Consider the following 121,896-nt stretch of genomic DNA (forward strand, 5'->3'; position numbering starts at 1 on the left):
ACACCAAGAAATACAGTTATACGCTTGCCTTTATAAATTTTTCAGTGTATGGCTTCTTTTACGCCTTATACTTCCTCCCCGTGTTTGCCGCTATCGATTAGCGCACTGCTAATTGCTTTTGCCTCTATCTTGATATGGTCAACAGCGCAGAGCCATTAATGTGTTTCAGCCACTGGTATCAGGGCGTTTGAGTGCAGAAGGACCTCTCCTCGTCGTCCCCGTCATCCATGCCTGAACACAGCCAAATGACAAATGAGCCGCCCTGTGTGAAAGATGAATTTCAATCCACTACACCTGTGCCACCCCACCAAATGAAAGGACTGATTGCCTCCAATTGCATATTTAAAATGCTTAATTCCTCCATTAGGAAAGCTATTTACATGAATTAGGGACAATTAGCATTTTCAGACCCACTTCAACTTTGTGCGCCCCTATCCATTAACATTTGAAAGTGTGGGCTGGCAGACACGAGAAAGCCCTTCCATCTGATTCGCGGTGACCTCCTATGACGGCTGCCTGTGTGCACTTTTATCTGCCTCACCTTACTAAAGAGAGGGGCGGCCTTGGTCTATAACAGAGTACCTCATTATGGCTAATCAACAAAAGCCAATGAATGAAAGACAACACAATGAAGGGCAAAGACACATACTATAATGGTGCTATGGGTCTAACCCTTTATCTAAGTTGAACTGTTAATTGTGCAGGCGCTCAAGGCCTCAATGTGACTGTCAGACAGAGTTCAAGGGTGGATATCCTGCAGAAGGGATTGTTACATTTATTGCCTTTGTACACACAGTATTGCAGTTTGATGCTGAAGGCGGAGTATTATGCTTTTTGCAGGTATTTGATAATAATCTCAAATACATCTTTATCACTATCTTACACTTTGTTGGCTAGAAAATGCAGTATTGATCTAATACAGAAACACAATATCCAGTAGATTCACTTCCTGATTCTCACAGTTTTACAGTTTCATTAAAGAGAAAAAAAGACAAATTGTCCTCAAGCCTCATGTGGCTGTAGTGAAGCTATGGCAAGTGTTTTTACTCTGTGATGAAAGGATTGTGCTTAGCAGCTTTTTGGAAGCTGCCACTGCGGTGCAAAGAATAGCCACAGGAGAGGATTCAAAGATTACTCAAAGATGTGCAAGTGTGTCACAACCAAGGGGCGAGGAACTTCTCATGACATTGCTGCGATACCACCCTCCAGTGGCCAGGGCCAACTCCGGTTGGTAGGTTTTTACATAGAAAAAGCCTGGCTCCAATGACCGTTGTTTCTAAAAATACAGTTTATTCCTGTGTCAACTCTGAAAAGAGTGAAATATACACACAATAAACTCTTCAGTGGCTACAAATGATATACGTACCTGATGCTTTGTGGATATAATACTGAAAACCTCCTTCGCTTGGTGTGATCGGGAAATGATCTGCTTATCAGATTGTTTTTAGACGGGTTTGAACTAAAATACACTAGTTTATACTTAATGGACACAAACTTAAATAGGAACAGCAGATAGGAGTGAGCAATGTCTATGGTCTCAATGCAGCTCCAAGCATGTTTTGATGAGAGAAACTCTAACAATTCAGTACTGAAAGAGGTTTATAACAGAAACAATTAAAAAACTACATTTGGTTGCTTTTAACATTGTGGCAACCAGGATGTCTGAGCCCATTAACCTTTTCTTAAATATACATAAAAAGATGTGGTGAGTAGAATATATATTATTAATAAAAAGGAACAAACCCCTTTCATAAATAAATGGCATATACAATACTTTGTCATTCTTGTTTATCTGGGAGGAGACCTTGACGCTCCTGATGCACTCAATATGTCCTCATATTTTACAGACTGCCACTCTTTCTGCCTCACACTTGTATTGTTATGATAGTGTCACATTGTGATAGATAGTTATGGAGACAGTTACAGTCTTATAAATGAGGTTAATATTTGTCCCCCTTGCTGTTTTCAACACAATGCCGCCTCTTTAAATGCTCCCTTTGTCTCTATTGCAAGGACGCGTCCTATAATTGTGCTATTGATTACACATAACTCACTTTGTCTGATTATGATTACAATTTAATATTGACTTTATGCATGCATTGAGTTGACTGCTGTTGTCAGTCTTGTTGGCTTCTATGATCTATGATTCATCAATACAATTGATTGTCCCAAAGTTCATCCTTCCATGTGTGACTAGCACATCAGTATTTTACATAAAAAAGATTGAGAGGAGGTGATCTGCATGTCAGCAAAATGTCACCATAATTGAGGCAGGCTGCTGTTATTGTCCCTTAACGAAGTTGGGACTGTTTTATAAACAGGCCTGGGACAAGAGGCATCGGTCACCAGGGACAGTGTTAACACCACAAGGACACGGGTGTCACGTATCACACACAAGGGCACATGAGAGGTGCTCTGTTCATATGCAAAGAAGAATTTCAGTGATTTAATTCAACTAATCTATCAATGTTTCTGTCTGAACATACAGGAACCCCACATGTTATACCAGCAGTTCACTGGGGCTGATTGGAAAAAGGAAGGTTTAATCAGACATACTGACACACTGTGTGGCTGTGTAGGTGTGTGCTATCCAGGCCCCAACACCTGTGTATCTCAGCAATAGCTGGCTGGTGGCCACCGCAGTGACAGTGGGCTGGCCTCTGGTCTCTGATATCCAGTGTAAATCCAACCCAGCGGAGCTGTGAAAAAAGCTAATAATATGTTATTGCATTGGAGGTCTCCCTGTCGCCTCTCCATCAGAGCAGCACTGTCACCTTACACATGGACCGCAGTGTGATAATGGACAATAATGTGAGAAGCTGAGAGTGAGAAGTTCAATCTGACTCCTTTGTGGTAAAAGGCGAACGCACAGTCCATATGCCGCTGTCATCATAACATCCCCAACACCACCACCTAAACTTGCTTCATGACGTTATTACTTTGAGACGTAACTCCAGATGAGTCTCTCTCTGTGTGGGTTCGCTCATGAGCAAAACCAAACGCGCTAATTACATCCTGCTCCAAGGAAAAGCCAGGCTAATTTGTGTAACATAAACTCCAGCTTTGTTTTTGTTATTGCGTTTTTAGGCATCCAAACACATAATCCCTGTGCACAGAAGACCATTGCCTAATTGTTTCATCAGGATGTGTTTATTCATATTTAATGTAGATGCACTTATACTTCTCCAAAAACATGGCCATTAGTGGGAGCGTTGTGGAGGCAAAATGTGCAAATGTGTTGTGAGAATAATCAAATCTCTCAAAGAGAATCTGAAATCATGTTATGTGTAGTGTCTCCGAGCATATTAGCGCACCTAATGAAGTGCAGCTGAAAAACTATTGTTATCCGGCTTCTTTATAAAGAAACTTACAAAATACCCCTAAGACTAAGATTATAATTTCAGCCTAAACATGATTAATATGCATCTTTTGATCCAGAAAAAGATCATGTTTTGCTTAAAACATTTCCCACAAAATGTACAACAAAAACGTAGTCGTTCACAAACGTGTAACTGTGAAAGAGATGACCTGTAAAGGCAATAGACTTCCATGTTTGTCATGCTTGTAGAGACTGTCAAAAGTCCAGGAATAAGCCATTGTAGAATAGATTTTCAAATACTGGCAACTGGATTGGGTTAATTGAGCTGAAAGTCAGTCCAGTTGACAATATTTGAAACTGCAATAATCACAGGCTTGTTTGCTGGATATTATACCAAAGGTGTGTCAAAAATATTACAACACCGTGGAAGGAGTCTTCATTTTTCCACTCTCTTCCACTTTGCAGTATATAAGCAGCTAGACTGGAATTGCCTTTCTAATTGTGATTATTATGATGTTGAGAGAGCAACAGGGCATTTTATTTTCTGTCATGATTGAATTTATGTCCCTGTGCGCTGAGCTGTATTTTGATGCGTGACCACATGGTTTGTGGTTTTCGAGCCCCTTGAGACCAATTCCCATTATTTACTTAACTGTGACCCTGTATCATGACCCTTCAAGTTTTTCATTCTGCATAAACCCACTTGTAAATTGACGGTCTAATGGCAACCTGCATTTTTACTCAGCAGTAATGAATGCTCCAGTTATTGTGGAGGTGATGAAGACTGTTTTCTTATGACACGAGACCACCCACTCTCCATCCCTCAAACCTGTGGTCAGCCCTACCTGCAGTGGGGTAAGTGCTTTCGATACAGAGACCTCTCAGAGCTCCAGTCGACTGCACCAATGAGGTGGGCAGAATTAAGTGCTTGAAAGAAATGGATTCATTCTGGCAGAAAAGTGTCAAACGACCTTTCTGCTGTTCATTACACGTGACACACTTTGCATCAGCAAATGAAAGGGTATTAAAGTGCATGCGTCCTGAAAGTGTGCCATTATAATTAATTAAAACTGTATATTGTAAAATACTATGTGTCGCTTATTTTGGTCCATGTCCCAACATTTTAGAGCCTTTGAATAATCTGGTCCGAAGCTGGACAGAAGTAGACAGGTCTACTGGTCCCAACTCGCATAGCCCTGCTTTACTCGATGCAGCTACAGAAAGAGTGCGGGTCGTCTGTGCGCTGTGACCCTCTGTGTGTTCAGCCACACTACCACCACAACATCAGTGGAGGCCGTCTGCGTGTTTTGGAGTTTTAATAACAATACATTAGTCTTATAGCACTTTTCCAGACCATCCAAGTCACTTTTATTTTATTTAGTGTCAAGAACCTAGGTTAAGAGGAAAGAGGCAGCCACTTTAACATCAAGTTTGAAGGTAAGCTAGCGGTGGCTTATACTAGCAGATGGAAGTTTGTGATAATCTTTACAAAATCCTGCCAAGTGTATGCTGTAAAATATGAAGATTCGTAAACTCTACCTGTTTCATTTGTTTGGCCAGCCAGTAAACAGGCTTTTCCTATTCTTTACAAATACTGGGTCAGGGATGATTTCTACAAGTTCCCGATGGGCGTGATTGACAAGCATATGGACCAATCAGAGAAAACCATCAGATGCTGCAGGATATGACACAAACGGCATATGACATAGCCTTGCAAGTACATAAAGAAAATATTTTACAAGTGGTTAATTTGGCCTTCCGGTCGAGACAATGTGGTCTGTGATTGGAAGGATATAATACTTTTTGAGAATTGACCGTCCTGCTTTTCAACAGATACAAAAAGCAGGAGTGGATGGCTGACCAGGCAGCTGTTTCATAGGGCTGTCTGTCTCTCCTGTGGCAAATCAGCAGCCAACAGTCCGTTTATATCTCGTTTAGTAACCTTGGCTCACTTTGAAACAGTGGTGACAATAGTTCTGAAATGGTACCCCAAGGTGTTGCTAGCACCAAGTCAAAGTGCTCAAAAGTCAGATAAGTGGGAACCAGATGTTTACTTACACTGGCCAAACATTTTGGATTTCCTTCCACAAGCTTCTTACAATAGTTGGGAGGAGTTTTGGTCCATTCTCCCTAATAGAGCTGGTGTAACTGAGATACATTTACAGGCCACCTTGCGTGCACATGCCTTTTCAGTTCTGCCCATACATTTTCAACTGGATTGAGATCAGGACTTTGTGATGGCCACTTCAAAACATTGACTTTGTGATCCTTAAGCCACTTTGTAACCAGTTTGGCCGTATGCTTTGGGAATTGTCCTTTGGGAGGACCCATCTGTGCCCAAACTTCCTGGCTGATATCTTGAGATGTTGCTCCAATATTTCCACATAATGTTCTTTCTTCATGATGTCATCTATTTTGCGGTGCACCAGTCCCTCCTGCAGGAAAGCAACCCCACAGCATGATGCAGCCACCCCCGTGTTTTACAGTTGGGATGGTGTTCTCAGGCTGCAAGATTCCCCCTTTTTCCTCCAAGCGTGACGATGGTCATCATGGCCAAACAATTACATTTTTTTCCCATCAGGCCATAGGATATGTCTAAAGAAACGTCTTTATCTATTTTTTTATTTGCAAACTCCAAATTGGCTTTATTGGTGTTTCTTTTGGAGTAGGGGCTTCTTCCTGGCAGAGTATCCTCTCAGCCCATGTCGGTACAGTACTTGTGTCATTCTGGATGATGACAAACTCTTACCAGGTTCAGCATTGGGTTGATATTCATATTTCAGACACAGCCCGTTCATCTCTGGGACGTAGAACCCGCCTTCTTTCTGATTTGTGTGATGGCTGGACATTTCCATCTTTTTTATGCTTGCGTATAATTGTTTGTGATATTATGTAAAATACATCTTGCTAATCCTAACAAAATCCCAATGCGATATAATTTCTAAGTCATTCAGGCCTAGTACCTGATTAATCCAACACTACTGTAGTACTACTGTGCTCTTATTGATGCTTCTGAGAAATAATGCAGCAGTTTGATAAGTGAGATGCACTAAAACTGCACTGTTTACGAGGCACACGTTTTCTTTAGCAACAAAAACAAAATGTGTTGGATTAGTTAACTATCTGAAATAAAGAATCGCTGACTAATCGATTATCAAAATAATCGTTAGCCCTACTGCAATCGAGGAGCAAGAAATTTGAACTTGGATTCTCTTATATCTCCCAATGGATACAATTGCTAAAGTGCCTTGGAATAACCAGATCGAAAACAGGCAGGATTGCAGACTATAGGGATGTCCAGATGTTCAGTATTGGTAGCCGATCCAGGTATCTAGAGAGGACTATATCGGATTTAATGACTGGATCGGGTCTAATCGATCCCTCAAAAGGCGGCTGTGAATCTGCAGTCCTGAATCTGCCGCAACAGATTTACCACAGCAATGCTAATGCCATTGTTAAGCTACAAGTAATAACAGCCAAAGCTTGAACATTGAGATGCTCTGTAGCTGCTAAAAACAAAATCTTGGCATGTTACCTTTGCAGTGCTGCTATTTAGCTTTTACAGAGGAGCCAGAAACTCAGGCAGAATCTGATCCAACAGCAGAGATGAGAGCGCTCTTTACGCACTTGCACTATGTATAATAATTTGCCATGTGGTCCGACAAGTGCTTATGTCTTTTACAGGCCCTTAACATAATGTGATAGACCTGAGTGGCCTTTAGAAGCAGATAGAGCTGAAACAATAATATCTGCTGCTTTGCTGTTTGCTGCAATATAAAACTGTTTTTGTTTTAATGTAAAATGCCCATTTTAGCCTTTATTTTACCCAATATCACCTTTTCTAAAATTCAAAGCTAAATCAAAACATTTATATTGAAAGACACAAGCACAGCAAATTTTGCAAAACTATTGTAGATATATTTACAATTTATGCTCAAAAGCAGGATCTAAAATGTATATAATACATTAATAATATATTGTAGTTCCCATGTTATATATATATACTACATAATATATTATAAGCAGCATACTCACTGATATACTGTCCATACTAAACACATTTCTGTAAAAGTTTTTAATAACTATGGAAACCCACCCAGTATCAAATATCCACTTCCATCACACCTGACTACCATATACAGAGCTGTATGTAGACGAAAAGGAGTCTTGCCTTTTTCAAGGAGCAGTGTGGCTTTAAGAAACCCATACATGTAGTCGATTAGTTTGACTGAGCATGTATTCAGAGTGCAATAAATTAAATATGAATAAATTAAAAATCTACTCTTGCAGAAAATTGCTTGGAAAACAACCACCTCCCCATTAAAATATGTGCCGTAATGCCATTTATGTGCAGTAACTTGGGATTAGATATCACTGTAAATTAACACACCATCCAAGCATAGTGGAGAACTTCACTTTTAACAAGGACTTATAAAAGAGGCATTTACTCCAGTGTGTTCTCTAATTAATTTTTTATTCTAATGAGACGCGCCCGCGAATTATAGTTGCAAATATCCCTAAATAAGTGCAGTTTTTAAAAGAGGGGTAGTGTCAACAAAGATTGATGAGGTTTGCTTTGAAATTGCCATCTGTTTCAAATGTTTAGATGAAGAGCCCCCTCCTGTCCCCCTCCTCTGGATATAGAGGCATCATGCTTTTCCCCCTGCCATTTGGCCATATGCATCTGTATTATTGGTGTGTAGGGCGCCGGTAGAACACGGGGTAACTTAAAGATTGAAGGGGATCAAGAACATCAGCGTGTGAGATGAGCTCCCGTAGATAACGTGGCTGCAACGTTTCCATGACATTGTAGCCTTGTTAGCTCATTACCACAATGTCACCGCCACAGCAGCCGATGTTGTGTTTAGGGTAAAAGGGGAGGGGGCTTCAGCTGCAGGTATCGGGCCTCTGCAGATGGGCTGATTAATTAAAGGCATGGAAGGTGCAGCAATGAAAGAAAAAAAATGCTTATAATGGTTTGGCAAAATTGGTATGGATGAAACCTATTTCAATGCATTTGAAGTTAATTGAATAATTTATCCGATATTTCTTTGTTTAATTTAAAGCGATATTTTTTTACTCATTAATTATCCATGAGAGTAAATACTACACGGACAGAAAAGACAAAGGCAGAGAGGGATATTGTACATTGTGCCACAACCCACAAAGGAGATATTTTTTTTCACTCAAACTTGGCTGTAAATACTGCTAAAGTGGTGCTAGCCCGCAGATAGTTTAACTCGTTAGCCTGTTCGCTTCTTCTCCGTGATTCCATTAGTGTGTTTTGGGTCTCCAGGTCGGAGTAGGGACCAGGGGGAGATGAAAGACCCCCGAGTCATCCCCATCAACACTTGTATTACCCCAGAGGGCCTACGAAAAGGATTTATTAAGGTAAACAAGTTATCTTAAAGGAACAGGCGTGTTCTTATCTTAGCTTAGACGAGTTGATGCGTACCTGTCTGGTCTTTGTGTGTGCGCTCAGTCACAAAAATGTTTGTCAGCATTTAGCCTCTCCCAGCAAAGGTATAGCTCCAAACTGGGCTGAAGTTAGAAGCTACCAAGCTGTTCCACGTTTTCCCTTTTTAAATACAGTTATGTGAAAAGTTACACGATTCAAGTCTAGTCACACAAAATGAAAGATGTCGATTTTCTAAGCCGATAGAAAGGGGTACTATATTGCAAGGCATAATAATACCATAGGAGCACTTCGACGTCCACACAGTAAAGTCGAAGTACTCCTAATATTATTACGCCTCACAATATAGTATCCCTTTTTATCTGCTTAGAAAATCGACATGTTTAATTTTGTGTGGATCGTGTAACTACTCACGTAACCATATTTAAAAAGGGAAAACATGGAACAGCTTGGTCGCTTCTAACTTCACCCCAGTTTGGAGCTACACCTTTGCTGGGAGAGGCTAAATGCTGACAACATTTGCGTGACTGAGCACACGCACAAAGACCAGACAGTTACGCATCAACTTGTCTAAGCTCAGGTAAGAACATATCTCAGTATGGAAAAACCGTGGCCTACACCTTTTATAAGAACTGCTTTAATTCGCTTTTATTTATTTAAAAACATGAATTTCTCCCTCAGTATAGACAATAAAATCTATTCTATTCTAACTGTAATTCTAACCATGTTTTGTGCTCTTTTGGGTCAGTCTTTGTTTATACCAACTTTAGATTTGTAGTCCTTTTTTAGAACTAAACTAATGCAAGAATCATTTCCGTGTAGGTCTAAACATCAGGGTCAGCAGGTTTCATACATAATAAATTGTTATGGGGACAGAACGGTTGTTGTTTTCAGTCGATGTCATTGTGACCTACTGAAACTGTAACAAGTATACTGCGTGTGCTCGGCACTAGATCATCAGTCACCTCCTCTGTGGCCTCCTAGATCCTAAAGGTTGGATCACCCGTAGGAGAGGGGAAGCATCCTCACCTCTTTATCCCTAACCCCTACCTATCCTCACCACAAGGGCCTTATCCCACCTCTTTGCGCAGTGACACCCTCTTCAAGCTCCAAAATCAGGGGAGGCTTTTTTAATCCCTCCCAGCCTGAGAGCCACCCACCCGCACTTCCATCTGTCAGAGCACCGCTGGAGGAGAAGACGAGGGGAGTGGTTCGGGGGTATAAGGCATGGGGCTGAGCGGAGAGAGCATCCCGTGTTCCAACTCAAAGAATTTTCTAATTTCCTTGGCCTTTCATGCTTTGTCCCAAATTCACGCCCCCAAACTAGCCACCGTACAGGCCTCCACTCACCCTTCAGCTCTTTTTGGAATAGTATGTACTCTTTCTGGACAACAAAAGAATGCAAAACCAGGTTAATTCACCTTTAAACGCTATCATTTGTTCTAGGTAAAAGCAACAAATGAATTGCTAATTGAACAAAAGCATAAATGTGGTACTTTTAAGAGTGTGAGTTGTTTGATCATTAACCTGCATGATTTGGGAATAGAAGTCCCAATCAAATATTTAAAAAATAATAGCATAGAACTGACTGTAGTTTCATCCTTGCGCTGAGTAAACCAAATTCATAGTATGTTCGCCAAGAAGCTTATTTTTAAAGAACATTTGTTTATTTTCATTGGGTGCGATTCATTCTCTACCATTTTCCATACTGTCTGAGCCTGATAGTGAGGAGGTACATAAATCCTTAAGAAAACAGATTTGCCAGCCGTGCACTGAGCATACACAAAAACACAGTGCACTGCAGAGCGCGGGGGCCCATTGTTGGCACTCATTCACTTGGAGATGCAAATAGGTGGATTTGAAATGCAGCCTGTGTGTGTTATGCTTGACTACTTTAATGTTGTATCTATGCTGGGGATTATTCTCTTTACAGCGGAAAACCCTGGGCTTGAATGGCAGTGCCCTCACAGTCGCTCCCAGTGCTTTCAGAGGCCTCCAAACGAGATTAGCCCCGTGTCTGCCCCGCTCCCAATCCTCTGCCTCCGCACACAGCAGCCACACTGTGTGACGGGCTGCTGTCTGACACCGGGGTGCACTCTGCATATGAGCCACTTTGAAATTGAGAGGTCACGAGGAAAAACACAATGACTTTTTGCCAACAGTGATAGCAAACAATTATTCACATCTGGACAGCTGTATCTATGCAATTTTAAATGTCAACTAGAATAGTGTGTATTATATTATTGTATTAGGCAGGCATATTATACAGGTTTGTGCTATTGTGTGTTCCCCCTTGCACCATTTTGTGTTGTTAAAACGACATTTTGCAACTGTATGGGCCAAATGTTTTTTTTATGGAGAACCATGACAACCTATACTATATTTGGTTTGCGTTTTAAAGCTATATTTAGGATCTATTAAGTTTGTAAGGAACATTTCACATACTATAACTCCACTAAAATTTGAAAGTTGTGTGCCCAAATTATATTAACTCTACCCTTTATTTGCATGCTTCCTTTTTGTCATAGCTTGACCACACAGAACCTTTTACAATAGCAATCAACTACACAATTATAAGTGGCTCAGAAAGAGGCAAATCTGGCACCATCTAGTGGAAACGGAAGAGAAAAACATACAAGAAGAAGAAATAAACTGGTTTACAAAAAGAGGCAGAAAGACCGACTTCACATCCAAATGAAAAACATAAAGACACCAATGGACTTGATATGTTGTAGATTAATAGCATTGTTTGAAACAAAGCTGAAAAATAAGGCGAGACTTCCACTGCATCAGAGGGTGACACCTCAGTGAACAAAGCACAAACTAAAGGCTCGGCTACATTTAAAGAATCCAGCTGAACAATTAGAGACTGATATTAATCCAGGGATTTTCTTGTATGTTTAGCAGACACTTGGCAGATGACCCGTTTTTGAGAGAAAATTTCCAATAATCCAAAAAGTTGCAGTCACAAATAATATATATATATATATATATATATATATCTTGAAACTTATGATTATAGGGCATGGTATCCTTTACATTTTTATTTTAGTAATTTGATTTCCATGGTTTACAATACACGATATTCCATACGACTGATCGCGATGTCGTCACATCCGGGGGCCGTGGTAGGCATTTTATGTTTTAAACAAATAATAAGAATCCAATGATCGGCAAGAAACAATGTTCATAAACAGGGCATTGCTTCTCTTATGCTGTAACAGATCTATCATTTTATAAAACCCTGTTAGAAGCTTGGATGCATCAGCTGTTGCCTACCATTCACCAAAACATCCGGCCAAAATTGCGGAAGTAAACAAGACCATTTACAAAGACCATTTATTTTCTTTTTCCTTTTTTTTGCTAATTTATTTGAGCTTGAGCAACATAGTAACCACATTCTTTAGTGCCGTCTCAGGACCCACCAGGCATCAACACTTTTTCCCCCCAATACTTTACTGGTGTCATTTAACGGAAACCGACCCTACTATCAAATACAGCCTCAAAACATGTCATTTGAAAGATGCCAGCAAATATAACAAAAAGACAAAAATGCTATAATGTATTGTTGTTGTTTTTAATTTGGTTTAATTGACAAAAACAAACAGGCATTCGATTCTTTTATTTTCTACATCGATTCACATTTGAAGCCGGTTTTAAACTGCTTAAAAATCGTTTTTCGATGAATCGTTGTATCCCTAGTATTGCGCTATAATTCCAAAGTGTGTCACCTACAGCAGCTGGAGGACAGCCAGAAGGCAAAGTCAACAAACACGATTTAGAGGTACAGTAGTGTCTGGACCAATATGAAATCCTTTGTTTTGCTGAGAAAACAAGAACAGCGCCTCGCCACAAACAATGAAGCCAAGGTTTTATGTGTACACATATTTACAAAGAGATATCACAGTATTACAGACGGCAAGAAGTCAACAGAAGAGAGAAAAAGGCTGCTACGGTGATTTCCCTGCCATGTGTGTTGTAATATGACACTTTCCACAACTCATAGAGGAACACAAGGCCTGCTTTGCTTTGGTTAGTCAACGTATGAAGTTACAGTATGTGGTACTCACAGAGGTGGGTGGAGTAGCCAAAATTACTTTGAAATAATTTTGCTCAAGTAAGTAAAGTACTTGGAGAATTTGTTACTTGAGTAGTGTGAGTACTGAGTATCTGTGTAAAAGTGTGAAAGTCAGAGGTAACATTTTATACTACCTTGATACATTGTACCAACTAAATTTAGTACAATGTAATGTGCTATGAAACAATCTGTAAGAACTTGTACCTATGGGTTAGACACACAATGGAAAAAGGGGAACAAAACACAAACTGCCATTGAGTTGAACTTTAAAATACTTATAGAAAAAGATTAAAGAAACTTCATTACAATATTACTCAAGTAGAAGTCAACCATTTCAACTCATAAAACTACTATTAAGTACAACTCTTATAACAGGTACTTGAGCAACAAGTGGTAACTGCGTACAACCCATCTCTGGTTACTCAGTTGTCATAATGGATAATAGATTTTTCTATGTATAAAAATGCACTTGTTGGCCACCAGTCTGTTCAGATGGCAACTCGATGAATCTATGCAATGTCATGAATGTCATAACAAAATAATATTTTGTAAGAATTTATTGTGAGTGCCAATATTATTAGCACTCACAATCAATTCTTACATTAGTCTTCCTTCGTAAATTTAATTCATTAATTATTAGAGAGCACATTCACTAAACATGCAAAACAAGATGGGCCTAAAGACATAGCCCCCTGTATTCTCACCTGGTTCCATGGATGTACCACCACCACCACCACCACCATGCATCCCACTCAGTTAGGCTGAGGAAGTGAGCTAACCAACATGTAAATTTTTTTTTTGAAAAATGGCACAAAATAAACACAAACGTGAAGCCAGTGGTGGCTCCTCATTGATTAGAGGGGAAGATGAACTTCCCCCAAAATGTTTTATTTTATTTTCCAAACGTGGGTATTAAATTACTTAATGAATCTACCAGATTCGTGTTAAATTTTGTGAAAATGTCAGGTGCTTCAGTGTGGTCTTCCCTGTAGAGTCCCTGTCCCCTCAGAGCTAACTGAAGCTCTATGGGAAATCCCATTGAAGCTCTCATTTTGGAAAACAGCCTATGAAGCTCCGCTTCAAAGCAAAGGGTGGTGCTGTAAGACCCACTAGCTGAATGGTGATTGGCTGTGCCCACAAAAAGGGTAAAAAAGCTTTGACTGACAGCTCTTGCTCCTCCTCCTGATGCTCCTGCTCCTTGTCTGCCTGAGAGCTGCATTGGCATTAGCTGCTGTCATTGTGAAGCTACAAAACGTGACAGGGATGGACTTTATTTATTACTATTGGACTACATGTTTTATGGAAGCTTTCAAAAGATTGTACTTTAGTGGGATAAGAAGACTTTTGTGGAGAGTAAAACATGTTTTCTGGTATTATCTCCTCCTGTTTTGTGCTACTATTAGCCACATACAGCTAAATCATGACACAAGCACAACAGCTCTCTCAAATTAGTTTACATAGGAGGGCAGACGCCAAGAGAAAATCAGTACATAGACACAAAGCTGTTTTCAGAAACGGTGCAGTGTTGACTTGTTGGAGCAAATGAACATCGGACATTTTACACAAATCAATCTGTTATACATCAGATTTTAGCGGCGAACATTTCCCCTCGTTCTCCACTTAGTCAACGGACTTCGTGCTCTATACTGGAAATGTCATGACACTAAGGGCTGATCTGAGGCATAAAGAGGCAAAAGTGGGCGGGGCGGAATAAGGTGAATTGGGACCAATTGTTTGTTTGTTTGTTTATTTATTTATCAGGACAGTGTACACTTACATTATGCTCAAGAGCAAAGATGACCGTACCAGACTGTAGCTTCACAAGCTAATTTCCATCTGTAGTCCTTGGGGGAAAGTGTCATAAATACAGTGCAGTCAGGGGTCATTCACCAGCATCACATCCATAACAGATCACTCAGTCTCTTATTACATTTCATCCTCACCATCATCATCCTCATCATCACCATCATCACCATCATCACCATCATCACCATCATCACCATCACATGTAAAAAACACAACAATATTCTTCCCTTACATATTGTGTATTATTGTGTATTACGTATGGGACGCAACCACGTTATGCTGAATCAAACATGTGGGTCAATAGGCTAAGTTCGGCATCACATGACTGGCTGCCGCAATGGCGACTTTCATTAATCACGTGGTTTCATTTGACCGAGTGTTCCTGTTTAAAGTAAATCCTGTTTGCGTTGTAGCCTTTGGACTTGATTTAGTTGCTGATGTAGGAAAAGGCCGACTACATTCTAACCCTAAATATTCGGCATAATTCAATAATTAAATTTAAACACTTGCCTCGTCCTTAAAGACCTCCCAACTTTTGAGCCAAGGTCTCAATTTTGTTCATGTTGTAGTAGGCTAGTTTACATTGGAACATGGGAGCATATTCAAACTGAAGGACAAAAAGTTTCTTCCCATGATCATTTTCGAGTGAAAAACAACAAAATGAATTTGTAGTGGAAACTTCCTTCTTCAAGCTCTCAGCAGAAGTTTGTGGTCTCTGGTGCAGCAGAATATAGTATTTCTAATCAAGTTACAAATGATTAAGTTGCTGCAGCAGTTCATTCAATCTCAGGTCTAATTAACTTGATCATTATCTGTGTGCATGCAAGGCTGAGCACCGACTGCTTTGGATTTGGCAAATGGAACAGTCAAATTCCCTGGTGAAGGAGGCTATACACAGGCAAAATAAAGTTTGATCTCTCTAGCGCACAGAGAGCAGATTGTGGAGGTCAAGTACCAGCGAAAGGCCATACCATACTTCAGTGCATTAATGATTATAGTTTTATTATAGGATCATCTGCGCTACAATCCCAAATAAAAAAAACTGTGACAAGTGGTCCAAGCTTTAATCCCAATGTAATCAAGTGAAATATATGAAGAGAATTCTAATTCACCCAATGAATACAATACAATATTACCATTTATTTTTATATGGTTATTATTTTATCTGGTTTAAATACATTAGGCTGCAATGGTTCCTTGTTCCATGTGTCTTTTTTTAGGCTTTTTCTGACAGTTTAGTTACTCAATGGAGTGACATAGCCTTTATCCTGGAATGTAGGTTCCAAAAAATAGTTCCAAACCATGCTTCATCGTGTGGCTTTAAAGGCCCTATACTTAAAATGGTTATGTGAACTTGTTATTTGTTGAAACAACTCTAAATGAATTGCGAGCACTGTATAGATTATATAGAGTATAGAATTAGTTTACCCATTTGCTACTTTGCTGCTCTTGGTCACAAATGTAGAAAATGGCCGTGGCATCTGAATACTAGAGGTGGTTTGAGACGTGCTACCATTGAAGCACAAGCATCACTGTGAGTACTGTTGCATATGTCCTTGAGCAAGACACTTTATGTACCTTGCATATGAATTGGGGTGAATTTGGGTAATGTGGGACATTACACTATTCTGAAATTATTGAGATGTTTTCTATTAACGTCATCATCTATCAACTCATTTTTTCAAGAAAAAAGGGACACCCAGTGTGACAAGTGGTCATCTGAGCAAAAATAAAAATGAACAGAAACAAAGTTGAACACGTTTTTAAATATTCACAAAACTGTCTTTTAAATATTAAAGCATCATATTCAAAACAATTTGTACCATCAGTATCGAGTAACTAAAGCCCTTGTGTCACTTAAAATTGACCAAGCAAAAGTGTGTTTGCTGTGTTTGCTCAGCTCCTCAGACCTGACTGACTGTAACTTTAGGAGCGTCTCCAGCTCATCTCCTTGGAGACGTTGACTAAAGGCAGTAATATAACATTTAAATAGGTTAGGTCCTTATCCAAATCTATTCTTTTTCCATTGATTAAACACTGCAAAAATAGCATTTTCTATGTCGAGCTGCTCATTAGGAGCAGGTTTTGTATCGGCAACAAAAGAATCCAAAATTTTACGCTGTGTGACTTAAAGGAATAGGCCACCGTTTTTACATACTGAGATATGTTCTTACCTTAGCTTTGACGAGTTCTTTAGGACCTGTCTGATCTTCCCCCGTGCCTTCAATCACGTAAACACAGCGCAGACGGCGTTAGCATTTAGCCTCTCCCTCTCTCCACTATAGCTCCAAAACTGGTCAAGATAGAAGCTACCAAGCTTTTCCACGTTTTCCCTATTTAAATATGGTTACGTGAAGTGTTACACTACAAAGTATAATACACAAAATTAAAAAATGTGGATTTTCTAAGCGGATAAAAGGGGGGACTATATTGTAAGGCGTAATAATACCAGGAGTAGTTTGAAATCCGCGCAGTAATCTTCACTTTACTGTGCCGTTGCCAAATTACTCCTGGTATTATTACGTGTAATTTGTGTAATTATACTTTGTAGTGTAACACTTCACATAACCATATTTAAATAGGGAAAACGTGGAAGAGCTTGGTAGCTTCTATCTTGACCTGTTTTGGAGCTATAGTGGAGAGAGGGAGAGCCTAAATGCTAACGCCATCTGCGCTGTGTTTACGTGACTGAAGGCACGGGTGAAGACCAGACAGGTCCTAAAGAACTCGTCAAAGCTAAGGTAAGAACATATCTCAGTATGTAAAAACAGTGGCCTATTCCTTTAAAGCAGCATTCAATAGTAACTTATATTCATAAATATGTTTAGATGTTTGTTTGTTTTTTATGTATTTTGCTTGTTATGATATCTAAAATGCTGCCCCACTTTACTCAAACTGAGGTGGAACACAAAAAAAATTGTTAATAAAAAAACACACACTTATGTCTCAAATATTTCTGAACTAGTTTTTGCAAATACATATCACACACATAATTGAACAAGAGAATTGTGAACAACCCAAACATTATAAATGAAACACCTTCTCATTAATTTCATCAAAATGCTAAGTCACCGGCCTTGGTTAATTTTTTCCCACTTTTTATGATAATTGACCCGTGCCACAGCTTTTTCAGTGATGTCATATGCAAAAAGTCATATGAGACCGAACAGACAAGTAGTGAATAAAAACACACACCCTGATCATTGAATCCTTTTATTACCTATCTGTTTCTCTGAACTCATATTTTCCACAATCTCCAACCAAGCGGCTGCCTGCAGACCTAACTTAAAGGACAATGTATCCTGAATTGTGCTTAAAGACTAAATCGTCTCCAAAACAGTCTCCAAAGCCAAATTAAATGTAAAGCAATTACCAAGTGATGACTAGGAGCGATGAAGTGGATCCACCACACGCACAGCAATTAATTATTAACAAGGAAGCAGTGTCTTTAACCTCTCCACTCTGATGCATTATTTTAGCCCTGACAGGCCTCTCATAACAGGCCTGTCTCTCCCATTATCTGCTGTCTCTTTCTCCATCAAAACGATTGTGACAGCCTCGGGAAATTCCAATCACCTCAATCAAAGCTCATTTATGGACGACAGAGGCATGTGATGAGTGTATCAGAAAAGAGTTTGAGGGCCAGACACTGGGAGTCGTGGTACATACTGTAGGTCTATAGGATTGGGGTCCATGGCAACAAAAATGATTGTGTGTTGTTTTTTTTGTTTTTTTTGCATTTGTTCTGATTGTTTTCGCAAATGAATTAAACAATGGTGGCGGTGTGTCTGTGTGTGTGAGTAGTGTTTTACAGCTTGCCTTTAACAACAAACAAAACAACGTAACAATAGAAGTGTTTAGTTTATAACCAAGGAGTTTGGCCAAATCAATTTAGTCGTTGATTGGTCTATCATGTTTTATTTGAGTGAATTAAAAAAAGAGTTGGTGTTGCTTTGTGAAAGTCGGGTGAAATAAGAGCATCCACTAACTAGTACATGTCGTGCGTGCTCGTTTTACCTGCAGCATCAGGCTCTTTACACAGAGCAGGCCTCCTCTCCAGTTTCACAGGAAGTACTTAGAGACTGTGGTTAATCACAAGTCAAGACTAGGCATGTCTCCACCCTCCATCATCCTGTCAGACAGCCATTTCAGGTCATGTAATTAGTTTAAACTGAACAAACTAGTGACTGACTGAGTTTGTGGGGAAACTAAGCAGACAAAATCAATTGAAACAACAATGGTTTTCAAACAAGTATCGCTTAAAGGTGCACTAAGGAACTTTTTAGGTGAAAAAAAATCATAATATTTGCGTGCATTCGACCTTTTAGTGACTCGGTGGCGTTATGGGTGCAGCATGGCACCTTTGTTTTTTCCTCACAGTGGCCTCTATGACGCTCCAGGATCAAATGTTTTTCGAGGTTTGTACCAGAAACTGGCCAGAAACCCCAAACAACTGTGAGGGAAAAGTGAAGGTGCCATGCTGTACCCATAAAGCCACTGAGTCACTAAAAGGTCAAATACACGCAAATATCAAGTCTTTTTTTTGTCACATAAAAAGTTACATAGTGCACCTTTAAGAGAGGTTTGTCTTATCACAGCTACAAGTAGACCTAAACCATTTCTGTGGCCTATATGTTAAATCCATGTATGATTGTAGCCGTAAATTACAATTTAGGCTCTTTAAAAATCATAAGAAATGATACTTAAAGAAATGTAAATCCGCATATTTAGCTATGTATGTGCCATTAAGAGCCACATTTTGGGAATCTTGACTTCACACAGTTTTTTTTTAAACAGCTTGATTGAAAACATGTTTTCCACATGAGGAAATGTTGAACTCCTTATGAAAGGTAGATTTCAGTATTCAGATCAGACCAGGAGGAACTTTTAATAAAACTTTGTTTGCCTACACAAAAGTTGGATTAATTAGGCTTAGGCAGCTCTCTAATGACAGCACCTCGAGCTGTAGTAACTAGCTGTCATTCAAATAAAGCCAGAAAATTAAGCTAAAACAAAGTCTTACAAACTCCAATTAACGCAAACACTTCTGTCTGTCCTGGTTTAGCATAAACATTACATTTTCCTGGTGTGAAGCGAAATCGTTTATTGACAGCTCGGCTTTGATGACAAATGATAAACCTCACAGTGCTAATGAACCGTGGAATTACATTACCTGATGAGGCAAGAAATTGCATGTTTAGAATGCAAATATAGAGGCCATCACCACACCACGTTATGAGGTGAATCCTAATATTATGCAAAGAGATTAAGTTAGTCTTATATAGTCGAAGTGTACATTAACATGAAGTCATTAAACACACTCACCTACGACCACTAAATAACATCTTTCTACTCCCACCAATCAGCTAATGTATGCCCTGTCCCTGTAAACAAGCCTTCTGAGGGCCTTCAAGAATCCTCTCTGTCTTCACTGACCATGTTTGATAAGCGTCTATTGGCATGAAAACATGCTTTGCCAAAAGGAAAGCAAAAAAGATCAAATTCTGCCATTTGCTCAGAGCACACCACATGCTACTAAGAGATAAGGGCCACAAATTCAAATTTTTCTCATTGGTTTAATCCTGGTTAAAGCTAATCTCTGCCCTTTGCTGGTCCCTGCCTTGGGAAGCTATATGAGGGCAGACGTCTCAAAAAATGTAGGCCACAGCAGAAACAAGAACAAATTCATTTCAGTGGAGGCATGAAGGGACAGTCACTGTGCAGCCTTCACATCCTATTTGGCACAACACAAGCTATATTTTATTGATTACTGTTTTAAATCGTAAAAGTCTTGTGTCTTTTAAACGATATAATACTGAATTTAAATGCAGACTAAATTGGTTGGTTACCTTACCCACTTGGCCTTTGGCCATGAGAACATTTCTGCTGCACTGGTTCCTGCTCGATTTCACCTGGTCTTTGCCTCCACCTCGTGGACAAAATAGTTACTGCACTAAATTTACGCGTCCTAAGGAGAAAACAAATACGATTTTCATAAAATAAAATTCAGTTACTGAGGCCTTGGAAACTAAATGTTTCTAACGTGAACTCATTTTTACATTGTCAAATTTAGAACTATAAAACAGATAAAAGGTTATGGGTTTACTTTTTATTTGAATAATTTAACATACCTAAAATGTTATAAGATTGCGCATTGATGCATCTTTACACTCAAAGAAAATGTCGGCAGGAATTCACTTGTTCTTACTGTAAAGGTAGCCTTAAATCCCACTTCTAATAAGAATCTCTGGACTATAAAGGTGGATGCAAGACGTTGGTATAGACATATGGTCGCATTCATAACTGTAACTGATTTAGTCTTGGAGGCAGACTTTGGTTTTCTCAGACATTATGGATGAGCTCAGCCATTGATTTGGAGCCACTGTGTCCACAGTCTGCTCTGTACTACAGGTTCTCCATCACAAGACGAATGAGCTTCATAAACTGGTTGGAAGTCCTCCGCAACACGCGAGCCCGTACAGATAAAAACAAAACACCACGAACAACATAGTCTTATCCACACTTAGCAATTATCTTTAATATGCACTGTAGAAAAAAATAATAATAAAAAAACCCTGCACATCTCATTTATTATCTAGCATCCATGCAAACAATTTCAGCAAAAATACCAGCCAAAATTGCTTTCAATATCAAAGAGGATGCATCTCAAATGGACACATTTTGGATTTCAGCAACACTTTGAGTGATTATACTATAATATTTTTGCTGTTGTATATTTTCTTATTATTTATTATATGTCCACAGTACTTATTATATAGGTTTGTATTGACATGACAAGAAAGAACACAACTAAATGTTAGAATTGCTGGGTTTACTTAAAGGTACATTTAAAAAGAACGTTTATTGTTATGCATATAGCACTACAAGTGCTTCAAGTATCTGTTAAAACAATAACAACAGAATTGATGCAAACACAACATGTGCATACCATACAAAAGTAGACTACTTTTAAACAGCAGTTTATTTATTTGGAAGAGGTTGGTTTGAAGCTTGTGGACAAATAAACGTTGATATCAAATTGTTGTAACAGTCCAATTAAATAGGATACATGGTCAAATGTTAACACGCAATTTCATATAAAGCACTGTTACAATAATGACCTAAAAAAAACATTTAGTCTATATTTCTAAAATAAAGTAATGAATATTGTAAAATATAAGCCACAAATAGGAATATACTATACATTAAAAGAAAAAGTAATAATAATTAACAGATATAATCAGGGCAGCTTAAACGAGTGTCAGATATCAGACAAATTTAAAATAAAATAAGGAAGTTTCAGAGTAAATGCCATGCTACAGAATATAACAATAAAATGTATTATCTGAACTTTCTGTGTATAATTTAAATAGAACTTTACAGAATTGTTGAGGCATGTTACTTTTTACACTACTGAAATTATAATAAGTCCATTCCAACATCCTGAGCTAGACCTCTACAATACTTGAATGTGCATTTACGATTGGAAGCATTGTTGCAGTATGTTACTACCAACGATCAAAAGAGGGCAGCATTGAGACAGACCAACATTAAGATTGCAAACAAACTGGAGTATATTTACAGCAGTGAAAACGTTGCTATAAGCAAACTGTGTAAGCTGTGTTCAGAAATGCTGTCTCCTGGACTTGAGAGAGTGCCTCCTCTTCCTCTTCCTGTGGCACTGCTCCCTCCTCTCGGGCCACGGGAACCCGCCCTCTGTGGATCTGTACATTTCATCGTACTCATCACTGTCAGAGTCCGGCTCTAAACCTGGGAAAATGCGGTCTGAAAAAACTTCTTTGAGCTTGGAGTTAAAAAAGGACTCGAGACTTCGCCCAGCCTGGGCCACCTCAGAGTCAGGCTGTAAACAAAAAAGGTAGATTGGTGTAAATATTTATATGGACACACATATATTCCATGGCAATACGATAGATATGGAAGCACGTTATTTCCATCCATTGTTATTACTGAGCAACTGTCTTTACTCTGGGGCTACTTTTTACCAACCATCGTCTATATTTGTAAACACAAAGATTTATAATGGCATATGAAAAGCGATTGAAATATGACTACACTTACATAGTTAAACTTTGCACAGTTTTTGAACATGAGATAGACGTCGGCCACAAACTGGTCGGCACAGTTGTAATGTTTGCTGTTGCTCCTGTTGAGTTTAGTTCGAATCACAGACAGGTCCATAGGTCTCTTTATGATTTGGTAGTAATGACGAGCCTGAAGAAAAAAATATTATAACAAACCACAATTTGTCATTATCATGCATTCTTTATTTATGTTTTGCTTATTCATGCGAAGAGGTGAGCAGAGTACCCAAAATATTTACAACGATATCAGTCTGGTATTGAAAACATTTTTTAGGTACTACTCGTATCGAAAAAATGTAAGTATCGAAAGCAGGTACCGAAAAGAAATATACAATGTTTATATTCGAGTTTTAATGCTGTTGGTCAGCAAAATGTTAAAGGAAAAAAAAAAAGTGAAACACAAGTTCAAAATAAATTGAAAAAAGTGGGGGGGAAATCGGGAAAAATTGTCGGAAACATTTGAAATGTTTGAGAAAATGTGGGAAATTTAGGGAAAAAATATGGAATTTTTTTGGGGAAAAAAACATGGAAAAATTTGTTGAAAATGGGGGAAATAATGTGTTTTTAATGTGTTATAAAGTGTTTTTTCCATCCTTTTGTAGTTAAAGGGGCTAGACACAAGATGGCTATTTTATACTCTCTACTGCCACCTCAGGTATTAATTCGGGTCGAAGTGCCGTCATGCACGAGCTTAATATAGAAGCTGCAGTTACGCATAAGACCTGAGGTGGCAATAGTGAGTATAAAATGACTAACTTGCATCTAGCCCCTTTAACATTTTGAAACTCCGTAGAGTCCCTTTAAAGGACGTTTCTTGGCTGTTTTACCTCAAAGAAATGATTCAAATGCAAAAGAAATTAAATGGAAGTAAAAGGAATAAATTAACCTAATTAATCTGTTTTACGGTTCTATATGAAAAATATTTGAGTATATGTATTGAAAAAAGTATCGTGTAACGGTATCCAGCCCTACTAAAGAGTTACTTACTTCAAAATAAATCTACCTAAGCGGACGTGAAAGTGGTCTTCCAAAAACCTCACAGCACAGAGCCATAAAACTGCTCTTAGAAGTACAATATCATCAGAAAGTTAATCGAGTATGCGTGCCTGCCTGATTACTTCCCTACCTCTGCTGAAAAAATATGCATAGCTTTAAAAAAAACAAAAAAAAAAAACAACTGGCAGGATATGTGGTGAAGGTGTGAGTCTGCCAACCCGAGGATTAAACACACAACCCCCTTTTTCCGAGAGACAAGGGCACAAACCACTTAGCCACCCGGCACGTAGCCCTATGCACAAAGTGAAATAAAGTAAAGTAAAGATAGCAATGGAACGAGACAGTAGCACATTCAACACTACAGTATATTGGCTGTTTGTTTTTTTAGTTTTTTTTAAATATACCGACTGTCAATGCTACTGCAAAACTAAAATACTACTGTTAATGTTGACGATTTAGTTTTGCCAGACCTGTGTGTTTGTTTCGTATCTTGACATGTTTTCTTCTACTTCTCTATAAGAAGACGTTTACTTACAAGTGGACTGACAGGTTCATGGAAGGGTGCGCTCAGCATGTTGCTCAAAATGAGAAGAGTTAACCGTTCACATTTCTGAAAACAAATGAGAGAATTTCAATTACATGGAATACTTGATTCTGTATTGGCGAGACTGAACTGCACTAAACTTTAATAATCCCTTACTCTTTGGTCAGTAGCAGCCAGCCCATACGTCGGCACATGATCCTCTGCCGATCGTTCATTCTCACAGTCGTACTCCATCTGTGGCTTCTCCATATCTCTGCAAAGGCTGCACACCCAGTCCCCTCTACACCAAAACACACACTTAATTATTCGAACATAAAGACATTAAAAACAAATGAATTGTTTAGTCTTACGAGGGGAAGGTTAACAGAGCCGGGATGTGACACGAAAGGTGGTAGACTTTGGGGCAGCGGTCACAGCAGAGAAGATCTCCTCCAATCAAACAAACGGCGCAGAAGTCTTCGCTCTCCATCTCGGCTCTGTCCGGGACATCTTCAGCAACACTTTGCCGCTCAGGGTTCGCGATCAAAATGGGACCAATGAGCGGATCGTCTTCCTGGTCAGACCGGAGAGGCTGGGGTTCATCGTTCACCGGTTCCCCCTCAGAATCCACCTCCACGTCGGACTCTAAGGAGCACTGGGAATGTTGGGCCTGTTCGGAACCAGACTGTGACTCTGCTTCTTCAAAGTGGTCCTGCTGGTCCAGCTCTGACCCGCCTTCCCTCGAGTCTCGCCCCTGTTCCTCCTCAGAGCCCGCTTCATATTCCAGGCTTGGATCTGAATCTGCGTTGTCAGTAATGTCTGTTTCCCTGTCCACTTCCCCGACTTCTCCGGCTCCCATTGACTTCTCATGGGTGAAGCATTCGAGCTCCGCCTCAGATGAAGATTCGACATTCGGGTCAGTGTCGTCAGTGTCACAATCTGGGTCAATCTGAATAATGTTTTCTTCGGGAGTTCTCGGGTCAGTGTTTTGAGAGGAGTAGCTTTGTGCCACATAGCTGGGTGATTTTTGAAAGCCTTGGTAGTTAAAGTCACCATTGTTTGAACTTGGGCTTGACTGATTGGAGTTTTGCTTCGGGGTGGAGAGAGAGTAGGTGGTCCTTGGAGAGCGTTTGCCAACTTCATCCTGTGTTTTTTTTTTTTAAACATTGGAAATATTAGCAGTCTTTGGGATGACTTGGCTTTCTTTGTAACAATTTTAAGTGGGAGTTTAGCTGCTTTTATTTAGAAAACAGAAATACATAATAAATGAATCAATAGTGGTTCTCAACTCAATGCCCTTTAAGTCTCCTTCTCACTAGCACCTTTTTTTTCTTCTTCTGTTTATTTTTTAAAACCAAAGTAAATAAGAAAAACACCATTTTAAAGCCCAACAACTTCAAATTGAGCCTCCTTCCTCCTCCATTTCTACCACTGATGTGCAGCCCTGATCAAACAACATGCGCTGTGCCCGTGTTTCTTCCCGTTTGAGAAAATATTCAATAAATGTGTGGCAAGACTTAATTATGGGGGAATGGAAATGAAAAGGCCAAAGAGCGAAGATGTCAGACAGTATCAGGACAGTGTCAGGACAGACTGGACAGCATCAGCAGTAAAAAAAAAAATCAGTAACTTTAGCAGTTCTGTTTTCTGCACTTCTTCTGAGCTTTGAGCCAGAGCAGAGTGTGAGCTGAGGAGAGGAAGTGGGTGAGGTGGAGGGGTGCCTCTGTGGGAGGAGCAAAGCCCAGGAGGATTACCATATGGACACAACAATGACATTGGACTTGTCTTAACTTTTAAGGGCATTGTGAGCATTGACATTATATGACAAGGAAGGACTATTCTAGCTTAGTATCTGTCCAATGCATATTAATCACTAAAATTAAATGATTATGGTGTTTGTCACTATTAGTTATTAGCTACAGTAAAATTAGGAATTAGTTAAAAATAATTCTGAGGGGTGGGTTGTGTCTTGGTTGAGCATCTGGCCAAAAGGTCAGATGATAAAATTGTACTAATAGCTTTTGATCGTCTCCTTTATAATCAGTGCATGAATGATTATAACAACTCTGTAAGGAACAGATATATTTTGAATAAATAGTCTACTATCAAAATCCATATGAAAAATGTTCTTTACAAGTTGAAATTAGAGCGATTATTTGGGTTGTCATGACAACTTGAAGGTGGGTCCCGCAGCTACACCAATAAAGAACTAAAATAACAAACAACAAAAACTACACATACTTCCACATCCCAGACTTCTTCATTGCTCGCACTGGCAGGCAAGGGGTCACTCTGCCTTCGTCCTTGTGGAGGGATTTGAGAGACAAGGATTTTGAGGCGCTCTAAGCAGACCACTGGGACTTTGGGCCTTCCCTGCTCCTTCTGGGCCGCTCTGAGCGCAATGTTGGAACCTCTGCATCTGCCGTTGACCGCAAAGTCCAAGCCCTCACTGACAAAAGTGCACGACTGATCTGCCATAAATAAATGATGATTAAATAAAGACGAGTGCCTTTACAGTTATGGTGTTCCAACAGAATGTGAGGAGTTAAGAGCTACAACAAACCTGCTTCAGTCTTGTAGGTGAGCAACGGAGAGCGACGGATTCTAGCAGGGGGAAGTGTGGCAGAATTCTCCTTGACAACACAGAGGACCCCGTCTGAAGCCCTTCTCTGTCTAGAGTCCACAGGGGAGTGCTGTAATAACACGAGAATATTAGTACTGTTATTACCAATCTATCACCCAGCCTATCATATTGTATTTCTCCGCAGGCTTTTTCAATATGCTCACTGTCAAAAACACACTGAACTCACAAAGGTAACAAATGCTGGCATCAAATATTGCCTCACTGATCTTAAACGCCCTTTGCCTGATGTTTTCTGTTTACAAACAATGAAAAAGGGAGCTCGTAGATTTTAAAACTCATTCCTCACTAACGCATTTTAAACATCACAATTATTTTCCTGAATGAGTTTGGACAACAACCACTAGCTTGATAGTAATATAGTACTCACACATGTCTGTTAGTACAATATACTTAAGGAGAAACCAAATTGTATTCCTCTGCTTGGAAAAACACAATAAAAATGGGTACAAGACTAATAAATAACTGAGTACTCTTTTGTATTGTTAAAAATGTAGATTCTCAGTCATCCAGATAGTTGATTCAAACTAAAAAAAGGTCAATCAAAACAACTGGATTTTTGAATGTCCTTTGTATTGTGTCTGTCATGTTCTCTATCTAGCCAAGATCTGAGGAGATTCACATTTAGTCAGACAAGTTGCTGTTATTTTCACTTCTTCCTAAAACACAAGTTGCTATCATACAGCATGCACAATTTTGTGACCACATTGCTATTTTTCTTACATTTTCAAACTCTAAAGTGACATGTCTGAAAAGTCATAGTCATAGTCATTTTCCGTGGTATGCAGCAGTCTGGAAATGTAAAACATATTTGGACAGGACTAGAGAAATATCAAATGTTTTGTTGAAAATAGCCAATAACGGTTGCAAGAAGAGACAGAAACGCAAATGAACTGTCAAAAACCAGGAATCAATTATCATCCAGTCAGAAGCTGTAACCCACTTGAAGTGTCCTGAAGAAAAAGGTGTTCAGTGCTGAGACATGTCAATGTGAGAGAGGTGGAAACCCAAACACTATTGAGCAAGACAGGGGAAACGTTTAGACTGGGTCAGGAACCTTGTACAGCTTGTACTTCTGGACACTTCAGGTTGGTTACAGCTGCTGAAAATGACAGCACTGGTAGAGAATGGATTCCTAGTGGCTTTCTTTGCTACTTTATGTATTTTTTGTCCACATCACTTCTCACAATCCTCCTGGCTTTAACCAACGAAACATATCACGGTTCTGTGGTCCCATCCTAATATTTTGGAAATTTGTCAGATGTCTTTTTCTTTCCATTTTGACAGAGAGAAATCAACTGCATAATAACCTGATTCAGAGTGTGGACCTGCTTTGACCACACCCCCTCTCATTACACAGATGATCAGTTTGACACAAAATATGAAGAAGAATAACAATACAGTCACAAAAACACACTTGCCCAATAATTGTGCGGGTGGTGTATGTGCATCTTTGACGCATCACAAAATAAATGTAAAAAAGAAACACTGAAGGTGATGCTCACTTGGAAGTTAAACCAACCTCTAGTATTTTTAAAGTTGTGTAACCCCCTCCCGTGTTTGCAGAGAATCACTGGAGGGAGTCTTAAATATTTGAAAAGGTGTAACAAATGATAAAACAAACCTGCTTCTATATGTTCCAAATCCACACACCTGCTAGATATTTGTTAAGATTATCATCAAACCGTGCCTGCCTGCAGTCAGTAATATTGTTAATATGACTCGCTATGGTGCAAGGATGATACTTTGATAGGTAAACATCACATGCTAACTTGATAATCTCTATTGTTTCTGACAGCACATCCTTCCCCAGTGATACCTTATCAGTGGCTGGTGCCTGTAGACTCTGAGGGCATGCTGGGAGCGCATCTGCGTAGGGGTTGGCGGAGGAGGCAGGAACCAGTTCTGCAGGGATGCTCTGGGAGCGCCTCTCTCTTCTGCCGCAGACTGGATTAGGGCTGAGCCGGCTCCTCTGAACATCAGCTGCAAACTCTGGGCCTGTCACCGGGACCTCCAGGGAAGTGGATCTCTGTCAGACACACGTGTACATGACAATATGAGCAGGGCAGACGGCATAGGATGAATGCACAGATGCACCTGTTCATGCCATTAACAGCAGAGAGAAAAAGAGAAATGTGTCTCTTTAAAAATACACTGGGTGGCAAGCTTTTTTAGGAACACAGACGGCTTGAATAATGAGCAATCAAAGTCAGGTCTACTTTACATACAGAGGATATAAAAATAAACTGTGGCAGCTTCATAGATATAGTTTTACCTTTTCCTTAGCGGCAAGGTTTTGCTATTGTAGTAATGGGAAATCGAGCAATAACGACATTGAGTTACATGTTTTCATCATTAGAAACAATAACACATAACGGGTGCTCTACAGTTTATATTTAATAAGTACTGTCTCTGATTAATCTTGATATCTTATTGTAAAGTATCACGTTATTATTTTGTTTCCCGTACTGCTTATTTCAGCACAAAACACTTGTTAGTTCTCCATTATCACATGCAAATTCATCATCAGAAGTGCAAATGCTTTGATTCAGCACAAGGAGTCTTGCTACTCTGCAATTTCATAATTTCACTGTGTCCTCTGAACACGCCTCGGATAATGTAAGAACAAATAGACTGCTTCTTTCCTCCGCCATATCGAGGCCAGGCTGACACTAAGCGTGCGCTCCACAGTTAAGGATTAAAACCATCAACATGATCTATGGCTCTTGGGAAAGGTGTGCAGGGCTCTGACTGAGAGGGAAAATAGACTCTAATCCTTACCTCTTAAGAGAGAGGTGGGGTGTAGGAATTTGTCTCGGGGTGCTAACCATATAACTGGCATGCTACGCTATTCCCACAGTGACTTATTAAAAACAGGTTAAGTACATAAATGAAAGCACTCGAGTGGTCTAATTTTACTACATGATTCAAGCGCTATAGCGAGGTATTCTGCTCATGTGTCTTGGTAATTATTCTAACATTGCCAGTGCTAATAAGAGTCTTGAGGAGGCTGCAATCTAAAAAAAAAAGAAAAAAAAGAAAAAAAGAGTTGATTGCCAGCACAGCTCTTTGTTTTCCCATCAGCCTTTTCTTCTTAATGCAGGGGTGTATTTTTGTCACACCATCTGTTTTTAGGATGGCTGTCAACTGTGGGACGTGATCATTCTGCCATTAAAAACACTGCACTTGATTTTACAATATTAGTGACACTACGTAGTTTGTAAACCTTCAAAATAATTTCCCAGCAGTGGCATCAATAAGCATAATAATAATGGATTGAATATTCAACGTGACAACTGTATGAACATTGAATGAACTTAACTGTGAGGATAATTAGAGTCACACAGTGGAACATTCCAGGCTGTACGGTCCAACATCAACTCATATGCCAATGATACCAAATGTGCTTCTATTGCTTAAATAGACACCTGGGAAACCTTTGCAATGGGTTATCAAAATAAAGTGTTTGGAAGAGGATCTGATGGACTTGAACCTCATGTTGGGCTTCCTGTAACCTGCAACATTAGGTCTGAGAAGAGAGAGCTTGCTCACTGTAAAGACATATTGAAATTAGTATCATTTTCTTCCGTATATTGGGTAAAATGTTGTGCAGTATGAGTAATGTATGTAATAATGGGAACTGCCTTTCGGTGTGAGATATTTGAATTCTCATCGCAAATATTGTGACAAAGAGGGACACATTTCAGCAGTGTAGCATTGTTTTCCTCACCTTGCCATCCCGGATGTCTTTGGTGGTCAGTATGGGTCTGGTTCTCTGCTGTTCCTTTCCCAATTCAGTCACAAGAGATATTTGCTCTTTATCCGAAAGCTCTGCGCTTTCAACTTCATGTCCACACGTCTCGTCCAGCCTACATCTTTCATCACACATGTCTTTGCACATCACATCTCTGTCCTCCTGCTGAAGAGGGGCGCAAACTGACATCTTTCTTTGACATTGGCTGTGGGCTGGGCCCTCTGTATTGACTTGGCTGTCTGGAAGAGCTTCAGTGCGCTGTTGTTGATGCAGATAAGGCGCACTGAGTGAGTGGGAGGAGACAGGTTGTGTGTGCGCTACAGTGCCATGTGTGCACTTAGCCTGTGTGGGTCTAAATGACACAGGAGATGAAACGGGAAGATGAGGAGCGGACAAGCTGTCTGTGTCCCAATGTCTTGTGGAGAGAAGACCGAGTCCGGATCGGTAGAGTTTGCCATCCACTGTGGTTTTATCCATGGACAGATCTGGGTTGGGAAGGCCATGGAGGCAGCACATCTGGGGCTCACAGCAGCTCTTGTAGCCACAGCTCGAGTCTGATCGGTGACACACAGTGGGCAGAGTCAGGCAGGAGATGGGCTGTGGGCGCAGGATGCTGGGACAGGATAGAGACTGGGGGTATGGGCAGTTTCCACCCTCAGCAGTCAGCTCGCCTAAAGAACAACACGATATATATACGATTTACACATTTCATTTTCTGTATCTTAGCCCTGAAACACAGTAAGCTCATGTAAAAATGCTACACGTATTCACTGCGATTATTCACCAAAGAGAAAATCCTGCAGCCAAGATTTTTGCTTTATTACCCAAAGTAGAAATCTGCTTTGTCCAGTAACTCGCATCCCAGTTGAATTTGATCCTGACAGGACTCATTGAATCCAGTGGAAGTGGAGGCTCAAGCAATTGCTGCATCTGTAGTGAAATCTGAAAATACACACAGGATATTTTTTATCAACATTATTTAAAGCAGAACTAAGTAGCTCATGCCCCTAGAGCCCTAAGCGCCACTGCAGGTGCCGTAGCATGTTACGTTTATTTACTTATTAATTGTCCGTGAGAGTAAATACTACGCTGACAGAAAAGACAAAGGGAGAGAGGGATATTGTACATCCAATTACACAATGCAGATATTTTTTTCATCAAACTTGGCTGTAAATACTGTTCAATTGGTGCTAGCCCACAATTAGCTTTGCTCGTAAGCCTTAAGAAGCTAACTGTTAGCTTCTTCATGATTCCATTAGTGTGTTTTGGTGACTCCGACCCGGAGGCAGGAATTTCTGGCCAGAGACATCAGGGGGAGATGATCATCCCAATCATCCCATTAACACTTGTATTCCCCCCCAGAGGTACTACGAAAAGGATTTATTAATGTCAAGAAGTTACTTAGTTCTTCTTTAATTTACAATATAAGATAAGATAAGATGAGATGGTACTTTATTGATCTCACAGATGGAGAAATTGCATTCGATGAGAGAGCATCCGGCAGCAGCACCCATTCAGTGCGCACCACTCTTTTTTTTTTTGGTGAAAGATCACTGAAAATATGAAATTACCATATCAAGTTGTTTACAGAAGTGTGGTGTTTGTAGACCCAATGGCTACATTAGCCAGTGGGTCTACAAACAAGTGTGTTTGATGTCATCTCACCATCTCCTTGCTGAAGAGGAGCGGGCTGCTGCAGTGGTGGCTTGTGGCCCAGGTGATGAACTTCTGTGCGTGGTCCATCTGTCCACACACCTCTATGGCCCCCTGTAAGTAATCCTCCAGGTGCTGCTGCAGGTCTTCTGAGAATTTCTACGCAAAATAAATGTAAACTGAAATCGGTAAAATAAAATTTACAAAAAGTAAACGTAAGCTCAGTTCTTGGGGTTGTAGGATGTTTTGATTAATTGAGTTGTGACTAACTTAATCTGCTCTGATTGGTTTTGATGGTCTTCCGTTTGCTCATGACTGGTTACATCAAAACTCTAAATCTAAGTCTGTGCACACTCATGGTAGGCTTAAAAATTCAACGCAAAAGAGAGAAAAAGAGAGTTATTACCTCCAGTTGCTCTATTAATAGGTTGGATCGTTTGTTAAGCTCGTTCATCATTATCATCTTTGCCATTTTAATCTGGTTCTCTGTCTTCCTGTGTGCGATCTTTACGCTGTGAAGTCTATAAAAAGAGACAGGGAAAAGTAAATCATTTTCTAATGAAACACTATGTACAGTAGAAGAAACAAAGGCCTTCCAAAGACTGGATTTGTTTATACAAAAAATAAAATATGCAAACCATCAGTGAAAAATGACAAAAGAAAATCAGGATATCCAATAAAATAAAGATCGGAAAATATGCAATGCTATTGACAATCATTTTTATAAATATTGAAGATATTTTTTTAAAAAGAAGACCTAGGTATTTGTTACTGTTGCTGCCAAAAGTACTGACATTTTAATCAGAAAGTGGAAACTAAAATTAATCATAATAATGAATGATGATCATTTATATACACATTCTATATTATTTGTAACAATAATGTTGTCATCTATGTTATGGTTAGTGATGTTATTAATCAGCAAAGCTCATTAAAGGAAGCACTATGCCGAGGAACACCCAGACTGTTCATGGTCTGTTTTTTTTGCATGTTTGTTTTCCTTTTTCTTTCTTTTTTTTTTCTCCTCCCGTGTTATTAACATATAGCGAGGCAGTGGTTGCTGTGCACATCTGACCGAGTGCATGCAGGAATGAGTATGAGTGTGATGGTGAATGGAATATGTGTGGGCGAATAATGTAAGTATGCAGGTAGGTACAAAAGAGGAGATCTTTTAATATATATCTAATAGCTGTATTGATATAACTTATCGTTGTAAACTCAACTGAATAAAAAATAATTGGAGAAACTGGAAATTAAGACACTATAGATATAATTAGAAACATATGAATATATGATAAATACATTGGCATTGTTGTTGTGAATGATATAGTATTTAGGGTCTGAGGTTTCTTGCATATATTATTTTTGTAGGCCCCAACATCTCACAAAAATGTATTTGATCAAACAGATGCTAAGTTTGAAAATCAACAAGGAGACAGATATCAAACTATTAAGTAATCAATCAGATGAGAAAAGCCCAACAATCGACAGTGATGCTGCAGATGGTTAATTGTCCAAGATCTGGGGAACAATTTGGGGAAAACCTCACGCAGAACCACATTAAAGGAGAAATTGACTCTAGTAAATCTACAGTGTATTCATACTACTAAAAGCTTGCGTTGCATATCGTGCAGTCATTATTTCATTTCTGTGAGCTCAACTTAAAACACACCTCTCCTCTATTTGTTTGGCATTGTTCTCCACTGTCGACCTCCTCTCTTCCACCTGCACCAGGAGACTCTCGAACAGCCACCGCTGGTCCTGCAGAGCCTTCTCAATCGGCACCACTCTACAAACACAGGACACACAAATTCATTACTTCCCCCTGTACGAAAAGTTCCCTAATGTATTCTCTTATTGCTCAGTAAAATTCCTCTTGGGACCGGCCATTATGCAGGTGACCTTAGATGCAGCCACTGTTCTGTAACATCACCGAAACCAAAGCATATGAATACTTAATAGGCATTAGGCAGGCCAAGGGTACTGTATGCAGGAGGGAGGTGATAAAAGCGTCAACAGTTCAGCTCACAGGGAGTTCTGAATGCGCGGTGGCAGTGTCCTTGCGCTGCGTACTGGACACTGACCTGTGGTTTTTGTGGGCGGACAGGTGACAGCTGCTGCAGCACAGGAGGTCACACGATTCACAGAAGAGCTCCAAGGGCTCCTGTCTATGAGAGTGGCACAGGAGGAGGGGGCAAGGATACGACCCGACACCTAAAAACACAAGAGGATCAGCAGAGAGGGGATAAAACGGTGGATAAAACTCACAAAGTAACTTTCACACACAGCTATATTGCATGTATTAGTTCTGCTTCTAAAGGAATATTAGATTTACTTATTTTTTGCCAGTAATAACAGCCCCACTAGACTAAGATCTAAAAGTAGACATTTGGACCATGCTTTTGAAGTAGCAGGGATCTATTAGGCCAGATAATAGCCAAATAACTAACTTCCAAACATAATCCAAGTAGTTATGAAACACATTCCATTCATTTCTGTCATATTGTAACAGCCTGCTGTCATAAAACCGTTCATTTTGCAAAAAGCTCGTTACTATACAAATAGCTGGAGTATGATAAAGGTTTATGGCTGGCCGCTTTACCTACTCCAACCCCCCACTGCTGCGCTTGGCTCCTCAACACTCTGTGGCAATGTGAAGCATCAACATCAGTGCATCAAACCAGAGACTGACCACATCCTGTCAGTCAACACACTGACACTTGTTTTCTCACACAAGCTGCAACCAAACAAACATTACCACCTCTGCATGACAATAAATCTACGACAAAGATAGTATGTAAAAGGTTTTATCTAAGGCCTTGACGTTTTTGCTCATTGGCCAGTGATTCTAGTGTATTTTAAATCCACTAATTTCATTTACATTTTTACTCTCTGATCATGATGAATTACGTCACAGAAATACTTGGCATTAGCAAGTATCAGTTGGAGACCTAAAATCCTACTGCCAAAATTGGCCAGTGAGTAAAAGTGCTGCTTTGCCAAAATAGAAATCTTACAGTGTTTGGTGGCTAGTCTTAATGTAAAGCCCTGTGAACTTGGGTGTAGCTTTTATAACTCGGAAAATCAGCCGACATCAGAGGTGTCAGGTCTATCTGTACGTCTTTTAATAGGGCTATGCTAATATTAGACTAACAGAGAATCTGGGCCACAGTTAAAAATGTAATACAAGTCAAGCATCTCTAGGAAACATAGTGAACAGGCTTTTATGCATTATTAATTGCAGTGGTTCGTACGCAGGCATGATAAAAGAAGAGATGGAATGCAAACATGCTAGCATTTCACAAAGATAAAAGGCGGAGGAGGGCAGTAATTAGCAATGCTGTTAAAGCTTAAATCAGTAGGAGTTGAGAAGGTTGTTTTTTTTTAATTACTTTTGTGGTTGAAGAATTTATTTATTTGTTTTTGTTGTTTTTTTTCAATTTGAGGAAAAATATTTTTGTTATAGATTTTTTACATGACCTAATTTCTTTTGTTTTGGCCCACAGATTCATAATAACATTTGCTGTCTTTACATACGGTACATTTCAAATGCATATAAAAGAAAAAGTGCATCAACGCAGAACACTGAAAGAACTCAGAACAGCATTTGTCTTCTTTGAGGGTGAGGGCAGAAGCATAAGCACATCTTACCCCACCTCTAACGATCAGCCATATTGGACTAAAACCATCATTAGAGGGTAACGGGCAGTCTGACCTTGTGCAGCTGCAGGCAGGGAGCTGGCGCCCCTCTGGTGGAGCTCGGGACACTGGTTGGCGTTGGGCCTTGTCGCCGGGTGAAAGTCAGTGTAGCGGGACAGGGCGGGGGGCGTGTGATGCTGGTGAACATCTGTGCACTGGTAACACAGCCACTTGTTGCACTGAGTACACAGGCTCTGAGCAAGAGTGGGCTCGGAGCACTGGGAGCAGCTCTGAAAACACACAGACGCACAGCACAAGGGCAAAGCAGCGTTAAAGATGTGGAAGTAAAGACACAGATCAGGAGGCATGTGTCGGTGTTTGTGTGGTTGTCTTCCTCCGGTTCATCGCTTTGAGATGTTTGTTTTCACGCCTCAGGGAGTTATAGTCTCAAGTGTGCTTCTAGATCTCAAGACTTCCATCAAGGTTTTTATGACTATGTTTTCATTTTTGTATACTGTATATTGACAGTGCACTTCAGCTCCCAGTGTGGCTTTATATGGCAAGTTTCTAATAAGCTAATTTAAAATGTAATTATATCATTCATATGAAGCAAGTTCAGTCTGGTATATAGCGATGTCAACTTTCATTTGACTGCAACATGAACCTATTTATAGCTAAACACAAGGGATAATGAGCAGAAGTGTACTTCGTAAAGTAATTACACTTTTGTATGAATAAAACATTACATAATATTTACTGGAAGAGGCCCAAGTGAATAACAAAAAACTTCCCGAAATCTTGCTCCCTTGTGCCAGGTTTTCAGCAGTATGAGTGAAGTGTCTCACTTAATCTCTATGGCTCCCAGTGGGAAATAGAATCTTCTGACCCATGTTATGAATTTAGAAATCTCTGAGAGTTTTGGGAGCACATGGAATTCGGAGCAGACATTCTACCAAGAACTCTGATAAATAGAAATATCAAACGCAAAACATGATCTTCAAGACAAACAAAACAAATCCACCATTTTACAAACACAGGAAATAAAGGTAAAAAGGTTGACAATCAAAACAATGAATCTGCGATTCTGTACCATTAAAGATGAGTTGAATCTAAAAAGAATGCCCTACCTTCTCCATGTTGCTGCCTTGTGGAGCAGGATGTTGGAGTGCAGTTCTCAGCAGGAGACAGTGCGCAGACAGCGCGTTGTACCTGAGGCAGGAAGCAGCGCTCGGCAAGTGTTGGCCCCAGAGGAGAGCCTTACATGACAGCCTCAGCCAGCCCTCTCCTCCCCCAGTTCATCCATGTGTAGGACCCTGTACCACTGCAGAGAAGGAGAACAATCTGCTAACCACTGATGTGCATGCAAAAACATCACAAAATCTCATCCTTTTTCTTAAATAAGCCTGTGCATAATAATTGGGAATTAGGGAGATAAGATAATTATTTTTTGTAGGGCGCGTTATTGCCGGAAGCTAATTCTAAAATGGAAAAACCAAAGACCAAGTGACCTACAATGAGCGTCGAGAAGTGACTGGTACAGTAAGCAGAAGTTGCAGGGTATAACTAAATGCGAAGCTGTGTTTTCTCGAGATGTACAAATGTGGCCCCTCTTGCTGAGCCCTTTGTCAGCACAAGGTGGGGACAGCTCCCAGAGGAACAGTGCACTCACACAGCACACCAAAAGCGGGTCAGGCTCTGATAAGCTCCAGATGGGACAGGGATACATATATCTACAATCCCCACTACACCCGGAAATCAATTAAGATTTTAACACAGTGTCAGAGAAATGAAGAACCCACACACACTAGATGAGGATAAAGAGATCAGATTGAGTCTGAAAGATGATTAGATTTAATAAAACAAGACCATCTTAAAAAGTGACGCTAAGGGTTGAAAAAGCTGTAAAACTCTGCAAACAAATAAACTTCAAATTGTGTAAAACATGGACATGGACAGAAAAGTGAAGGACGAAATGCATGGGGGTTTTATGAAACAATACAAAGAAAACTAAAATGATTTGATCTGCCCTTGTGGGAGTAAAAAATTTAAACCAACAGTGATGCATGAGATTATCACAAGTTAATCAAAAGAATGGCAACAATAATCGCAGATCACCTCATTCTGACCTTGGTTTTCAGCTGTAATAATTAACAACTGCTCTAAAGATATGGAAAAGAACAAGCAAAGTAACGTATAGAATGCCTATTTTCATTTTTTTTTAAATAAGAATCATAGCAGCATGACATCCAGAGCTTGGAGCAAGTCTGCCTAACAACAACCCCTACTGCTTGACCTACAAATCTGACAAGTTTCTCATTGTTGGGTGCTTCAGTGGGGAGCTCAGCCTAGTCCCACTCCCCATTGTGCTCAAAGAACCAATTTAAAACACAATTAGTGAGTAGCAAAAGTACACTGCTTTTAAATTATAAGCTCTATGCCTGTGTTCAGCCTCCTTGTGGTTTTAAGAGAAGGACCCTGCCAGGCTCCCTGCTAAGTAAAGCTGGCACCCAATCCACGTCATCTCAGGAGATGTCACAATAATAGAAAGCCAGTATGGAGATCGCTCCCTTGAAAGCACCTTTATATAACATCTATTAACACCATCACGCTGGGATCACGCAGGGAGGATTACCTTCAGCTACAGTCTCAAGTCTCTCTGAAGTTTTAGGGATATTTCAACGTGTCTCAATGTGTCAAACTTTGCCAGGTGAGGCAAAGGTTTTAGAGCTGTAATTTGCATACACAAAAGACAAAAGTCAATTTGAAACATGAGGTCAATGCTGAGACATAAATAATGTTTATTTCGTTTTATTTAGGCCTACACGTTATCTACTTTTCCTTTCACTCTCACATGAGGACAGTACGCTTATTAGTGTGCACCAGACACTTACTGCACATTTCTCTCACACTAAATGCATTGCCAGAAGTGTGCATTAGAACTTGTGTGAAGAATGTTATACAGACAGAGGAAAGAGGTCACAATATTAAGATCAGATTTAGTACGCCATGGATGTGGAGCTAATGGAAGTAAACCAAGAGAAAAACATTTGCAAACCTGTGAACACTAAACAGCAACAATCACATTCCCCCTTCCCCGACATGTGAGCAGGTGTATAACCGATAGCGTGTACGTTACGTTGTGCACGCAAGTTGTCCGTCAGACTGCACAGTGGACAACATCATCCTCGCTCTGAAACAAGGATGTTGTGAGCCCCTGCGTGAGCCTCACCTACAGCTGCGCATCACTGGCACCGCGCACGGCTTTACAAAGTGCGCAACGGATTACGCCCCTGTCACAGCACCGCTGGACGAACCACGAGGCACGGGGGGCAGCAAAAATACAGCAAGTTATCGCAATAAACCCGACACGCACACACCCACAACGCATCATCTCCCGCGGCGCATAGTTATCACAGGGCATCTTACTGTAACGCCGCGCGCAGGAGATGTCAAGAGTGATGCTGGAGGAGCTTAAAGCTTACCCTCGTGTCTTCCGGTCAACCCCACGAGTCCACCGCTCGTGCACTGTCACTGCTGCGCTTTACCTTGACCTGTGCTGTTGTTGCTGCTTGCTGCTGCTGCTGCTGCTGCGATGCCCCTATCCGATGACGCTCTTTTGACCAGCTAAAAATTTTTTGGAGATGCCAAGTCTCGCAGTTAATCGTGAGATTTTGATACACGCTCCTCTGCAACACTTCTGACGTCTCCCAAAGCAGGAGTGTACGCGCGCGAGGCTGACACTTAAAACACTGAAAGTTTGGAAAGCAGGTTGGCTATTCGCGTTTCTTTTCATTTTCGGTCTACAAATTGAAGTATTTTTTTTTAATCTTTTGGGCTACAATAAATTTCAAACACTTGACATAATAGCAACCGATCCTACAAACTATGTGATGAGATGAGAAAAGAAAGACAAAGGAAAATGTCATGTGTGAGTGGTTGGGACCCTCATTCGACAGTGGTGTCCAGAGCTCCAAGAGGATCCACAATAGGTTGATTTCTATGAATATATTTTCTTGAGGGGGGGACCCAGAGGCGTGTAGGTCGGATCACAGCTGACCCTTCTCACCCCGGACACGGACTATTCTCCCCCTCTCCCCTCAGGCAGGAGGCTACGGTCCATACAGACCCATACCTCCCACCACATGAACAGTTTTTCCCCATCAGACTCATGACCCAATAACTCTGTATCAGACTCATGAATGTAATAACCTGTTCCAGACATTTGCACTATGTGGTATGTCCACACTCATATCTGCTGCTATCACTCAATGCACCTGCACATCTGTAAATACACTCATGCTGTTGTTCTATGTCAAATTACCGTTGTATTTATCGTAGTTTAAATTCAATCCTCTTATGCATACACTTCTAGTAGTTTTCACTTTTTATAGTTTATTTTTTATGTAAGTTATGTGTTATATGTTTCATGTTGCACGTTTGAAGAAAAAATAAAATCCTAGTTGTGAACCGGTTTCCTCACCAATAAAGCAATTCTGGTTCTGATCATAATTCACATCTTCATATGTTGCCTTGTTTTAACTTATCGCCTTAAATAAAGTGTGCAGAATGAACAGCTCCACACATTAATGTCACTCTCAACAGCTAAGAACAGCACGGCACTGACAGCTGCCACAGTGATGCATCTGACTTAATTAGGTTAGCGGCAGCAGCAGCATGTGGTCGCTGGTGCTAGACGAGCGCAGCCTTTTGGGATCCTACTTTCTCCAAATCTGAGGTTTTTTGGGGGAGAAACTGTCATTGAGATGTCACAAGAAATGAAGGTGATTTTATACATGCCAGATAGGCTCCACATTAAAGAACAATTTTGGATTAAAAGACATTTTTTAGTTCCAGTAGGGAAATTTGAATCCACCTGGTCAGTCTCTGGGCAACTGGACGTGAGCAGGGGCCGTTACCAGACAAGTACAGACTTTTGTGTAAGCTATCAAATTCCAATACATTCAATAGATTAGAAACATCCATCCAGTCTAATTAATTATCACACACACACAACGTTTCAATTATGGTTTTAATAAAAGATTGCAAAAGGGTTTCTGAACACTTACAATCATTTTTTCTTCATTGTCTTAAACAGAGGACCACCTTGTCGTGAAAAATGCAAAAATAATAATGTGTACAATCATTCACTCATACTAATAATCACAGGCACACTAGACATAAGTGGTTAATTTACATTTGGCTCGCTGTGTACCTTTTTATGAGAGCTATTTTAAGCAGTATCACAGCCAGCGTATAGCTCAATATGTACATGTTTACAATTTATATATATATATATTTAAAAAAAAAACAGTAAAAAGACATCAATGTAAGGGACATGATTTTGTTGAAGCATTGTATCTCAGTTCTTTTTGTGGAGAAACTTCATTTTGTTTCCTGAAAAACAACAAAACACACCGAATGAACCGAATTACTATACCAAGGTAAACCAGTTATTCAAATTCAGCTTACTCAAAGTACTCTCTGTGTACTTTTTACTTTAATTCATTTGACTTTTGATAATAGTTGCTGATACCTCAGAGATAATAGTTAATAAATGCAAAACATCCACACCTGACTACTGCTAATACACATTACTTTGTTAATGCAATACTTACCAAGGCCTTTGAGGAACTTGTTGACTCCACTTTGTTCACTGTCGGGCAGCTCTTCGAGATACTGATCCACCCTTTGCTCAAATAACCCTAGGCACACACAATTCGTCAGACTTTGTGTAAGAGAAGTAGGCAAGCACAGTGGGGGGAAAATAAAAAGTTATGGATGACTTTCACCCACCAGGGGGCAGTATAATGTTGTTAAAATTGTAGGAGTCCCAGCTGAAAATTACAGTGTCCCAGTATTTGTCTACAATTCTGTCTTGTATCAATCTTATGTATGGATACATTTTCTTAAAAAAAAAAAAAAAAAAAAAAGGACTTGAATAACTCAAGCAGCAATAAAGCAAAATATCTAAAATAGTATGTGATAGCATTTGATTTTTTCTTTTGCTTTTTTGGCAATAGAAATATGATAAATTTGAATACAAAAGTAAATGTTGCTTGCAATACGTTTAAAATTAAAAGCTACATTTTAAAACTATCTAACTAACCTCACTTTCACAACTTGGTTATATCCGGTAAGAATTCATACCGACATAGTATTTTTACCTTTAGCCCTCGTTTTCCTCAGCTCCCGATCTTGGATAAATCCCGCAAACATCTGCGACTCCATGAAGACGCCCAGAAAGCGGCGGATACTTTTGGATGCAACAGACTTGCGGAAAGCCTCCCTCTGGAAAGCCCTCTCTCCATGCTCGTTCTGAGTGAGGAACAGGGAATAGTGTCCGATAGTCTCCAGGAAGAAGCGGATAAAGGCTTCTGACACCAGGTTTGTCAGCGAGTTATACTCTGTAGACACAAACCAGACAAAGTTACAAACACATCACTCTGGCACAACACTCAAATGTTTTGTCCCAGGATACTTAAACAGAAGGTACTGGTTGAAGCTGGGATCAAACCACCAACCTTCAGGTTTGTATAGAACTCTCTAACCAGTAAGCCACTACCGCCCCTGTATCAAAGAATCGGGATCTGCTAAAGTGAGGGCTGAGGCATCCCAGTGGAAACGAAATTTTTAAAAAAGTCTGCTTCTGTGATATTCTGTGAAATCATTGTTTTGTCACTGTTGTAAAAACGTACAACCTAAAAGTAATTAACTTAAAATTGGGGTATGACTGATTTTGAGCTTACATGCATGTGTAATGTAAATGAGTACAGTCATAGCGAGACAAAAGAGGAGTATTGTGTTGCAGCCGCACAAGCAATCATATCTAACCACTGTATTGTTATAAAACCTAGACTCAGGGGTGTATCCCATAACTCATGGTCAATCAGTCTGAATCAGCTTCACCACAAAAGAGAAAATACACTTGTAATAATAATAATGTGGTTGGATATTGCTGTTCCCTTCTACTTGTGTTACCCCATGCAGTTGTCTCCTGCAGGACTGACTTCATGAACCGGTTCGGGCCCTGACAGTTTGACATCTTTGTAAATAAACGTTAAGATACCAACAGTTGCTGCACGTTGTGCAAGTGTGTTGTTTTGGATTGACGATAGGTTTGAACAAGTCAGAATTGGCACGAAGTGATTCAAAACAACCACCGTCATTTTTATCCACTGCGTGAAGGAATTTGGGAAAGAATGCAGACAGCGGGGACACAGAAAACCACTCATATATTTTTTTGAGGTGGCAGCAATACAGTGCAGTGAAACTATACACCGAGAAGGTATTTAAAGGCTCAAAATCATTTATGTCCAGTTTTGCCTATACGCTCCCTGGATGTTCTGTGTAAAACCAGGAATCTTAGCTGTCATCCAAAGGCAAGAAATATACACCCTTTGGGCCTGTAATGTAATAACAGAAGTGGCAGCAGTAGTTCTATAGTAGTGGTAATAAAAGTAGTAGTGGAATTCCCTAGTAATTGTAGCAACAAGTAAAATTAAAGCAGATGTGGTTTCCAGTTAATCTCAGAAGAATACCATCATTTCCAGACAATAAGCCGCTACTTTTTTCACATGCGTTGACAACGATGCGGCTAATTTATAGATTTGTACAGTCACACTGAATATTACTGCCCCCGTTACTACTACAGTTATCCACACTTGTGCACATTTAGGCCCATACATTTGTGTCAAACTCGGCAGACATTATTTCACTCGTAAAATAAACTTCGGTGACTCATTGTTATCGGCTCCTTATGACGTCACATCCCAGAGGTTTCCCACGAGGCCGGGGACTTTGACATGCACACCACCGCAGAGACAGCCCCGCTCCCAGTTAACAAAACCCAACATCTGTCCACACATATGACTGGTCCTCTTGCTCACCTTCGTCTGATTCGCTGTCGGAGTCCTGGCTGATGATGTCATTCCTCTGCTCCAGTGCCTGCACCAGAGCTGACTGGAGTTTCCGCGGCAACAGGGAGGCTTCGTCGTCCATCTGTAAACAAGAGCAAACACAGAGTCGGGATTTCATAAACAGAGGAGGTTTCGGTCTTGGTTGTAAAGCTTGGAGCCAACGTGGTACAATAATGTTAACAGCGAGAGCCTCTATCGTGTTAAAAGATAAAGAATAACTAACCTGTCGGATGAAGCGGTCGGTCCCCAGGTCAACCATTAAAGCCTAAAGACAACAAGAACAGGTATTTGTTGCTTTCAGTGGATAAGGTTAAACCTGGGTGTTATATGTTGTTGTTAAAACTGATCTGATCGTGAGCAAAAGCAGTATAATCAGGCTAATGCATAGACATGTAAAAATAAAAGTCTTATGGGAACCTCTACCAGATTTTGACTGTGCATTTTTATCGATTGTTAAGTTATGACACATGCATTTTCTTCTTTATGGAATGGCACTTGCTTTATTGGTATTTACATGACATGTGCACTGGTGTGTGTTAGGTCTCTTTAAAAATGTAGCATATCCAATGAGAAAACTCGTCTCTCTCACTTACCTCTTCTACAGGTAACTCTTTGAGCTTGGGCACTGAGCTGGACAGTAGCCCCACCAGGAAGGGCGTGGGACAGCAGACAATGTCCAGCATTGATCCAGGCAGCACCGGGATGAAGGTGTGCTGCCAGGAGAAGGGGTAGAGCAGAGCCACCACCGCGTGCATGCAGCTGGACAGGGTGCTGCAGAGAGGACACAAAAATGTATTCATGTTATTTTATATTTTAACAGATTAGTTTCATTGACATACGGGCTACACCAGAACTAGCTACAGTACAGTCAGAGCAGAGCAGATGGCCCATCAGATAAGTGTGATACATACACATGGAGGTGTCTGTCACTGCCATGTTTCTGGGGTACAGTAAACCGGCTGTTGAATTAAGCAGCATATTTGCATGACGTAAAAAATTAAAGATTCTTATGTAATAACTTGCATCTGGTCCCTTTAAATATACTGACTGACCAATGCAGACCAGGTACACCCCACAAGAGCTGCAGTTTTGAGGGCGCACTGGCTTCCAGCTACAATTTAGTCCTTAGTAAATCACACAGGTGCCAAGGAGATAAAATGTGTTGCTTCTGGGGCTGCACAATAGAGTGCCACACTGTTGTCTTCAATCTGACTGAGATTGATACATGTTTTGCAAACAAAGCCAAAAACAAGAATGCATTGTTACTGTCATGATGTTCCTAATTTAGTTGCATTTCATCCATACTTTTGTCCTTTAGCATCTTTGAAAGTCTTGTAGGAATGTATTGCATCAGTTACAGCAGTCCATAAGAGCAGACAACAGACTCCAGACAAAGTGCGTTCTCCCACTCACTGCTGGACGTCACAGAGGAGTACAAACCACACACCACTTAAAGACTGAATCACTTGAAAAGCCCTTTATTGTGACATTACTCAGTTATTTGGACAAGGGCCGGTGTGATGCCGTGTTCCAGTTGATGTCTTGTTGACGCGATGCTGACAAAGACCGATACAATTTGACTCCGACAGCTGGGGTATAACACGGAGATCACAAATAGCAGCCCGTCTTTCTCACGATCCGCCGCTTGTTGACAGTGGCTGACCCTCCTCCCCTCTGTTCTCTGCATACAGCCCGATCCATGTACACAAAGGGAGTGCAAATAAACTATGGCTTTCAACCAAACGCATACATAGCAGTGCACTAAATCACTATGGATCAAAAACAAGGTCAGCAATCACAAGTGGTATGCAAAGATTTCACGATTTCAGGGCACCCATACATTGACATTAAAATACCACGTACCATATGTCGTTGTTATTGTATAGGACGTTATAACAAAATTACAGTTACAATGTCCCCATGATGATCAAAATGCATTATTGTTTGGTAATCCGTAAATTTTTTTAAATGCATTTATGTGAATTTCGTGTAGAAGAAGTCAGAAACTATTTGTACATGTGTGCCCGTCCCAAGCCCAAAAGAGGAAGTAAGAGGTGAACATACATTTGTGCTGACCTGGACAACAAATCAACATATCTCTTTCATCTCATTTCCATCAAACTTTGATGGAAATGAGTATAACATGAAGTCTTTTCTTTTTCGCCTGAATTATTCCCCTTTGCCCGAGGAGGGCTAACTAATTCCTAACAGATCTCCAGTTTTGGGTTTTTGACAAGTTCCAACTGGGGATGAAGGGGGCACAGCTCTCAGAAACCCTCGCCACAGGCTACACGCGACCCAACACACCGCTGATAGCAGAGGGATCCATTACACTCAATCTCCGAGCACACACTCCTGGGAGAGGGATGAACTTGCAATAAAAACACGCAGCACTACCAGACGATGCCACTCAAAAAGCTTTGGAAAAAGAAAAAGTGACATTCCCCTTAGCTCACAGCCCAGAAAAGCTTCAGGATTTCAGATCAAACACTGCCGTAATTGGGGAATAAGCAGCACACATGAATGAAGCATGAATGGTTGGTTGGTGACGATAGGGAGTGGCTTGTTTTGAGTTGGATTAAATGGAATGGCTGCTTAGGAACACATTTTAACCCAGAGATTGTCAACCAGGTTTTTGTGTTCAGCCCAGAGGCACAGTAATTTCAAGATTGAGTCGGAACAAGTTTTGATAATCGTCACATTGCTTGTTTTGCCAAAATACCAAGAATGTGTACAACTTGTACCTCTGCAGTAATGAGTTAGTATGAGTTAGATTTGTGCACCTTGAATAGTGTCACTAAGTTAATGCGTGAACAACCCTGCTTTCTTTGGCTTTCTATCAAATTCTAGTTAGTCAATAATCTCCTTTGTCGGCTCAACCTGCTATGTTGTGCAGCACCAGGAAACCGAGATCACTTAGCAGCAAATCAAACCGATCAACAAATACTGAAGTTGGTACACTCTTTACTAGTAGTGCAAACAATCTCAGGCCCAGTACTCTGCTGTCCAATTACATCTTCTGTGGAAACCAGACCTATTCTTAAAATAATAAATAAAACAATTCTGAAAATGACTCTTAAAATTACAGCATAGTGTATATGAAGTATGAACCTATAGGATTTCTATGGCAAGCTGTTGTACTTTTATACATTTCAGAGCTTTTCTGCTCCCTTAATCCCCAAATAGCTTTTCCTGACTTCCTGCCTATAAGGATCTTTAGACACTTGCACTTATTCTGAGCTCTTTGGCTTCACACATGGTCCAGCAGAAGCAATTATTACACAAGTGAAAAATGACTTCCCAACAGAAATCTCGACACATGTTTTACTACTCGCAGTTAGATCACAACTGTTGAGAGAGACTACAGATGAGAGCAGGTGTTTGTGTATGGCGCTGTCTGAGCATGTATAATCTGCTCAGGGAGGTAAATATTCATGACAGTTTGAGACAAATTTAAAACTCAGCTGTGGTACGACTGGACCGAAGTTAGAAAATAAAAAAACATTTCACTTGTTTGCTTTGCAGATTTTGCCCAAACTCTGAATTAAATACCTCATGGAGAACAGGACGGTTAAAGTGGTTTGGGCCCAGTGCCAACATAGCATGGCATGTTTCATAAAAGTTTGAACAGAGGTCTGAGTGAAATTAGCATGTTGCCATATGCTTTGATTAGAAAAACAGCAGCAGCTGAGGCAATAATTCAGCGGTGTCTGAGACGTACAACACTGTACAGCTGCAAAACCTGTTACAAGCGTTCACTCATAATGCTGCAGAAAGACAAGCACTCACAATACACTCAGGGCACTTGACTATTGGATCTGTTATTAATCTAAAGAAAAAGTAAAAACAGATCATATCTCAATAGTTTGCAATCAGTATGTAGAAGGCTGTAACACTGCCCTTGAAATTTACATGGATCTATTCAGATATTGTAACTAGCCTCTTTAATGGCACACCAAACACCAATGACAAGTCTCCATAATTAAAAAAGCACTATGAAACATGTATAAAATAATATGTAACTGAATAATACTCAGTACCATTGTAATGTAAGAACACGCTGCCAAATCTCTGTCATAAACACATCATCAAGAACCTTCCATAGTCAAAGCTTGAAGACATGCAGAAGCATAGGCATAAAAGCACTGGCAACACTCAGTCATCATCTTCAAGTCAACAGAGTTTGGCCATGAAGAAATGTCAGAGAACAATAAAGGCATTTCATCTATGATAAAGTATTGTGACTAAAGTTTGCAGTTCAATATTAAAACATTTAATTTCAAAAATGAGACCTCACATGGGTCAACTTGATGGCATTTCCTGCTGGTGCTTACGTTGGATATAGATTTCAAGAGAAAGATGCATACATCATGTTCAGCTGGAGGTATTTTGGGAAGAGATTATGTACCAAAGCTCCAGTGGGAGTAGCCCTTTTATCATAGAAGTCATTAATGATGCAGTGAGGCCCTGTCAGTGCTTCCCAGAGAAACCCAAACACAGCAGCTCAGCATGTCTGCACACATCCACATTACAATCTACACAAGCTACAAACCTATGGGTTTAAACTGAGGGCAGCAGACACAAGAACTGACTTTATCTGGGAGCCAAAAGATTACACTGCACACTTAGATATTTGTAATTTTCATTTTTGTAGCTATTTCTGTAATGTAATGTAATGTCATGTGTAGCTAAAAAAAAGTATGTTTTCTTTGTGGACTGAACTTTTACCATAACCATGACACCAGTCCTACAAGTAATATCGTGACACGGTATAATTTATTACTCCCTCTCAGTGATCCTTCATCATGTCACATAATGAGCACTTTTAACCGTTCTTCTACAGAGACATAGAGCGCTGTCAGTCAAACAGGGAGTGAACACAGCAGAGTGAGTCAAACAGTGACAGTGCAGCCACATATCACCCAGAGTCGCACACAGGAAGTGCATTCCTTCCCTTCAGTCACTGCCCCCCATAGTGTTTGTTTAAACTCGGCCTGATAAATGTACAGATAACATGTCCACTGCAGTCTCCTCCCTGTCCACTCCGGTGCTGCTCCAAAAGTCTCTGCTCTTTTACCAGACGTTAAGACTAGGACAATAGGTCTCAGGAATCAGAGAACACCTGATCCTCTGCAGCTACTGTCATCAATGTGGTCCAGCTGGCTAACTGACAGACAAATACACTAACTTGTTGCTCAACTCAAGAACTAACAGCCAACAGGAACAGTATAGAAAACAGATTCAGTTCATAATTAGAAGAAGCAGAACCTACCTGAGTTTATCAGCCACAAAGATGACTCTTCGCTCTAACAGCAGCGATGCAAAGACCCGTATGACCTGGCGTACACTCAGACATTTAAATAGACTCTCGAAGTCCACATGCTCCAGTCTGGAGTCAGTGGGTCGCCTCAACTCAATGACCTACATAAAAATCAAATTGTAAAACGTCAGTGATAAATCTTTGCTTCAAAGGCCATTATGAAAATACAGTGCTATCAACAGCTCTAACCTCATTTCCTGCTCCAGGCAGAAAGGTCTTCACTTTGATGAGCTTCCCTGGCGCAGGGAAGGGCGACTCCATCAAACTCCTCATAAACGGGTAGACCAAGGCTGCGGAGATGCCCCTGCGCCTCTCGACCTCATCCAGGATCTGAGGAGAACATGTTAAGCGCTGTAGAGTCATTATCTACAATCTGAATAAAAACAAAAAAATAACTAGGATATACTCACCGTTGAGAATAAGTCAAAACAGCCCAGTCTGCTTATCACACAGTAAACCTCTGGAAGTCGGGACCCTTTGCCACTTGGCTATAAGGACAAAACAATACAGAGACAGATTGTTAGAAAACTGTGTGCCTCTTAATGTGGCTTATACAATGAAACAGGCCAACTCATCGCAGATTAAGACAGTTTATGTATCGTGGATGTAATCTAAGGTGAAGGCTTTGATGTGGGCACCCAGTTCCTAAACAGATGTGGTTTATCTGCTGATAGTATCACCTCCTTCAGTTCACTTTAAGACCATTATGTGCGCCAAGAAGCAGGGGGTACGCAGACAAGAGACACTCCAGCACACACAGCAGCAGCCACCAGTGAAAACAAGCACTCAAGAAAAGCCAATTCACTTGTCCATATTAGGAATACAATTTTCTCCCCTGCTTTTCCAAATGGATGATTAAATCAACTATGTGCTGCTTGATTCAAGTCCTCAGGAATGCCGCTCTGCTGCCAACGGCCGGACAGACAACAGCGGGAGGAAGCACAGTTATTGGAAGAGAGCTATGGCTGCGTAATGTTTAAAACCGGTTACTATCAAGCAAACATATTAAGCAAACCGGCAAAAAGAAGATGAGAAAGTGGAAATTTGAAACCGATTTTTTGCCAATAGTGTGATGCGTGTGATAGTGTGCTGAAAGGCTGCGAGTAAATAGTCACTGCATTTCACACGATCCCACATCGCCAGGGTTGGCAGCCACGGGATAATTGTAAAGTCAGGCACAAAACACTTCAAAGCTGCTCATTATAGGGAGATTCAGCACAAGAAGAGTTCAAATGTCCAGAAAGACTGTGTGCCATGGTGAGACATAGGGTCAAACCTCAGCCCCACTAGCCAGGGCCACATCGTGAGATAAAAAGGAGTCATTACCAATAGTCGTCTGCAGTAGCCGAACCTCCTGCTGCCATCCTCCCCGGTTAACATAAAGGAGAAGGTCTCACTATTAGGAGAGAGCACAATAAACTGCTTTAGTATACAACTATACAGGTTCACAACACATATAACAAGCCCCGTGCTCCGTCATTAAAAATATATCTGGAATTGTGTGTTGTTGTTTGTTTTCCTGCATTTTCAAGCTGTCTCCTTTTCAAGAGACAGCTTCAAGGTCTTCCAAACTTGTTCTGATCATTTCAAAGCTCACAGTGTATTTAAACATGTCTGGCCACCTGTAGTCAAAGTAATGTAGCAAGTTCTCCATATCTCACCAACAAAAACATTGTATTATATTTATTTCCAGGTTAAAATGTTAATGTGGCCTTAAACTGCATCGCTCACATCCAACAGGAGAGGATGAGCCCAGAGGTGAGCTCAGGAATTTAAGCTGAAAAGTGTTTTATAAACCAGAATAAAGCATGATTTATAGGACTATGTGTGGTAACTTACCTTGTGTACTCCAACACAGGACCCCAGTCTTTTGCGTCGGGAAAACAAAACTGAGGAATGGCTTTGAGTCTCTGCTCGGCCTCCCTCATCTGCTTGGTGGGCCTCTCGAGCTGCGAGGGGGAACAAGAGGAATCTCAGTTGGCTCATTCAAGTGTCTCGTTTCTGTGATCCCCATGGACCCTCAGCGAGACAAAGAAATTATTAATATTATTCCCATACAAGGTTATAAACATACAGCACTAGACCTTTAATTTGTTATCAGCACCACATGATAAGGAAGGAGCTGTGATTTAATATTGGTCATGTTATGGTGTCAGTGGGTGTCCAAAACCCCCCAATTTCAACTAAAACAGTCGATCTGTCTCAGTAATGGTACAGTGTTATGTATGGCAGCCTCTGACCTCAAAAGGCGCCACTTCCACTAATCTTCCTAACTCACAAACACAGCAGTAAAAGCCTCTCTGAGAAACATTTAACATAATTATATTGTGAGTCTGACCCTCCAAATTACAAAATGTGAGCTGTAATTGAATAACTATCTTAGGGACGCCTGCGTGAGACTGGGTTTATGTGAGCATGGAGGGAAGATAAATCAAGGGCAGAAAAAAAGCTACATTGCAAGATTTTAAACAAGTTTTCAAACCACTTTTGGTAAGTATTTACATTTGATTATATAGCAATATGATGCAAAAATCATAGTATAAATAAACAAATAGAAATGTCAAATATCAATTAAAAATAAAGTCAATTTCATAGTGACATCATTATTCAGACCCAGTACAACAGCAGCAGCCCCAATCCTTTTCTCTATTTATTGTTTAAGAAAAGTAGCAGACCTTAAAGGAACAGGCCACCATTTTTCGTACTGAGATAGACGAGGTGATTGATTGATTGATTGATTGATTGATTGATTGATTGATGAACATATCTCAGTATGGAAAAATGGTAGCCTGTTCCTTTAAAGCAGAACTAAGTAACTCATGCCCCTACAGACCATAAGTGCCACTGCAGGTGTCGTAGCATGTTGCGTTTTTTCACTCATTAATTGTCCATCTGAGTAAATACTACACTGACAGAAAAGACAAAGGGAGAGAGGGATATTATACATCCAATGACACAATGGAGATCATTTTTTTCACTCAAACTTGGCTGTATGCTTTGCCCATTAGCTGCTTCTTAATTCCATTAGTGTGTATTGGTGGCTACGACCCGTACTAGGCAGCAAAGGTGAAATTGTAGTTTTCTGGCCAGAGACACCAGGGGGAGATGAACAACCCCCCAATCACCCCATTAACACTTGTATTACCCCCAGAGGGACTACAAAAGGGATTTATTAAGGTAAACAAGTTACTTAGTACTGCTTTAATAACACAAGAATAAATAGAGGAGTGTGAATACTTCCTTCATTTTTACCTTGGGAAACTGATAGGTGACCTCTGGAGTGTATGAGTTCTTGCTGGGCTTCTTCTTTAGGGACACAACCACAAAATACTCAAACAATTCTCTCTCCTGCCACTCGATGAGCTGCAGCTCCAGGGTTCTGTAGCTTGGGGCTCGCCGCAGAATCGACTGAAGCTTCAGCAGTCTCTGCGTGTGTGCTGAGGGCAACAAATGGAAATTTTAGGGGTAGAAGTACCTAAAAACCTAAATAACAGTTACAGCTTTACGTTTTCTTTATCAGGTAAGCTTTCTCCTTCCTCTGAGAGTTCACTGTTCACTGTGGTTCACTCAATATATTTCATAGCATGTAATAATATAGCAAAGTGTTGTAGGAGGATATCAATGAAATCTCCAATTATTAAGTAAAGTATAGTGATCAATGTATTCAAATCGGTCTATACTTGAATTAATAATGAAGTGTCTCTCACCTTTGAACCTGTCATCAGAGTCGCTCTCACTTTCGCTGTTGTCATCTGTTTTTGGACATAACAGAGACAAGTGTGTTTTCACAAGCCAAAGAGGAATTTCGCTAATGTCCAAAGAAGCGTTTCTATGTCCATGCTCTTACCTCGTAAAGACGCTGTCTCGACGTTGGTCATGGACAACTTTTTGAGCCTTTTCTTCCCACGCTTAGCGCAGTAAATGGAGTTTATCCTTTGGACCAGCTTTAGACAAAATATGAAAACATAATTTGTTGGTGTAACTAAGGAATTATGGGAGCAGAAGTGTATAATTTAGGCATATAGAAGACAAAAGGTTTGGGTAAAGAGTGTAGCAATAAGTATACAAGCAGTAATTACACACTTTCAAATAAGAATGCAACACGCAAAACAAAGAGAAATAGAGAAAATGTTTAGACAGTGGTGACTAATGAGCTTATTCTTAGTAACATACAACATGCTAGTCTCCAGACAAGGAAGGAAGGGAGGGTGATGGTCTGCAGCACCACAACACAAGAATGTATATTTCAATACAATAGCCTTGGATCTACGGTGAATACGGGCGGTTCTTTCTATTACGGACAATAGCTTTTCGTATGACCCAGCTTCAGTGACCATATAATGTACCTTGGGGATCTTCCAGTGCCTGTGTGAACCCAGAGTGTCGCTGGTGCCACAGAAGTTGTTGTCCAGCAGCCCACAAGGCGACTGGGGCAGGAGGAGCATGTCGTTGTGGCTGTGGCGTTTGGACAACTGGGACATCCGGTGGCTCTTTCTCTCTGTGGGACCAGTGGAGCGCAGGGACTGGCTACTGGGTTTGGATGGTAACTAACAACAGAGGGAACAAAAATGTAGTTTGGTTAATGTCCAAGTGCATTAAGGTGACAGATAGTATGTCAGCAAAGAGAGACTATTGTTGTTTTTAAAAATGGAAAATCAAATCCTGTTTCCAAGGGAGAGAGAGCTTGGTGTCAATGTGCGTATGCCAGCACTGCACTCTGGCTTTTCTGGGAAATGTCAAAACGGTATAAACATACCGGATAGTTCCTTTTATACAGCAAAGGGGCCTACGGCGTTCAAATTTGGTAAAAGAACAGTGATCAAACAAAACAGGACAACAGCAGGACAGCTTCTAAACTGTAAGCAAGAATGAATCTAGTGTAGATTGTTCATGCATTTGCAAAGACACAGAATTTAAGTTTTTATCTTCATATCAAGACCACAACAGAACATTTGCAACAATGTTAGAATTGAAAACACCTGATTCTTTACATGATTATGTCGTTTCCAGACAGAGGACACACATGTATCACCTGCGGAGGAGAGTTGAGTTTCCGGTCCGCAGTGCTCCACGACCGGCTGCTCTCTGTGAAACACGACTTTCGCCCCAGACTCCTGCGCTTCAGGTCAACATCCTCGTACGGGTTCTCCTTCTCTGTGGGGAACAGGGTCAGACTCAGAGTAGCTCAGACAGACATCCTTTAATAGAGCTTCAGTCCACAGGAAAGGGGGTTGTTTTTGGAAAGTACTCGATGACGTCCGGGGTCACAGGGGGCAGTTTGGGGGCAGTGTGGTGTAGAAGAATTAAGAGGCAAAAATCCTGAAAGAATCTTGTCATAAAGGCTGCGGTGAAACAAGTGGACTTTTTTCAATATAATTGCTGCTGGCACAGGGCCCCACAGGTCTCAGCTGAAACTGCTGGACACTACACTGTGAATCAGTTGTAGTTCAGGCATGGATTAGTCTGCTGGAGTGTGTCAAATACAGGGTCATATTCAAGGAAATTAGGCAGTAATTAAAACCAAGTAAACAAGCAAAGGTACAAGCTCTTCAGTATCCACATTCAAACTGTGTGATATAAATTTGAAACAATCTTGACACCTGTTGTTGTTTTTTTGTGATGCACATTTTCACCTGACCATCAAACGCATAGAAAACTTACAAAAGTAAACCAAACTTGAAAAAGTAGTGTCTCCACACCAGACACTATTCAAGAGTGTTTCCTAAACACATTCATCTTGGTCTGATGTGATAGCAGCAGAATGATAATAGGAACAGAACACAGTACACAGCTCCCGCTGATGTCACATGGCACAGAACCAACTCAAATAGAGAAAACGCCGTGGCCCATGTCTATTCAGACATATGCTCTGAGAATAGCTTTTTGGCAGGGTCCGGGGAAGGTTGTGAGAAAGTGAAGCAACCACAATGAAGAACAAAAACAGAGCCAGATGGCGTTGAAATGCATGAGGGAAACTTTTACAAGAAAGAAAAGCCCTCTGCCCTAAAAGACACAATTTACTTTGCAAAAAGTTAAATCATTAACTTTCAGATCTGTCTTGTGAGCCGTTGTAGTTAATTATTAAAAACACAAATCCAAACTTACTAAATGCTCACTGACATCACTCACAGTTGATGAGTTCATGATAAAAGGTGAGGAGTTGAATAAGAGGGCTTAGTCAGACCCCATGTTGCACTACTGCTCCATTGAAGCTTGGCACTTGTGTAATGAGGGCTCGCTAGGAAAATGATATGTCTGGGTAGGACTGCTGATGCACATGAGGGTACTAATCTACACTTCTGATTACAAGCACGTCTTTAACACGCTCCCAGACACACTGCTTTACTTAGGGAGGGACACGCCTCTAGTCCACACTGCAGGGATTGTTGGTTTCAGTCTCGACTCAATAGGCTTCCTGGGAACAAAACAAGCCGCAGGAGCCACTACAACAATGACAAGATTGGTTTACCCTTAGAGGTAGAGGCCAAGCTTAGAGGTTTCTGTACATGTGATAATATACACCATGAACCTCATTTCATTTGAAACATTCATTGCATATCTAATTGTTTGAAGGTATCTTTGCATCAAACCCCTGTTTTTAGTCTATTCTACGTGCAAGTGGCTGTTGGAGATAATCTATTTTGTGACAAATTCGGAATTCAGGACTACTTTCGTCCGATAATGCCGTGTTCTTGAGTGTGTGTCCCGGTAGTGTACTTAACCCCCATGACCTCCAGTGCCAGCGAGCGTCTATGTCTAAAAGCCCAAGATTACTGGTGTCTTTATCTTAGGTGGGTGACTAATGGTGAAGTGCTTTTAAAGTTCCCAAATGACCGTTTTGGGAAACATGACTAAAGTGGTTGTCGTCATCAGTATCACTTTAAATTGTACTAATCATGTTTGTGTGACACTAAGCAATTGTATTATTATTTTAATAATAACCTCTAGTTCAAGCCTCTCTCAACAGCTATAAACTATATTATATTGTTCATAAATGTTATGGTGTCATTTTAGTAGTCTAGAATTACGAATGGATAATGATACATCAGACAGGCGTAAGCAAACTGCAGATAGTACAGTGTTGTGTGTTGTAAGACTTAGTGAATCTTGGCACAGAATCACAGGTTTCCTGCACATAGTGATTCAGTGGCTTGTAAAATGTTTAGTTATATTCAGCCGCAATGTTCTGTGAGCCTTCCCTCTATCTCTGGAATTTGAAATCACATAGTAGCACAGGTTTTTGAGCACATCCACATACAAACACAGAGAACTGTTTTTATACAAATCATATCCATAACACCATCAAAGACAGAAAATGTAATTAGGCCCTGAACTCATTTCTTTGTTTGAACATTATTTTATTATTAACATGAGCCTGATGAACTCAAGACAATTTAGCTACAAGATACCTTGAACTTAAGAAGGAAATTTAGCAAAATATACATATCATGTTTGCCAGAAAGACCTCTGATTCCCCCCCCCCATGTTAACATTTGAGTGAGTATTCTCTTGGGGGCATGGTCCAGGACTCGGGCAGATGGCAAAGGGTCATTTAGTGGAAAGGAATTTCACACCCCAACATTTCAGACTGAAACAGACACTATATTCATCACACAAATAAATACAAAGAGGTTTATGAAAACTCTAAAGAGTAGTTTAAACTGAACCTTGTCTTGTCTTTTGCAAATAAAAGCATAATATGATTTGTATTGATCATCGTGGAAGAATGTGCATGTTCTTCAGTACAACCAGAAGTCACAGTGCTTACCCACAATGTCCTCATACGCGTTCTCTTCAAAAGTGCTTTTAGCATTGGATTTATTCCTCGTGTCTGTAGTTGATGTGCCGTTCTCTGTTGGAGAGGAGGAATATGAAATTGGTTGGCTTGTAGCATCCTCAGACTCACACGACTCTCTGAAATTAAACACAGGACATTAAGCCACATTTATAATGATAATTGGAGCAATTAAAGTGTTTTTCATAAACTGTGGACTGTGGGCTGTGTTTGTGGAGAAGGGAAAGAGGATTTTTATATTGCCCTCAAAAAGTAGACTATTGTAGAGTTTCTGTTAATATTTCACAAATATTACCAATCTGACAGTGTCCCGAGAAGCCAAATGTTCAAAGTACATTTTACCTATAACTACCTTTTATATGATGCAGAAGTTAAGTGAGCATCTACACCCTGAAAACTTCACATGAAAGTTACAGTACGGTTAGAATGAATTGAACCGTGGCCATGATGATATCTTTCTAAATGTGCACAGGCGGGACTACAGAGCAGCAGGAGCCTCGAGTGAAGTTGTGTCATGCTCCCAAAAGCTGTGGCTTTTAGGCTTGGTCTGAGTTTTCTTTTGCCGCAGGAATTTTAAACACAGAGAGCAATGAGTAAAATGTTTTAGGGGTTTTTGTCCCATTTTCTAGAGTGTGACATTCAGTTGTGGCTCCACCCTTGAAAAGACACTGTGTTAAAGATGTAAGTAAAACATGATCAATTCAATGCTATTCAATGCGTATTAAGTTTGTAAACATGATGCTTGCACAGTAAACTAATTGGAATCTAAATAAGACTATTTTTTGTCTATCTATGAGGTCTTACCTGTCCTGGAGTCTTGTGTTGCCCTCCGTCTTGCTCTTGTGGGTGGTGCTGGGAGCTGGCGTGGAGGGCAGGGGCGGAGGCGCCTCTGTGGCCTGATCAGGAGGTAGTCCGTTAGCTGGCAGTAAGCCCTTCTGGTCTCTTTTAGCGTCATATTCAAAAGTGCGTTTTGGTTTGGGAAGGGGGTTCACTGGAGAGCCCACAGGAGTCTGTTGAGGCGTGGGCTCCGGGCTCTCAGACCTCGTTGAGCTCATACTAAACCTTTGTCTGAGTTTTGAGAGTTTGTCAGAAACTAAAACAATGTCTGGTTCAGTTGTGACCGAGCATATACTGCTGCGCTTGCTGGCGCATGCACTGTCCAAGTCATCACCAATTACAAACGATTTCTGCTTCGTCTTATCAGTGCCATAGCAGTTATTGAGATAGCGCGGGGGAGTTGTGCTGGGATTATCCTTCAAGGCCTGCTCGATTTTTTGTATCCTATTGAGAACGGCGGAAGTCTCCTTCCGACCAGACAAAGAGCGTGCAAATGGAGAATCAGTTTTGCCAAGTCTTTTCTGGAAACGTCCGGCGCCATCTTTGTCTGCCAACCGTTCATCATCGGTTTCTGTGAAGGAGCATTCGGAAAAAGCCGTGCTCATCCTGCGAACACCTTTAAAGTCAAACGTCTTCTCACTGCAGGGGGAGGAGAGGAGACTGGGACAGCCTTCACTGCCCCCTACACAATCCGCTACCGGCCTTTTCTCCAAACACAGGCTCATCTTAGGCAGATTCACATGCCTGCACTCCCATTCTGAGATCTTTTTGCGGATTGTAGTTGGGGGAACCCCTGCTACAGAGCGACCCAATGAAAGGGTGCGCTTGTGGGCTTGACTGGACCCCAATGAAACAGCACTCAAACTCAGAGCCCGAACATTTGGGCGATTTTCTGAACCGACATCTCCTGTTTTTTGATTTGTCACAGCATCCTGGTTTGTCTGCGCTGGAGGTCTGTAGATGGACAGCCTGTTATCCAGGCAACCGATGCTCTTGGATTTGGTGAGTATCCCTGGAGAGTTGGTGTCGCTCACCAGAGACACACCCCCGCACAAGGTCGAGGCCTTGCAGCTCCAGCCGCCTCGGACCAGGAAGCGGCCGTCTGTCCTCACGTAGCGACTTGATTTCCCAGAATTCTCGCCGTCGCTGAGGGGCGTCTGCTGGCTCTGTCCTGGGCTAGTGGAGAGCACAGGTGATGTGGGCTGGTGCCTAAAGAACAGACATACAAGCATTAAACACTGTAATCATAGAAGCTAGTTTAAGACAAACAAGAAAATATCAAACCTGGCTTTGAATCAACACGGCTACAAAAACATTACCAGAAAAAATTAACGAAGAGCAGATGGAGGAGAGCTACAAAATGAGATGAAAATTCAGATTTCATTGCGGGGATCAAAGATGGAATGAAAACCTGAGCTACTTATTTCGTGAAACCCACAGGAAAGTATTCTGTTTTTGGCAGCTCAACATCTCAGCATATGCCAAAAGAAATACAGACAGAATTATAATGCCAATGTGCTTTTTCCACATCAAACTGGGGGTGAATCACAGAGGACCTCACACAAAAGCACCACATGATCAGAATTCCTTGGAGAAGCCTTACCTGCTCCGCTCACTAAACCATGATACCGCTCGTCCTACTATCACTACACAATCGGAAGTATCCGGCTATTTCCCACAGTGATATCCACAGACTATTCCCAGACATCCTACTACTCATAGCTCTTCAGTAACAGTGTCATGCCGTTGACGCTGGCTGATATTGCGAAAGGGAAACCTGATGTCACTGCCAGAGCGTTATAACGAGCGTTTTGGGAGGGGAAAAGTCAGGGACGCGAGCCCAAAGTGCAGGTTGGGACACATCTCACCTCACACCTTTCTGCCCTGCCCTGGTTTCACTGCTCCGGCTGCAGGGCACGAGATGTTTGAACACCTGAACCTGCAAGCAGCGACTACGATGGATGCATCTTATCTTACATATCGTAAAGCAACGTGAGCTCTCATGACGACATCTCCTGTCTGGAAGCCCTTGAGTGATTTAAATCTGCAGCTGATGACATGATACTATAATTGCTCAAGAGAAATATAAAGCTTCCTTCTCTTTGCCAATTTGAACAGTACCATAAGATATTTCTGCTAATTCTATGCAAAGTTCTATTCTAATCAAATAGATTCAACATAAATAAGTTCACCCCTTGAGATTTTGTCATTTCTCAGGCTTAGACAGATGTTAATGCTTTGTGGCCAACAGCTCTAACCAATGTCAGCCTTCGGTCCAAGACAGAGACCAGAGCACTGTGAAGAGACTAATGATCACTGGGGTTTAGGTAGCAACCTCACAAAACACTCAAAAACAGCATAATTCAGACTAAGGAAGAGGATTACTGCTTTAATTTGGTAATTGGGTGATTCATTTCTCCGCTCTTTGGCTTGACCTGAGCGGATTATCGTCCCATTTCGAATTAGAAAACTGGAGGAATATTTCAAATCAAGCCTCCTAATCGGACTGATTAAATGTAAATTAGGATCTGCATGTAAAGACCACCAACAGTACAATATATCTATGTGTGCTGTTTTTAAATGATCTGTTAACCGTAAATATTTCACAGTAAATGTAAGAAAAATATCCAACTGTGTCAAAACAGACTTAGATAAAACACAACATAATTACTAAATAAGGAACATCACAAGGCTAAAATGGTACTAGATATTTTGAGTGTTCTTGTTTTGTCCATATAATCAAAAAAAATTGCCAATCTCAGTCAGATTTAAGATGTCCTATATTGTGGTTTGTGCTGTATATTGCGCAGCCCTACACTGCCGCAAACGATCACTACGATTATCTTGTTGTCTTGATTGCAACAAATGATTTAAAAGTTGTATTATTAGAAAGATGTCCAAATATACATGCTTGAAGCTGGCTATTACAGATGGTAAGATACTGCTTTTTTGCACTTCAGCTGTTTGGCCACACATAAAGAGGCACAGGCCATGTTGGATGCCAATGGCAGTCTGGCCTCTGGCTTTCACTCAGTCTTTCAACCCCTCCAACCACAGCTACTTCCTGTAACTGACCAGTGCAACCAAAGCAGACAGCCCATAACAGCTATTTTACTGGGATAGTCTGTCACATGTCAGCTTTTTTGACATTTCTCATTGGTATGCTGGTCATCGAGAACCCGCATTCAAATAATGTTTGTATCTCGCCTCCTTACTGTGTGGACTACTGTGTTCATTCTGGTAAAGACATTACGTACAAGCAAATTGGCAGCAGATGAGTTGCTGAGTCCTGACTATATGAAGTATTAAATTATGCTCCCAAAGTGGATTTGCTTCACAGCACATGCACAAAGAAGCGCTTTGTTGCTGTAAGGCATTGTGTGTGGTCCCAGAGATATTAGCTTGACCAAAATTACTTGCCCCTAAATCAAAATGAGAAGTATCAAATTCTTAACTAATTCTCCTTTTCTTTTAACTTAATGTTAAGGTATGATGACATACAAATGAGGGCTAGGCATTATAATAATCAAATTGTTATTTGTGACAATCTGCTATTTCAGTATTTCTATAATGAATGCAGCTCAAAATCTAAAAGATTTCTTCCACTGACTTATAGCTCAGCCTCGCTTATGCTCTGAGTGATCGACAGGTGGATTTAACCAATCACAGTGAAGCGTGAACTGTGAGAATCAGCAGATGGCGTTCAGTTTCTCTGAAGGAGCAATAAAAGATTGTAACATAAGCGAAGTGAACATCGATCATAATAAATCAAAATCGTTATCAAGGTTCTAATACAATCTTTTGGATATCACCCACCTCTAGTAAAAATAGACTTGTAAACATTAAATAAGAACTAAGTAACTCATGCCCCTAGAGCCCATAAGCACCACTGCAGGTGTCATCATAGCATGCAGTACGTTTTTTTTACTCATTAATTGTCCGTGAAAGTAAATACTATGCTGACAGAAAAGACAAAGGGAGAGAGGGATATTGTATCCAATTACACAATGGAGATCTTTTTTTTCACTAAAACATTGCTGTAAATACTGTTTACAGCAGTTAGCTTTGCCCGCTAGCCTGCTCGCTTCTTCTTCGTGATTCCATTAGTGTGTATTGGGGACTCCGGGTCGGAGCAGGGAAATCTACAAGTTTGGTTTTCTGGCCAGAGACACCAGGGGGAGATGAAAGACCCCCCCAATCATCCCTAAAACACTTGTATTACCCCCAGAGGGACTAAGAAAAGGATTTATTGAGGTAAACAAGTTACTTAGTTCTTCTTTAAGGTGACAACATGCTGTGGTAAAGCTAAATCTACAATACAGCATTGATAGAGGAGCATTATCATTTATCTCCCATTATATATTGTTGTGTAATCCTATATTGTTCAAGTCTGGTCACCTCGCCTACTATAGGCTTTTAACAAGTATACACAGGTCTGTCTCACTACTCACATTTACAGGTGGGATGGGGCTCTTGTCCATGATACAGGATGAAACTTGCAAATGTCCAATGACTAGGACATGTTCTTCTTTCACATCAGCCAACTCGCAGGTGTTAATAGACGCATGTATGACTGAAAGACTTTCAGTTCACAATGTCCTGTGTGTCACTGACCTGTCGGTGCTGTCCCTTGCAGCTCTACCCCCTCCTGTTCGGGGCGCAGCCTTGGAACTCTTGTTGGCAGTCATTTTTGAGCACGCTCTGCCCTCTCACCTGGGGGGAAAACAGAACAAAGAATATCAAAACCTGTCCAAAAATCGAGTTGAATTTTAATAAAACACGCAAACTGACCTGTAACCTAATGGTAAAGTGTTAAAAGGTAAAACACAAAACAAGGAAATGCTGAATATAAAACAGTGAAAATAAACAGTGAAATAACAGCAGTTTCATTCAATAACTTCATACTTTGAAAAAATCTATTATGAAAGCAGCACACATTCCAGCACTACACTGAAAACATACTGAAAACATATGTTGGACATATTTTAGACAAACAGACAGGGAAGTATTAGTCTCAGTGTGAACTACTCATATTACATGACAGGGTTCAACATCTTGGCACAACTCCTGTTTTTAATGTGTTTAGCCCCAGTAAGTTTCCACTAGACTTTCACACTTGTAGCAGTAAATTATAGACGTCATACAAAAGATATACAGAACATTTGAAGGAGAGCTGCTTAATAGTCTTTGTCTGGTAACAATAACAGACAAGACGCCATAGTTTAGTCACATCATTCCACATATTTTATTTTCAAAAGCTGTTCCTAAATTAAGTTGCTATAAGGACAATGGAGATATTTGAGTGCAACTAAACACATATATATAGATAACTCTAAAAGCGCACATTAAAGGCCTTTAGAGTGCAAAAGCCCTTTAATAACAATTCCTGTAGTTTCCGACTGGGCTTGTATGAAATCACCTGAGCAAATATTGAATAGGCTTGGCTTGAGTGGAAAAACTAACACGGCTTACAGTCAGACAAAAAGATCCCAGGTTAGCTAATGTGAGTCAACAGAAAGAGGACAAAGACAAGACTTAGCTAAATATTGTTATACAAGTCGCTGAATCACTGGGAGGTCAAAAATCTTTCACCGGGCTTGAGCATTTTTGAAGGGATATTTCAGAATTTTTGACACAGGGCCTCCTTCCCTAGTTATCCAGAGTGTTATTGATTTCTGGAGATATATATATTTTTAAATTCATGCAGTCCTTATAGTCAGGGACCCAAACTCTCAAAAGCTCTTTAAATTGGGTTGAACCTGACATGGTCTGCTATATGTTTTATTTGTGTTTTTTCTGTTAACTTTGACCCTAAGGACCAATAATTGGAGGGTCTGCTCTGCTGGAAATATCGCGGGAAAAAAAATTGTGGCCAATCAACTATTCCACCCATCAGTCAATATGCCATTATTTTAAACAGACTGTAGACACATTCCACAGGAAAAAATGATCAAAATCCGAACAAAATCATTGGATCTGTGATGATTTAAAGACCAAATATAGACCAGTGTCAAAAGTGACTTTTGACAGTTCTGAGGTTCTGAGTCTGTTGATCACTTATTGGTCTTTAAATCATCACAAATCCAATTATTTGAACTGGGTGGAATAGTTGCCAATGAAGTAAGGGTAAAAATATTGGAAAAAAGTGAGAAAACGCCACATTTTTTTTGCATTAAATTGATGCAAAAATGTGTAGAAATCTGTTTTAAGAGCGATTTTTTTCAGTAGATGTTATCAGCACATGTGTTCTGTGTATCTGGAATGCATTTATTGACAGCCTACCCAACCCACTGAGGATTTGAGGGAAAAAAGTAGTTTTTAACATTTTTCTGATAAAAATGCAGGGTGCATACACTAAAATGGCCACAATTTTTTTTTGCGATATTTCCAGCAGAGCCGACCCTCCAATTATTGGTCCTTAGGGTCAAAGTTAACAGAAAAAACACAAATAAAACATATAGCAGACCATGTCAGGTTCAACACAGTTTTGAGAGTTTGGGTCCCTGACTATTATATTGGTAGAGTTCAGCAGTGCTAGGCTAGTGCTAGGCTAGCGCATGTCTATGGTAACTAGTAACCTGCATTAAAAATCTCTTCAAAAAGGTAGTCCTCCAAACGTTACCATATCTGATTTGTAGAAAGCTCCTTTGTGAATTCCACGTGTAGTAATGCCGGTCGCTAGATCCGGTAACCTAGCAGATCACTCCGCCGCTGCGTAGCTTACAAGCAGGAAGCTGATGCTGCTCAAATATAAGTTATTTTCAATGCAAAATGGTTATATTTCAAAAATTATTCACAGACATTTAGATTTATATTCTGATGTTATACTTTGCCTCAGGTGCACTGTGTCAGACTGTTTTTAAAACAGGCTACTAGTTACCATAGACATGCACTAGCCTAGCACCACTAAACTCTTCAAATATAAGGATTGCATGAATTAAAAAAAATCTCAAGAAATCAACAACACTCTGGATAACAACGAAATGACGTCCCATGTCAAAAATGCTGAAATATCCCTTTAAGGCTATATAGAATAATCATAATTTTAATTAAAATAAATAAATAACCTGACTTGACTTGTTGTTGACACTACAAAGGGTTCACACTCAAGTGGGTGCCCAACAGCCCTGAACATCATGTTATGAAATGAGCTGACCCTGGAGGCGAAGCACACACTGATTGTTCTGCTGCATGAAGGGGTCAAATGGAGCTCTCCAGAGATCAGAGGTGGAGGATGGGAGGGTGCTCGCTCGCTGACCAGCTTGTTTACAGGAAGTTGTTGTATGAAAAAGCCAGCGAATCAGAGCTAAAGCCCCGTGCTATAAACAGACAAATGAGGAAAGTGAGGGCATTCCTGCTGTCAGCTATTTCCTGTCGCTGTGGACGCTGCAAGTTATCATCGCACTTAAACACAGAGTTATCCCGTTCATCTTGTGACTATAGGCTTCGGCTGTCAATCCGGGAAGCCCTGATGCAGAAGAGGCATCAAATCTAGTTTACCTTGTCTGGACAAAGAATAAAGATAACACAAGGTGGTAGCACTTCACTTTACTGCACAGGAAGGGGATGATTATAATAAGTACCTCAGTGTATTATAATATGATGAGGTGATTATATGGAAATATTTTTTTTTTCATTGTATTATAACTAATCCTAACCTGAAGAGTTGCACTGGAATGGCGTTTGAAAGAGGGGGAAGGAGGCCATGTCTGATAGGTCAGTACGCCCTCAATAGGTATTGAGGATTGTGCTTCCAGCAGTCACACACCTGGGAAAGAGACGTGCAGAGGATGCCACGGACAGAGTTTGGTGATATCATTGTGATGTCATCACCACTCACATCTAATCATTATCTGGTGGACGTGGAGGCCACAAAAATCAGGCATGAGGAGGCTCCGTAAATTGGGAGTGAAACATCAGAATCCCTTTTAAATGTAAGTCCTTTTTATCATTATAACTACATCCCTTCCTTTTCCTATTACAACCATATCCAGGCAGATGAAAAGCCATGTTTGTTTGTGTAAGCACCCTTCATTATTGTCATTCTCATGGTGCGAGAAAACTCCAATCAAAAACAAATGGGTCAGAGAAGCCCATGGACGGGCCGTGTAAACATGAAGGCGTTAGCCCACTGACTTCCTCTGAGCCCAGATACTATCTCATCTCACTGAGTCCCAGGCCCAAGTCACAAAGAGCTGCAAAAGAACTGTCAGAGCAACTGTGCACTCTGGAGATGTCAGGTACAGAAACAAGCTAAAGGTCAGCAGAGCAAAGTCAACACTGTTTGGTAAATGTAAGAGACTCTTTCAGCCTCTCTCGCAGGTGGGTAACAAAGATACAGGGCATTGGATGGAGAAATAACATATCTAGGCAGAAACCATCTTCAAATGCAAATATTAACAATGCTCATTTGATACATTGTAACTTGAATACCCTACCAACAATTCTTTATTACTTTGGGTAAAGGATACGAACCAACTCCAATCCAGACTCTCTTGAGGAGTTTGAGACTACCTCCACAAAGCAACCGTGGCCTTGGTGGAGGTCTATCCAAATAAAGTAAAAGTGAACACCAGAAATAAATCCTGAACAAATTTACTTGGCAAGTTGAAAAGATCTTTGCAAGTCTTGTTTTCAGCGCGGCGATAAAAGATTCAAGAAAGCATAACATTAGAAAGGGAGGCGAAAATGTGCATTGTCACTGGTAACCTGGTTGAAAATGCCAAAAAACGCAGGATTTTCCCAGTCTTGTCATGACAAAGAGGTATTAATTGATGACTAGTATCTCACTGAGGCATAGTTTCCAGCTGTAGATTCATGGTCCAACAAAATATGTGGCCGGGAAACAGAGCACCCTTTGTCTGTCCTGTCCTTGAGGGGGAGATGTGGTTAAAATGTAAGACTTTTATCTCCTGTGGCTGTGCATGCGTGTGTGCACGAGAGGGCTACTCAATTAGGTTAAAATGTGTTCAGAGATGAATCCGCCCGTCCTTGGACCGTCACCTGTCCACGTTTGACAGATCAGATATGCGCCGCCCTCACCATATAGGCTGGTATGCACTAATATTTGTCCTATCCGTCAGGCAGCGGTCAAATTGAAAAGTTCAACAATGTTTTGAAACGGGGAAAGGAGGAGATGGGTAAAGCGCCTGTATTTCTTGGCAGTGGCATGCTTTCCTCTTTAACTGTGACATATAGCTGACAAATAGGGTTGCACAATATGAGGAAAGACTACAATATTGATTAACTTGTCTTGAATAGTTTGAGAATTTTTTTGCAATATTTTACTAACCATGTCAACACAGTGCAATCTACTAAATTTAAACAAAATAGTAGCCTTCTTTGAACTAATCAAAATAAGACTGAAACAACACTAAAATGTGGCTAAAATGGAAAGGTGTTGGCAACCAATTTGTCAGTATGTTATATAAAGAAATTCAATGCTATTCTCTCTCAAACTTTGTTCATCGGCAACTTGTGTTCAAATAGTTGTTGACCGAAAGATGCACAATTGCAGAACATCTTTGCCTCATTCCAGTCTTTGTAACTCGCTGGCAAATATGAGGGCTCAAACCCACACAGAATTGCATGAGATTGTTTCTGAAAAGACCGAGCCAATCTACAATGGACAAAGACCGCCTGAGTCACATTATGGAAACTGCAATCCATTGGTTAATCTGAAGATTTCCCCATGATGACAAATTCAATCGAAGCGTCTCTGAAGTCATTATTTTGTAATGCACCAACAGAGAGTTGCATGGAACATTTGGCTTTAGCTGGTAACACACTCAACACTGCATTAGTCATTTAATGCTGAATACAGACCCAAAATGTGTGGTTTATCTTTATAGCTATACCTGTGGAAATGGAGTTTTAATCACCAAAACTCACGTTAAAGTATTTCAAACATGTTGGTCAGACAGAACTCCTATAAGCCAAAAATTCAAGACAGCAGCAATTAGTGAGAATGCATGCGTCTTGTCCGTGGTTCTGGCTGCTCGCGATCCAGACCACTACATCTATGTATGTGACAGAAACCACCAAGGTTGATACTACTGGCAGCCGCACAGTGCTACACCTATGTAATTATACTGGCCCCACCACAGAGCTGGCCCTCCTCACACTGCTATGGGCAGGTGGGTAAAGATCCAACTTTTGCTATTTCAGCTTTTTTTTTTAAAGGCTATCAGGAATAATGTTTTTAGTCTTTTGTGGGAAGTGGAAATCCTTTGGTGTAACCTAGATGTGAGCTTGGACAGCTGCGGAGGTAGGCATGTGGAAAATAGGCTTTGGTCAATCTGGGCTGTAGCAAATCGTGTCACTAAGCTCCGATTTGGACTTTTCAGAGAGGAAACAAAAGTTGAAAACGTGTTTGCAACGCTTTATAGGGAGGAGATCAGACAATCCTACCCTGTGCCAATCAATTTGTACAAACACTCTATTTTTGGTCTAATCTAAGACAATATGACTGTAAACACTGGAAATCTGTCTTGGTCATAACTGACAATATAGAAAAAGTCGGGACTTGCCATCAGAGCTTATGCATATGTTATTAAACCTTTTTTTTAAGCTTCTGATTGATTATGCTTAAAGGTGCATTATGCAACTTTTGATGCAAAAAAAAAAGTTGATATTTGTGCGTATTTGATTCAGTAGCGACCCAGTGGCTGCATGAGTGGCTAGGATGTCACCTTTACTTTCGCTCACAGTCGTCTCTACAATGTTTCAGAATCAATTGTTTTGTAGGTTTTCTGGTGAGAGGATCCGTCAGCAGTGAAAAATCTTCCAAACAATTGATCCTGGAGCGTCCTAGAGACTACTGTAATGGAAAGCAATGGTACCATGTTGACCACTCATACAGCCACTGGGTCACTACAACATCAATGCACCTTAAGGGGAGACACTACAGGCAAAACTAAAAAAATTCAGTTTTCAGGTTTTGGGCAATAACATGTTTAAATATTGCACTGATTCAATGTTTGCCAATAGACTTATATGGGACAATGCAATTTCAAGGGCCTTTTTCTCAAAACACATTTTTCTGTCATTGTGGCGACATTATGTCCACATCAGTAGGACCTAGAGACTTCAAATTTTCCAGGGATTTTTTATTATTTAATCCCTAGCCCCATTTATTGAGTTTTGAATGTCAAAAAATAAGGCAAAAATTAAATATTTACAATTTTTCCCACTAAAAAACTGCTTATTTTAAAACTAAACAAGATATCCAAAATCCCCTCTGAGAAAGTCTTGGTAGCTCATTCATCAATAAAATGAAACCATAAATTTGAATGTAGCTCTATCCATTATTCAGATTTCGTCTCCGAAAGATGGAGAATTTGGGGCATTTTTTGGCATAAAACACCTTGTTCTTATATGAAAAGATAAAATGACAGAATTTTTTTTCCTCACATTTATGCCAGTGATCTACAGCAAAAGTTTCAAATTGATATCTGTAAATATACATTTTTTCCCTATTCACCTGCAGTGTCTCGCCTTAAAGTAAATATGCAGGTGTCCATATTCAACAGTTGTAAATTGACTGAAGACCTTGGGACACCAGGCTCACTGACTTGGTAACAAAAGATAGTTTCCACAAAAGCTTTTGTTGACAGCCCTGTCCTCAGACAAGTGAAAGCCATTGCTGCATTGTTGGTTGGGAACAATAGTCCGCCTAAACAAACATGTCAAACAGCCTTCAAATGATTTAACATTAAAGTTAAGTATAAATGGCCAAATTAAGTAGTAGAGCTGACTTCCTAACTTGTTGTCTTGTGTAGCATAAATGATAGTGCTCAATTGGCAGCCTGGAGAGCAACATGATGTTAAGTTAATTAGCAACTACACAAAGTCTAATACACTTTTTGTCGCAATAATGAAAGACAGACATGAGACATGAACTACACTAGAATTGATCCCACGTTTTTGTACTCCCACGACTGTTAAAAACCTCCTCTGGTTGCTCGAGCTGCCAAAGGACACTGAGTTCACAATGATTTCCCCAGGTTCAGTTTGTTGTGCAGTCTGAACTTTTGGATGCGAATTGATTTTGGACTTAATTCGTCCCACAATGAGCCAAGGAACACGAGCCTGCTTCCTTCCGCCGCATTTTTTAAGGATCAGCTGAAAAAAGTAGTTCGGCATTTCTCCAGATGTTTGTAGTTTCACATGTCACTGCTGACCAAATATGGTGATGTTAAAGATTTAGACCATAGCATTTCAACCGGACGCATGGACTGTCTGGCGTTTAAACCTCAAGCGTGCCTAGTGTGAAACTTTGTTATTCTTTTAAAAAACAAAAGCAGGCTGAGTGGCTTTTACCTCCCCGTTAACATCCATTGTTTTCTTCGTGTTGAGAGTATATTCCTTGTAAACGCCAAAAAAATAATAATAAGCCGTGCGCCAAAACGCGTGATTTTGGTTACGCGTCGTTCTCCATAAACTCCCGTCTCATGTCTTTCCAAGCAAAACCGTCAGGGAAAAAAAAGTCTGCCCTCGCTCTCACAGACCGCTGAAGAGGTGGAGGCTGGACTTGTCTCCAAGGGAACGCGATTGTTTGCCCCCCCACTTTTCTTCTTCGAAGTTGGCCCCATGCCCTGTGCACAGCCGAGGCATTCATTCAAGTGCTCTTGTTTATTGTGTCACGGTGCAGCGAGGAGTTTCGATGAATATTCAAAAGTTAGAGCCTCTGTTGATGGGATGGACGTGTCTTGCCAGCAATGTACAACACATTGTCGTGCTCAAATTCCCAAGGCCCACTGGTCAATGGGAAGACATTGCAACAGTACAAAGATGGCATTCAAGATGGCACTCACTCATACAGGAGCCAAACAGTTGTTACTGACAGAACAGCACTGTCAGTGTATAAGGTAAAGTAACACAATGAAGGCAAAAATCTACTCTCTTACTCAGCTTAATGCAGAGGCTTTCTTTTACTATGTAGATCTGCCAAATAGCAAAGATTTTGATGTGATGTCATATTATAAATATGAAAAGCCAAAAACCATAGAAGGCAAATTTACTGCCATTTCTACTCTATATTTCATTTTGATAATACATAATTGTTTTGCCATTTAGTTATCATTTATATTGTGTAAAACATTTTTGTTCATTTGCTTACTTTCTAGGGCAAATTCTACACTGAAAACAATTCCAGCTATTAAAATATTCAGAAAAATTAAATATAACTCAAAAAGATTGCTTTTTTTTGTTTACAGATAAAAATCTCAAATAGTATGGAAATCTGCAAGCTGCTTCTATGAAGATTTTCTACAATATTAAAGAACCTGTAGTGAGCGTGGTGGATATAGGTCCACACACAATTTCCCAGTCCACAGTACTTTTACAAAAGGAGGCTATCAAAATTACATCTTGTTCATTATGTGCACTTGGCCACATGCTGTGTATTGTGGTGTCACTACTAATATAACACACAAAGTCCTCCCTTAGCTACTTGTTCGTGGTGGAAAAATAAAAAAATGCAGAGACTCTGCCATCCACCTCGTGTCTTCCTTCATCCTCCACAGTACAAACATAAAACAGTGATAAAGCACTGTTGTTCACTTACTTCTGTCGGAGACACAGGTCCACTCTCAGGAGGTGTCTTGTCCCATAGACTTGGGACCAGAGGAAGTCACAAAAAGTCTGACATCCGTCACCACAGTCCATTACATGGAGTCAGCAGGAAGCCTCCAGTCCAGCAAGACGCAAAAATGTTCAAGGTCCCGTAAAGATTGTCCTTCCTGAAAACAGTAAATCCCCACCACACGGTCCAAGCAAAGTGGTCTGAGACAAAAACAGTGGATTCTTCTGAAGGGATGAGTAACCCAAGCTTTAACTTGAGGAATTCATTGTTCCACTGAGCGCAGTCCCATATGGAGAAGCCACATCCTGGGAGCAACAAACAGTCTTCAAAGCATAACAAATGTCTTCATCTGCATGTCCCACATACGTAACGCACTGTACAATCGACATATATAAAAGACAGTGTAACTGAATGTAACTTACAATTGCAAGCAAGCACTTTAGTAAGATCATAGACCTATGTTTACATTACTTTACTATTAGACAATACGGGCAGGTATACAATCTGCAAAAATATCAAATACTTATACAAAATCTTATATCGAGCACTAAGAACACAGTGTTCATGACATGAAACAAATTTTTGAATGCTGCATACACAATATCATTACAAAACCACAGCTACAACTGCCACACTGAAAATCACTAACCCTTGTGCATGTTTACACTGGGTTTACAAGTAAATCCTGAAATCTTTGAATGTAGAGAGAGCATCTAATATTTGAGTGCGTACTAAATCCTGAAACATTACTGGGATAACCCACAAGTCTGTGAGGCTTCTGCCACCTAAACTTGAAAAACCACACCTGTTCAAATTTGGACAATGTTAGAGGTTCAACGAAATATAAAAAGTCTAAAGAGAAAGGTTAGAAAGAGAAGAAGAAGAAGAAGCCAGTGTCAGATTTCGGAAACAGACCTCAGGCAGCTTCTAAACTCTGCCTTAACTGGGACTGGCAAGTCTGGTCAAAAGCAAAAGACACTTTCAGTCAAATGAACACTAGGTGAAAAACAAAGTCATTTACAGATGTGTCTAAGTTAAAATAAATAAACAAACATAGGCTATGCATATTCGTGCTTGCTTTTAGTATTACCTATGAACCTGCAAGTGATAGCCTTTGACTAGTAATGTAATGTGAGTCACCTGTAGTAAGTCCACTGCCTTTCCATCCCAAACCGGTTTTATTTCCCTTTTAAATCAGGAAAGCTGCAGCAACGCTTTACTTTAGTCCATGTTGTTACAGGATTTGTTCAGTTCCAAAAAAAAAAAAAAAGAAAAAAGGCACATCATTTAAAGAAGCCTAATACATAGACTTATCAACATAGACTAAAGTGGGGCCATTATGATTGAGTTTTTGACACGTTAACACAAAAAGATTGATTAACAGGAGAAGCTATGGAAGGTACACATTGGAAAAGACCATCATCAAATGCTGGGGCGCCCCCTGTCGGTACAAAACGATAGATACACAACAACGCAGCCTAACCAAAACATGACAAAGACAGCTTTTTCAGGCTTGTCATAAGGTTGATTTACTTTTCTCCCCTTAAGTTGTTATTTTCAATAATAATCATGGCTGTATACGTATATAAAAGCTTCTAAGTTTTACTGTTACCTTCAGATGAACTCACATTAGAGACATAAACACAAACTCCTTGAAGCATCACACAATGCCGCTGAATGCGAATAAATGTACCTTTTGGATCTTAGAAAAAAAAAACAGAGACCCACCCACCTTCTTTTGTGTTATGTGCAAAAAGTTATCTATCGTAAGCCATCCATGTCTGAGAGAAGCTCCGTGTAGTCGTGGCCGCCCAGTCTAACTTCTGCGGGAAAAAGTCCTCGCCAAACTGGATCTGGATGCTGGGGGAAAAATGAAAAACGCACAGGAAACGATGACGCAGCGCTGCATTTCAATCCCATTTCATATAAGAAAAAAACAAAACAGATATCGACTTCAAAATGCCATATTGGTTGAAGAATGACTGCAAGATTTCAATAGTAGGCTATGGCGGTTTTCCAAAGGCTCCCATATGTTTTTGTTTAGGAAAATTAACTGGAGTTTCTTTGGTGCTAAAAATAACACGTGTGAGAGAGGGACAGTTGTAGAAAAATATCATATGATCTGTCAGGGCAAAGAAGAAAAACACCATTCAAACAACAACGAACAAGTTTAATATTTTCACTGCTTTTGACAACATACAATATAACAACAAGTTTATGATTCACCCAAAAGTTGGATTTAAAGTAATCCTTTATAGGCAGGAGGAAACTCATGCCACAGTTGTCGAGAAGACATGATTACCAAAGACTTCAAAAGCAGATGTTGAATAAGCACAAATGCCAGAAACATATTATCTGCAAAATTCTGCCAGTTAAGTAGTGCTCACTTCATTTGGACATTTAATAAAAAAGGACATAGAAATAGCAAAATCTCCTCAGTTGACAATAATAGGATATCGAGTACAACTAAACACGAGTATAAAGTTATTGGTAATCACATACCGGTTTCTCATTAGTCTTCTACATACAGTAGTTTACTGGAGTGACATTGGCTAACCAGTCAGTAACAATAAAAAAAACATGGCAGTTGGACTTCAACAATCAAATACACCAAACTGCCACGACTGCTATCACACCTGGACAGGATTTATATTACAGATTAACAAAGGAACATATGTCCATTTTAATTATCTGATGATGAATTTTTTTAAATAAATAATCTTTAGACATGCAGGTTGTTACTTCTTTACACCGTCAGTCTTCTGGAAATGGTATATGTATAGACCAGCCATGTGACTTTGGGCTAGCAACCAGCTGTTTGGAACTGTGCCTATTGAAATATACATTAAAATGGAACCTCAAACAACAACAGGCATTCTGTAGTGGTGGGCGGTGTTTCAAACAGCTGATTGCCAACCAAAATGACAGAGACTGAGACTGGTCTAAAGTTCCACATGATTTTCTCAAATGAAAGATTCCGCTAGCAAACAGATCACTGCTCATGGTTGATGATTGGTCCATTTATCCAGTCATGTTGTTTGGCACGGATCAACATCTGGATATTTTAACACTCAAAGCCATTAGACCTTTGTGTTATGATTTCAAAACATATTGACCTCAAGTTGAGAAAAGTCGCAATCATGTAACAATATACGGAGACTTTAAATCGAATGTGACTAGTGTGTTGGCACATTTGTAGATTGAAAAGATGACATCTCTGATTCTGCAATTACATTTGCAGTGAAAGCCTTCATCATTATCAACAATGTGCAGAGGTAAAACAGAGTAAATGCTTAAGAATTTGTGAACCCTTTATATTTTATATTTGCCTGGATCTCTGCAGACCCTGTCATTATTGAATCTTTCTTCACTTCAGGAGTCACAATGAGAAAAGAGATAGATATGATCAGTGGGCTTTGTCACAGTGGTTTTCAGTAGTTTTAGAGCACTTTAACTGAGCACAACATGGCGGTCAAAAACAGACTTCCTCTGCTCCTGGACCTGCCTCCTCCAACGCTGCTGAGCGTGCTCCACTTTGTTCAGCATGTTAGGCCTCGAGTGTGAGCGGGACAAGACGTTGTGTGCATTAGCAAATGGCTGCTGATCCTGCAAGCAGATAAAAATGCATGAGAATAATATATTTTCATACACAAAAATATCCAAGCATTCTAACTTTGTTTATAGAGCACCTAAAGAATACAACAATAAACCAAAGTACTATAGAGAAAAAAAAAAGGAGCGATTTAAGCAACAAAACACAACCAACAATGTTCATATCCCCTATTTTAAAACAGCTTCATTGGCTGCCAGTGTCTTTTAGGATCAAGTTTAAAGTTCTGGTTCTAGCCTTCAGAGCCGTGCATGGTCAGGCTCCTTCTTATATCAGTGCTCTGGTCCAGCCTTACACCCCCGCGCGGGCTCTGAGGTCTGTGGATCAGAATCTGCTAAAGGTTCCACGTACGAGTTTTCGTACTAGAGGTGACAGATCCTTCCAGGCTGTTGCTCCCAGGCTCTGGAATGATCTTCCACCCTCTTTGCGCTCTATTGACTCTGCTGATTCTTTCAAAAGCGAACTTAAGACACATTTATTTGTTCAAGCTTTTAATTAGCTACTTTTGGGCTGCTATGATTTCTGTGTTGTTTTCACCCCTTTTTATATTGTATGTAATTTCTGCTTTTACTGTGTTGTGAAGCACTTTGTGGCCTTTGCCTGTGAAAGGTGCTATATAAATAAAGATTACTTACTACTTACTCATTTCTTCAGAAACTATAGCTAGTTTCACTCTTATAACCTTCAAAACTACTTTACAACACTATGCCAAATAAAACTCACATGATGCTCACGTGAAACAAAAATAGCTGTAATAAACTAGTTGTAAAGCAAACATTACATCAATTAAACATATGCCACTTACCCCGACAACAACATCATCATCACTTTGAATGAGTTGAGAGTGTCCAAAAAGCCTCCTCTTCAACATTGGCTCCAGAAGAGTCAGGTAAACCATGTAAAGGAGCAATAATCCCAATATAGAGAGATACATAATGATGGTAAACTGAAGAAAAACAACAAGAAGAAAAGTTTTTAGATTACAAAAGAAAGCTCACAGGATTCTAGTTTGTATCTTTGCAGGGGTTGCCTCACACAAAATTGACAACTTTCATTATATATGATACATTTCATAATAAGCTGCAAAAATTAGGCTAGATAAATTCTATGTGAGTATTGTAGGAATTATTGATATGCGATTGCTGTAGAGCAGATACAATGCCATGGCCCCAAGATTAAACATGAAAGTTAAAAAACCTTGATGGTCCCAGAGCTTCTTTCTTCATATTTGCACTCACACCGAAGGCAGTAGGCCTCCACATCTTTGCCATCAACAGGCATGGGTTCAACTACATGCAGACAATTGCTGAGAAAGGAAAGGAAATGAGTCAATACAAAGCCAAGATCAATGCAGTTTATGAGCCTCATATTCCCTGTACTCACCAGTCTTTCAGAGAAACATTTTGCTTGTAGATTTGTCCCTCTATGTCTCTGTATGGTGGACAGATGCATTTGCAGCGAATATCCTCGGAGTTCTAGAAAGACACAATGCAATATTAGGTATAGTGGTCAATGTTTACAAATCAAATATCAAAAGGAACCAAATATTTTAACTGCAGTAAGTATAGTAGTAAGTAGTATGTAGAGCAACTAACCGATTATAAAACAGTATCTCATCGACAAACAAAACACAAACTGGCCAACGCTAGCCGCATAATCTTTTCATAGTCTATCAAGCAAAGTCGGCAAGTGTGGCCATTCGGTCTAAAATGGGCGCTCAAATGTAAGAGAATTGGAGGACATCAGTGCATTGTCAATTATTGTGAAACCATAAAAGTCAAATGTTTATTTTCTTCGAAGCTAGCCTTACCTTCGCTGTAACTGGGGATAGCATCGCAAAACACGCCAGAATGGAAGCCCCGAGAAAGACTAGAGGCTTCATTTTTACACTATCACGCTCGCTGAAGTGTTTAGGCAGTAACAAGGTTAAGAAATGTAAGGTTCAAATCGTAACAATTAATTATGCTCCACAGTAGGCATGAAACTAATCATAACGCATCATCACAGCTTCTAAGCAGCTGACTCGCAGCTTCCGGTGAGATACGGCGACATTTCCGGTGTCATGCCGAAAACCGCCTAACTGCCGAGTTGAGGACATGGGAATGCAATTCTCGGCATAACACCGGTTGGCTGGGATTGCGCGCAGGTAAATATAGTGCTAGCCAGGTAGTCTACAGAAGGACAGTGCTGTAAAAACGTGAGATTTCATGACACACATTAGAGTTAGGACCATGGATATGGTTAACTTTAAGATTAGGATTAGTGTTATATATATTTTTTGACATACTCAACTCATAGATCTAAACAAAATCCAGGGCTGCCAACTTTTCACCAAACTTTGGAGTGAGACTTTGGTCGGTCCTGAGCTGGGTGGCCTTATTCATGGCGATAGTGTCTCGTAATGGTATTAAATTCCAAGCCAAAAACAAGTACGTTTTACATGACTGAGCACATCAGGAGCTGCATGACGGATCAGAGGGGGTTTGGCACCACAACACATGACCATCAGAACCTATTGAAAGTGTGGGAGGGCACTCCAATAATTTTTTTTATAATTCAGATATTAAATATTATAATTTATAATTTAATAATAATATATTAATAATATTATAATTTTAGCTCGTCTATTTACTGGTGTTAAAGAATTATATTTCTGGGCCCCTTTCAAATTGGTGCCTCTCAGCAAATGCCCAGTGGTCCCCCTTCATCGCTACAGCCCTGCCAAAAGGACAATGACACAATGTCTCTGTTTCTCTGCGTCAGTCATTCCAATTATTACCAACAAAAAGCAGCACAAGCTTTAGAAAATATGAACATTTGTATTTTGCAGTATGTTAGAGCATGTTTGATGATTAAACTTTGAATAGGATTATTTAATGTAAGAACTACTTTTTCTCTGCCTATCTCTCCCTTGCGCAAAAGGGGGGGGAAAACTTAAGTAAAAGAGGTCTAGCTTCAACTGCAACCGTTGTTTATTATTTCATTAGGACTTTTATTTCTCAAACTCGTTGCCTTATGCTGCTCACTTTGAGCTCCTCGTGGGGCAGCAGTGGCGGAGGTGACCGGGGCGGAGGAGGAGGCAGTGGGCGCGGTGATGTCGCTTCGGAGGCGGCCAAGAGTGGAGTGAGCTGAGTGAACAGGTGGAAGATGTGCGTGTCGGGGCTCCTGTAGCCGCCTCGTCACTCACGGAACCCACGCGCCTTTTTCTCTCCCGTGGCCCGGGAGAGCTGGCGCTGGAGGCGTTCAGGCGCGCTCTCTCGCTGTTTCCCCGGAGCCGCGCTCTAAAGCCCTTTCTCCGCAGGCCGCACTCACGTCCCCATTCGCAGTCCCTCTGTCACTCCTCTCTCCGTCCGCCCCACTCCAGCAGTGACTTTTGTTTTGCAAAATAAGCATGCACAACTTCAGTGACGCCCCTCCTCCGAAAAGGAATCAAATAATAATACAAAAAAAAATGAGCCACGACCAATCACTAGAGCCGCCAACAGACACACACATACGCCAGAGGAGCCTGGACAGGCACACAGACAAAATAAAGCGTCTGCAGCCGCTCACTGCAAAAAGTCAGGGTGAGAGTTGGCAGCCCTGATAAATCACAGCAGACCGCCCCTCGAGAGCAGACTACCGAGCACTAACCATACTGTAAAACAGGTATAGGCAACGTCAGGCCCGATGGCCAAATCCGGCCCTCCAGCAGAGAACCTCTGGCCCACAAGGTGATTTTGAGAAATATTGTTATCAAATACAATACAATACAAAATACAATACATCAAATACATGTTAAAGTACTCTGAAATTTTGTCACTATTTCTTAAGTTTCCTGACCGAACATCCCAATATGTCGTATATAATGGAAAATGGTTCTTTACGTTTTGGCAATGATGAAAATCAGCCCTCCTCAAAGCATGCTTGCCTACCCCTGCTGTAAAGCATGCAAACAATTCCAGATATGCAATGTTGTTCCTTTATCTCAATAAACACCATGTATAGGTTTAATAATTGAAATAAATTGGTTTCGTAAGATTTTCTACGTTTATTTACAATGTAACAGATGTACAAAACTATAAAAGAAAAAATATACACATTAACTAAGAAGTTACACAACTCTTAAGTGAAGGGAGGAGAGTTTGTCTTTGGTTGCAATCACAATACAATAATATATTGGATACCAAGATCATAGTTTTCTCAGTTGGTAGTGTGTGTGGTTATCTTTTGCACTACAAAATGCAACTCTATTGCCCACTTTTTACATCATGTACAAATATTTTATCAAAGTAATTGCTTTGTATTTTGTGTGCTTTGTGCTGTATTCACGTATTCATTCTGCTGTGGCCTATTTGTGTCCCACTGGGAGCTAGGCCTGTAGCAATTATGTTAAAACTAGATACACCCTATATAATATCTTTGAAATTAGCATATTTATAGCTACAGTGAGTTTGATTCCTTTGCTAAAGCTCATATTAACTAGAATATATGGCAAATGAATACGAGACCCGTGAACACATCCTGTAATTGTTATTTTAGGCCTACATTTGGACCACAATAGTACAATGGGAAAATGCACATCCCACTTTTCCACTGCTCATGGTCTTCCTCTTAAAGCTTCTGACTGTCTGCTTTTTCAGCGTGACCAGTTTAACAAGTGTGCAGTCCAGTCCTGTAGTGGTAATGTCTACAGAGGAATTAGTATATGGTCTCTTTAGGGGGGAAAAGAAATATTGTGTAGTATCCACATTGGTAAATGATGCTTCTTTAGGGACGAAGGAATCGTAAGACTTTAGAACGCAGGAAGCGGATGAAAGATTTTGGAAACATTTCTCTTGATTCTTGCGCCGTGTAGTTGAAAAAGTTTTGTGGATGAGCCAGCACATCAAACAGAGCCTTCATAAGTTTCTTGTCCTGTAGGGGGAAATATAGATATACAGTCAGTCTGAGTGGCGCTTTAGTGTAATTCCATTTAAGTCTAGAAGAACTCAAGTACTTTAAGTATTTCCTGATGATTTTCAGAGGCATAGAGTCGTCCATCTCTGACAATATCTTCTATCAATTCTTGATAGTCCTCTATGGAAAAAACGAGTCATCAATGATTAATTCAATATTTCTTCTCTTTAGATTATGTACTGTATCTTCTTCTTACCATCATACGTCACATAAGGGACCTGAAAACCTTTCCCACTGTTGCCCTCATTAGATCTAAACTGTATCCAAAGCCTTTTGGAACGAGAAGTAAAAGCAATGGGTCGTTCATATGTTTGACAGGTCTCATAGGTGGTCACAGAGTTTGATAGGGCTGCAAAGTAAAGCAAACATTTTGTTATTAATTGCCATCCATTAACTAATTAGACAGACTAATCTTTGACATTGATCTTACAGCTTTTCCTCATAACCAAGTAGTCTCCACACTCATCTTCAATGGGTAAAAAGATTTCGGGCACCACAATAAGGATTCTGCGTTTGGGCGGAGGGTTGATGGTCCAAGTGCATTCTACATTTGCAGGGTAGTTTCCTGGGTAGTTTGGGGACTCTATGTAACCAGTAAAATCACCTAATTCTCCACCACATTGTCTGTCTGTAAAGTAAATGCGATTATTTTAGTGTATTCACAGAATTGTATCACATGTCTATGCCTATTATTGTGTGCTGGCATACTTTTGCATTGCATAATATTTGTGGAACCATCAAAGTCCGTGGTGGTATTTCCGGGGCAGGCAACACAGTAGTTCTGTCCAAACTCCCCTTGGTAGGTTCCCATGGGACAGCGAATACAGCGGTGTGTGCTGGTGTTGTAGAAATGGCCCGGAGAGCACTGAACTACAGGAGACACAAACAATTAAAACTGTTTCAGTTTACTAATGCACTCTTTATCATTTAGTCATCCAAATTATCTTCACATCACACACCACAGGCATGGATGTAGCCACTGGGACTTTTATTATAGATGTACAAATAATGAACTAACTGCAGGGGGCAGCAGAGTTCCAGAAACAGCAGTGCAAAGCCCATGGGGGTCCACACAAACGAAATAGAGCCAATGTTTCAGGAAAAATCTAGCTAACAACAATGTATGGCTTATTGTACAGTACTTATTGAATGTGTCTATTGTAAGGCACAAGATTTTGAGAGAAAATGCGGCAATGAAGATTTCACCTTTGGTCTCACACTCCTGGAAAGTGACAGCTCCATGGTGTTTAGTGACCAGGTTGCCACCGCAGAGGAAGCAGGTGGTGCGGCCCACATCAGGCTGGTAAGTCCCCAGTGGACACGGCACACAGGGAACAAAGCCATCTTGAGAATACTGGCCCGGAGGACACTGACCTAAACATGAACGCATGAGTCATTCACCAAACAAACACTGAGGAAAACATTGTTTAGAATTCCATCAACATCCTATCTCAACAACTCAGATTTACATATTTGGAGTCTTCATCATTGTTAACACGACATACTTTCTCTCGTTGTGATAAGAAAACATAGTGCTGCGTTTAAGCTTCATGTTTTATATGACTTATCCTTACCGCACAGAGTCTGCAGATAGCTCTTTTTGTTTAGTCTAGAGAGATTTTGGATCTCAATTTCATGAGATAACACCAAAGGGCAGGCCCCAAACATAGTGGTCCTTTTTATGTTATTCAAGAACCTCCACTTTCTTTTCCACATACGATAGCACATGTATTTATCTCACAAGTGTCTAAACTACAGTATCTAAACCATCTTAAACACAAAAACAAATCTGTGTATGAGTGCAGGAATCAATTGTTTTCTTGTTGTGCGCCCTTTGTAAATAGTGTTGGTATTTTATAACACTAACAAATAGTTAACGGTTTCTTTGTCTTACCTCCACACTCTGAAAGGTTTTGAGCACCAACAACTTTAGAGATTTCTCTTCCACCCGGAACAGGGCAGACCTCACATGACATCTGTCCTTCTTCATCCTGATAGGTCCCCGCTGGGCACAACATGCACCTCCCCAAATTCATGTCATAGAACGTCCCAACGCTGCAGCTCACTAATAAACAGGTGAAGAAAGACAATTATTAATTCTTATTTTATTACAGATGTGCAGGGTTTTATGACCCGCCTCTTTTCCTGGAAACTTTTAATACACATGCGGTGAGGCAAATTGTTATGCTGCAGTTTTAATCGAGTCATCTTCCTGAAATAAATCAACGTTAATGTAAACATTGAATATGTATATATATATATATAGTGTTGCCCGTGCTTTTAATTTGCCACTATGGACAGACAGATGAGTGTCACTTAGGAAATGACTACAAAAACATGTGAGCCATAGACGTGAGTCATAAAAAGCAGCTATGTATAATCAAACAGCCCGAACCACAATGTGGATTTACACTATAAACATGACAGGGCCATTAAAGTGAAGGAAGCCAGACTTCACCAGCCGCCTCTCAAATGCAATCACACTGCACACTTGAAACGGATAATGCAGTAAAAGCCAGCGATCATTAAAACATCAAAGCTTCTCAGAGCTACCATTCAACAGCTATAATTTTTACAGAGAAAATAAAGGGGGGAAAATGCTTGGTTTTACATACAGAACATTTTTATTTTCAAAGAGAAGCAGAGTAGAGGTTTTCACAACCACCAAAAGACTGAATCAAACTCTTGACTAATGAGTGACATAAACTTTGAATATAAAAATCTACGCCAGAAAGGACCAAATTTAGGATAAGGGCAGAGCAGGACTCTTACCAAAAGTAAACACAGGCCAGTAATAACACAAACAATCAAATTCAATTTCACTGAGTAGAACTTTCTTGTAAATCAAGTATTCGAAACGGTGAGAGACAGGAGGAAGCTGTACAAACTCCTCACTTGCTTCACCAGACTGTGGAGGCAATGGAGCTTATTCTCCAAAAGACTCAGCTCCAATGCCACATTGAACATTACAGGAGCACATTCATACCATACTCAGTACTTTCATAGAAAAGGTTAAATCATCAACTGGACTGGGTTTGGTAAAGTTGAGGACGTTTCGCTTCTAGTCACTGAAGCCTCTTCATAGCTAAAGACCAAAAGAGCTTGAAGAAGCTTCTGTGACTAGAAGTGAAACATCCTCAACTTTACCAAACCCAGTCCAGTTGATGAATTACCCTTTTCGATGGATACTCCCTGGATGAATGAGAGCCTTCACAAACATACTCAGTACTCAACTGCAAAACAACTAACCCCTCAGTCATATTATATAACATTATATTACTCATGTCAGTGCTCCACTGCTTATTTTGTGCTGTATTTTCTTAATCTTTAAACATATTGTAACACATTTTAATTGCCATTTTGATATTGTTTTTATGTAGTGGGTGCATAGTTTTACCTATCCTGCTTTTATTTCCCCTACTTATTATATTCATATTTTATCATCTTTCTATTGTTTTTTACTTGGTTTGTAAGACTGTTTTAATTATTGAGCTACTGTGACTGTGCAATTTCCTATGTGGATCAAAAAGGTTTGTTCAAATCTAAGACAAAGAGAAGGGGAGCTTTCTTTTGTGACTTTGTTACCGGTAACAGCTTTAATGCCTCAGTCACGTTCAACTTTTCAAATCACTATGCCAAATCAAAGCAAGTTTCCCCCTCTCATCCCGTCACATCCCACTGTCTGATTACAGAAGCTTAAGCACCTTGTTGCTCTGTAATTATATTTAAGGAATTGCTGGGTCTGTCTGAGTGCATTTGGGAACTTGAGAACTTGACTTATAATTGAACATGATCTAAATCTTTAAATCAATAAAATTCGAGTCTAGCGTTGGGCTATTCCTCGGTTGCATCCTTTCAGCGGTTCAAACCACATCCATTATACATCACTTGGCAAGTTGTTAAGATTTTCTTTTAGGGTGAGAAAATGTAATTCTCTGTAGAGCAGTTCATTTTTGGAAGCCCATTGTTTACCCTGAAAGCCCATGAAGAGCCATCATTGCATTGTCCCATAACAGCTTTTATTTGACAGAGGGAAGCAGTGAGTGGAGAGAGAGTGAAAGAGAAAAAAAACCTTGAAGCTTTTCAAATGCAAAGAGCCACTCTTTAGACTCCTCGAATTGATGGCCCCAAAGAGGTTTAAAAGACCTTTCACCTCTATTCAAGTCCCCAGTCTTTGCCTGCTTGATGACATAGGAAAACACTACGGTATCACAGTGGTTAGGAGCTGAACCCAATAAAAGGGGTCAGGTTTCTCAATCCCCCCATTCTGCTCGGTCCAATCACCGCTTGCGCCCATCAAGTCGAGGCCCAAACAGCTGATGCTAATTGATTCCCATGGTGTGGCTGAAGTCAATTCTCTTGAGCAGTTTAGTGGCTGGGGGTCATGCAAAGCAGTCCCAGCTGGGGGCAGGGGGGACACAACACTCAAACTGCCAGGGTGAATCAACGGCACTTCCTAAACATCTTCAATGTTAAAACAAACACGGAAACAAGTCAGGAACAGGAGTTAAATGGGCTTGAACGTGTTTGCCGCGCACCATTGACAGCCTGGTGTCCGCACGGTGTCCCGTTTCCCGTCGGACTTCGGAAGGGAAACATTTTTTTTGTAAAAACTTGTAAATCATTACAAAAGCATATCAGGCACATAACCATCACCAGGGCAAAGAAGATTCTAGGAGACAGATTAACTCACAGATTAAGCTCCCACAAATATCAAAAGGAATTATTTATGCATAAACCCATTTTTTATTTTGACAACACCGGCTCAGATGGATTACACTCCAGTTCGAGCAGTGAGAACAAGTCCCACATATGGTTGTTCAATGGACTGGGCAAATTGAAAAGGACTAAACTGCGTTCAGTGCTAAGCCATAGCGAGAACTGGGGGAGGAGGGAAAAATATAGCCCCCTTTAAAGAGCTGGAGGTTAAGAATGCTTTTCAGCTTCCCCTCCTCTCCCAAATTACATGTCTACACCCCTGCCATGACCAATAGACTGCTTAATGTTGACCTGAAAGCGTAGCAGGGGAGTTAAGAAATCAAGACAACTTAAGTCCTGCAATAGTGATTGAAGAAAAAAAACTTGCCAGGTTTTATGGGGAGGCCAAACAAGGGAGGCTAGGAAAAACGATGAATGAAAATTATATTGACTCAAACCATAAAAAACACAATTTTTCCGAGCTACTGTTAATCCACTGAAATGAAGTCACAATCCTGTAAAAGAGTAAGGCTGAAAATGAGCAAAATGTACAGGACCTGAATACATGTTAAGAAGAGAAAAACATTTCTCTGAGTGATATTAAGTGGTATAGGTAGGCACCAACTTACTGAGAGGCCCAGTGCTAGGGGCACTTTAACACCAGCCAGAGAAAACACAGGCCAGCTTCCAGCTCAGACAGTGTGCGGTCCCACAAACATTTAAACCAATGCATGTTGTACATAAAAAAGCCAAAGCACGAGACAAAAAAGGTGCCAGGAGCCCTCATATTACACCCCTATCCCGGAGAGATGCTGGGCCATCTCACAGCTCCACGGGACAACAACAGGCTTTCTGTTCTACACGCCGCGGCTGGCTCATTACACCAGGTCTGCAAACCAAATATGGCACTCATCTGGCTAACACCTGCACTAAATCCAATAATTCAAACCGCTTGCCTAAATTTATCTCAGTGGCATGTACCAGTTCAATTACATAAAATTACACTAAGAATCTGCTGTGTGTGGAGAGCACCCATTGCCATGTGGGTGATGACTTATTGAGGGCTGGTGTAATAAATCGAATCCAAACTCACCACACTTCCTGTTCACGAGCACCTGTCCAGCGAGGCAGTGTCCGGGCAGCTCGGCGGGCTGCACCAAGCTCCGTCCCAGCTCGTAGTCCGATCCAGCGAAGTGGAGGTGGAACTGCTCTCGGTTTATGGACTTTCTCAAGGTCCGGATGGTCTTTTTGAGCCTCTTCTCCGAGCGCCGACGCACACAATTCATGTCGCAAGCCTCTGCTGAGAAAAGCACTCCGTACCACAAATGCCTCCAACTTAACGTTTAATATAAACAAGGACATGCCCATGCTGTTGAATATATAAATATAAACCAACCCCAGCAGCCACCATTAAAAAAGGTAAAATCAGGGCCCATATACACCACCTCAGCCAAAACAGGAGATACTTTATTGTGGTTTGACGCGTGAGTGACAAAGACAGCAGCCATAGACCAAGTGAAGCAGGAAAAAAAAGGTGCAGGCAGTAGGGCATGGGAGGGGGGCGGGGGTTTGCAGAGGGACCAACCTGTTACCTCCTCTGCGTTCACATCCAGCACAAACTCGGCTGTGATGGACGAGCCGTCCTCCTCGCTGGTCTTTCTGCCGTGGCGACTTCGAGGGCGTGGACCGGATGACGTGCACCGGAGACTCACGAAACTGAACTGCACGTTTTCAGTGAAGAGGAACCGGCTGTCTGTGGAGATGGCAGACGACTGATCAATACGGCCAAGTGGAAAACTGATAATACGTTTAACGTTTTCAAGACACAATCTCTGGCCTTGACAATTGACATTCACTCACTGGCCACTTTTTAAAGCGTTAATTGCCAATTAGTGCTTATACTAGAGGTGCGCAAAGTGCTTTCTGGGGGCAAAATGCAGACATCAGACCAAGTTTTAGTGGCCCTCGGGCTTCTTGTTGAAGTTGCACACATCATCTAGTACTTTTCACTGCAAGTTTAAAGGTTCCATACAATTAAAACCTCAAAAATTGACATTTTGTTGTGAGACAGAGCTGACATTTTGGTTCCAAGCCTAAATAAAGATGTGGGGCACGGTTTAAACTTCTCTTAAATGTACCCGAGCAAATGTCTCACTGCACTAACCACCGATCGGTGTCCCTCCACGCTGTATACACTTCAATGAAAAGTCTGGACACCTCTGCACTAAAGAGTATTGAAATGGAATAAATATTTTAATTCTTTACATTTTCCTCAAAGTTATTGTTATTGCGGTTTTATCTGATTTGGAAAGATTGTGCCTGTAAATACGACATAATGTAGGAAGACATTTTTGGTATTATACAATAGAAGGTTGAATGTGAACTGTTAATACATTATCTGTAACTCATGGACTATGCATGGAAATGAGCTATTTAGCTATTATCTGGTGCAGTACATATCTGTCTTAGAGCTTACAGGAGCTAGATGCAAGTTGGCCATTTTATACCAACTACTGCCAACTCAGGTCATGCGTGTAACTGCACCTTCTATATTAAGCTTGTGCATGAAGGCACTTCGACCCGGCAGTTGTGGTGAATAGATCTGGGCTCATTCTACACATTAGGACATTGCTGGAACATGTAGGGGGAGGAAAATACATAATTTTAACATTTTTAAACTCTGTATAGTCCCTTTAAAGCAGTACTAAGTAACTCATGCCCCTAGAGGCCATAAGTGCGTATCGTTTGCATATCGTAGCATGTTGCGTTTCTTTACTTAATTGTCCGTGAGAGAAAATACTACGCTGACAGAAAAGACAAAGGGAGAGAGGAATATTGTACATCCAATTACACAATGGGGATATTTTTTTCTGTCAAACTTGGCTGTAAATACTTTTTAAGTGGCGCTAGCCCGCAGTTAGCTTTTGCCTGTTAGCTTCTTCTTCGTGATTCCATTAGTGTGTTTCGGTGCTCCGGGTTGGTGCAGGGAAAACTGCAAGTGAGGTTTTCTGGCCAGAGACACCAGGGGGAGGTGAAAGACCCCCAATCATCCCATCAATCGTCCCCAGAGTAACTATTGAAAGGATTTATTAAGGTAAACAAGTTACTTAGTACTGCTTTAATGTCTCTACGTTGCCCCTAACAAAACAAGTAAAGAGTAAAGTTATCATAATAAAATTGTAATTACAAGCATAGAAACAGAAGAACCTCTATAACTGTATGCGAAAAATCCTAAATTAGATTCATAGAATAATACATGATTATATTGTGTAAACTGATTTGTGACTAGCTTTTAAACTTCGATACCTTGTTTACACGTTTTAAAGTTCTCAAATATACTGTATGAACAGCTCAGGAGAAACTGTGCGCACAGTTACAGTAGAAGGTGATCAGAAAGAGAATCTATTATAGCACAATAGGAAACTGATTTGATTGATGTTGTGGTCAGCCACAACTCAGAGCCGTGCTTGGTCTAATTACATCCCCTCTGTCACCCCCAGACAAAACACTACACTGAGACATTCAAGATGCTTCGAACCGCACCACTTTCCCACTAATTCCTTTCACGTTTGCTTATGGTTTTTGAGTTTCTTTGAAGCCTTTTCAGGTCTGGTTTATTGTTTGCCTTTGGATTTTGTAAACCCACCCCCCATTTATAGTGTATACATGAGTACTACAGTCGGTGTTTAATGTGTAGCTATGTCTATCTGCATTCAACAGTTGAGGGATCTTGGGGACAAAACTTTTTTACCTGAGTGAGCCGAGTTTAAGCCCTCTTTGAGTTTTTCCTGGCTTCGTTTTAAGTTACACTTTGCGGTGCCAGACCTGAAGGTGGCTGTGGTCCTTATACGTGGAACGCCAGATGCTTGACCTGCAAACACAAGCAGTTTCTAACATCACGGTTTCTTAAACAGGAATACAGGGATTGATGGAGTAACAAAGCAAAGGTATCATGCAGGGGTAGTTGGAATTATTTCAGAACATACTTTTTTCCTTTGTATTTAATTTTAAAACAGTGTGATGATTTTGAACATACAAGTTTGCTAAGATAAGATACCTATTGTATTCTATCTTAACTATATGGTATAATAATCAAGATACTACGGTTACTTTCAATAGAGTATTTGGTTTGGTAACATTCTCTAAATTATGTTGACTTGTCTCTCATCAGGTTAGAAGTACCTTGATGATTTAAAGCCGTTAAAGGTTATTTGGTTTGGCCCAGAGATGTTTTTATTCTTTTGTGGTGCTGGTATAACAGCTTTACGGAGGGAAAAAATACAATAACAGCTCTTTTGCACCGTTTCCACTTCTAGATAAAAGCTTTACTTTTTTGTGTGGCAGAGCATTGAGGCGAATCTGGGTACTTGCCTAAGCAGTACAGGCCATTGTTGTCTCTTTGAAAATCAGTCGGGCAGGGCAGAGGCACTCCACAGGTCACCGTGTACGAATCCTCTGTGCCTAAAACATACACAAGGCCGTGACTTATCGACCGACGCAGACAAAAGTGAAAGCCACAAAAGCCAAGTTGGTGAAAGCAAATACGCAGCATGTAGGGACACGAAGCAGTGCTCTTTAGACTAATGTTTAACTACTCTTCAAAGAACAGAATATCAACACAATAAAGGAATGATTAATTATTTGGTTAGTAAAGGTATTACAAGATTCTATCAAAATCATATATCAAGGCAATCATATCCTGATGCAAGTTGGCACATTAGGTGCCATGGCAACAGACAAGATCCAACTACCTCCAAAAAATAACATTGAACTTGTTCAGAAAATAAAATAATGTCTGTATAAACCTGAATGTGCCCACATGATTGAGGATTTAAGGAGGCAATAGAGCACTTGTAGGATTCATAACATGAAGGACTCACCACTGCTGATGTGAACTTGTGACTGGCATGTCAGGAAGCAGCGGTCTCCTCCCTCCTGTTTACTACAGTTCAATGTAGGTTTAGTGGAAGATTTTGCAGGTGGTAAACTCTCAGTCTCTAGATGGAAACCACAATATAACTTCGAAGTGAATAGAATACAGTCCAAATAGACATTGGACTGGGATCCAGCCTTCAGCCAGAATAACAAGGTTCAACACACAACAAATGGCAAAGATTAAAAGAGAAAAGGAGCAGAGTTCAAAGTATCTCCTGTTTTTGTTCCCATTCATTTAAAAAACATTTTTAAATATACATGACAAAACATATGATTCACAGAGTGAAGAAGGCTCCATCTTACCAATGCAATCCTTCTTATTCCAGTGCAGTTTATAGCCAGGATGGCAAAAGCACTCAAATCCACCCAAGGTATTTTCACATATATGCTCACAGCCACCATTGTTGACACTGCACTCATTTATGTCTGAAAGACAAAATAAAAACATTATTCTAAATAAAGCCCAAACATCACTTACTGGGACATCACATGTGTAAGAATGTTACGCTCAACTTGTTATGTCTGGCTGTCTCCACCCAACAGGGTCTCACCTCCACAGTGGGCCAGTCCATACATGGTGTAGCCTTTGTTGCACAGACACTGAAAACCACCAGGGGAGTTCACACACGTGTGATCACATGTCCTCTCGAAAAAGCACTCATCTATATCTGTAATCAACATTAGTGGATGACATAATAGCAAGGCAGTTAGGCACAACCTTCATTAGGAGGGATTTCCCACACCTGATGCTGCAACACACTGAAGCATGACATGATCTCACACCCATGAAACTGATGCGAAATCAGTATCCCCACATACAGTCCCATAATAGTATTTAAACAGTCATTATTGCAGCCACTTATTTTAAACTGTAGGTAACATTGCAGGCAAGTGTTCCTGCTGGCGTTAACTGTATCTCACAGTTTATATTCTAGGATTCAGATTTTTACATATTTTATAATATTTACTAAAGTCCATCACATTTACTACTCAGGGACAGGGAACAGTGTTTCAAAAGTTTTAATCAGTGCATTCAATTATTCATAAGGTTTCTACCTTGACAGGAGCGTTCATCTGTAAGCAGTTTGAAACCTTTTTGACAGTTGCACTCAAAGCTGCCAATAGTGTTCCTGCAAAAATGATCGCAGCCGCCATTATTGAGCTCACACTCATCAATATCTGCGGGGAGAATAAGAGAACAATGCGTTTTTATTAAAGTGAAAGAAAATAAATGAACAAGAATTTAAGGCCAGACAAACTCACTGACCTTTGCATGTTTTTCCATCCGGCTGTAATGTGAATCCGACAGGACAACTGCAGCGGACACCTGTGGAAGTGTCTTTACAGGTGCAATCACATCCCCCATTGTTCACAGCACACGTCTCTGAAAGGACAAGTAATAATGCAGTATTGCATCAAAAATAATATCTTCTTATCTTTCTGCTTATTCTTTTACATTATTGGTGCTGCATGCAGGCAAACACCAAAGGTTCTCCTAGAGGCTCTCATCACTTCTCAAGACTTGGGACCAGCACACTAACTGGCAATCACACAGACGTCAAGGGAAAAATTAAAAAACCCAAGGGGACAGAAGAGAAACCTCGAGGAGAACCAAATTCACTCCCCTGAACAGACAGGCTATCGATAGGCCCTGGGCTGATGGGAGTCCATCAGGGCAGGGCTGAAGACTGTGGAGAAAACCTCCAGTCCATGTTGGAGCTTTAAGATAGCTGTTGCTATTCATAGAACACGGTTATGCAATATCCTCAATTGATTTGGTCTTACCTCTCTGCATAAAAAACAGCGACAGCAAAATCTAAGTGACCCAGAATCACAACTCTGACCTACTAACAATGCAAGAAAATGTTCACACTTGGCCCTGCCCAAGTAGAAGGAAAATGTGAAATATACCACTCTGTCACAAATGCATATTTTAGTCGAGAATGAGGGGGACAAACGGGTGAGCCTGTAGTCATTTCACAGTTTGCTCAAAACGCTCAGGAATGCGTTGGTCTGCCAGTGCAGGTGGCCCTGGCAGCTTTCTACTCAGGTATTAGAATGAAACCATAACATATCATTGGATCCTGTGGAAACAAAATGTGAGCCTTACCCATTAGGAGTCTTCGTTTTACTCGTTTATCCACTTCAGTGAAGGTGGTGGCATTGTGGTCCGCGGACTCTGCGGTGGCCTCATCTCGCTCTGTGATGAAGATAATAGAGAAAATGTTATCGGGGATGAACAACGAGAGCTTTCAGACACATGTGGGATGTATTCATTTAGCATCAGATAACGGGACAGATCAGGAGGCAAGTGCACAGCGATAGGAGTGGACCTCACACACACTGGCGCTGGAGGAGGAGTGCTAGTCTCTACCTTAAAAATGTGAATAAAAGATTAAACTTAAAAAAAAAAAAAAAAAAGCTGAATTTGATATATTTTTATTCACATCTCAAAGTTTAAGATTTCCCTTCGCTAATTTACTGACTACTTACCGAGGCAAGATCTCTTGTCGGCTTGCAGGGTGTACCTGGGGTGACACTTACATATTGGACCATGCTCTGTGTCCTCACAGGTGTGCTGGCACCCCCCATTGCCGTGAATGCATGTTACTGTAGAATAAATAACATGTCACCAATTCAAATATCACATCAAAACCTGTTGTTTGTTGTACAGCGCTTACAAATGCAGCCCCTCTGGTTTTTAGCCAGCTCGAACCCTGGACGGCACTCACAGGCCACACCTCCCTTGGGTGTCTCTTTGCAGATGTGAGCGCAGCCATGCTCCTTATTCATACAGTTGAGGCCCTCTGAAATAAAAAGGAAGAAAGGAGTACACAATGCTGCACTCCTACAGTGAGTGACTGGCTCTACACAAAGAACTCATACCGAGAGATTATTCTGGCATCTCTATAAGACACTGATTGTTCTCACGCCTTTCACCATCCAAAAACATTGACCACCTTGATAACTTGGGGCCAATGAGAAAGGAACTTTTGGAGGTAAAGTACAATTTCCAAAGAGAATGAGTCAAACTAACAAAAAACAAAATCTCCAGTGATATAAAAAAAAAAAAATCATACGGGTGCTGATGGGATTTTGGAGTGGACAAAATCCATTTGATTTCGACATCCAGCAATCTTTGACACGTTTATTTGACAACTGACTATGCAATTTAAGAATACTTATGGACACCATCAATCAGACTAAATATTAAGCAGAAAGGAGAGGTAAGCTCTTACCCACAGAGCGATGGATACATGTGTGCTGGTTGTCACTGAGGAAGAATCCGTCTTTGCAGCGACATTCGTAGCTGCCCATAGTGTTGACACAAGTGTGCTGGCACCCACCATTGTTGAATTTACATTCATCCACATCTACAAAACAGACACACACACACAAAAAAAAGACATAAGAACATTTCTTTCCTCTTAGTCCAAAAGTATTTATTCAGTGGTTGCAAAAATGTCTTACCCAGACAATTATGACCATCATGTGCCAAATGGAAACCATCATAACAAGTGCATCTGTAATTGCCCGGTATGTTGTTGCACTCATGTACACAGCCACCATTGTGCTCCATGTCACATTCATCAATGTCTGAGATGAAAATATTTCATCAATGAAACTAGATTCACTTAAAAAGTTCAATCAAATTGTAACCAGTGTTTTAAATTCAAGATAAGTCATAAATCCCACACAAAAAAACATGCACAATTGTTCAGATATGAAGCACAAAGCCAAAGTGAGAAATTACCTTCACAATGTTTTCCGTCACCTTTGAAACCTGCTCTGCACGTGCATTTGTATGAGCCTTGAGTTGTCTGACAAATAGCATCAATGTGACAGCCATCGCTTCCATCTGCACATGGATCTGCTGAAATGCACATGAATTATGACCACAGGACACAAACTGCATGCAACACCGCAAACATAATGTAAAACAAGCTGGTAACGCTGGGTGAAAAAGTAACCTTTTCAAAACAACAAATCCCTGTGAATGTAAACATTAAAGAAGTCGTCACCAAAGGGAAACAACAAGAGCGCGCCGTTAAAAGCGTGCGTAAAGTAGCAGTCTCCTCAGTAAGAAAAGTACACTCACTCACTACAGTCCCACCTCGATTCTCTGGAAGCGCTGCGCTTTGGCGACTATTTAACAAGAGCAAAAACAAACAAAAGTCCCTTGCAGCCCAAATAGCTCCCATGGTGATATGATCCAAGTTTAGAGGTCTTCTCAAAAGGACGCGTACGCACTGAAGTCACGAACGAGCGCCCGCCTCATTTTCATTCTAGCCTGTCAATCTGCTTCACAAGGGCCTTTTGAAAAGAGAAAGGAGCAAGTAGCTGTGTGTCTGTTTGTGTGTGCGCGTTTGAGAGGGAGAGCGAGAATGAGAGCGTGCGTGCGCGTCCACGCGTGTACGAGAAAGCCCTTTGAAGCGACGTAAATAGGCAATAGTTCACGACCGGAAGTTAGTTACTATGATTATGTTATTTATTTATTTATTCATGTAAAGAGAAACGACGGAAAAGTTACCAAAACATCCTTAAGACAAAACTTTTAACCACCAGATTCAGCTGAGTTTTACCTCTTAAGGAAACTTAAATGTCAGAGAATATGCTTTACTTTGTGCTCATTTTAGGCTATGTTGACACATGGCCAAATAGGCAGTTAAAATTATGAAATGTAGAGTAGATTATATTGTCCGCATCGAAGGATTAGCGAATTTAAAGCAAATTTTTAAAAATCTGTGATTACCTTTTCTTTGTCACGCACGATGGCTAATGTCTTGAGCATCCTCATCTTGCATCCCGTGTGCCACTTTAAAAAAAAAAAAAGGTTGTTCCCCGCTCACTTGCATTAAAAATAGTTTAACTGCGCTATCTCGTGGTAAAGGTTAGAATCACAGGCGATTGCTGCACCATCTGGTGGATAAAGTAATAACTGCATTTTTTTTAATGGGCACTTTATTACAGTAAAGATCTACATTGTGGTACAGTATAAACAGCATTAAAAACATCTACATTACAAGTTCAACAGAAGTGCACAAAATAAAATAATACAAAATTCTCAGAGTCTTGACACCAGTTTATCATTTCAGTAAAAAAAACAAAAACGCCTTGTAATAAATAAGTATAAATTACAAAAGTCCAAAAGTTAGGGCAATTTCTAAGGCACCTCATCCTTCCAAAATGTACCTTGTGAAAATATGGCAATACCCTATGGACACAGAAAAGCTTATTCCAGATTAAAAGGAAGCAACATCCTTTTAATATTCAATACAATTTTAAGCACATTACCCTGCCGCATAAAAGTTTATACATAAGCAGCTTCACGCACGGTGTGAAACAGTGAAAGCAATTTTTTTTTGAAGGCTGAAAGTTTTGAGTAGTTAAAGCACTGTAGCTAAAACTATACAATTTTAGCATTGCTTAATGATTTAACACAAGCCACATGAGTAGGTGGGGTTATTGCTGAAATGAGCGAAGCCTTGTCATAAGTTTGGTTTACAAGAAAATACCCTTTGAGCTCTTAATGGCGGGAAAAAGAGCCCAAGACCTCCCAACATTCAAAATGTCTGCATAGTTTGAACAATTGTATCTTAAAATGAATCACCAAAGGTATTAGTAACTTGCTAAAATAAGCACCTATAATCCCAGTATAGTAGTTAAAATACTGTATTGCTATTCTAAATGGCTTTAGAAAGTAGGATGGAATAGTGTGACAGCATGTTGAAGAAAAAAAAAAGTAAAAACAGTTAAGTGTACAAAAATAATGCTTTTAGCTCCTTCTATTAAGTGTACAAAAGTAGTGGTTGCAATTACTGATATAAAAAAGTTTCAAAGTACCAAAAGCTTAAATGTTGTATTTACAATTCATTGTGCTTACAATGTGCATTGCTATTTGACACAAAGCTGTACAAAACAAAATAAATAGGCAGGGGAATGTACTGCATGCATGGTTTCAAATCATCTATGACTGGACAAATTAAAATGTCTGTTTAAACTTTAAATGGAAAAATATTTGTCTGCCTTATCTACACAATAAAAACAAACAAGTTAATTAACAGCTAACTCACTAGAAAATGTTTTGCTGGTGTCAGGTTTAGCCCTTTTTGTGCTATAATATCTACTGAGTCACATGAAACATTTACAACAAAAACATGGTTGAATAGTTACAGACTAACACTGGTATTAGAAATCAACAACCAATTGTTTTTATGCAGAGATATTTCAAATTAACAAAGACATAGAACAGTACTGATATGTATAAAAATGTATTTACAAATTGTAGATCATTTGCTAGAAAAATAAACAAAAAGGACAAATGTTGTCCTCCTATAAATAACACTAATGCCCTAAGATTTTTTTTCTTCCCCATTTCAGCTTTTTGTAAAAAAACAAAAAAAAAAACATAAATGACAGAGTAACTACACTATGTATTAAAGTAAAAAAAAAAAAAAAAAGTCTGCCACTGGAGACAAATCCAGGTGAACGCCATGGATAAACCTATAAAGGAGTACAACTAAGGCCATCACCAGGTGTCCTTCATGTCTTCTGGTAGTTTCTGCGGAAGTGACTCTTGGAGGTGTGTGGCCACCTGTGTAGATGCCAGTGTCTTCTGCTTTTTGGTGCTGCAGCAGGGTTTAAAAAGGCGAGGATCAATGATGACTTCTCCAAAGCGCCCTTTGTAAACAATCCCGCAGCACACCTTTTGCCTGTAGAGATGTTCAGAATTAATCCTTACTTTGATCACAGACTGTAAATATTGTAACCATGGGGTGGCCAAACATACCGTTTCCAGTATGAGCGCTCAAGAAAGGAGTAGATGGACGGAGACGATCTTCTCTGTTTGGATTCGATGTCTGAACCATCATCTGACTGGTTGCTGTAACTGGGAGACTGGGCAGGAGACACACTGGAGGTAGTGCTGTGGGCATCAGAATCTGAAGGGACAATAAAAGGAAAATGATCAATAATCTTGTGTTCAAATTCGTTGAATGAAAATAGTCTCATCCAGGCAAAAATAAACAGTAATAGATATAAAAACACTGTGGGAGAACACATACTCTGTCGTTTTAGTTTTTGAAGCTTCTTTAGCTTGCTCTTCCTCTTTCCATCACTGTTCTTCATCTTCTTGGGTTTTGTCATCTTGAATCCTGGCCCTGCTCTGGCATCAACAACCTATTCAAAACCACACAAAAACAATAAAACAACAATTTAAAACAAATAATATACATTTTTACATTGTAATACAACACAGACATATATAAAGAAATACTTACATGGTTCCAATTCTTCTTAGATCCATGAGGTAGCTTCTTCCACCTTTTTACCAGTAACACACAAGCATTGCAAATGTCTCCAACTCGCTCCTCTGACAACCTTGACAAGAATAATTCAGAAAATGATCATCATTTATGGCGTATTAGAACATACATTTTCAAACATCTTAAAGACTACAATAAATGAATTACCCAAAGCAAAGCCGAAAGGTTTCCTCATAACGACTGCTGTCTGTAAAGCGTGAGCTGGAAGACTTGGTCTTGCAGATGCAACAGCCATCGTTACTCCGGTATATCTTTGACTTGTGAAAGCCAAACATTGTCTGTGCTGGTGTAACAATGTAAATCTGCAAAAGAGAATGTATAATTGTGACAGCCTCTGTAGTAAGGAACGTGTACGTCTGCAGAGTCACACACCAAGCAGTTTTACTATGGAAGGGGGCGGTCCCAACACGCGCACAAACACAAGCAAATGCGCCCAGCACTACAACATTGGAATATATATGTTAAACTCCAAAATAATCTCAGAAAACACTATTGTTGTTTTTCGTGACCTCGTACACGTGATTTTAGAAAAAAAATAAGTTCTACAAGTGAGCAAAAACGTCGAAAACAAAAATACCTCGCACTTAAAGCATAACAAATTAAACGTCATTTTACGCTGCAATGTTTCAAGGCACAACACACACAAAACACAACAAAAAAGCATTACACGCATTTTCTATCCAAACCTTTTCAGGCTCATTTGATAAAACGAACCTTGTGATCGTGCAGAATTCACAACCTATCACGATTAAAATCGATTTTTCCAACTGAGCGAGAAGGAAATAATTCACGTTATGTTGATTGTATAGGTTGAATTTACTTAATTCGCTTTATTGTGCATTTCGCAGTGACAACCGTTTGCATCTAGAAAGTGGAAGCAAAAAGCGGGCTGCTGCTCTTTTTGAAGTCAAGAAACAAAAAGCTACGAAGCCAGACCTGAATTTTGTTTAACATTAATAGCAACTTCTCATACATGTATGCACATAGTCATGTCCACCCTAGAAAGGGCATCTATAATATTTCGCTAAAGTGGGAAAGACCCTACGGATCCCTTTAAATTCAAACTTTTGCACCGGTGAGCGCCAAATACGGTTCATTGTTGTTAGCTTTTAGCATGTTAGCTTAGCTAGTGCTGCTAACGCAACCACGCCACGCTCTCATTGACTTCCACGTTATCCCATTGTCGAGTCGGCTACTCTTTGTATATTTCGCCTCAACAGACATAACGAAGTCGTCAGTTCACAACCACATGACAAATATTTACAAACAGGCTGGAAGCAAATCAAACGCGTATTTTTGTTAAAAGACAAATAAGGGAGCACTTACTGAACAAAAACTTTGAATCTTCGCCGCATACGTTTTCCACACTGCGCATGCTCATACTACTGCTGCATACAGCTGTGCATTAGAATAACATTTGCATAAAAAGCCCGAATGAAAGGGGTCGGGCTAAAATCACCATATAAGGAGTGTAGCTATCGAATTTGAACCCCACCTCCGCCAATCAGCGTTAACCACACGTCCCTCTCCTCGCTGTTGCATGACGGGAAGCGTAGTCAAACAGAGAGACTGGTTCAACCAAACGGGCGAACCACGGCTCTTTTCAAACTCCAACTCCCATAACTGGTTTGCGCCAAGCCTTCAAAGAAAAAACGCTGGGTGACATGGCGCGAACGAGTTTGTTTACGTTTTTTATCAGCTGAAAAAGATCACACATCTAAGATTTATTTGTGTGATTACCATTTATGTAAATATTTTGCATGAAGTCATGACAGTTATCCAGTTTTAGATGCTTTATTTTACTTTATTTTAATATGTTTTTACACTGTACACTTAGTAAACACTACATTACACGGCAATAAAATGTACATCAGTTTTTAAAACAAAAATATAAATCTTCCAGAGATGCTTGTTTACTGTACACAGATGAGTACAACACCATCATTCCAAACATTGTTGGCACAGAAAGGAAGTCCTTCACATACCAATATCTTGTTATGTACAGTACAGTTCATTAAAACAACCCTTCATCTGATTTTGTCCTATCGATTTTGCATAGCAAGAAACTATGTTGATGAAGCTCAATATTTTCTTTTTAGGGTAGATGCACTGCAAGGGATCATTGCAACACAAGGAAAAAATATGGCCAGATATTTACAAGAAGGCTGTCAGTGTGATCCATGAAAATGTGGGTCAGGTGACAAACCAGCAAGTACGAATTTCCCCTTTAAACAGATATGGATATGGTCCACAATCTCTTAGTCATGCAATGAACTTCATTCACTGCAAATTATCAAATATTGGCATTTGCTCAGACATAAAATATTAACTTTTATTTCTATGAATCTAAGTGGATGCTTTTTACCACAAAGTCCCTGTCATATACATACTTATAAAGCATACTTCTGCATCACTTGCTTTACGCTCTGCAATATGACATTGGAATCTGAGTTAATAACAGCGCAAGCAACTTGACTGATTTAACAAAATAACACTGTTTTGTCTGAAAAATATAAACCATTTGATCCTCCCTTCCCATTAAATATAACCATTATCAGCTGTTCACAATAATAAAGAAAATAGTTTAGTTTTCAACATTATAGCACTAGTAGGTTGTTGTCAGTAATGTGAAAATGGTCATAATAGAAAACATATTATAACATCTAATGGCAACATCATTCAAGATAGAAATATCAACATATCTTGAAAGGCTCATTGCACTTATTATATGGCAAATGTAACAGTAGCTTTAATATAAGCCAGAATAGTCCTTTGTTCAAGTCTGATCCTGCATAAAAAGTTTCATTTTATCCTTGTATGCTCCTGATGCAACTTATGGCAAGTTGGTTTGGTTTAGATGCCCACTCCTTTGATGAGAGATGCCTCCAAGGTGATATTAAACTCCTGCAAAGTCTGTAGCACTCTGATAAGAGAGTTTACCAATGTCCGATCCTTGATCAGTGCAGTGTCCTCATACATCTGAGCAGTGATGGGACAGTCAGCCAGCAAAGCAATCCAGTGATGCAGCAAATGATCCCTGTAAAGGAACAATTTAATTTACTTTGTCTGTGTTCATCCTCCAAATACACACTAGATGATGTGGTATTTATTTGTAGATGTATATCTGGCAGTGGAGCTGATCATTCAAACTAAAGAAAATGTTTGAGGTCGAATTCCTGATACCAACTTCTTTCGTGTCCTTGAACAAGCAATGTCACGCAAAATGCCTCGACTGTCTAACTCTTTTGTAAGAATGCAATGTCTTGCTGGTGGTTGGACCATTTGTAGTAAACAATTTGAAAATGTGATGTAGTTTTGAACTCAACAGTAATTGGTGGAGTGTAAATTGTAAATATTTGACACCCCCTTGTGGTTTATTAGGCAACAGTGCATCAACCTTCAGTCAGTATTTAGTCAATGCCCTGGTGCCACATGCTGTCAATGGAGTAAACCATTAAAATATCAAATGCTTTGACAATCCTCTCAGGGGAGATCATGTTTCCTGCAGGCCAGGATGTAGCTCAGATAAAGAATGGCATGTTTTATTCAATAAGCCACTTTTGTATTGAGCATTAGGAATACTGAACTCCGTCTTTATGAATGAACAGTGATACAACATAGAAAACAGCTGTTTTTGTCGGTATTTTTGTCACCAACAAAAATACCCACAATGACGTAAACACTTGTATTGTAATCTATTAATTGTGTGAAATATAATGCAGTGTGGCGTTAAAAATCTTTTATCACAAAATTGTTGGAAAAAGGCATAATGTAAAAAACAAATCATACCTGGCACCGAGACAGACCAGCATCTGAAACTTCCCGTCTTTGCCAATATTCCTGGAGGTGCTGTTGATGGCCCGCATAAAACGACAGAAGTGGCGTACTCTGCTCTGCCAGTTTTCATCTGGATTCACTTCCCTCTGTTCAGCGCTTTCAAAATATACTTGGGATTTTTCTATGAGTAAAGAAATAGACATTGGAGTTCTTGCATCTTTCATAGAATTTGACAACAAAGCATTTATTTACCTAAGAAATCCCAGATGAAGATATTTTTAAATAGGCGCGGTGATTTGAATCCATGCTGAAAAACTTGCTCCAGGGCCCAGACTAGACCATATTCTCCACAGAGAAGGAGAGTCAGACTGCCCCTCTGTTAACAAACCATAAGAAAACAAAATTGTAAGTGTTATTTATTGTTGAACTAAGTGTTTATTACATTAATAATGGGACAAAGTAGTCAGAAATGCAATAAATAAATCCAAAATGTCAAATTAAGCCTATTTGAATTTTTTTATAACGATTGAAGATTGCCTCTTGAATTGGGAGACCACCAAGGTCTCACAAAGAATTCATGCTGCTGATGAATAATGGAGTTGCATGTTGCAGCCTGTCTAGACTGCTGCCTCTCACCTCCTTTTCCGGCTTGTGGAAATGCTTCACAATCCCATTGATGGCTTCCCCGACTCCTTCTTGGATCTGCCCTGTATTTAGCTCTGGATAAGAACAAAGTAGAAAAGATGAGACAAAGCATGTAGTGACTTGTGTACAGGTCCACCAAGATGCCACACTATATTACTATTATATACTATTACTATTATAAACTATTACTATTATAAACTATTAGATAAGCCCATTTCCATTTTGTTTTTCCATTATACTTTAGGTTTACAAGCGTTTCTGATGGAAATACAGTAACAGGAATTTGTAATGATCTATAATAGTGGAATGACGTGCAAAAAAAATGTAGACCTGCTAATTGCAATGTACAGTTGAAGAGGTCACTTACTTGGTTTACTGTTTGGCGAGATGGTGACGAACCTCCTCATCATGCCTGGTGACTGTTGCATTGGTGGAGTGCGGCACAACCTGTCATCGTTCTCAGTGCTGGGTGTCATAAGCTCTCCAACGAGAATCCTCTCCAGACTGCCATCGTCCACACCTTTACCCAACCACCGGCCACAAGGAAATCTGTAAAAAACAACACTTTTTGAACAAGGTCACAGCATGTGGGGTAAAAAAAAAAAGTTTAGAAAATAATTGTATGGTTACTTGTAAGTGTGTCCGGTGATTTCGTTGCGGACCAAAACCCACTCGACAAGCCACTTAGCATAAAGCCCCGAGTTGTCGTGACCCATCTGCACTGTGGTCAGTTTTCCCAGATTCTGACACTGAAAAAAAATCAAATCAAATCTTTTCAAACCAAGTACCCCATAGGAAACTATTAAAATAATACAGTTTTGCTTATTTTATTTATTTTTAACAAGGTCTAACCCAAAAGCTGTGCGACAAAATTAAACAGAGCCTAGAGCTGCAGAGGACATCGAGTACCACAGATTGAGAGACACAGTACCAATGAAGTGGTTCTCTCAGTGGTGGTACTTTAGCTGGTACTCGATCTTGTGTTTCTAGACTGTAGACTTTTGCGCAAGCGGGAAGCGCTCTGTGCAATCTTCAGCTTCATACCTGGCAGTCAGTGGCTGGACAGGGGAACAGCAGAACTCTCTCTCCTATCTTTACCCCCTACAGACCGTACTAGACTGCAATATTTTCCGCTACTGTGGGCTGTATGGGGGCGCACGTGCTGGTGTTTTGATCATGTTTCTACGGAGTGGAGTTCGCTCTTGCTCTTTAATACTGGCACTAGAGCCTGACCTTCGTTATATATTCAGGAACTGGACGGTATTTAACTCACAGTGGGAAAATTAGCGTGTTGTTTGTCCTGCGAGCGCTTAATAAGATGCACAAGGCTGTGCGCAATGTGAAAGGAACAGACCACCGTTTTTCCATACTGAGATATGTTCTTACCTTGGCTAATTCGAGGTGATGCGTACCAGTCTGATCTTTGAGCATGCCCTCAGTTACGCAAAAAGATGTTGTTAGCATTTAGCTAAAGAATTCTGAAGATATTACTGCACAGTCATCGAAGTGCTCCTAAGCTGTTATTACGCCTTGCAATATATTACCCCTTCTTATCCGGTTAGAAAATTAACATGTTTAATTTTGTGTTAACTATACTCGGATCGGGCCCAGGGTGTGAAAAGTATGCTTGTCAACTACTAAACAAAGGCATCGGCACATCTGTTTGAAACATAAAAATAGCATTGTTATGAATGTAAAAATTGTAACTAACCTCAAATGTTATTTCCAAAGTATTCCTGGGGATCTGCAAAACTCCAGTCTCTGCCAGTTCGCCAGAAACACACACCCAGGGGTTAGCTGTGAACATGGACCCACTCAGCTTCTTACTGGAGACAACCACCACATGGTACGGGATCACTGAAGAGAAAAATATAGTAACTAAATGCACCCAAATAGTCTAGATTTGTTATATTGAATTATTTTTAGGCTAACATGGCTCTTACTGATAGTAGTAAAGACGTTGGTGAAACAGAAGTAGTCCACTGCATTAAAAGAGAGAAGGTGATAGAGAAACTGCTCTTTCTCATCATCACAACGGAGGAAGGCATAACGTTTGTATAACTTTCTGTAAGACAATAAAAAACACATTATTGTTATAAAGATGTTACAGGCTCGTGTAAAGAGTGAGTCACATACAATAATATTTTATGAAGCAATGAGACGACATAAAGGAAAAACATGTTAAGGTCACGAAAGCAGACAGCAGCCCAATGACCCATTTCTGCAGACACATCAATTATTAATAAAGCTTGTCAATTATTTATCTAGAAGTGAAATGCATTAAGCTGTTTTGCTATTTCAAAGTAGCTCGGAGAAACAGATGGCGTGTGATGTGATGGCCATTTCATAACAACACAAAACAGAAGAGGAAACTGTAGAATGTGTAGAATGAGAAGTGAACACAAATTGGCCGTACTTTGAGAGCTCGTGTTCAGAGAGCAGTTGTTTCAGGTGTCTGGAGAGTAACTTTTTCTCCATTGAGAGGCGAACCCAGGCACGAGCCTTCCCCACATCGGTCTTGATTTCACCCATGTTCTGGATGTGCCTATAAAAAGGAAAAGAAAACATAACACAATTAACTACTGTATTAGTATGTACTAGCATCAAAAACGAGCAAACAATACCGTTCAACAATGTAAATGTCTGTTATGTGGTGGCATTTTTTCCAGCAGCACAGCGTGAGTCAGTCCCATGTCATTGCTGGGAGCCACTACCGCGCCTCCCTTGTCCAGACACATCTCCTTCCACTCCACCAGTGCCATGAGCCTTGTCTGCTCCACGGACACTTCTTCATGTCATCACCTCCTCCACCCCCCTCCACCCTCACATTTAGGTAACCTACTTTCCTCCGCTTGCTATCTCTATGGCAACAGAGGCAACCCCACAAAAACACGATACTATGATGAATTAGCACTGCATGTCATGAAAAGGATAACTATTCGAAATGAAATAAATGCTGAAATGTGAGCTTGACTCGCAAATACGTTAAGATTTGAATGTTTAGCATCATAGCGTCAGATATTTTGAAACAGCCAATCAGAGAACAGTTGTGGGTTTTCTGACCTCGCAGACCCCCTACTCGTTTGCAGTGAGACTTGCGGGGGGAGAGGAATTAGGCTAGAAATAATGCACTGTTACACTGGATCACCCCCTCCTACTTCATACACAACAAGCCCCGATATCTGTGGCGTAAGTAATAGGGTTTCAAAGCAGTCGAACATGGAGGTTCCTGAATCTTGTTCTACTGGTGGATTACAATAAATTACACTTTTGTTTGCAGAATTTTAACACGAGAATATTAAGCATTTTAGGCTTTTTTGTATTTGATTTGTGTGTACATAATATTTAATTCTGATGATGTAGTGCTCAGAGTTTTAAAGAAGCAAATTGGATAGACATTTTTTCAATTATGGACAAACATTAATTCCCACAAGGGGGCAATCTTACTCCAACCATTAAGATGAAGAAAACACTAGAACCAAATTCATCCTAGTCAAACTGAAATCGTCATTTGAGGGGTCACAAACCTGCTAACACTGTAGTTTACTGTAGATCTTTACAAACATGTTCTGAAGTGCAATCTTATTGTTATTAGTTTAACATCTTGACTCCCACCTGAACCAAGCACATTTTCTCCAGTTTGGCACCCAGATAAAAGCGTCAAAATAGCGATAAAAAAGTGACTACAACGAAGATGAATAATCAACAAAAAAGCCACAAAGGAGCAGCAAAAATGTGACAAAAACATCATAAAAAAGAAAAACCTAAAAGTGACGACAAGGCGGCAACAACGTGAAGAAAAAGTTCCATCACAATTTGTCAGAAGCGTTTCAATTAGATTATTTTCCACATACAGTATCAATGTCCTTCTCTCAACACTGACTCACCTCATGTCCTGAATGAGGGATATTTTAAGAGGGGGCATGGCTGATACACCTCCGTCAGATTTACGTCTCTCCGTGTCGTGGATCAAACCCGAAGGCCCTAAACCTCCGGGAGTCGCACTCTTCTCTTTGCTCTCCTGGTAGTGCAGCAGGTGCGACCACAAAGCAGACTTGCCCTGAAATAGGTAAGAAAAGCAGCCATTCAATTCTATACTTGTCAATGAATAACCAAACAATGCCGTCATTAAATGCAGCATGTTCCCACCTGTTTGACCTGCAGCCCGTGACTCCAGATTCTCTCCAACAAGTCGCAGAGACTAGCAATCAAGGTGTTCTCCTCCACACCCGTGATACTGACCTCTCCGTGACCCAACTCCACAGCCTCTCGCCCCATCTTCTCTACTAACATACGCTTGGTCTGTAGGACGGTTAAAAAACAAGTCAAAAACAAAACAAATTCTAATAAACCTAAATATAATTCACACACCTTGTTCCTGCACTCCTTTAGTAACCCCTCAACAAATTTCCAGTTTGTCTGAGCGATGACTGAAGGCGACAAGTTGGACAGTTTGGGTTGTCTGATAGTCGTGCCCAAATTTCTAGCTTCTTGAATATATTTCTAAAAAAAAAAAAATTTAAATAATCATCATTGATAGAACATAGTGATTCATAGTAATTTGTTTGCTTGAAAAAAAAGATAAATGCAAAAGTTCACATCTTTCAAAACCCTGGAAAGCCTAAATTGGAAGCTCATAAAAAGTCTACATTGGGAGACTGTGTTTTCCCCCCCAGTGGGAAAGCTATGGCCTTGAAGATAAGACACATACCACATCCACAGAGACCGACTTTAAACAGGGCTTGAAGGATTGAGAGAGCCAGTAGTAGTCGAGAAACAGCAAGAGCTGCAGCTCCGGAAACAAACACTCTACATGCTGAGAGCGAGCGCGTGCCAGTGCAAGAAGAAGCAAAAGAAAAGACAAAATGTGAGTGAGAAATGACAGAGAGAAGAGTTTATAGACTAAAACAAATAAAAGATACATGCAAATCAAAACAAAGGGAAGTTCGAAGAAAGGAAAGGGAAGAAATCAAGCGAAACGAGATAAGACATCATGCGCTTTCCGTTGAGAGTCAAAGGACGCCTGGAGTTACCTCTCTTTGGTCATTGTCTAGATAAAGATGCTCGGCGTGTTGCTTCTGTCGATCTCTTCTCCTCCACTGGGCAGGGGCGCTCCTTTTGGTCCACCTGCATCAAATCAAAGTAAACAAAATAGTAAACCAATTCTCATGTGAAACGGCTAAAATAAACAAAATTGTATGTCTAATTTCCCCGAGTTGTATAATACTTTATTTACTTGTTAGTGGTGGGCCCAGTGGAGAGCACGTCAGACTGGAGCCGAGGGAAGAAGCCCTGCTCATAGCGACCCTGTCCAATCTTCATGTCGAGGAGATGAGGGTGCAGCGCGGTGTGGTCAATCTTATGCACTCTCATTTCAATAGCTTTTTCTAAAATGGACACAAACACAGAGGCGTGATGAACGTGTTACATTGAATTAAGCACCAACAAGAAACGGCATCTAAAATGCTGAACATTTAGATGGGCTGAAAATCACTTTTAGTGATTACAGAGGAAGCAAATCAGTGGAAGGCCTCTCGAACGCCCACTGAACAGACAAGAGTGACAGACAAAAGGCTCTGAGAATGTCTTTTTTCTTGTCAAATAAAGGCTCATGGATGAAGCCTAGACAGCGTTTGTCAGAGAGTAGAGAATAACAACCCACCCACACAATCTCCAGTCTAAGTCGGACGCATCAATAACTCCAAGTAAGGACAAAAACATGCATAATGTGAGAAATGAAAAGAAATCGTCAATTTCAAGTATGGATTAAACCGTTTTAATGAGAGCTGATGTGTGTGCAATGGACAAGATTAGGCACATAATAAAGGAGGATCTGGTTCAGTTAAAATTTTAAGCTGCAAAACAGAATTTAGAAGTGACTTGAAAAATTGTTTGTTGTTGATCCAAACCAACAGGAAACAAGACTTTCAAATGAACAACTGCATATAAACACCAGCTGCATAGATTTAATGGAACAAATGACTTCAAAACGTCTTTAGATTAAACAAATTACTACTGGAGTGTAATCCTGATATATTGCACACACATTGGAAGAATCCAACACCACGCGGGATGTAGAGCAGAAGGAAATATTACTAATGTAGTGATTATCAGGCCCAATAGCATGAGGTCCAGGAGCAACAAAATCAGCTTTTTCAAATCTCTTTGTCAGTAGGTTGTCTGCAAACAGGACAGGAACCAAATGGCTAGTTAACTCTTAAAAGACAGTGTTTGTTTTATTTTCAAGTTAAAAAAACAATACGTGTAATTACACGCTACAAAATGAAAGCTGTAAAGAAGATGAATTACCTGCTTCTTCAATGTTGGTGCATTTCTGGTACATGGAGGTGCGTAGAGTGGGCGTGCGTACATTTAGCATGCGAATCTTATCGACCCGTGAGTCAAAAACCCTCAGCGTGTGCTCCTTCTCCTCATCGTCATGACACAGGATTTTGATGTCAATGAATGACGCGAACATCTGCGTCTCCAGGAATCGGGACAAAAAGGGCAGGTATGGCTCTGGCTGGTCAGAAAGGAAGGAGGCCTGGACACACAAATTTTATAAGTTTATAATGGGGTTGAGCCGTTATGAATAAATATAAAAATTGACACTGGGTAAATTTCAATGTCTATGAAAGGTACAGCCTCATCAGAAACCCGTGTGTGGATTTGAAGAATAAAAATATATACAGTACATATTAAATACATTTAAGTAACAGACTTCTACATAATAAAATAAATAAAGAGGGTGTGGATACTTCTTGAAGCCACTACACACCAGGACTGGCTGAAACCCTGCTTACAGAGACGCCTTTTCCTTTACCTTGTCAAAGTTCTGCATCTGATCCCGGTTGGTGAACCAGGATTCCTTGTCCTGACTTGGCTGGATGACAAACACCTCGTAGTCGGCAAACATCTGAGTGAAGCGGTTGGCGAAGACTTCACGAACGTGGATGTTGAGCTGATGCATCTTCAGCTCCTCCTCATCACACTGAGCCCGCGCATCTCTGACCCCACTGGCATCCTCTCTGACCTCCAACTGAAAGAAGAAGAAGACAAATCATATGACAAAGGATACAGCAGAAAATGTATACAAAGGCATAGAGTAGCATACAGTAGTTCATTGTGAATCGTTTATAATGTAACTTGAAGTGGCTGCTTGACATTACAAGGGCATGGGAACGGAAGTCAAGGCTATCGGCTGTGATTTATGACCGGCGGAAAGCCAACTGCCTAAATCTAATTTTAGAAAGTCAGTAGGTCAATTGTACAGATGCCAACACTATGGGGTTAAAACACTGATAAGTCCCCCACTCCCCCTGCAGTCCACATGATAATAAATGAGGTCAAAATACAGAGGAATGGCAACAGTTGAAAGCAGAAGAGATCTAGTCTGGAAAGCAAATAGTGGCTACTTTACAAGGTCTCACACGGATAGTTTCAACTATTCTTTTATGCCATTTTGAGGAAAGGTTAAAGAAGCCATTGGTAAAGCGCCAACTCTGACTGAACTACTCCATTGTTATGTTAACAGTATAGCTCTATCTAGTGGTTATAAAGAGTTACTGCAACAACAATACAACGTCTTTCCAGTGTGCTTGACATGTATTTAGTTAAACATATGATTCCAATAGATGCAAACAGACCAGTGGTCAGTAAATATACGGCTTCTTAGCATAAAAGTTTCAAACCTAGGGTATGTAGAATGCCCATTAAGAGGCTCAATTACCAAGCGTTTGTTCATGTGCAAAACAAGTAGCACGTGCAAATGTGGATAAGTAGCAGAATCATTTGCCCACTTTGTATCTTTTTTATTTATGTTTTTAAGTCACACAGCATTCTCTCACTAACATTAGATTTGGGCTCTAATCAGTCCTGTCGCCAGACGTCAGGGCATATGAAATCCACGAGGGGGCACAATTACTAGACATACAGTCCACTGTTTTTGGACCATGTTTTGAATAAACAGGAGAGCGCGGGGCTCGGTCAGTGCTGTGGGCCACTTTTCAGTCTTGTTCAAGCCTTCAGCAGTAAAAGCGAACATCGAAAAATACGCGGGGTCTTTTCCACGGAGTTCAGCACTTTGTAGTAAAGTACAGATTGCTTGTTACCAGCCCGCACCCGTCACTGCCTTTGCCCAAAGATGTTCACGAGCTGCTGCACAGGGAGAGAGAAATGTGCATAGCCTAAAAAGTCCGACATGGTGGACTCTCAGAGCGGGGGATGAACAGGGAAAGAGTCTATGACAGGGAGACGCTGACCTGACCGTGAGACATACTGTTAATAAGCCTCTAAGCCTCTTTGCTTGTTGTTTTTGGGGGTTCTTCCCATTACAAATTGTTTAATCAAAAAGCACTGAGAACCCTATACTATTATTTTTGTAGTATGGTTTTAAAACTGTAGAGGGGTCATTTATCAAAAGATGTGCCAAGTAATGAAATCATATTATAGCTATTTGTGTTTGTGTTGCACCAAATTTACAAAATGTTTACAATTTTTCAGAATTAGAGCCATACCCATCGGCGGGCCATAGGGGGCCATGCCCCATAATGCTTGTGCCCCCCAGACACAGATTTTTTACTAGTTTATTTGGTCGGGACAGTGCATGTTAATGAACATACATGGGTCTCATGCATGTAAACAAGTCTAACACACTCACATTCATCCTGGCCTATTGTACATGTTTTTAGATGTGGTGTAATCTACGTGATACGCAGGTATACGCCGTATAACCACTTGAAACCCTGCAGAATTACCGTATAACCACTACAAATTGGGCAAAGGCACGTATCACACATTTGCGCTTTCTGCCCGATTAGAGACCAGCCCAAGCTCCACAACAAGTAGCCATTTCCTCCCCTGAAACCGAGAGGGGACAGTTTATCTCTCTCTTTCTCTTTCTCTGTCTCTACAGAAACAGTTCTGTCTCTCGTGTGCTCGTGCGTAATTGCGCACGACTCCCGTGTTGTCTGCTCACAAAATAAAACCAGACCGGAGAATAGCTGATAACTACATTACTATTGATAATATAACATCAGTACTTCATTTGACCACATCTGGGGACAACGATAGGCAATGCTTAAGTAATAATCAGCAACAATTCTACATTTTCTACCTTCAATGTTTTAGTGAAAATAGCCTAAATTTTTTTTTTACTAAATATGACTGAAACGGATGGTCTTTTTGGCTGAAACGAGTCTCCACATATATGTAGCAGTGTTTGGAAAGTACAATAAAAAGATTAAAAAATGACATTATGCTACAATGCTGACGATACGTGTAGTGCCTGTCTTTATGTTCATAAGAGTCTAGTGACATCCACAGGAGCAGCTGATGAACTATTAGCACAGTGTGTGAGATCATGCCATTTCTCACCTTCTCCAGGCTGACTCCTGTTCTCTTCACCAGCGCCTGAAGTCTGGCGATAGTTTCATTTTCTCTCAGCAGGTAGGAGTTGAGAGGTGATGCCAAGTTGCCGTTGCGCTTGTCTGTAACCATATCAACCGAGCGAAAACTCCTGTATATGGGCTGGCTGTCACTGGAGTGTGGACGTCCTTCTGGAGAAATGCCAAACGACATTAGAACCTCGGAGATCTCCTGGATAAACTCAAGTTTGTTGGGAAACTGAGGTAGCTCCTCCGGTAGTTCAATGAAGTGGTTGTCAATGTCCACAAAACATAAATTTGCCTGTAGAAGAGAGAGATAAAAAAAATATATATATAAAATGGCACGCATAGCAAAGTACAACTAATTATAATCATGAAAATTAGGCAAGACCATTTCCAAATCGTATCATATGGCATGAATTAACTGTATCTACTTCCAAAGGAGAAGCACTGTACAATAATGGGGAGATTGAACAGAACTTGGCATATACCTCCTGAGGCAGCTCTAGTTTTGTGCGGTCATCCTGGCCATTGGAGTGAAGGCCCATCAGATATGGCACAGGTGCATCCAAAAAATGAAGGAGCGAGGCGGGCAAAATGGGGACATAAACGTGCTGCCACTGGAAGGGGAACATTAAGGCTGTGATGCTTTCTGCCACCGACATCAGTCTCTGGTAATCTGTTTAAAACACACATAAACGCTCTGTTTGAGACATGCCAGGGTATGTGAAGAAAACTTGCCCTGTAAATAACAAAACAAGGGGAAAAGAAGTGAGGAAAGTTAGAGGTCATTATGCCCAGTGTAGTGGGATGACTATTTCACCAAAGTATTCATCATATTAAAGATAAAAGAAATAATTCTTAACAGTCGAAAAACACACAAACTTTCTTTTTATTATAATATGTTGTTATCTGATTCTGATAATATGTTAAGGGGGGGTATTATGCAAAATCAACTTTTTCAAGCTTTACATCATGTTGCATCATGTGGCAGCCATCTTAGGGATAGGTTTGCCTGAGTCCTCCTCGGAACGCCCCCACCTCCTGGAGACGCCTCCGAGCTTTCGTCACCAGCCGAGTAACCAATTTCAAGACATTTGCTACAGCCATTTTGAGAGATCAATTTTATACAAGGCAGTTATTTTAATATACTGCATTTACAGACCAACAGAAGGTTTCGTCATCATTGTAGTGTGCTATAGACTGGTGCTGTGTGATTGAAAAAAGCATAATACCGCCTCTTTAAAACAAAGCTTGTGTCTCTCCGATAGATTTGCTCACAGTGGGAAGACATTTTTTAGGGCATTGAAACTCTAGAATACTACTCAAAGAAGTACAGTTAAAACAAATTGTACATGTACCTGAGTGAATTTAACTAAGAATTACCAACCCATAATACAAGCTGTCAACTGTAGCAATAAGACAGATTTGACTGAACTCCATGGTATTTCATTTTGTGTCACGTTTTACAGCTACGACCTAAAAAGAATAGGTTGAAGCATTCTCACAGGAAGGTTGTATGATCTTTTAATTATCTTCTGACAAGTCTCCACAAAGCACCTCCCCAGTCATGCGCTTGTTAGATTCCTTTGTCGTGAATGGTATATGAGGTAAACGTCCCCAGCTCTCCACATCTGCATTCCTGATTTATCTGCCGACACCTTGGGTATAATGAGGAACAGTTGGGTCTCACTTGTCACGGAGCCAAAGCAAACACTATTCCTACTTTTGGTCATGTGCTGCCCCACAGGGGGACGCTCACTGCCCTGCGGCTCCCTATACTATCTTAATAATGTATTAATCCCTCAACGTCCTAGCCTCAGTTTTCTGTATGTTTTTGTAAAATGTTGCTGGTTTGGGAGATCTTATTCCTTATCGACTCCCACATAATTTTGACATCTGTCCCTGAAAATCACAGGGTTTTGAATATCACTCGTCACAGCAGTGAATACATTGAGTGACGCATCTCGAGCCGCACAATCAGACAAAAACGGACTGAATTCCACCTAATAAAATAGATCTGTTCAAATGTGGTGGATTTTGTCCTTAATTTAGATACTTTGCAGCTTCTTTTTGCTCTGTATGTGTTTAAATGCAAACCCCTCTGTAACAATCCCCCGTTTCTTCTCAGAGGAAGAAAGCGGCCTTTAACTCTCACAACACCCTTCACATGCTCCGCAGTGATGAGCCTCTCGGGGGAGGCATGATGTCACTTCTAACCAATAATAATCATCAGGCTCCACGGCTGTCCTCCCTGCCTCCACGTCGCATGGCAACAGGACAGCTTTCCCCACATGGGCTTCTCCACGGCCCCCGGTGCTTAATAGACCACTTGCCTTTTCGGGCTATTGTAATGGATCCAATTACCATGCCAAGTCACCAACCCAAACATCCTTTTGCATTTTCAAACGGTGCTTTTTCTTACTAGATTTGCGCCGACATGTGGTCCTCATCAATAGATAACTGAAAGTGAATGAGTCATTACTGTAACCGTAACCATATCTAATTGTGAATTTATAAGAAGATATTTTTTGAGTACTTTTTTCACAGTACAATTATTTGAAAGTACTTCTAACTGGTTCTATAAAATTCAACAAATCCTAACATTGTCATGACAATATCTAATTCTGTAGGCTGTGAGTTTCAGTGACTGCGTAAAAAATGATGCTCTCTCTACGGCATGAAAAGTGAAACAGCAAAAACAGACAAACAAAGCCCATTTTGTTTCCACATATTCTCATATGATCAGTAACTGAAGCAACACTTCTATTCATCACTTGAAAAAAAAAAAAAAAAACACTCAAGGTTATGCAATATGTGGCATAATAGCTCCGACAAGCACAGAAGACATCTGTTGTGCAAAAAACCTCGAGCTATGCTTTTAATACTTCTATACAGGAAGTATAAAGAGAGAGCAGAAACTGGGCATGACCGTGCACTTTTCTGGACACAAATTTAACCATCATGAAAAAGGCTTGGCACTAGTTCAGCTGGTTTTGTTGAATCTTTGAATGTACAAGGCGTTACATTGAGGAAACACAAAAGCACAAACGGGCAGGGCAGGTCAGTACTTACGCTGTGAGTAAAGCAGTATCTGCATCTCCAGCAGTGCACACGTGAAGAGCTGGAGTACGTTCTCTACTCCCAGGAGCTCAAACATCTCACCAATGGCAAAGTCAAAGAGGGGCAGCTCACAGGTGCTTGGCCGCTGACACACCACCGGCCCATAGACACCTGAAAACTTAAGGGAGCGTCCAGAAGGAGGCAGGGGCACCTCGTACAGGATGTTGAAGACGTAGCTTTCTAGAGGCAGAGGAGGAGGCTGAGGAGAGGACACGGCCTGGTAAAGCTGCTCCAGCACTTTCCTACAGGCCTGAGCAAAAGCCATGGGAGTTATTAGACAGATGCATTTGGAGACAAACAGTGTGTCACGGCTGATGTCGTAGGAGTTGAAGCGCTGCAGGCGGGAGATGGCAGGGGCGGCCTGAAGAATGGGCCGCGGTCGCAGCTCCTCCAGTCTTTTAGGAGATTTAGGGGACGTGGGGGTGTGCAAGATGTCATACTGCTCTGCATTGTGCATGTGGTAAAGAGTCTGCATTGCACTGCAGATCTGCTTACTCGTCACCTCCTCAAAGAAGGTGAGAGCAAAGCCATAGGTCCGAGAGCCGTCCTCCCTGGTGATGATGAAAGAGTGAAACTGGGGCTCACGATTGTCCACCTGTGTTCTGAACGCCAGGCCTTTTGGCATACAGAGCTATGAGAGCAAGAACAAGAATGCTTCAGTAAAAGGTGAACAACACCACCATTGTCAATGTCAAATATCAAAATAATAATGTAAAAGAACTCATACCATCCCCACTGCATCCTGGTCAAATGGATTCCACTCCACATTGTCTGGATAATGTGCTAGAACTTTGGATTTGAAGGTTCGTCGCAGTGGACTCTGCTCAAAATTCTCACCTAAAAAAAATCACACGGCGGAAAAAACAAAACAAAAAGAACAGTTAACAGGCATATTTCTATTTGATTAGACAATATTGTGATCAGAAGCAGCAGGCTTAAGTTGCCAGGCAAACTCCAGAAGGAAAGCAAGTCAGCGTTTTGTTTAGGGAAAGGTTGTATTGAATCATATAAAGCTGTCGTGTGCATTATGGAAATTGGATAATACTTTACATGTTAAGATTCTGATGCTTTTGGTCAGCTTTATTATCAATACAAAATGCTTAAATAACCAGTACACAATTAAGCACAACTTGAGTAGATTTGAACCCAGAGTTAAGCAGAAGTGATGCACACAGGAGCAGTACTAAAAGTAATTCAAAGTAGTGAAGGGGTAGAGGCCACATCAACCAAGCATCGCCAGAAAAGGCAGCGCCGGCTGAGTGTGTGAGAAACAGAAGCAGTGATTGTCAAACATCGGCTCATTGTTCATTTTGCTGCTGAAGGAGCTGCTCAAAAGGAGGAGGGTAAAAAGAGAAACTATGATAACAAGATGTGCAAAAACAACAGGTAAGTCTCCAAACCTGCTCAGAAAAAAAGTGAAATGCCAGATTAACCAAGGTGTAGGAGCAAATGAAGGTCAAAGGTTAAAGGGTTGAAGCTGTGCCCAGGTTTAAGGGAGGTGTGTGTGATGCCAGGGTTACCTTCATTTTCCCTCGCCAGTTTCCCTCTGGCCCCATCACAGAATTTAGTAGCCTCTATATACTGGCATAGAGCTACACAACAAATAAAACAACAAAAATAGAATTAAAAGCTGTGTTCTCTGTGGACGGCGCATCACTTCTGTTTGTGCAAACACAGCTGTGCTCCTGGGAGCAAGCTGCGCACAGACACAGGACATTAGCATGTCTCTGTCAGGTGACTACGCTAAATTAAGCCAGCTGCTGGGGTTACGTACAAGGGTACAGTGTTTCCTCATCTTCATGCACTGGCTGTGCTTTGCATGCAGACCACAAAAAACAAAAATACAAATAGCTTTAATGTGTTTAAATTTCACAAAAAAGAAATGACAGTGGCAACAATAAGGATATTCATATAATAAAGGCCTCCAATACCACTGAAAAGACTGTATGTCAAGAATCCGTTGCGAAGTGTGTTCTTGAGTCTATAATATTCATATCAAGCCGTTTTATTCTTTTTTTCTACTGGCTGCAGTTGCTTTACCGCATCTTTGGATTTTTTGGAAACATTCACAAGAAATGTTTCAGGTAGGACACTGTCATTGTGAAACCGTAAAAGATGAATTGATTAAAAGCTTCTCTGCACTACAAACATTCGGACAGCACAAAGCACATGTGTGCAGTGTCCAACACATAGGAAATATCTGGCAAAGCAGACAGGTACAGTAAAGTGTCTCGGCAGAGAAGCTACAGCCTTAAGGATTAGGCGCTTAATCTGCCGCGGTAACTTTCATAATCTGCCAACTCTGGAGAAAGTAGGTTACAAAACTCAGACCGTCTCCAAGAAAGAGTGAGTCAAAAAGAGAAGAGATTATTATCATTACACATCCATGAAACAACTGGTCAAAATGTCCATAAAATATACAGCCTATGTATTTCTTATAGTAGATTATACAAATGAAGTGACATCATTTTAATATTTCAGTTCAAACAAAGGCCTGCAACACACGCTTCCTCTGAGTATAAGATAAAAAACAATAACATGATGAAAATATTACTCTGAGTGAAGCCTTTTTATAAGGATTTCACTTCTCTTTTTGCCACTATATAAGAATGTCACGCTTGTGGGTCATATGCTGTTAATCAAAAGCCTTCTCACATGATGAGAATGATGATGTGGTTAAAAGCTGAAAATCCTTAAGGCAAACTCAGATAACAAACAGTGACTTCAGAAACCTTGTTATGCAACCAAGACGCTCGCTTGGCCCAACAACAGGCTCAGTCGTTATAACGATTATTCTTCATTTTTATCACAAACCAACTAGTGATCCAATAGTCATATCCTTGAAGATCATTGTGAATAAAACAAAACCGGAATAATATTTTTTTTTCAATATACTGTCGTCTGTCCAGAATTCACAGTAAATTTCATAACAGTCAGTATCAACAAATAGCCTGCGTTGACAATAAGCGCGGAGCGGAAGCTGAGAGAGAGACCCGCGTCACAGATCTGGCTTCGTGCCCGTTTTGGACATCTCATGAAGCCAGGGACCACCTCCATATCTCCGCTCTCTTCCTGCGCACATCGCCTTCAAGTCGACAGCAGCTCAGCCCACTCGCATCATGTGTACTGCGTTTGGAGGCTGAAGTCATCTGCAGCACAGTTTCGGCTACATGTTAAGACAATGGCCGAATCGACATGGGTGCAAAAGCAAAAAATAGCGACAAGGACGTTTCTGGTCAAACAAGCGGAACTAGAAATGTAATATAAGGGAGGATGAAAAGACTAAAGGGATAAATGGCAAGATGAACGAAGCATGTCAACCTGAATGGCAGCACATTACATGATGCAATCTATATTTTATTGTTTGAGTTTTACATACTGTACAAAATAAAAATGCCGTTATTCATTTAATGTGATGTCATAGCCTGCTACAATGATGATATCGTGGCTGCGAGTAAGTTTTCTCCCTCAGGTGCTAATGTTATTCACCCTGAAATATCAATGTGGCTTTTGCCAAGTCTCAAATCTCTCAGTTGTCTCGGCTGTGGGGTTCCCGGGTAAGAAAGGACAGGAAGCGTGCACGCACCTGGTTTGCTGCAGTGAGTCCTGACACAACAAGGTAATACCAAAAAACATTATCTATTGACTTTCTCTGTTCCTGCCCAGTCATTATTGGACAGGAAGTCACTGAACTCTAGAAGTTATGAAAGCGCTCTGTGCAAGCATCTGCTTAGAGGCGTGGGATTGGAGTTCAGAGAAACCCGACTTGAAGAAAATACACTCTCTTAGAAACAAGAAAGGCTTAATTACACTGTCCTGATGGGAAAGAATGTACACAGTGGCCATTCAGGGGGACTGAACAAATCTCATGTGCTCTATGCAAACACATGGTTAAAGACAGTCTACACACACACACACACACACACACACACTACGGCATACACTAGGGATGCATGAGTTGAAAAAAAGGCTTAAGACAAGGTAACTTTAAATGGCTATGCATGTATTTTTGGAAAACTGTTTTTCAAGTCAAAACTACAGCCACAGCAACAAGTATACTTCAATTAAAACCTCACTAAACTAAGCTCAAGACAAGAAATGCTGTTTATTAGTTAACAAATTTAGAATAGACTGTACAGCCCTAATGTCAATTGCAATTCCATAAAAATTAATAACAAATTAACCGTCTATTCAAAACTAGAATAGGTAGTAGATGATATTGGTTAAATCACTGTGCTGACAGAGAATCTTCACACCTTTCACATTTGAAACTAACACACTATACAAAATATGAAAGCGCTTATTAAGTTTTCATGTCGTACAGAATGTGTTGTGTTTGCCGAGGAGGCTTTATGGGTGTCTGCAGGACACATTGAAAAGGATATTTAGCATTTGAATGAGTGCAGCCAGTGTGTGAGTGTACTTATGTCCCAGAGCTCCACTGAGGTCTATGAGGGGGCTGGTTATACATATGCTAATAAGCACTGTGCTACCCAGAGCAGGATGACAAAAAGCAGTGGTCATTACAATATTTCATTTGAGTCGAGGTCAGTGGTTTGAAAATAAGGGACATAAGAGAAAGAATCAGAGGCTCCCCAGTGTCTTTGGACGCTACTGTCATGGCACTAACATAACTTGATTTGCTTTGTATCTTCTTTAAAACAAAACAAAAGAACTGCACATTAAGTTCAATTGCTTGAATCAATTAATTTGTTGACTTACTGAATGGTTATCGATTAACTATTAACCACTGGTGTGGTGTCTCAATGTACAATACAACAAGAGGGTTTTTTCCCCCTTACATATTAATGAACCAAATTATTCACTTGAGGATTTTAGGAAAGAGTTACTTAATTCTATCAGACCATCTCTTTTCTTAGCAATCCATTGCTTTGGTTTTTTTTATTTATCAAAGATGATTATTAATTCATTAACTGTACCTCACATACACAATGTTCATCATGGAAATTATATTCTGGATCTTAGTGAAGAACAAAAACAGTCTGAAATATTTATATCATAAATAAACATGGACATAATGGTTAATTTGATGTGGCTAAAGCTTAAACCAGGGGTTACCAGGGTTGCTCTGTGAGGCAACTGCTGTTGTGATATTGGGCTATACAAAACAATTGATTGAATGGATTGATGACCTAATACAGGATTGTAGTCAAATGGTAATACAAAAGTGCAATTTTGTACTTTTGTATGACGCAATGAAACTCATGTGGTACAAGTACAAAAGTACTTTTGTTCTTGTACCACAGGAGTTTCATTACATTTCAAAGTAACTCATAATTCCCCTGCGTTTTTAAATGATTCTAGCTTTTCGTCAAGTAACTCAAGTAAGACAAACACTGTAAAATGGGAGCAAACCACAACACAAATGTGGGACATTTGCGTACGTACATGTTTAATCCTGACCCTGACTGACAGTAAACAAAGACTCATCATGATACCTCAACCTATAGCACACAATGTAGAACATATGAGCTTTAACAGAGGAATTTCCACTTACTTTTCTTTTCAGTGGTTCAAATAAGAAACTGCTGATAAGGGCAAACCCCAACCTTTAAACGGCAACAACAAGAAAATGCAACCCCAAAGATCCAAGATGACTCCTGTACTAGTCTGCAAAGAGCTATAAAGTTCAAACAGATTTAACATATTAACACCAAATTAAAGCCTACAAAAATACAGCTGAGTGTATGTTATACTGTACAGAAGAGTTTTGTTTTATCAGCTATAGCCACTAATTTCTCACCAAGTTACCTCACTGATTTATTTGCTGAACGTGTTAATTGTGGTCTTGTTTGCCGTTGTGCACTTTTTGTGATTGTTTAATGTGCTGCCTTCTTATTGTTATATTGTGGAAAACCAAGTTGACAACACGGTCTCTGGAAACAAATTTCGCTTTATGGGACAATGAAGAAGAATTATCTCTGTAGAAAATACTTGGAGACGGGTGCTTCAAAGACCTATCTGTGTTTGAGCAGCTTGACTTCAATTTTTGATACTATTTCTAGTATAGGCTTAACAGGAACATGAATGAAGAAGTGCAAATGGGAAGTACAACGATAAAGGACTTCTTGAAGGAGAAAGTAATACCTGAACTAAACAAAAAAAAAGAAGAGTCATATATAGGTCTGCCTGCTTTGTCATTTATAACATGTGGTTACGCATAAAAGACTTTACTCTGATATGAAATGTGTCATCACTTCTCTGTGGGGAAGCGAGGTCATACAGCTGCTCTGAGGGTTTGAGGCCATGGCATCACTGACTCAAACAACAAAAAGGTTATGCAAGATTCATCAAAATCACTTGAGCAGATTTTTTTAGAAGCTGCCAAAGCAGATGGTTTTAAAAGGTTACTTGATGTTAAAGTTAGGTAGTAGTTTGAGTGTTTTGGCCTGCTCCCCAAACTATCACATCAGTCCAAAGGTGTTCCAGTCACGACTGCTGCTGTATAAACCACTTCATGTGAGTATTGTTGACAACTGTGCTCAGTGTTTTATATGAGGGTCCAACAGGCAGAAAGAAGATGGTCTCAATGTTATGGTCAAAATGACTATCAAAAAGCAGACCAGAGAACAGTATGCGTTGCAGCCATGCAGTTTTACAGCTGTTTAAGAGCAAATCACTGGTGTGCAAACAGAATGGCCAATAAAGACACAATATGTGTGAACTCCTGATTGTTTAAGCCATTAATGCTATCATTTTCCTACAGGTTAGATTGGGTGTATTCTGTAAAGTTACTGTAATGTTACATGTGAGAGCGGATGGGGATTTTGTCCCCAGGTTAATCCTGCGGCTCCAGCAATAATCATCACCAATAGAGTCAACATCGCACAGCATGACATTATTGTAAAAGCCAAATCCACCAAGCTTCACAGTACACACAGTGATGGGGATGATGAAGTCAATGTAGGGAATACATATAAATACACATATAATATAGCAACATAATCCTGTGGTGTACAACCAGCAGCAAAAACAGGCTGGAGGGGTGCTAGGCCTTGCGTTATCCTCCCTGTGTGTACGTACACGTCCAGTAGTCTACCCTGAAGTGAACCCTTTGCACATTGTTTACTCTGATACAATAAATGCACTGACATAACTAAATAAATACAATTATTACCACAAAGAATAGACATTCTTTCTCGATCAAATGTACACTGCGTCTGCCCGCATTGGCTAGCGCTTACCGGACAGTTCGTCGGGCTCCAGTCCGCTGTCGGTGTCGAGCCCGCAGATCACAAAATAATCTGCGAATCGACAAGAGCCGGAGCTGAAGCCGGTGGTCATTTTGAGACTGGTCCAATGGTACCCTTATGCCCTCGATGAGGGGCATATTAAAGAGCCCCTGAGAGGTGGGTTGCCTCTGCCATCACGGATGTCATCAGCGGTACTGCGAAGCGAAGCTCGAAAATCACTACCGATGATACAGACCCTGTGCACAGATCAGCGAGCACATCCGCACAGGGCCTTCAGAATAAAACACATACGCCTTCAAGAACAAGAGCAACATATGGCTTTTCTATAGTAACTCAATCATAAATCAACATCACTGCAGCCTCTTCCTTTTAAACCCCCATGAAAACATGGATCAATAATAATAATGAAAACAATCCTACCGTTTATGGTCAGTAAACATCAAAACCAGCCTGACACTGCCCTCTTGTGGACATGACTACACTTGCACCAAAGCCTCTAAGGGGAGTTGCACCGGCCTGCAGCCCCAGGGGGCCGCAAGCACATACAGTGCCTCTCGAAAGTATTCATACACCTTGAACTTTTGCACATTTTGTCATGTTTACAACCCTAAACATAAAGATTTTATTTTGATTTTTTTACTGAACGTTCACACACAAGTAACAGACAACTGTGAAGTGAAAGCAAAATGGGGCGTGCCTAAGTATTCATACAGCATGAATGAATACTTTGTGGGACCCCCTTTTGCTGCAATAACAGCAGCAAGTCTTTTGGGGTTTGACTCTAAAAGATTTGCACATGTAGAGTGACATTTTAGCCCATTCCTCTTTACAAAACAGTCAGATTAGAAGGAGAGTGTTTGTGAAC

The 121,896-nt window shown here is 40.4% G+C and overlaps 6 protein-coding genes across 16 annotated transcripts; all 6 read right to left on the reverse strand.

Moving 5' to 3' along the window:
* Positions 1–21,526: 21,526 nt before the first annotated feature.
* On the reverse strand, positions 21,527–39,593 carry trim66 (tripartite motif containing 66). The gene is made up of 17 exons (XM_079554489.1): positions 39,473–39,593; positions 37,055–37,248; positions 36,004–36,217; positions 34,373–34,502; positions 33,961–34,077; positions 32,695–32,809; positions 32,301–32,447; positions 31,460–31,577; positions 30,612–31,306; positions 28,701–28,910; positions 26,804–26,933; positions 26,482–26,711; positions 24,612–25,384; positions 24,418–24,541; positions 24,253–24,327; positions 22,699–22,851; positions 21,527–22,480 (listed from the first exon to the last, which is right to left on the reverse strand). The coding sequence occupies exons 2-17, from the start codon at positions 37,061–37,063 to the stop codon at positions 22,244–22,246; spliced, it is 3,477 nt and encodes a 1,158-aa protein (XP_079410615.1). The 5' UTR covers positions 37,064–37,248; positions 39,473–39,593; the 3' UTR covers positions 21,527–22,243.
* Positions 39,594–41,151: 1,558 nt separating this feature from the next.
* On the reverse strand, positions 41,152–70,299 carry dennd2b (DENN domain containing 2B). Its single transcript, XM_079555670.1, has 20 exons — positions 70,117–70,299; positions 62,410–62,508; positions 57,763–59,004; positions 56,932–57,077; positions 54,196–54,317; positions 53,510–53,710; positions 53,011–53,107; positions 52,871–52,915; positions 52,416–52,600; positions 51,003–51,112; positions 50,490–50,559; positions 49,574–49,651; positions 49,353–49,493; positions 49,116–49,264; positions 44,437–44,614; positions 44,067–44,108; positions 43,814–43,925; positions 42,092–42,331; positions 41,543–41,629; positions 41,152–41,321 (listed from the first exon to the last, which is right to left on the reverse strand). The coding sequence occupies exons 2-20, from the start codon at positions 62,481–62,483 to the stop codon at positions 41,287–41,289; spliced, it is 3,354 nt and encodes a 1,117-aa protein (XP_079411796.1). The 5' UTR covers positions 62,484–62,508; positions 70,117–70,299; the 3' UTR covers positions 41,152–41,286.
* A 3,260-nt stretch (positions 70,300–73,559) lies between these two features.
* On the reverse strand, positions 73,560–77,027 carry tmem9b (TMEM9 domain family, member B). Its single transcript, XM_079555569.1, has 5 exons — positions 76,801–77,027; positions 76,374–76,465; positions 76,188–76,296; positions 75,796–75,936; positions 73,560–74,986 (listed from the first exon to the last, which is right to left on the reverse strand). The coding sequence occupies exons 1-5, from the start codon at positions 76,870–76,872 to the stop codon at positions 74,831–74,833; spliced, it is 570 nt and encodes a 189-aa protein (XP_079411695.1). The 5' UTR covers positions 76,873–77,027; the 3' UTR covers positions 73,560–74,830.
* Positions 77,028–79,108: 2,081 nt separating this feature from the next.
* On the reverse strand, positions 79,109–93,903 carry scube2 (signal peptide, CUB domain, EGF-like 2). Of its 9 annotated transcripts, none has more exons than XM_079555843.1 (23): positions 93,676–93,903; positions 93,316–93,432; positions 93,033–93,158; positions 92,801–92,935; positions 92,243–92,368; positions 92,055–92,171; positions 91,672–91,761; positions 90,829–90,945; positions 90,618–90,740; positions 90,113–90,229; positions 89,865–89,987; positions 89,507–89,623; positions 88,998–89,087; positions 88,378–88,497; positions 86,212–86,379; positions 85,720–85,923; positions 81,823–81,993; positions 81,135–81,302; positions 80,637–80,798; positions 80,359–80,556; positions 80,125–80,277; positions 79,969–80,048; positions 79,109–79,886 (listed from the first exon to the last, which is right to left on the reverse strand). In XM_079555843.1, exons 1-23 carry the CDS (start codon positions 93,761–93,763, stop codon positions 79,740–79,742), a joined length of 3,057 nt encoding a protein of 1,018 aa, XP_079411969.1. In that variant the 5' UTR covers positions 93,764–93,903; the 3' UTR covers positions 79,109–79,739. The 9 variants fall into 9 exon arrangements, with proteins under 9 accessions (XP_079411969.1, XP_079411965.1, XP_079411968.1 ...); XM_079555839.1 differs by having other exon boundaries at positions 85,720–85,926; XM_079555842.1 differs by having other exon boundaries at positions 93,316–93,435.
* A 672-nt stretch (positions 93,904–94,575) lies between these two features.
* On the reverse strand, positions 94,576–98,308 carry sinhcafl (SIN3-HDAC complex associated factor, like). Of its 2 annotated transcripts, XM_079555210.1 has the most exons (6): positions 98,213–98,308; positions 97,034–97,188; positions 96,842–96,941; positions 96,626–96,740; positions 96,352–96,502; positions 94,576–96,274 (listed from the first exon to the last, which is right to left on the reverse strand). In XM_079555210.1, the coding sequence occupies exons 2-6, from the start codon at positions 97,159–97,161 to the stop codon at positions 96,091–96,093; spliced, it is 678 nt and encodes a 225-aa protein (XP_079411336.1). In that variant the 5' UTR covers positions 97,162–97,188; positions 98,213–98,308; the 3' UTR covers positions 94,576–96,090. The 2 variants fall into 2 exon arrangements, with proteins under 2 accessions (XP_079411336.1, XP_079411335.1); XM_079555209.1 differs by having other exon boundaries at positions 96,352–96,740.
* Positions 98,309–98,679: 371 nt separating this feature from the next.
* dennd5a (DENN/MADD domain containing 5A) lies at positions 98,680–121,262 on the reverse strand. Of its 2 annotated transcripts, XM_079555359.1 has the most exons (22): positions 121,023–121,262; positions 115,338–115,409; positions 114,545–114,654; positions 113,770–114,448; positions 111,186–111,373; positions 110,684–110,995; positions 108,132–108,347; positions 107,618–107,852; positions 106,545–106,695; positions 106,342–106,435; positions 105,680–105,811; positions 105,458–105,610; positions 105,196–105,368; positions 103,725–103,853; positions 103,252–103,373; positions 103,020–103,165; positions 101,939–102,057; positions 101,676–101,857; positions 101,300–101,382; positions 100,916–101,039; positions 100,676–100,844; positions 98,680–99,923 (listed from the first exon to the last, which is right to left on the reverse strand). In XM_079555359.1, the coding sequence occupies exons 1-22, from the start codon at positions 121,120–121,122 to the stop codon at positions 99,740–99,742; spliced, it is 3,873 nt and encodes a 1,290-aa protein (XP_079411485.1). In that variant the 5' UTR covers positions 121,123–121,262; the 3' UTR covers positions 98,680–99,739. The 2 variants fall into 2 exon arrangements, with proteins under 2 accessions (XP_079411485.1, XP_079411486.1); XM_079555360.1 differs by lacking the exon at positions 115,338–115,409.
* Positions 121,263–121,896: the final 634 nt, after the last annotated feature.

This window comes from Gobius niger, assembly GCF_951799975.1.
Source record: "Gobius niger genome assembly, chromosome: 4".
Classification (NCBI taxonomy): domain Eukaryota; kingdom Metazoa; phylum Chordata; class Actinopteri; order Gobiiformes; family Gobiidae; genus Gobius; species Gobius niger.

Bases quoted from the DNA above. Each gene is read 5' to 3' on its own strand.
- sinhcafl (XM_079555209.1), bottom strand. From the start codon at position 97,161: ATGTTTGGCTTTCACAAGTCAAAGATATACCGGAGTAACGATGGCTGT. The intron at 96,942-97,033 runs GTAATTCATTTA...ATTCTTGTCAAG, and splicing joins ACCTTTCGGCTTTGCTTTGG to GTTGTCAGAGGAGCGAGTTG. The intron at 96,741-96,841 runs GTAAGTATTTCT...GGTTTTGAATAG, and splicing joins CTAAGAAGAATTGGAACCAT to GTTGTTGATGCCAGAGCAGG.
- trim66 (XM_079554489.1), bottom strand. The intron at 31,307-31,459 runs GTAATAAAGCAA...GTTGTTCTTTAG, and splicing joins AAAGCAGATTTCTACTTTGG to GCGAGCTGACTGCTGAGGGT. The intron at 26,712-26,803 runs GTTTGTTGTAGC...TATTTATGGCAG, and splicing joins CACCTACAAGACTGAAGCAG to ATCAGTCGTGCACTTTTGTC.
- dennd5a (XM_079555359.1), bottom strand. From the start codon at position 121,122: ATGACCACCGGCTTCAGCTCCGGCTCTTGTCGATTCGCAGATTATTTT. The intron at 110,996-111,185 runs GTATATGCCAAG...TCTCTTCTACAG, and splicing joins AACTAGAGCTGCCTCAGGAG to GCAAATTTATGTTTTGTGGA. The intron at 105,611-105,679 runs GTGTGTGAATTA...ACCGTCCTACAG, and splicing joins TAAAGGAGTGCAGGAACAAG to ACCAAGCGTATGTTAGTAGA.
- tmem9b (XM_079555569.1), bottom strand. From the start codon at position 76,872: ATGAAGCCTCTAGTCTTTCTCGGGGCTTCCATTCTGGCGTGTTTTGCG. The intron at 75,937-76,187 runs GTTTTTTAACTT...GTTTTTCTTCAG, and splicing joins GAAGCTCTGGGACCATCAAG to TTTACCATCATTATGTATCT. The intron at 74,987-75,795 runs GTAAGTGGCATA...ATCTGCTTGCAG, and splicing joins ATGATGATGTTGTTGTCGGG to GATCAGCAGCCATTTGCTAA.
- scube2 (XM_079555835.1), bottom strand. From the start codon at position 93,763: ATGGGAGCTATTTGGGCTGCAAGGGACTTTTGTTTGTTTTTGCTCTTG. The intron at 86,380-88,377 runs GTAAAAAAGTTT...CCATCTCCACAG, and splicing joins CTTAAACTCGGCTCACTCAG to ACAGCCGGTTCCTCTTCACT. The intron at 80,557-80,636 runs GTATGCCAGCAC...TTTACTTTACAG, and splicing joins AAATATTATGCAATGCAAAA to ACAGACAATGTGGTGGAGAA.
- dennd2b (XM_079555670.1), bottom strand. From the start codon at position 62,483: ATGACTGCCAACAAGAGTTCCAAGGCTGCGCCCCGAACAGGAGGGGGT. The intron at 53,711-54,195 runs GTGATACATGTG...CTCTGTTGTTAG, and splicing joins AACTCAACTCTCCTCCGCAG to TTACCATCCAAACCCAGTAG. The intron at 52,601-52,870 runs GTGAGAGACACT...TGTTGCCCTCAG, and splicing joins CTCTGATGACAGGTTCAAAG to CACACACGCAGAGACTGCTG.